Raw genomic sequence first — 125,286 nt, forward strand, 5'->3', positions numbered from 1 at the left:
ACGGCTACTTAGGAGGCTGAGGCAGGAAAATTGCTTACACCAGGGAGGTGGAGGTTGCAGTGAGCTGAGATTGAGCCACTGCGCACCAGCCTGGATGACAGAGCAAGACTCTGTCTCAAAAAAAAAAAAAAAAAAGTCTTCATTTGATTATATTTGATTTTTATTTTAGCTATTAATATATTCTAATAGCTGTTTAGAAGTTATATCAAAACAAAACTCTAAGCATTTATTCAAATACATTAGAAATTTAAATGACATAAAAATTGTTAAGTACTTTATTTGGACTAGTGCAAATAGCATAAATGTGAATTAAAATCTATACAAAAAGTTAAGTAATTGAATATCAATAAAATATTAATAAATAAATAGTAAATATAAATTTTATATATATGACTAGTGAGATCAACTAAGCTAGTCCATTATTTCCTAAAGTATCCTGTGGAGTAACTCTTATTGCCTTTACTCTCATTAAAAATATGAGGAAATTAAGACAAAAACAGCAAAAGTGTCTGCAACGAAGCCACAATTTAAGTCCAGGTTTGTTTGATTGCAGAGGCTGAGCCCCTCACTATTCTCCAAAGTACATACATGGAAACACTGAAAAACAAAGAAATTACTTTTTAAATTGTGTCCATATTACACTTTCTTTAGAGTTAAAAGAATTTCACAGTGTATCCATGCATGTAAAAAATATTAAATATATGAAAAGATGACTATTGCAATAGATAGATATCATAAAGTTAATAGGATAATCTTTGGACTGTGATTTATAGATATTTTTTCAGTTTGCCTAATCTGAATTTCCTAAATTTTCAACTACGTACATGAATTGCTTTCTAGTTATTTGGACACCAACTGATGTACTTCAATTCAATTCAGGCACTGATTATTTGGAGTTAGCCAGACCTCACCAGTTAAAGGGCACATTTCCCAACAAGACTGTCCCAACTTCAGATGCCAGCTGCAAGTGGGGTTCCCAGGCCACTTGCTCTTCTGAGCAACTGACTTCAAATCCAGGGATTCCCACTACCCCTTCATGTTCAATAATTTGCTAGAATGACTCATAGAATATAGAAAGTGCTATCCTTATGATTATAGTTTTATCATAAAGAATACAAATCAGGACCAGCCAGATGAAGAGACACATAGGGCAAGGCTTGGAAGGGTCCTGAAAGCAAAGTTTCTGTGCCATCTCTATGTGGAACCAGGAGTCACCTCCCTAGGATATCTATGTGTTCACAAACCAATAAACTCCCTGATCTTGGTATCCAGAGCTTTTATGAGGGTTTTATTATGTAGGCAGGATTGATTGAATCTTTGACCATATGATTGAACTTGTTGGGGCCCAGGGAAATCTTCCCCTTTGTACTCTGAAGCTTCACTGAAAATCACTGTCAAGAGGCAGATTAATAGAAGAAAAGGCATACACCTTTATTTAACACGTACACAAGAGGCTTCAGAATGAAGACCTAAAAATACAGGGGAAATTGTCCATTTTTATGCTTAGGTTCAACAAAGTATGGACAGCTATGTAGAAATACGACTGGACATAAGGAGTATGATCTAATGCTAAGAGACTGAGTGGGGAAACCCAGCCAGGCCTGTCTAGACTCTTCTTGGGTGCTCTGTGTAGTATTTCTTTTGTATATGGGGCAGGGCCCTCTCTGGAACGGGGGTCTTACGACTTACAGTCAAACAAGGTAAGTCAAATAATTTCTTTGTGGCCAGTTTTTACAGGAAAAAATAAAGTTTTTAGGTTTCTTATTGTTTTTTTCTTTTTTTTTTTGAGATGGAGTCTCACTCAGTTGTCCAGCCTGGAGTGCCGTGGTGTGATTTCGGCTCACTGTAACAGCTGCTTCCCAGATTCAAGAGATTCTCCTGCCCCAGCCTCCTGAGTAGCTGATATTACAGGCATGTGACACCACACCTAGTTAATTTTTGTATTTTTAGTAAAGACGGGGTTTCACCATGTTGGCTAGGTTGGTCTCGAAGTCCTGACCTTAAGTGACCTGCCTGCCTCAGCCTCCCTAAGTGCTGGGATTACAGGCATGAGCCACCGCACCCGGCCTAAACAAGCTTATATTAAAGATGACTATTACTTATAAACAAATCAATAAATCTTGCTGGGTAACTAGTTCATTAACTCCAGACTCAATCAACAAAACTAAAAGTAAATTCTGAATGTAACATAGAATTTAAAAACCATAATACTCAATGCTGGTAAACATACACAGCAGTTACTGCTGGCAAAAGTGAATGGAATAAAACTTTTGAGGACAATGTAGTAACAGTCATCCAAATACCTTAAAATCTACATCCTTTGTGACAAAGCACTTCAATTCTACATTTTCCTCAGGAAGTAAATTTTGGACAGTTCTCCTTTAAATTAGGAAAAGAAAATTAGAAAGCACATTATTGCTAAATACTAGAAATACTGTGAAAGTGGACCTAGAAAATTCTTATGATGGAATATTAAGCAGACATAAATTACTGCTTTTAAAATTTTTCCTAATGTGAATTTTCTAAACTTTAACCGTGAACATAGATTCCCTTTGGCAAACCAGCTTGATTAAATTATAGGCAGAATAGAATTTTGGTAATAGTTCCGAGTATGTATAATGTTAAAGGTGGTACTTAATCAGCAGGGAAAAGATGGATTATTTAAAAAATCTGGTTGATTAATAAATTCCTAGGGAATTGTTTAACACTGTAGTAGGGAGAATTCAGGAGAAGAAATAATAAGTAGACTTTAAAATCACTTTTTGTAAACTCTTTAAATAAGGGAAATTGATTAAAACAGCGCGAAGTTGTAAAATGCCATATACTGCATACATTTTGTTCGAAAAAATGTGCATTTATCTGCTCACCAAATTATCTTTTTAGCTAGCAGTAGAGCTCTTTGTGTGATGGGAAAATGGGATAACAGGCTGTTGTTACTGTACTGGTTTTTGTTTGTTTGTTTTTAATATATTTTTAAAAAGAGTGTCTCCTAAAGCGTAAGCGCTATCATGCTGGACTAATGTTTTAACTTAATTTAATTGTTTTCTTGGTAGAGATGGGGTCTCGCTATTTTGCTCATGCAGATCTCAAAACTCCTGACGCCCAGGTACACTCCCACCTCGGCCTCCTAAAATGGTGGGATCACAGACGTGAGCCACCGAGCCTGGTCACTTTTTTGTATTCCCCACAGTATTGATGTATATCTTCTGCGTTCAAAAGCAATTTTTTAAAGCCTTATAACGTGGTAACAAAATACTTTGCACATTACAAAATTCAGAACACGAAAACAAGAAGCTCGCTTTTTTTTTTTTCCCTATTTCGGTTTGGCCCTTTAGATTTCCCCTCCCCCACCGGGGCGGGACTTCCCGCCGACTTCTTTCAGGTTCTCAGTTCGGTCCGCCAACTGTCGTATAAAGGCGCTGCCTCCGGCCAGAGTCCTCACAAAGAGTTGTGAGACTCGTCTTGCTCGTCATGTCTGGCCGCGGCAAAGGCGGGAAGGGTCTTGGGAAAGGCGGCGCTAAGCGCCACCGTAAGGTGCTGCGCGACAATATCCAGGGCATCACCAAGCCGGCCATCCGGCGCCTTGCTCGCCGCGGCGGCGTGAAGCGCATCTCCGGCCTCATCTACGAGGAGACCCGCGGGGTGCTGAAGGTGTTCCTGGAGAACGTGATCCGGGACGCCGTGACCTATACAGAGCACGCCAAGCGCAAGACGGTCACCGCCATGGATGTGGTCTACGCGCTCAAGCGCCAGGGCCGCACCCTCTACGGTTTCGGCGGTTGAGCGTCCTTTTCTATCAATAAAAGGCCCTTTTCAGGGCCACCCTATTTTCTCAGCTGAGGAGTGGTAACACTGGTTTTGGTAGGTCCGGAATTTTGTTTGCTTCTCAGTCAGTTCTAGGGCGACAGTTTTCTGAACACAGCGGCACACGTATGGCCATTCACCTGCAGTCACTGTTGGCAGGACTAATTACGAGGTGTAATGTGGTCTAAACTTAACCAAAATTCGTAAGCTTGTTTAAGTAATGGGGAAAATACTCGTACACCGAATGTGCAGTACCGGAAACATTCTTGTAATTCCCGTAGTGAACTTGACAGTGGTAATCGGAAATCGTTTTTGAAAAGCCCCCAAATCCACAAGTATTTGGGGTTTTTTTTTGTTTTGTCTTTGTCTGCGAGTTGGAGTACAGTGGTGGATCTCTGCTCACTGCAACCTCCGCCTCCTGGGTTCAAGCGATTCTCCTGCCTCAGCCTGCCGAGTAGCTGGGATTACAGGTTTGCGCCAGTACACCCAGCTAATTTTTGTATTTTTAGTAGAGATGGGGTTTCACCATGTTGGCCAGGATGGTCTCGATCTCCTGACCTCGCGATCCACCCGCCTTGGCCTCTCAAAGTGCGGCCTCTTAAAGGATTTTAAGAGAATTTACTTTCCTCCACCCTCATTAAGGTATGACAAATTACAACATGTACAATCTGATCTTACATATGTTCATTGTGGAATGATTTATTACATCGAGCTTAACATCCACCTCACTTTCTGTGGTGAGGACATTTAAGGCCTATCAGCAATTTTCCAGTATAAAGTACATTAACTATTGTCACCATGCTTTAAAATAGATCTCCAGTATTTATACCTCCCGAGTCCCATTATACCTCCCCATCCTTGTTCTCTGGCAATGACCATTTTACTCTGAGTTCAACATTTTTAGATTCCTCATGTAAGTGAGATCATGCAGTTTTTGTTTTTCTGTGCCTAGTTTGTTTTACTTTGCATAATGGTCTCCAGTTTCATCTATGTTATAAGAAATGACAAGATTCATTTTAAGGCTGAGTAGTATTCCATTGTATATATGCCCCATTTTCTTTATCCATTCATCTGGCATTGGACACTTAATTTGAGTTTAAATTCATAAATGGAATCTAGTGAGTAAAGCTATTTTTTGTTTTTTGTTTTCTTTTTGGTGAGGCTCAGTCACTCATTGTTATGATGACGAAAATGATGGATGTGTGTCATTGGTGATATCAAAAGATCTGGAAGGACAATAATAGTCGCACTGATTCAGTTGAAGCAAAAGTACAAAACTCTGTAGTCCAAGTAATTACCACAAAGGAATTGTAATCATACTTTTTTTATTTGAATTTTTGTTAAGGGAAAAAAATTGTATTTTACATGAAAAACAGTTTTAAATCCTCAAAAGTTGTCAGATCTGGAATTGCTAAGTGGGCCTAAATAAAATTTTTTGGATATAAATGATGTTTCTCTTTAAGATGTAAAAAATATATATATTTTAACTATGTATGTCTATATATGTGTGCACATATATAGTGCACAAAAATATATATTTTTTATATACATATATATATATATAGTTGTTTTTTTTTTTTTTTGAGACAGAGTCTCGCTCTGTCACCCAGGCTGGAGAGCAGTGGCAGGATCTCGGCTCACTGCAACCTCTGCCTCCTGGGTTTTCGTGCCTCAGCCTCCCAAGTAGCTGAGATTATATACGCAGGCCAGCAGGCCCAGCTAATTTTTGAGTATTTTTAGTAGAGAAAGGGTCTCACCATGTTGTCCAGGCTGGTCTCGAGGTCCTGGCCTTAAGCAATCTGACTGCCTCATCCTCCCAAAGTGCTAGGATTATGGGCGTGAGTCATCGCACCGGGCCAAAAACACATTTTTAAAGTTAAGACGTAAATGTTGTTTTATAATTTTACACCACCAAAGTGATGTCACATGGTGAAAAATTTAAGCACAATCATAAAAAGCAGGTTATTTGCAATCAAATCTATAACAATAATATTCTAGTTGTGGGATCTTGGGTTGAGATGCATATGCTCTCTAAGCCTCTACTTATTCTTGTAAAAACTTATGTGATGATGATAAAAATAGTTCCCAGCTCTAAGGGTTGTTGTAAGGATTAAATGAGTAGGGCCGGGTGGCTCACGCCTGTAATCTCAGTTTTTGGGGAGGCAGAAGTGGGAGGACAGCTTGAGCCCAGGAGTTGGAGACCTGAAAAAAAAGACAAAGAACACCTGTAAATGAATTGGTAAATAAAAAACACTTAGAACACTGACAACAGTAAATGCAGTGTGAAACACTTAGCATTATTCATTTATGCCAGGCTCATAACCTGTAATTGCATCTGACCATCATCCCTGGGTAAGAGCAATTTTTTTTTTTTTTTTTTTTTTTTTGGTGACACTCTGTCACCCAGGCTGGAAGGCAGAGGCGTGATCTCGGCTTACTGGAACCTCTGTGTCCCAGGTTTATGCGATTCTCAGCCTCAGCCTCTCGAGTAATGAGGATTACAGGTGTGTGCCACCACGCCCGGCTAATTTTTCGTATTCCTAGTAGAGACGGGGTTTCACCATATAGGTCAGAATGGTCTCCAACTCCTGGCCTAAAGCTGTCTGCCAGCCTTGGCCTCCCAAAGTGCTGGGATTACAGGCATGAGCTATTGCACCGGGCCCAGAGAGCAACCTTTTCTAACAGCCACATTTTAGTACTCTAGATTCAGCCAGGAGTTGTGTAATTAAATCTTTGTCTATTATGAAACCATAGGAAATACCTGTGTCAAGTGCATTTTTTTCACACAATTTTTGCAAATGGAGACATCTTCATTATTCCTATAGTATCATATCTTTTTAAAGTTTGTATTCACACTTTGGGTGGTAAATGAAGGGCAAGATCCTTCCCTATCCTTGTGAGGATGACTACAGCATCACTGGATAGGCTTGCTATGATTTTTATCTTTCCCTGTGTTCTCACTACCGTTTTAATAATCTCAGTTCCTTTTCACATGGTAGCACAGAATTTAACTAGCAGAAAGAGATCCGGCCATGTAGACCAGAGAATTGTGTAAGTGACAGCATGTAAGAATCAGGAAGGAAAATTTTTTGTTTAAATACCAACAGGTTCTTTCCTTAAAGCAATTATTTTTTAAATCTAACCCACAAGGTGATAGTATCCTTAAACCAATTAAATCAGAATCTCGGGTTGGATAACCTCAAATATGACTTATTAGCACTTTCCATTAATCACTGGTCCTTCAGGCCTTTAAGTTTACTTACTAGGAATCTCACTTTTAATACCATCTTATCAACTTCAATTGTAAATAAGAGAACACTCAAAGGCTGAGGAATTCTCAGCGGTAAAGCTCTGCCCACGTTAAGTAACAAAGGATAAATTAGCCTTTGTTGTGATCATTCTTTGTTGTACTGATAAGCTACATATTTCTACTCAAGGATTCAAATTCTCACCTTTCTCAAGAATTGGGCCAAAACCGATAAACTTATTTACGGTCCACGGATTAAAGGTTGTTGCATAAGAAGTTCTTGCTATGTTCAGCAGTTGGATTCACAGCGCCAGAAACCTATAACTGCTTGACTTTCCTCCCCAACTACACTGCGAAAATTGCCCCTTAAATGTAACTAACTCTAAAACCTCAACAAGAGTATCGTGGCCAGCCGTGGTGGCTCACTCCTGTAATGCCAACATTAGGTATAGGCGAGGGGATTGAGACCAGGATATCGAAACTAGCCTGGGAAACACACGGCGACCCGGTCTTTCCAAACAATTAGCCTTGCGTGGTGGTGCGCGCGAAGTTCCAGCTAATCGGGAGGCTACAGTGAGCCATGATGACACCGCACTACAGTCTGCGCGACAGCCCATGTCAGTAAGCCCTGGAACATCTGAAACAAGCTGTTAGATATTTTATTTACTAAAGAGCGATTAGTGACTGATACCTACTTACAGCGACTAGAAACGCATACTCCGATAGCAGTACAAACTCAAGCAGGCGCAAACAAATGATAAAAGAGAACCTGGGCAAACAAGCATCACGGCTCCTCAGCTGAGGAAGTAGGGTGGCCCTGAAAAGGGCCTTTTATTGATAGAAAAGGACGCTCAACCGCCGAAACCGTAGAGGGTGCGGCCCTGGCGCTTGAGCGCGTAGACCACATCCATGGCGGTGACCGTCTTGCGCTTGGCGTGCTCTGTATAGGTCACGGCGTCCCGGATCACGTTCTCCAGGAACACCTTCAGCACCCCGCGGGTCTCCTCGTAGATGAGGCCGGAGATGCGCTTCACGCCGCCGCGGCGAGCAAGGCGCCGGATGGCCGGCTTGGTGATGCCCTGGATATTGTCGCGCAGCACCTTACGGTGGCGCTTAGCGCCGCCTTTCCCAAGACCCTTCCCGCCTTTGCCGCGGCCAGACATGACGAGCAAGACGAGTCTCACAACTCTTTGTGAGGACTCTGGCCGGAGGCAGCGCCTTTATACGACAGTTGGCGGACCGAACTGAGAACCTGAAAGAAGTCGGCGGGAAGTCCCGCCCCGGTGGGGGAGGGGAAATCTAAAGGGCCAAACCGAAATAGGGAAAAAAAAAAAAGCGAGCTTCTTGTTTTCGTGTTCTGAATTTTGTAATGTGCAAAGTATTTTGTTACCACGTTATAAGGCTTTAAAAAATTGCTTTTGAACGCAGAAGATATACATCAATATTGTGGGAAATAAAGAAAGTACAAGAAATTAAGAAACTACAATCTGTTATCCCATCACACAGGCTAGTTAATAACGTATTTTGCAGAGCAGTTGCACATATTTTTCCAAGAAAATTATACAGTGTTGTATATGGAGTTTTGTAACCTCCTTATATTGATTATAGTTTAATCGATTTCTATTAAAGAGGTAAAAGTGATTTTTTAGTGTCTGTTTCTTAGGAATTATCAATAGTTTTAATCAGTTCCCCTCAATTTTTTAATCGACTGTATTTTAAAAATAATGTTTTCCACATTCAACGTAAATTTACTTTTTCTCTATACTTGGGACCAATATTGAAATTTATGATTTTTTTATTACACCAAAACTTAAATTTTTATTACATTAATATTTAAAATTGTATTAGAGGTCTCATGATTTAGTACTGCGGGTCTCCTCATTATTTCCTTTACAAATTTCCTAATCTGTTTCACCAAGGTTTCTGGACAACTTTAGAGACCTTTTGTGAAGTTTGAATAAAATCTCTTCGAGACTTTGATAATTGCGTTAGCCTCAGGACTTAATTGGAATGTAATTAAAATCCTTAAAACAAGTTCTTATAACTAGAAAATTGGTGTTTGTAGATTTTGTGTGTGGGTTTTTTTTTTTTTTTTTTTTTTTTTGGATGGAGTCTCGCTCTGTCGTCAGGCTGGAGTGCAGTGGTGCAATCTTGGCTCACTGCAACCTCCGCCTCCCGGGTTCAAGGGATTCTCACGTCTCAACCTCCGGATTAGCGCGGACTACAGGCATGCGCCACCACGCCCAGCTAATTTTTTGTATTTTTAGTAGAGACCAGGTTTCACCATGTTGGACAGGATGCTCTTCATCTCTTGACATCGTGATCCGCTCGCCTCAGCCTCGCAACGTGCTGGGATTACAAGCGTGAGCTGCTTCGCTTGGACGCTTGTAGGATTTTAAAAAGACACTTTTATATGACCCAACTAAAGATTTGTTATCAACCATTATGGAGCAACTTTGATTCCGTATATTTGATTTTCTTTCTTATTAATAAATACAGGGTTATACTCTGAATTTTGTGTGTGTGTGTGGAGACGGAGTCTCGCCCTTTCACTCAGGCTGGAGTGCAATGGCCCGATCTTGGCTCACTGCAACCTCCACCTCCCGGGTTCAAGCTATTCTCTCTCCCACCTCAGCCTCCCCCGAGTAGCTGGGATTACAGGCACTTACCACCATGCCCAGCTAATTTTTTTGTATCTTTAGTAGAGACGGGGTTTCACCATGTTGGCCAGGCTAGTCTCCAACTCCTGACCTCGTGATCCACATGCCTCGGCCTCCCAAAGTGCTGGGATTACAGGCTTGAGCCACTGCGCCCGGCCACTCTGAAATTATTTTAACATCAATGCAAATTATAAAACTCCTATAACTATTCTAATATAATCTCTTAGTATTCAATTCTTTCTTTAGAAAGTAGTTAAGAGCTGAAACTCTGGAATTAGAAAACTTTGGTTTTAGATTAAATGTTTACCTCTCAGACTCGAGCTGACTTGTTACGATCAGACACGAGGTGACTTGTTTATTCTTTTTAAATCTTTGCTCATCTACAAAGTTAGAATAGGATAGTGACGGTACTGTTGGGGTGCAGAATGATTCCCCAAAATGTGGTTCTTGGGGATGCTGAGAGCTTTTGAACATTGAAAGGCCTCAGAAATAAGCTTCAGAATCAAAGCCCCTCTAACCTCGTCTTCTCTTTCCCATACATGCGAAGGGACTCTGACATTTCCTAATCGGACCAAGAAAATTTCTTACCAAAACTAACAGAATTGCCTTCTATCCCCTCCCTGTTATTTCATTATTGCAGAAAAGAAGACTGAATATGGATTTTTCAAGATAATGTCTGCCTCTCGGTCTTATTTAAATTACCAAGACATACTAGGTGCTGTGGCTCCTCCCTGCAATCCCAGCACTGTGGGAGGTCGAGGCAGGTGGATCCCTTGAGCTCAAGAGTTCGAGACCAGCCTGGCCAACATGGCGAATCCCCGTTTCTACAAAATATACAAAAAATTAGCCAGGTGGTGTCGCATGCCTGTAATCCCAGCTACTTGGGAGGCTGAGGCAGGAGAATCACTTGAACCTGGGAGGCGGACGTTGCAGTGAGCCGAGATTGCACCATTGCACTCCAACCTGGGCGCCAAGGTGAAACTCTGTCTCAAAAAAAAAAAAATTAGCCAGGTGTAGTGGTGCATGCCTGTGGTCGCAGCTACTAGGGAGCCTGAGGTAGGAGGATCACTTGAATCCCAGAGGTGGAGGTTGCAGTGAGTGGAGACTGTGCCACTGCACTCCAGCCTGGGTGACAGCCTGGGTGATGGAGTAAGACCCCATCTCAAAATAAATAAATAAATTATGAAGACAATTATTTACAAGCTAATTTCTTTCTGTGGTCCATTTATTCTCCATAACAATCCTTTATTGCCACTCAAAGGAATTGTCTACCTTTCCCATCTCCTCCTTCCCCTATGAAAAAAGTTACATAAGCTTCTGTACCCCTTACCCCTTTAGGGACTGGGGTAATCACTTTGTAATTCTCCCTCATGCACATTATTAAATTTCTATGCCATTTCTCCCATTATTCTGCCTTTTGTCAGTTGATTATCTGTGAAACTTCCCTTAGCCCCCACAGTATTTACCTCTTTGAGGTACTGTAAGAATTAATGGAGGCCAGTCTCAGTGGCCTGCCTGTAGTCCCAGCTACTCTGGAGGCTGAGGTGGGGGGATTGCAAGAGTTCAGGAGTGGGAGGATTGCGCAAGCTCAGGAGTCAGAGATCAGCCTGGGCAACATCACAAGACCTTCATCTAAAAAATAAAAAAAAATTAAAAAAAAAATGGAGATAATGTACACAAAATATCAAGGAGAAAGCCAACCTCTATTTAATATAAGTATTTTTTTCTTTACAACTAATTTACAAATATTTTATGTTTATATTATACTTTAAATATGTTAATAAATCGTAAATTAATCTAATTATGTATAACACATTAGTTAAATAACAAATATTTTAGTACATGTTGTCAATGTTGGGGCTCAGAAACCAATACCCCAAACTTTGACATGGTGACAAGCTGAACTGCAGAAGCCTCAAAGTCTCTTTGACCTTCTCCCGCTCCCCAACCTTTGTCTGCCTGTTATCTGGACTCACCAAAAATCAGTCCCTGTAAGACGAATGTAATCATACCTGAACAGCTCATTTCACAAGATAAGGTACAAGTTTAATTTCTTTTCCCTGATCCATTCATTCTTCCTAGTAATCCCCTCAAATGAATTCCTCTTCTCCCTCCCTCAAACTGTTTTTCAAGGATGGTATATAAACTTCTGAACCACGTTCTGGGGTGGGCAATCACTCTGAGTCTCCCCATGCACATTGTAAATTTGTCTGCCTTTTTTTCTATTAATCTACCTCATGTCTGATTCTTCAACAAACCTTCAGAGGGCATCAAATCAGTAAGGACAGTCATTTAGTTCAATATTTCACAGATGATATAACACCATGAAGTGATAAGGCACTATAAATCTTCCTAATTGCTCCTTGCCCGTTGGATCCCTCTGATCTTTAGGTTGCCTCCTCGTTTACTTACTTTGAAGCTACTCATTTAACAGCTCCTCCATTTTCCTTTACACGTGTATGTGGAATTATAAACAATGATATATCACACTTGTATATTTTATTTTGCTTAATACATAAGTTTGCATTTGTCAGTGTTTTGATTATGAGTACATTGATTTGAGTTTGCATAAATAACACCAAAAATTATAATAATTGTAAAGCAAAAGTTACTTTACAAGCTGTTTAGCTTAAAGAATTTTACTTCTGGAACTCACGAACTCTGAAAAATATTACTTAGCTAGCTTTCATGATTAGATGGTGGTTCTTGGGAGAAACAGAAACAATGGAATAATTTATCATCAACTTCAATGATCATAACAGCATATTTTATTTAAAAACTTATTTTAATTTCAAAAATCTTATAGGCTTTCTATGGAGCTGTATCATTTACTTTATATTGATGGTTGTAACAGAAACAATTATTGAGAATTTATACACATAAATAACGCAGATGACATTTTAAAAGGGAACAAATGAATTCATTGAAATCAGGATGGAGTCCTCAACATCAAATAATCACAAATTTTTTTAAACAATGTAATATTTATGATTTTTGTGATTGCTGTTTTATTCCAAGAAATACTAGTTGTATGTGATTGCAATTAAGACTTAAATCTAGGAAATAAAAATGTGTGAAAAGACTCAAAAATTAATGTATTTCAATGGACTAGAGATCTTGTAGAAATTCATTTTCATTAACATGTCTTTATGAGGAAAACAGTGGCTTATATAAGTTTAGGTGGAGAGGAATAGAAGGCCCTCTCTAGCTAGGAGGACTTGGTGATCTGAGAAGGAAAGGAGTGATCTTGGTGAAAGAAAGCAGGAAAAACTGACAGGAGAACAGGACTATATGACCATGATATAATAAAAAACCTGACTTACAATGTCCTTCATTCATACTGTTTTTAAATAACACGTTCTAAAGTAATCTCACACCCTAACCCCAACCCTTTCCCATCATTTATATAAACAGTCCATTATGACATATATTCTTTGCCCAAGCCAACTTGAAGCTCCTTTTGGATATAGACTTTATGTATCTGGATTAATATTGTATTCCCATTTAGGAGAGTGCATGGCACACCATAGATGCTCGGAAAGATTCAATTGAACTCGAATAGGTAGGCCAAACACACAGGAGGTCCTAAATTCTGCAGAAGGGTCAGATACCCAAAATTTGCTTCCATGGTCTTATGAAGCATAAACTGAAAGCCCAAGCAAGGAGCAAAGGTTAGTTTACCAGTTTTATCTCTGGAACCCAGGTACACTGAAAAGTATTATTTAGCTAGCTTTCAGTCCTCTGTAATACAGAAAGTATCTGACACTAGGTTCATTTGAAACACTCTTGCTCTGTCACACAAGCTGGACTGCAGTGGTGCAATCATAGCTCATTGCAGCCTCGAACTCCTGGGCTCAAGTGATCCTTCTGGTCTCAGCCTCCCGAGTAGCTAGGACTACAGGCTATGAGACGCCAGGCACGGTTAGTTATTTTACTTTTGTAAAGATCAGGCTGGCTTCGAACTCCAAGGCTCTAGCGGTCCTTCCGCCTCGGCTTCCCAAAGCGGTTGTGTTACCGGATGGTGCCAAGCAGTTCCAGGCTCTTGGTGCCCGGTACAAATTGGACGACACACACACAGATAGCAAAGCAAAGCAGCAAAAGTTTAGTAAGCAGAGTATTACACTCTCGGGGAGGGGGGAGAGCGGACTGACCTCTGCGAGATGAGATCAGCGTCAGCTTGCTGTAGTTTGAGTCATTTTATGTGTGTGCGTGTGTGTGTGTTTTTTCTGTTCCCAGTGCTGCCTAATCTATAGCCAGCATCTGCCCTTTTATTGATAGGTTTGTTGCTTACTTTGTCCTCTGTGGCTTGTGCCTCTATCTCATAATCTTAGATATATGCATGATATGTAGCCCATATGCATGAACCTTAAGTAGCTGATTATCATACCGGCTTTTATAAGGATACTTTTCCTAATACGCATGCCCATCTCTGAAAAGCTGCCTCTTAAACTGGTTTGTTCCAGATCTTGCCGGCCACGAGGTCCTTGCTCACATTATCTCTTTTGTTTCGGCTGCAAAAGGTTCACTGCTTGTTATCTCGCTTCTTGTTCACCCGCCCATCTACCTTAGTTCTGCCCTTTGCTTTTACTTATTCTGCCCTCTAACCAACTTTCAGCTCCCTTTGTTATTCTCTTGCCTCACTTTTCTTATTGTTTCAGCTGTATTGCAGGCGCGAGCTGCCGCACCTAAATTTCTATATATACCGTGAACATTTCAATGTCTACTTTCTATCTCGAAACAATGTGGTGTAAAAGCCATTTGGTTTTGCTTCATCTCTATACAGCATTCCAGTGCCACTGCAAAATGACTCGACTATCGGATAAAACTGTTGAACACAGCTCTACTTGGTGAAAAAGTAGGTGGCTCTGAAAAGAACCTTTTTGGTTTGGACCGAGGTATGAGTAATGAACTGCTCCAGACCCGCTACTTGCCCTTGGCCTTGTGGTGGCTCTCAGTTTTCTTAGGCAGCAGTACGGCCTGGATATTGGGTAGGACACCACCCTGGGCGATGGTCACTTTACCAAGCAGCTTGTTGAGCTCCTCGTCGTTGCGGATGGCCAGCTGCAAGTGGCGCGGGATGATGCGGGTCTTCTTGTTGTCGCGGGCAGCGTTGCCCGCCAGCTCCAGGATCTCGGCAGTCAGGTACTCCAGCACCGCCGCCAGGTACACCGGCGCTCCGGCACCGACCCGCTCAGCATAATTGCCCTTGCGGAGCAGTCGGTGCACTCGGCCCACTGGGAACTGAAGACCCGCCCTAGAAGAGCGGGTCTTAGCCTTGGCGCGAGTTTTGCCGCCCTGCTTGCCACGTCCCGACATGACGAAAAAAATTCAGTCAGTAGCGTTTCTGAGACTGACGTAATGCTAAAGCTCCGGTACTTATAGTCAACACAGGCACGAAAACTAAGCTGTGCTATTGGCTAACATTACAGTTTCTCTTTAACCAATGGGATTGCGGTTTTGAAAAACACTTATTTTGATTGGACAAAGTTAATATACGTTTCCAGGACTCACCACTAGTTAAACGCACAACTTCATTCTCTGCCCCATTTGCGTTAAGAAGCAGTGAATAAGCGGTAGGTTGACAGAGCTATCGTCTTTCTTCCTGTTTTTTCCTCCAATTTTCCGGCAGTTACTTCCAGCCATGCCTGAGCCCTCAAAGTCGGCTCCTGCCCCGAAGAAAGGCTCCAAGAAGGCAGTGACAAAGGCCCAGAAGAAGGACGGCAAGAAGCGCAAACGCAGCCGCAAGGAGAGCTACTCCGTGTACGTGTACAAGGTGCTGAAGCAGGTCCACCCCGACACCGGTATCTCGTCCAAGGCAATGGGCATCATGAACTCCTTCGTCAATGACATCTTCGAGCGCATCGCGGGCGAGGCTTCCCGCCTGGCGCATTACAACAAGCGCTCGACCATCACCTCCAGGGAGATCCAGACGGCCGTGCGCCTGCTGCTCCCCGGGGAGCTGGCCAAGCACGCGGTGTCGGAGGGCACAAAGGCCGTCACCAAGTACACCAGTTCCAAGTGAGCCCGCCCACCGCGGAACGTTCGGTCAGTCTCGGCCCACACCCCAAAGGCTCTTTTCAGAGCCACTCAGTCTTCCTAAAGAGAACTGGCACTCACTGTTCTTACAGCAGGTATTTCTTACTTACTACAAAGACGATTTCCAAGATTCCTTACTTTAGCCTTGTTAGAAACTAGTTTTGGTTCAAGCCTCTAATCCCAGCACTTTGGGAAGCCGAAGCGGGTGGCTCACCTGAGGTTAGAAGTTCGAGAGAACCTGGCCAACATGGTGAAACCCCGTCTCTACTAAAAATACAAAACAATTAGCTGGGCGTGGTGGCGGACGCCTGTAATCCCAGCTACTCGGGAAGCTGAGGCAGGAGAATCGCTTGAACCCGGGAAACGGAGGTTGCAGTGAGCCGAGATCGGGCCATTGCACTCCAGCCTGGGCAATAAGAGCGAAACTCTGTCTCAAAAAAGAAAGAAAAAGAAAAGAAATTAATTAGCACTGCAGTGTACTGCGTGTTGCAGCAACGCATGAGACAATTTTATATCTGAAGAAGGATCAGGTTTATCATCAGACAAACCTAGTAAAGGGAAAATTCAATACCTGTTGACCCCAAAGAAAATAAAATATTTAAGTGTCAACTGGTAAAATATCCACAGTGCTTCCGGCGCTCTGTCCCTAAACTTCATGTGTACTTTAGTAATGAAGCAGTTGGCACACACAGAAACGTACAAGTCGACTTAACTTGTTTGTTTTGAGAGTGGTGCTGTTTCTCCTCCCTTGTCCCCAGTTTGGATTTGCTAAATATTAAGATAGAAAGGCAGTAGAAAAAAGTTTGAACCCAGTGTACAGCACCGTACACGTCAATCGGGCCGAGTTGATGTCAATGGCCAATCCCGACACTGCGCGGGCAGTTTGAAACTTGGCCACCGTTTTCTCTGGTGAGTGTTCTAATTGGGAAAATTCTTGGCAGTGCGGGTTTTTTGGAGGAATCTTGCTGTTTTACTCATTCCCATAATTCTCTTGTGTGGAATTCCTATTTATGAACATAGTTTCTAATCCCTACTTTTTCTGTTAGGGTCTGCTCCATGTTTTCTTATCTATGTCACTTGCATTTACTGTATCTCTAGTAATTGGAAGAAATTTTAAAAGAAAAAAAAATAGAGGAGGAGAAGGCCTGTTCTCCATTGTTTTCCCCCACCCCCAACTCAGGAAATCAAAATGAGTGTCTTCATTTTAAACACTTAGGAGTGGCATATTTAAAAGTATTTTGGTCTTTGCCTAGAATCAGTGTGGGAACTCTTCCACATCAAATTGTATTTGCTGAAGGTTTTTGATAATATTTTTTATCCAGTAAGTGTACTCCAGTGACCCAACTATTTGATTCCTAGCTGTTTACATGAGAGAATATTTTGCGCACATGCAACAGGAGACATATGAGAATGGAAAAAATGCTATTTTTAATAGATAAAGATACTAGAGGCAACTACATGTTCATGGTCAAAATAATGCATTTATTGAGGTACACACAGTACCTGGTTGAATTTTAGAAACATAAGTCTCAGAAGGTTCATATATAATAACATTTTTTTCAAACTCAGAAGTAAAACCATGGCTGGGCATGGTGGCTCATGCCTGTAATCCTAGCACTTTGGGAGGCTGAGATGGGAGGATTGCTTAAGCTCAGGAGTTCAAGACCAGCCTGGGCAACATGGTGAGACACTACCTCTTAAAATAAATAAATAAAATGAAATAAAACCAAATTATACATTGTTGAAGTGTATATAGAAGTGCTTATACAGAATAAGTATACAAAAGTGTGTGATAATGAAAACTTTGAAGAGAGTTTGTAAAATACCTGGCAGTGGCTATCTTAGTGATAAAGGCAAGACATGGGATGGGGAAAAACACAGAGGTAAATACAAGTTGTCATCAATATTCCAGTTTTGGGTTAGAGGTTTTATCATGGGTTTTGATATAATTTGATTTAAACTTTATTTTTATTTTTATTTTTTTGAGATGGAGTCACCGTGTCGCCCACGCTGGAGTGCAATGGCGCGATCTCAGCTCACTACAACCCTCGCCTCCCAGGTTTAAGCGATTCTCCTGCCTCAGCCTCCTGAGTAGCTGGGTTTACAGGAGCCCACCACCACGCCCAGCTAATTTTTTGTATCTTTAGTAGAGATGGGGTTTCACCATGTTGGCCAGGCTGGTCTCAAACTCCTGACCTCATGATCCGCCCACCTCGGCCTCCCAAAGTGCTAGTGTTACAGGCATGAGCCACCATGCCCAGCCTGATTTACACTTTAAATATATGTTACATATATTAAATGTATGTATCAAATACTATACTGGAAAATATAATAGGAAAAAACCCCCTGTGTAAAAACAAGTTAGAAGCATCACATAGTTTGTCATAAAGGAAAACTTATAGGTGAGAAACTCAAACTTAATAGTGTTTCTGTAAATATTATTCATTTTCTAAATATTATTCATTCCTTCTCTCTTAAGGAAGAGAAAAAGAAGATTCACAGAGAGCATTAAGAAGGCCCATGGATTCAGAAAGCTCAAAATTTTGGCTAAAATTAAGAGTCAGCAACCAATCTCCAGGTACCCTTGCTTCTCAATCTGTAGACTAAAGACCCTAGACCAAAAATCCTGATTCCTAGGAAGTGCTTGGAGGATCTTGATAGTGCTTCATTACAGTTGGTTTCTTTACATTATTTGATGTATTGAATCTGCATTTGGCACAGAATTGATACAATTCAGACTTCATGAAATCCATTTAATTAAATGTTCTTTCTCCCTGCTTCTCCATCTATCTAAATCCTAACTTATTCTCCAAAGTTCACACAAGTCTCACTCTCTGAAGCCCTCTCTATTAGAGCCTAGCTGAGCTCTGTCTTCCTTTAGCTCCTCTAGCTCTTATAAATCTCTACTTAACTTCCCACAAAATCTTTGTAACATCTCTCTGGAGGCTGTGTGTGTGTATGTATATGTGTATTTTGTATATATGTTATGTATGTGTGTATGTGTACACTCCTCTCTCTGTTAGAATGGAGATTATACTTTTTGCATTTATGTATCTCCTCTCCTCCCACCATTTCACACCAAAATACTTGAGGACAGTAAATTCATCATATATTTGAGTTTTTTCATCACAACTTTTCATAGCACAGGTGCCTTTGAGCCTCTCCATTAATACAGATAATCAGCAGGAAATTCTGATATTGGTTTGTTTTATGGAATGGAGGAATCTGTAGTTAAAATCCAGAAGAGAAAGTGAGAAGGGGATTTAGAAGGATTAAGATACCTAAACACATTCTCCAGGCCAGAATAAAGAATAGTGAAGTGACTCCTTATTAAGCATACAGAGAATATAGATAGATGTCTATATTTCTGCATCTATATGTCTATATGAAGTTTGGGCCATCAGGGACTACTTGAATAACTTGGATTTGTCAGCAGGGAAGAAGATGTCTAGAAGAATACTGTGTGTGGGGTGGCTAAAATCTGTGGAGAATGGAGAGAAGCATTCAGAAAAAAATTGAACACTTCTTTACAAAGTTCACATATCAGGCCCATTACTCTCAGTTATTAAGAAGGTTAAAATTTCTAAAACAGAGAGATAAAGAGAAATAAGGACTCAAAGACAGATATTTTAAGTTATTTGCACCTGGTAGCCAAGCATGGTACCCTCTGTTGCTGAAACAATCTTGATTAATTTATGACATTGCTAATCAGCCTTGGGGAATTGATTAGAGCTAATCCAAACCAGGATGTCATGTTAGTGCTTTACACTGGAACTTTTATATGGTAGCTTCAAGAAAGCACATGATTCATGTTTTGCCCCAAATAACTTTTTGTCTATGTGTATATATATATGTATTTTTTTTTTTTTTTCTGAAGAACAATTTATAGGGCAAAAAGGAACAGATTGGAACATAGAATTATATGAGAGAATCTGGTCCTAAAGGAGTTTTTTTTTTTTTTTTTTTTACAGCTATGTCTTGAAAAAACAACTATTTACCTGAATAAATGGTCTTTGGCCAGACTAGAAAAATTTATATTTTCCCCATTGGAAACAGAGCACTCCCTTCCATGGAGATTGCAAGAAACATACTGACAAAGCCGAATTCTTTTTCACTCATTTCTAGATTTCATGCAGTCTACCATTCTTCAGTTATGACATAGTACTGGACATGCTCCTTTTTTATTTATTTTTATTTTTATTTTTTGTTTATTTCATTACAGCAAACATTGCCTGATAAAGGGCATGTTAAATTAGTGTGATCACAACTTATCTGAGGTCCATTTCCTATTACGTGATGTGGAAAACATGGTGTGAATTTAATCATCCATCCATTTCTAAACCATCTCAAATATCTGTTACTTCTGCAGATGGCCAATTTATTCATTTCCCAATTCCTTTTAACTTGTATTTCAGAGCCTCTCATTTTCTGATACTGTCACCAAATCATAAAGGTTGGGAGACTGCATGAGGTAAAGCAGATGCGTGGTACTAAAAAACAGGAGAAAATTTTTCCATACTTGAATAATGATAAAAATGTCTGTCCAGGTGCGACGGCTCATGCCTGTAATCCCAGCACTGTGGGAGGCTGAGGTGGGTGGATCACCTGAGGTCAGGAGTTCAAGACCAGCCTGGCCAACATGGTGAAACCCCATTTCTACTAAAAATACAAAAATTAGCCAGGCATGGTGGCGTGCACCTATAATCCCAGCTACTCGGGAGGCTGAGGCAGGAGAATCACTTGAACCCAGGAGGTGGAGGTTGCAGTGAGCCAAGATTGCGCCACTGCACTCCAGCCTGGGTGACAGAGCAAGATTCCATCTATGAAGGAAAAAAAAATTTCTATCAATTTCCAGAGTTGAACACACACATAAGTATCTCTAGGGGGTTGGTAAATATGAGTGATGAAACTTAACAAGGTTTTATTGAGGGTCAGAAAATGGAAAGAACAATGGGGATAGACTGTGAGAACAAATAACCTCATCCCCTGACAGTAAGAAGTCCCACTGATATAAGGAAAAATAAAAGAAGTGCCTCAGCCATAGTTCTGTAATTATACTAGAGAAAAGGAATTATTTTTGATGGAGAAATTAAGAAAAGCTGTAAGAAAACACTGGGATTCTAAGCATATTAATTTGGGAAGAGCCTTAAAATCCCAAGGCACAAGGGCAGCAACTCAGGCTTTGAAATCATATAGTCAGGTCCTGGTGCAACCATTTGGAGTAGCAGTGAGGGTTGTGACCTGTATTTATTGACCTTCTGTGAGGTTGGTGCTTGTGTAGCTCATTAAACAGGGCTTACAAATGAGAATATATAAAAAGCAGTGGTTCTCACACCTGTCAGGCCTAGGCTCCCTTTTTATGTCTAATATTTTTATGGTCCTTTTTACAGCCTGAAATTAAATTCTTAGGTAATACTATTTGACTTAATTTTTCAAAAATTGCTAAAGCAACTTAATATGATTTAAAGGCTAAATAAGGGATGGTATTTTAATAATAAAGATGATACTTTCAAGCTATAAATGCTTGGGCCCTATACTAGAAAACAAAATGAAGTAGTTGGATGTTCTAGCTCTGTATGGAACTATCCTGAATGCAACAAGGACCAAACCAACTGACTCAGGTAACTCAAATACCACAAGGGACATTACTCTCAGTAATGTGATTTTTTCTTTTTGAAAAGGCCAGTAATGCGGAGTGACATTTGAACACAATAAAATACAGTCTTCTCTTAATTTGTAAAGTGATTGCATTCTTGAAAAATTCAGTGCACATTAAACTATGCACACACACAGACATTTCATGCTTATATGTAAAAGGAATTCTGTTTTAGCCTCAAATAATCAGGTTTTTCACCTTCAGATTGATTTTGAGATACCTGGAAGTCATGCATGAGTTGAGGCTTCTTCACAGGACATCTAGCATCCCTAGTCCTTCCCTAAATGTCAGTAGTGTGCCCTTTCCCAATCACCGGGACAGCAAAAAAAAAAAAAAAAAAACAACCAGCAACAACAATAAAAACCCAACTTATTTAATTTCCAGAATGCTCCCTAAGAACCAGTACTGCTCTACGAGAACAATGACATTAATTACTTTCATTGCAGAAACTACACAGAGGACATGTCCAAGCTGAGAGTGGCTGGAGGGCTTCTAATAATGCCAGAATGTCCCCAGAAATAGTCTGCAGTGCTGATAATCAGTTGCAGAAGAAAAATACTTGAGGCATCTGCCCTAGGTAGGCCAATTTGTCCATGCACCTGGTTTGGTATCTCTAAACTTCTTTTCTTCCCTCTAGAGGTTACCTGTGGACATGTGAATAAGCAGAGGGTCTTATTACTGAGAAAAGGTGGACAGCCTGCGATGGCAAAGGATCATTAACTCAGAAGTCCTCCCCATTTGCTATTGCTCAGGCCAGTTTATTAAAGTTCTGCTTCTGTAGGTATAGCACTCCATTGGCTTTGAACTAAAGCAGCAGCCATCAGATTCACATTCAGCTTTGGTCTGATAAACAGAAAAGCAGAGAAGGATATTGAAATGTAAGTAGTTGGCCACTTCTGTGGGGTCCACTGTGATACCGGAGCTCCTGTATATCCTAGACCTTAAGAATACATGGAAACTCAACTCTTCTAAAAATGTAATACAGAACCATGCTGATCCCAAAGGAGGAATGAGTTCCCCACACCCCCTTCTGGGTGGGGCTTTGCAACAGGTACCTCACTGCAGATGTCTCAATAGCTTCTCTCATCTGGCTACCAGCAATACCTCTTAAACAGATATGTCTTCACTCTGTTAAATCAGTCAGAGAGATGTTGATGAATTCCCCTTCTTGGAACTTTATTGCTAGATGTGGAGCAAGAACATATTCTGGGAAAGATAAGGCATATTGCAACTGCTTATTCTGAGACAGATTCTCCAAATCTCAGAATTTGCTTTCTAGTCTTGTGTCCTTTTTACTGACATATTGTGCCAGACTAGAAGGAAAGGAATGAAAATAAATGTGGGTGTGGGGGAAGGGGAGGCATGGAGGAAGGCCTACGTAGGCCAATTTGTCCATGTGCCTGGTTGGGTATTTCTAAACTTCTTTTCTTCCCTCTAGAGCTGTGGCCATGTGAATAAGCAGAGGGTCTTAATGCTGAGAAGAAGTAGACAGCCTGTGATGGCAAAGGGTCATTAACTCGGAAGTCCTCCACATTGATTATCATTGAATGTGTCCTTGGAGAAACAGTCAATACAAAAGAACATGGTCACTGTCCTAAAGGACATACATCCTAAAGGACAACTAAAAAAGCCTTAATGATATATACAATTTATATATCAGGATTTGGTGTGGTGTGTCCTAAGTCAGAGAGACGGGACAGAATGGGCAAATTCTTCAACAAAACAGATACCATCTTCCAGGACTCAAGAAACACAATGCCCAGGCTTATTAGTTTAGATTTATTTGTGTGGAAAGGGAAGCATTGTTTTGAAAAGTGTTTTTGCTGGGCGCGGTGGCTCACGCCTGTAATCCCAATGCTTTGGGAGGCCGAGGCAGGCGGATCACGAGGTCAGGAGATCGAGACCATCCTGGCTAACACAGTGAAAGCCTGTCTCTACTAAAAATACAAAAAATTAGCCAGGTGTGGTGGTGGGCACCTGTAGTCCCAGCTACTCGGGAGGCTGAGGCAGGAGAATGGCGTGAACCTGGGAGGCGGAACTTGCAGTGAGCCAAGATTGCGCCACTGCACTCCAGCCTGGGCAACAGAGCGAGATTCATCTCAAAAAAAAAAAAAAAGAAAAGTGTTTTTAACAACAAAAAAAGTGACATTTGGAGGTTTTGATTGGGCAGAAATGAACAGAGTAATAAGACTAGGAAAGAGCACTCCTTTGGCAGTAATCTAGGGATAAATAATCCATACTGGGAGCCCTTTACTTTCCATTGCCAGTGCTGACCTACTCTACACCCACCTCCTCTGTCCTGGTTATTACATAGCTTCTACCTGGTGTACCTGCTCCTATCTCTGTGCCTCTCCAGTCTCTGCTCCCCTCAGCATCCTGATAGCCTTCTAAAAGTTTCGGTCAGATCACCTGCTCCTTGACTCAGAAACTTCCAAAGCCCTTACCTTGCCCTATGAGGTTTTGCATACTCTGGCCCCAGTGATGTATTTGGCCTCATCTCCTAGGGCTGTCTCACTTGTTTCCTCTACTCTAGCTACCCTGGCCCCCTTGATGTTCCTCAAACTGCTGAGCATTGTGTCCCTGTAAGCCCCTCTACATTATTTTACCTCTAACTGGAACACACCTCCATCATTTTTCCCTCACTTCCTGCAAGTTGCTGTCTAAAGGTGACTCTTCCACATTTTTGTTACGATAGAGGATCGTTATTGGTACCATGTGAGAAATTACCTTGATGCCCTGGTAGGCTCCAAGTATAGTCCCATGCAAGCTCTCCCACAGGACACAGCACAGATAGGTTTGCAGACTATGCAGTGAAATGCTCAAATCACAGCTTCATTAAAAAACATAGCAAGTAGCAAGGGGAAAAAGAAGAGCAAGTTAACGGTTTAGTGTGTAAGTGCATTGGAAGAACCACTCTATCTGAATCAAGTGTGAGCAGTTTCCATATATCTGATCTCTCTTACATTGCTGAATCAGCCTGTAGGATAGACACAGAGATATATATGCCTGGACCCAACGAATTAGTTGGTTGAACAGCCATGGATTTTATTTTTGTTTCTGAAGTAGAGAACTTATGGTGTCTCCAATGTGTGGCTGACTCAAGGCCTCATGAATAATGAGTCAGTGCTTCCATGTCTCATGTATCTGTGAATTCTGAATGTGTGGCTCCTTTTGTATATTTTGTGCATCATGAACATTAGGTATCTTTTGACCCTTCCATCCCTTATATCTATATTTAACAACATATGCTCTATTTACTAACTACTTATGTCTACTTAAAACATCTTAAGCATTTTTGCCTACATTTTACTAACTAAAAGCATATTTATCTTTTATAATAGAATTGCTCGTTTACAAAAGTAAATATGTGTTACAATCCATATCATTTATTGGTGTATCCCTGACATATAGTAGGCAGTCAATACATATATGGAATGAGAGAATTGTGCTTTCTCTCTCCCTTTTCTCCTTCCCCTCGTCCTGCTTTTTCTCCTACTCTCACACACTCTCTCTCTCTCTCTCTCTCTCACACACACACACACACACACACACATTGGACAGGAATCCCAGAGATCTGGGTTCTGGTGTGACAACATGCTTTTCACAAATACTTCTTGGTTTCCATTCCTTCAAATGTAAATAAAGGTAGGGTTTAGTAAGATGATCTTTGAGTTTCCTTCCAGGATTCAGAGTTTCATCAATAATTTCTTTATTCCTTTGCTCTACAAGGTTTCTTTGTGCTGTGGCTTTAATGTAGCCTATCAAACACATTTCAACAAAATCAAAAGCCTTTTGTTTTGCCCATCACCATTGCTAGGAGGATCACTGCCAAGATCCCAAAGTAGAGGAAATTTTTCCTTTAGAATATAATTGAATTTTATATTAAGCAAGCTAAAACCAGAGAAAGATTAGATATTAAATCCTTTAAAAGTGAAGCTAGGAGAGGTGCCTCATGTCTATAGTCCCAGCTACTTGAGAGGCTGGAATAGGAAGATAGCTTGAGCCCAGAAGTTCAAGGCTGCAGTAAGCTAGGATGGCCCCACTGCATTTCAGCCTGGGTGACTAGCTGGACCACATTACTTAAAAAAAACAAAACAAAACAAAACAAAATGTACACAATCTTTAAAAGTGATATGAAATCAAAACAATAACAGATTTATAGGTAAGTCTATGAAAGTTTCCAGAGCTGTCTTTTTAATTACCGGAAAAACTAGAATAACATTCTTATGAAACGATTAAACAATTAAATAACATTATGGATTGCCATCATTGTAAAAAACAAGAATTAAAAGGCAATACAGGCTGGACACAGTGGCTCACACCTGTAATCGCAGCACTTTGGGTGGCCAAGGTGGGCAGATCACCTGAGGTCGGGAGTTCGAGACCAGCTTGACCAACATGGAGAAACCCCATCTCTACTAAAACTACAAAATTAGCCAGGCGTGGTGGCGCATGCCTGTAACCCCAGCTACTCAGGAGGCTGAGGCAGGAGAATCATTTGAACCCGGGAGGCGGAGGTTGCAGTGAGCTGAGATCACGCCATTGCACTCCAGCCTGGGCCACAAGAGCAAAACTCCGTCTTAAAAAAAAAAAGGGGGGGGGGTGCAATACATAGTTGTTTATGTATTTCTTATCTATTTAGCTACTAAACTTCTGAAAAACATCTTGTTAGTCAAGAACAAAAAAATACACTATTTCACCAATTAACCACTTACTGCGGTATTTCCCTTTTGTTCAAATTGCATGTGAAGGTACATATTGGTGACCTAATTTGTTTAATTTGCATATTCCCAAGATAAAAACTAGTGATTGCCCATTAAAAGTCTTTCAGGCTGTGGTCTTGAGATATGGAAAGGAGAGGCACTTTGAATTTTTGCTTAAAGCCTCGCATTCAAAGCTAAATAGGTATGGACTATATCTTTCTGGAAGCCATATCATATTAGACACTACTTTAAAAATAATAATTTTAGTTTAATATGTTATACTAAAACATGGATACAAACTGTTTCCCAGAGGATTTCTTCAGATGCTTAGAATGAAGAAAAGTATCCATTAATATATTAAAGGATTTTTTTTTGCGTGTGTTAATTTCTTAAGGCTATGTTTTATATCATGTTTGCTTTAATAGTAGAATTAATACAGAATATAAAACTGAGAGTATAGACATGGCCTATTCATGCAGAAATTCAAGTTTTACATAGAACTAGGATGTCCTGTAATTATAACTTCTAAAGTCTCTGCACTTTTCAAAGAAAAAGAAAACCTGTAAATTTACATCTCAATTACCTTAATTAATATTAGAAGTTTGTACATGTGATGTGAATATATATGTGGAGTTGCACCTAAAATACATTATAGCGCAAGCATACTAGTATCGTTTACTAGTTGGTTCTTGTGAAATGGTGTTTCGAGAATATTGAACTATATAAATAATTACACTAAAAGTTTGGAGATAGCATTTTAAATATTACACTGGACTTTAAAAAACAATTCTAGATACTAATTTTAATGCTTTTTAGCTTGATCATAATTTAATTATTTTTTCCAGCATTTTAAATTGACATCTTGAAAATAAACTGTAGAATATCAAGAAATTCTGTATATATTAAGGTATTTATATGTGGCCACATTATTGTGTGCTCATGAAGCTCATCTCAGCAGCGAGATGGAGAATACAGATAGGTCCAATCTTTTGATGCTTTAGCTACATATTCCATGAGCCAAATGACACACTTTATACATACATATACTCAATATATTATTCATATTACATTTAATGGAGTTAATGGAATAATAATAAACTGAACATCAATGATACTTTTGCAATTTTGTTGTTCTCTTGGAGTAAGAGTGTTAGAAAATTAAAATTCCATTTCATTTTCTTTTCAAACAACTGCTATACACATAATAAAAACTGGGAGGCATCATTTAGAATTATAAAGTCCAAAAAAAAAATGGTAACTACATGCATTTATTAGCTGTGGAGTATATTAATTGTCCTAAAAGCTCAATGTAGAATGTTAAAGTCACTACTGTGACTTTAATAATACGTGGATAAAAGTGCATTGTGTGCGTTCTAAAATTTTAAATAATATTGTTCTTTAAACACATTATTTAAATTAACAGCCCACAATATAGTAAATTAACCTTGGTAAGGGAATTTTTTTTTATGACAGAAGAATGAAGCTTTTTGATCATGAAGAAAAGTGAGTTAGATTTAAAAAGGAAAACTTTTTAGGAAGGATAAAGGACATTCAGTGAAAGGAGTAACATGCACTCATCCTCTAAAAGCAGTGTTCTTTGATATGTGAGAGAGGAAGCAGTAAAAGAAAAAAATGTCAGTGTTTTAAGTCTGTCACTAAATATCATCTAAAAGTCCCACAAGTCAACCAGGTGCATCAGTGCACACAGAAAACAATCTAACATAAACCATAGTGTAGAGATTTTTAGTTTCTAGCCAAGAACCCAAAGTTCTTGAAGAGGATCCAATTACAAGTTTTGGGGGATAGGAAATCCTAATGAGTGTAAGACATCATGCTGACGGAAGGTGAGGATAATCTCAGATGTCTGGAGAAGCAATAAAAAGTAAGTTAGGGCAGGAGAGAGGCAAGAAAGCCTGAAAGAAAGAGTCCCCACTAATAATTAGTATTGCTAACTCGAGAATTTTAGTTAAACAGAATAGTTACAGTTGTCAATTGGAATAGATTCAGCATGTAAAATGCCAGCAATCCATGATGATAATCAATTGGAACAAACAGTATGATGAGCTGAATAAGAAGCTTACACTGTGGTCTAGGATTTGTCTTCTAGGTCATTGTGCCCTACATCTCTGAGATGAGCATCATGCTCTCCAGGAGGGTCCCAACCTTCCATTTGTAAGGTTCTATTGTATTTACCCTGGGGAAAACTCCACCTCCTACTAAGCTACAGATCAAGGTTCAAAAGAGAGCTCCCTGGAAAACTCCTTGGTGCTTTGTTCACTAAAATGTTATGTTAGGAGAGCATATTTCATCTTAGTGGCTGTCATTGCTGGGAATCCAAACTCTAATTCCCAAGGCATTCTCAAATTATCATCTGCATCAGCTTCTGCCATAGCCATCCCCACCAGTGTCACCAACAATATTGTTACTAAGAAAATAATTTTCAAAAAATGTTTGCTTTTTTTTTGTCCTAAGGACAGTGATTTCTATAATGGCAACAATTGCAGTTATTTTCAAAATGTGGTCTGGGGAACCCTGAGACCCTTTTAGTGGGTCTGTGGGCTAATATTATTTCATACTAATTCTGACACTGATTTTTCTTTTTCATTATTATTTTCAGATGACATTTATATTGCAAGAGATTGAATGCAGAAAGAAGAATTCAGCTTTCTTTTATTAAACAAGACATTAGAGAGATTTACAAAAATGTAAAACAGTGTCGCTCTTTTTATTTTAAAAAATAGCTATTTTTCATAAAATATGTATGCTAACATAAAATGGGTTTATTGCTGTTATTTTTAAATGAATTAACCAAATTTTTTTGTTTTACTATATAATATGGTAAATGTCAATAGTTATAACCTACAGAAACACAAATTCTTTGGATTGCAAAGCTCCACCACCTAACATGCTATATAGATCAAGGTTCAAAAGAGAGCTCCCTGGAAAACTCCTTGGTGTTTTGTTCACTGAAATATTATTTAAGGAGAGCATGTTTTATTTTAATGACTGTCATTGCTGGTATCCAAACTCTAATTCCCAAGGCATCCTCAAATGATCATCTGCATCACTTCATTACTTTTTAAGAGTGTAAGCGGGTCATGAGACCAGAAGGTTCAAGAACTACTGCCTTAGGGTATATACCACACTAGTAATGTTCATTTATGTTCAAATGACTATTTTTCAAAGTATTTGGAGTATCCCTTCCTGCACGCTTATGTTATGATCTAGACATACAGATCCATTTACTTCATTTTGCTGTTGATGTCTAGGGCTTGGACTTTTTAATATTTGGTTCTACCTTTACATAAAATATTTTTACATAGTCCCAAGGTCAAATCAAATTATACCCAAAGAAATCTTTATCCTTCATCCTAATAGCCTCTCTTACCTTAGAGTACTAATTTTAAATGTTATGATATATCCTTCTGTTGTTTATTATAAGCATATATGTATGTATTCTTAGGGAATATTAACTTCATTTTGCTGTTGATGTCTAGGGATTGGACTTTTCAATATTTGGTTCTACCATTACATAAAATATTTTTACATAGTCCCAAGGTCAAATCAAATTATATCCAAAGAAATCTTTCTCCTTCATCCTAATAGCCTCTCTTATCTTAGAGTAATAATTTTAAGTGTTATGATATATCCTTCTGTTGTTTATTATAAGCATATATGTATGTATTCTAGGGAAGATTAACTCGTATCACAGGAGAGGAGACTGGAAGTTGATACTATGCAAGATAAACTTTGTCACAGACAGTCACCTATTCTTTGGAGGGCCCATTCATCTTTCCCAGAAATAATTTCCTCTCCCCTACATTGCCTACATCCCTCTTCCTGTCTTCCCTATGAAGACAGTATATAAGCTTCTAGATCTCTCTGGGTTTGGGGGCATTCACTTGTTTTTCATGTGATACCTCCATGCACAAAATAATTTTTTTTTTTTTTTTTTTTTTTGAGACGGAGTCTTGCCGTGTCTCCCAGGCTGGAGTGCAGTCACGCCATCTCGGCTCGCTGCAAGCTCCGCCTCCCGGGTTCAGGCCATTCTCCTGCCCCAGCCTCCTAAGTAGCTGGGACTACAGGCGCCCGCCACCAAGCCCGGCTAATTTTTTTGTATTTTCAGTACAGATGGGGTTTCCCTGTGTTAGCTAGGATGGTCTCGATCTCCTGACCTCGTGATCCGCCCGCCTTGGCCTCCCAAAGTGCTGGGATTACAGGCATGAGCCACCATGCCCGGCCACAAAATAAATTTTTATATCTTTCTCTTATTAATCTGCCTGCTGTCAATTTATTTCATACACTTAATTATCAAACCCTCAGAGGGCAGAGGGAGTCTTCCCTCCCCTACAGTTCCAATCAGATTGTTTTCTAGTTAAGCATGAGGGTTGATCTAAGATGTCTGGTCTACCATTACTGAAAATAATTACTAAAAATGGAATCAATAGTATAGTATTTGTTAACATGTTTTAAAAATATCAATAACTAAATTAATGTAGGACTTCCAATTCTTAAAATCTTCAAAATGCAGTTGTATAAAATGATATAGATCAGTGCCATCATACTCTCTGGTCCAGGGATGGATTTCCCATATAATAATTCAAATTCTCACTAACGATGTTTAAGTTAGCAAATTAGTTGCCATGTTGGTTCAGTTGTGTATCACCACCAAAGAAGTGAGTTGCTAAATTAAATATAAATAAATACTTAGCCATAGAACTAGAGGAAGAGATTAAACAATGTATTGTTGGATCAAGAAATCATGTTTCAAAATTTAAACAAATCAATGACTTTTATAGTTCAAGTGTCTATGAAGTCCAAAATAAAAATACAGACATTAATTGCACTACCTTATTCGTAGAAGAAATAGCAAGTACCTTAAAAAGTGCATGTCATATTGGAATCAAATCTCTTGAAGGCTAGGCTAGTGCTAAAAGAAATAGTAGGTACCTTAGAAACTACATGTCATATTTGAATCAAATCTCTTGAAGGCTAGGCAATTCATCTTGACTATATTATTCTCACCAAAGAGCTTAACATTGAACCATCAAAATATATTCACTTTACCATCTGGGACATTTTAATCAAACCTCTCATCTGTTCAATCACATCTTTCACTTCAGAAAGAACTTTCACTTCTGCCTTGTTTTTCAGAACTATCTGTAGCCACCACTCTTCGTATTAAGATGATCCTTTTCAAGCCAGCAGAGAACTAAGTGACATCTGCAATGAAATGGCTTCACCACTTCTGTCCTCGGGTAATTCTGCGATCTATTTTTGCTGGATCCAATCCCTGAAGACCATCCTGACTTTCTAAGGGATGCTTCTCTCTTTCAGCTACCTTCATGTCTTTTAATGCAATTGTTGCTTCTTTCTGTACTGGTGTTGTACTTTGGCAGTGGTCACATCCATGGAGCATAGACTTCTACAAGGCACAAGGCATGGCTTTGATTTTTCTGTTGTAATTTGATGGAATTGGCCAGGCGTGGTGGCTCATGCCTGTAACCCCAGCACTTTGGGAAGCCAAGGCAGGCGGATCACCTGAGGTCAGGAGTTCGAGACTAGCCTGGCCAACATGGCAAAACCCTGTCTCTACTAAAAATACAAAAATTAGCCAGGCATGGTGGCGGGCACCTGTAATCCCAGCTATTGGGGAGGCTGAGGCAGGAGAATCGCTTGAACCAGGAGGTGGAGTTTGCAATGAGCCGAGATCGTGCCATTGCACTCCAGCCTGGGTGGCAGAATGAGACTCTGTCTCAAAAAAAAAAAATTAAAAAATTTAAAAAATGGATGGAATTAAGAAATATTGAAAAATATATACCATTCACTGTGAGAAAAAATTCAACTCCTCAAACTGGGAATCTCAGTCCATTTTATGTATGAAGGTGATGGCCTGCAATAACCTTTTGAGGCTGCTATCATCCTATGCCTATTTTATGGGTGAAAAAATTGATGGACAGAGAAAGGGAGTATTTTCAGTATATCACCTAGTGAATCAGTGAGACAGTCAGTCTATGAATCTTGCGGTGGTGGGTGGCCTTCACTGTAGAAAGGATAGATTCCATGATCTTTTGTACCATCAAATAAAATACTTACAAACAAATGAGAATTAGCTATTTGTATTTGTTTTGTTTTAATAGTGCAAATAAGATGTCATTCTAGACCTAAAAAAATGTTTTTCTCCCTTTTGTTTCCAAAGTTTAGGATAAAAGGCAAATAGAAATCTGTTCTTAGAGAACACTGGACAAATTCTCTTTGTGAGGGAGGATCAAGCAATTTCACCATATCATCATCACACAATAACTTTTGCCTTTCCTGTGGGAAACAAGCATGTATAGCAGTCTGCCTATTGAGTATTGTACTGAAATTAAGACACATTAAAATCTGTATGAAACTTTTTCAAGAGACTATTGAAAAATTGCAACTTATAGGTCACAAAATGCCTGCAGACGCCCTCTATGTCATTTGTCTAAAATGTCTGCCAACTTGCAGCTGACCATTATTGCTGTCTTGAAAGCAGTGATGAAGTAACATGAAGTCACTTTAGATAGGGAATTATGAGCACTGTCTGTCTAAAGTAGTAGCCCCAGTAGAAAGAACCCCTTTGCTCACCCTCCTAGAGGGTGGGCAGTTTAGATCTGCCCAAGTAAAGAGCTGAAAAATCTCATTGTGGAAAAGACATACATGTTTAATTATTTGCAATAAATTTTTTTTAAATGTAGCAGTTTAAACATTAACATATCCTCATTCTTAGTTTTTGTTTTGTTTTGTTTTTGTCTGCCTTATTGCTTATTATCAAATAACCAAACTTAGGCCTAGCCTAAAGAAGGGAGTCACCCATCTCTGACTCTTGTGGACTGTTGTCCATGTAGGAAGGCAGTTATTAAGGGCTAAATTGTGTGCCTCCCCATCCCCAATAAATGAAGTACTAATCCCCAGTACCTCAGAATGTAGCCGTAATTGCTGATAGAGTCTTTTTTTTTTTTTTTTTTTTTTGAGACGGAGTCTCTCTCTGTCGCCCAGGCTGGAGTGCAGTGGCGCGATCTCGGCTCACTGCAAGCTCCACCTCCTGGGTTCACGCCATTCTCCTGCCTCAGCCTCCCGAGTAGCTGGGACTGCAGGCGCCCACCACCACGCCTGGCTAATTTTTTGTAATTTTAGTACAGACGGGGTTTCATCGTGTTAGCCAGGATGGTCTCAATCTCCCGACTTCGTGATCCGCCTGCCTCGGCCTCCCAAAGTGTTGGGATTACAGGCGTGAGCCACCGCGTGTTGATAGAGTCTTTAAAGAGGCAATTAAATGAAAACAAGGTAATTAGAGTAGGCCCTAATCCAGTATGACTGGATTCCTTTTAAGAAGAGGAAATTTGGGGCCAGGCATGGTGAGTCAGGCCTGTAATCCCAATACTCTGGAATGGTGAGGTGGGAGGATAGCTTGAGACCAGGAGTTCAAGACTCCATCTCTTAAAAAAAATTTGAAAACTACAAAATAAGAAGAGGAAATTTGAACACAGACATGCACAGAGGAAAGATGACTTGGAGACACAGGGAGAAGATGCCATCTACAAGCTAAGGAGAGAGAGAAGAAAGAAGGAGGAGGAGGAAAAGGAGGAGAAGAAGGAGAAGAAGAGGAGAAGAAGGAAGGAGAAGGGGAAGAAGAAGAAGAAACCAACACTGCTATGTCTCAAAATACAAAGAAACCAACACCTTGATCTCAGACTTCCAGCCTCCAGAATTGTGAAAAAATTAATTTCTGTTGTTTAAGCCACCCAGTCTGTGGTACCTTGTTATGGCAGTCTTAGCAAACTAATACAGCAGTCAATACATTAATACAATATAATGCTACATGTCCAATCCTTTGTCTCCTTATCTGTAGATCATAGATACCACTAGCACTTACCTCCCAGGCCTGGAAAAATAAATTAAGCAATGCATAATATCTAGAAGATAGTACACACTCAATAAATGGCAGCTGATGACTAATGTTATCTTTTTCCCCAATATGACAAAACCAAGATGTAAGTATCATATGGTTTAATCCTCGTGGGCAGATCATTAAATACAGAGCCATAATGTAAATTCTGACACTCAGGAGTCCCTAACAGAGTATTAGAGCAAACTAAATCAAGAATTTTCAGATGTACAGGGAAATAAGCAAGATAAGTATGTGAATAACAAAACACTGAAAATAGAAAAAATGGATGTGGCACTGAAGCAGGTTGTTCTGATATTCCACATTAGTGAAGAACCTACCAAGCTGCCTAAACAGAGGGAAGGAGCATAGCCCTGGGAGCCCCTTGGAGATTGATATCCTACTCCATATTTGCTAGCCTGGTAACTTAAATACCTCAGTGAGTGTGTAATTCTCTTGATTGTCTGCAAAATGGAGATAATAATAAAATCCCACTTTTCTTACAAGGATTTTATGAGATGATGTCCCTGTTTCCAAGCATGTTCTTGGAACCTGGATGAGGTGTATATATGAAAGTTACTGTGAAACAGTCATTACAATTTACTTTTCCTTTCAACAAAATAAGCTTGAGAAATAAAAGTAAGTATAATTTTGTAAATGTTCCACCACAATGTAAGCTTCTCCAGGTCATATATTTTTATATTTCCTGAGTTGGGCCTACAATAGTGTCTCAAATAAATAATACATTAGTGAAACCAGTGTTTTCTCAGATCTGTATCAAGTACCACTAGAGTTGTGGAAAATGTTTATAAGTAGTTTATGAACTTTGCTTTTTTAAATGTTGAAACAGAGAATAAGAATATCATTCTCTTTTCTATTCTCTTTAAATCTTTCTGATTAAGTGACTGGAAAAGTGTCAATTTGGTGCTAGTAGATGTTTAAGGCCTCTCTAACACTTGTTAATCTTTCCTCTCTCTCTTTTTTATTTTTCAATTTTATAACAAAGAACAGTTTTTAGGCTCCAAGTAGTAGATAGCAAACAGCATATAACTATAATTGAATATTATTGTTTTATTTTATGCTGTTTTATGGTTACCTTCTCTTTATGATCAGAGGTAGAAATTTTCCACTAGAATAGTGATGTAAAGCTTTTAAAATAAATTGATTTCATTTTCTACATAGGGTAGCTTGTATCCAAATACAGGAAAAAGAAAAATTTTAAAGTGGTACTCACATAACTGAAGTTTGAACAATACTAGATAAAATAATACAACCAATGTCATAAAACAGGAAATGGCAAAAGATACTATGGTTATACATCCAGCCTTCTGTATATGTACATTCTGCTTCCACGGTTTCAACCAACCAAGGATCCAAATATTTAGGGGAAAACATCAAAAATAACAACAAAAAAGTGATATGAAAAAACCACAATATAACAACTACTTATATATTATTTCCATGTTTTAAGTATTATACATAATCTTTACATTTTAAGTATTATACGTAATAGAGATGATTTAAAATATAGGGAAGATATATGTAGGTTATATGCAAATACTACACCATTTTATACAAGGGATTTGAACATCCAGGGCTTTTGGCATGCTAGAGGAACCAATTCCCCGTGATGCTAAAGACTACAGTATTTTGTATTATCTTTATAAATTATATGTCTATTTATGTTATATGAAATATAAATTATACTGTAATATTAACTGTAACTGCTATAGGAATTCAGAAAGGGTAAATATTCTGGAATGCTGTAATTTGGGAAAATTTTTTGGAAGAGATATGACAAGGTTCAACCTTGAAAGAAAGGGTTGTATTATCCATTACAGTGTAACACATTATCCCCCAAATATAGCAGCTTATGACAGTAAAGAGTTATTACCTCTCAGAGCTTCTGAGGGTCAGGAATCTGGAAGCAGCTTAGCTGGATGGTTTTTACTCAGTGACTGTCTCTCATGAGGTTTCAGTCAACGACTGTAATTACCTAAAAACTTGACTGGGACTGTAGCTTCCAAGTTGCAAGAAGAGGTTCACTTATGGCACTGTTGGCTAGAGGACTCATTTTCTTCTCACACGTCTCTAGAGGGCTACTCTTAATAAGGGCTGGCTTCCTTCCTCTGGAGTGAGTGATCCAAGAGAGATGGGCAATGATCAAGATGGAAATCTTTTATCTAATCTTGGAAGTGACATACCATCACTTCTGCCATATTCTGTTGACCAACCCTGGTGCAATGTGGAAAGGGCTACACAAAGGTGCAAATATCAGAAGCCATCTCTTTTAGGCTGTTTCCACAGTACACACTGAAAAATGTGTCTCTCAGCCCTTACAGGCATAATATCACCCGGGGAGTTTCAAATATACCAGATGCGGCCAGGTGCGGTGGCTCACGCCTGTAATGCCAGCACTTTGGGAGGCCGAGGCAGGCGGATCACTTGAGGCCAGGAGTTCGAGACCAGCCTGGCCAACATAGTGAAACCCCGTCTCTACTAAAAATACAAAAAAAAAAAAAAAAAAAAGTAAGCTGGGCATGGTGGTGGACTCTTGTAATTCCAGCTACTCGGGAGGCTGAGGCAGGAGAATTGCTTGAACCTGGGAGGCGGAGGTTGTTGTCAGCCAGGATTGGGCCACTGCACTCCAGCCTGGGCAACAGAGCAAGACTCCATCTCAAAAAAGAAATGTGTGCATATACCAGATACTCAGGCCCCTCTCCTGATCAATTAAATCAGAATCTCTGCAGTAGGGTCTAGTGAATGGTATTTTTCCCCCACAAATTTCTACCAACGATTGTGATGTATGATTAAAGTTGATGGACATTAGGTGAAAGAAGAATGAGAAATTGGGAATATAAAACTGATATATAGGCCGGTCGTGGTGGCTAACACCTGCAATCCCAGCACTTTGGGAGGTCGAGGCAGGTGGACCACCTGAGGTCGGGAGTTCTCAAGTCCAGCCTGACCAACATGGAGAAGCCCCGTTTTGACTAAAAATACGAAATTAGCTGGGCATGGTGTCGCATGCCTATAATCCCAGCTACTTTGGAGGCTGAGGCAGGAGAATCGCTTGAACCCGGGAGGCAGAGGTTGCAATGAGCCGAGATTGTGCCATTGCACTTCAGCCTGGGCAACAAGAGCTAAACTCCATTTCAAACAAACAACAACAAAAAACAAAAACAAAAAAACTGATGTATAATTGAAAGGGCTATTTGATTATTACGTAATTATGTGGATAATGTACTACAGAAGGAAATATGAGAGATTTTGCTGTCTTGCTCTGAGACAAGTAGAAATAAGGTACTGATCTAAAGAAGTTGCAGAACACTGAAATTCAGAAGTAGGGACATGTATCACATGGTGGGCATGGCTTTAAGGTTTGAAACAGTCTTATTTGTCACAGGCCCATGTTTGTGGTGTTTCTGATGCTCCCAAACTGGACACAGACTCAAAATTCGTGATTCTCCCACCAGCATTTGTTTAGTTCAGGAAGCTGTGGGGAAAGGGTACTATTCCGGGGAAAAAAAGGCAACTGTTGAGAGTGAAAGACCTTGAGTTCCCATATCTTTAGGGAAGAGTCTGGTGCTTATTTGGGATTCTTCATACCCCGACTCACCGTGGGAGGTTTTTCTTCCTTATATCCTTTCTGAGAGGTTGAACAAAGAAGTAATGACACATGTGGAGTGCCTTGCATGTTGTCCCTTTAAAGTCCAGGATCGGGGGGTTAAGATGAATACAGCTGGTCACATAAAACCCACAGCTTTCTACAGCTATTAAAAATTGGAAATATAGGACAATACTATCCAAAGATACTATAGTGTCATATAAATTCCCACACATTCTTGAAGCTGCTTCCCCATTTCTGTTACTCCACTTCCAGCTACTTTTCTCCTTGTTCCCTCCGTTCCAGCCACATTGACCACTTTGCTGTTCCTTGACTAATACCAAGTATCTCTCCTTCCCACAAACACCTCAGGGCCTCTTTACTTATTCATTTTTTAGTCTGCCTACAATCCCCAAAGGCCCACTCCCTCATCTCCTTATCTTTTTAAAAATTTCAACTTCTTGATGAACATTCTGTGATTAAGTTATTTAAAATAAGAAATACAAAGCCTATCTTTCTTTTCTGCTTTATTTTCCTCCCCAACATTTAATATTATCTTACATCATAAAAGATATATATATATATATATAGTTCCCTTATTAGAAAATAAACTGTGAGTGCATAACTTTTTGTCTGTTTAGTTCACTATAATATTTCTGGTCTAGAAGAGTTTCTGGCACACGGCATGTGCTCAAAAAGTACCTACTGAAAGTAAAAAAAGAACTGGAAAGCAGCACTGCATGGGCGGAGCTTTGTGATTCAGTTTGATAGGTAGGTGAGGGTGCCCTAAGCCTTTCAAATGCTGAATAAATATATAAGATTCCTCTTTAATATATATGAAATACGTGTATAATCATAATTCACAAAGTATTCTCACTGATCCTTACAACAGTCACATGACTATGAATTGCTGTTATCTCCAACTTACAAATATAGAAGCTGGGTGTCAAAGAAACCAAAATCTTGACCTCTTGAAGTGGTCATTTGTTTTAGGAGTTGGTCTCCTAATTTCAAAACTGAGTACCAGTGTAAGTCCCATAGGCCAACCATAAAAGAGAAGACAGGTAATATGGGTTAAAAATAGATTACAAAAAATTTAAAAAAAGAAAAAAATGGATTACAAAACAAAAATATTAAAGACAAATAGAAGACTATGTGGAAACAAATTGTATTTCTGAGATTATTGGTTCTAAAGGAACTGAAATTATAAAGATACAGGAAAGACAAGAAGGTCTCTGCTTGTTCATAGGCAGGGTGTATATGTGTGGGAATGGTTCAAACAGGAAGGAACTCTACAGAAGCTTCAAGACAGAAAAACAATGCAAATTTTAAGACATAAAAAAAGTTTCAGGGGAAGTAAGACTTGAGATTGGCCTCAAAGTGTGGACAGAATTTGAATGGTGGACCAACAGTGACTACAGAAATGGAGGACAGCTATAAGAAACATTTCGGGAAATAATAATTGTACTTTGTGAGCCTAATATTATTTCATTTCTTGATTGTATCAGTAACAGTGCTAATTTCAGATTGAATAATGTTGGTGGATCTAGTAAAGCAATAGACTTCTTCTTTCTTTTTTTTTTTTTTTTTTAGTTGGAGTCTTGTTCTGTTGCCCAGGCTGGAGTAGAGTGGTGTCATCTTGGCCGACTGCAACCCCCACCTCCCAGGTTCAAGTGATTATCGTGCCTCAGCCTCCCGAGTTGCTGGGATTACAGGTGCATGCCCACCAGGCCTGGCTAATGTTTTTGTATTTTTAGTAGAGAAGAGGTTTCACCATGTTGGCCAGGCTGGTCTTGAACTCCTGACCTTAAGTGATCTGCCCACCTTGGCTTCCCAACAGGCTGGGATTACAGGCATGAGCCACAGTGCCGGCCTAGCAATAGACTTCTGCAAATGTTTCTAGCAACATTTTGGAAGTTGGAGAGAAGACAGTCACTGGCTTTGTCTGCAGACTTGGCTCCTTAACTGTCCTTGGCGCCTTAACTGTCCTTGGCTCTCTGAGCTCATAAATTCAGCCTAGATTTTGTGCTTTTCATTCACATAGGCCCTTCTAAGGCCTCCAGCTTTTTAATGAGAAAAGATTGACTAACACCTAGAAAAACAACAAAGGTGTTAGGTTTCATGATCCTGGTATCTGACGGTCTGTAGAACAATTGGAACTTCTATTTCCACACTGATTCCTGGAAAAGGCAAAATGGCTTTCCCAGCCTAAACACTGGGAGACTGCACTTCTCTCTTGGAGAAAAGGCCTTCCCATGACTCTTCCACCTTCACATTTCAAAAAGATTGCCTTTTCGTTTAGAATTTCCCCCTTATTACAGAAAAAAACAGTATAGGAGAATATAGAGTGAGATGAAATGTGGAGCTGACTCAGAAAAGAAACTGACCTACATTCTAAACTCTTAACCAAGAAAAATTTTGATCATGTTAAAATTATGGTAAACAAATGCCATTCCTTATAGTGGTGAGACGTTAAAGGTGAGGAAAACATGAAGCATAATCAAGTTACATCTTAAATTAGAGGAACTTCATAGGACAGGTGTGAAAGTGGGGAGAAGTGTGGAGTACTTTTGTCTGCTTACGACAAATGTAAAAAAAAGTAATTAGTAGAAAAATTCCATCTGCCAACATGGCATCTGGATTAGCAAGGAAGGATCCAAACCTCGTTTCTAACTGGTGGGAAGAGGTAATGTAAATTGGTACTAATTTCTTTCCTTCCTCACTCTCCATTTTAATCTCAACACCTTTAGGTCATTTTGTGCAAATTAGGCCTAAAGTGGAGGTAGCAAGAAAGCACATTCCCAGCATTCATGTTACAAAAGAAAATTGAAAGAGAATGCCACCTGGATTACATGGTAGTCACTGAGTATCCTACCAGGAGGCCTGAAAATTGTGGTGTAACCTGCAAAACGTCCAATGATATTTCAGTAGAGGTTGATAGGACTTTTGCTTTAAATACTTGGTTTTCTAGACAATAACTTACTCAACAGGGGATCCTCAGTGTTGAAATTGAGCCTGGATAAGTGAAATTCGCACAATAAAACTCCCGTTTTGTGTATTTGACGTTTGTAACATAAAATACTTTAGTAGCAGATAATATTGGAAATATCATAAGGCCACAATGTATCTTTTGCATAAATTAAGAAGCATTTATGAAAGGCTTTAGGTTAAAGCTAACTGAACGTTTCAAAACTAGGGATAAATGAGCGTCAGTTCTATTTAGGAAGTGTGGATATCTCTGAAAAGAGTGCTTAGGGTGTGGGTCAGGAAGAACCTAGTGGAGTGTGGGTCAGGAAGAACCTAGTGGGGTTCCAAGTGGATGAACCAGCAAGGAGCTCACTTGGAGCTGGTGTACTTGGTTACGGCCTTGGTGCTCTCGGACACAGCATGCGTGACAGGCGAACAGCCGTCTGGATCTCCCTGGAGGTGATGGTCGAACGCTTGTTGTAACGCGCCAGGCGGGAAGCCTCGCCCGCAATACGCTCGAATATGTCATAACAAAGGTGTTCAAGATCCCCATTGCTTTGGAAGAGATGCCGTTGTTGGTGGACCTGCTTCAGTACCTTGTACAAGTACACGGAGCAGCTCTCCTTGCGGCTGCGCTTTCGCTTCTTGCCTTAGTAATAGGCTTCTTGGAACCCTTTTTCGGAGCTGTGGCCGACTTGGTGGGGTCAGCTGTGTTGTAGTTTAACTGCAGAAAGGGTACAAGGAATAGGAAAAAGCGGCCGGGCGCGGCGGCGCAAGCCTGTAATTCCAGTACTTTGGAAGGCGGAGGTGGGCGGATCACTTGAGGTCAGGAGTTCGAGAGCAGCCTGAACAACATGGCGAAACCATGACTCCTAAAACAAATGTAAAAAATTAGCTGGGCGTGTGATGCACTCCTGTAATCCCAGCTACTGGGGAGGCTCAGGGAGGAGGATCGCTTCAGCCAGGAAGGCGGAGGTTGCTGTGAGCCACGATCGCGCCACTGCTCTCCAACCTGGGCGGCAAAGCCAGACCCTGTCTCAAGGGGGAAAAAAAAAAAAAAAAAAAAAAAGTGGCCGGGCGCGGTGGCTCACGCCTGTAATCCCAGCATTTTGGGAGGTTGGGACAGGTGGCTCACATGAGCTCAGGGGTTCGAGACCAGGATGACCAATATGGTGAAACCCCGTCTCTACTAAAAAATACAAAAATTAGCCGGGCTGTGGTGGCTGGCGCTTGTAATCTCAGCTACTCAGGAGGCCGAGGCAGGAGGATCACTTGAACCCAGGAGCGGACGTTGCAGCGAGCGGAGATCGTACCACCCCACTCCAGCCCGGGCGACAGAGGGAGACCCTGTCTTAAAAAAACAAAAAAAGAAGAAGAAGAAGCTGTGTGTTGTAACGTCCTGTTCACGAATTCTTATGCAAATGAGGTAATTAACAAGTGTGTAGGACTGGTGGCGATTCTAGATGACGTCATATACATGTTTGTCCAATCCAAGGAAGCATATTTCATAACAGCGATTCCATTGGTTGAAATAAAGCTGTAATTTGAGCCAATGGCACAGCTTTATTTTCGCGCCCAGTATTGACTATAAGTAGTAGAGCTCTGGTGAATTTCTCTGAGCTGTTCTCATTTTCTTCACTTATCGTTTTTTCGTCATGTCGGGACGCGGCAAGCAGGGAGGCAAGGCTCGCGCCAAGGCTAAGACCCGCTCTTCTCGGGCCGGTCTCCAGTTCCCCGTGGGCCGAGTGCACCGACTGCTCCGCAAGGGCAACTATGCTGAGCGGGTCGGGGCCGGCGCGCCGGTGTACCTGGCGGCGGTGCTGGAGTACCTGACTGCCGAGATCCTGGAGCTGGCGGGCAACGCCGCCCGCGACAACAAGAAGACCCGCATTATCCCGCGCCACTTGCAGCTGGCCATCCGCAACGACGAGGAGCTCAACAAGCTGCTGGGCAAAGTGACCATCGCTCAGGGTGGTGTCCTGCCCAACATCCAGGCCGTGCTACTGCCCAAGAAGACCGAGAGTCACCACAAGGCCAAAGGCAAATAATGTCTCCATAGAATCATTCCAATACAACGGCTCTTTTCAGAGCCACCTACTATTTCTGCGGGAGAGTTGGGCCACTGGTTAAACATTTGGAACGTTTGTTAAGAAAAGAAAAGCATTTTTCATCTAGAGCTTAGGAATGACTTTTAGGAAAAACCTTAAAAGATTCAGGTGACATGTTTAAGTCAGAATGTGAACAAGTCATTTAATGTAGGGCTTACAAGAATGCTCGCTGTGTATATTCATCTCGTGTTATATGAACTAGAGCCAATAAAAAAAAATCCAGGTCTAGGCTCAGTGGCTCACGCCTGTAATCCCAGCACTTTTGGAAGCTGAGGCGGGAAGGTCATTGGAGCTCATGAATTCGAGATTGGCCTGGGCATCATAGCGGATAAAAAAATTAGCCGGGCGGGGTGGTGCACGCCTTTAGTCCTAGCACTTCACAGAGGCTGAAGTGGGACGATCGCTTGAGCCTGGGAGGCTGAGGCTGCAGTGAGCCGAGACCACGCCACTGCACGCCAGCCTGGGTGACAGAGCGAGAACCTGACTTGAGGAAAAAAAAAATCCAGTACAGAATGACACGGTCATATCAAATTGGCATGTAATAGACCCCATCTTGAAACTTGCTACTGTCTTGTGCGTTGATAGCATATTATATTAACGCCAAACACATTAGTGACGCCGAAGTAGCTGGTGCCTAAATGGCTTAAACGCGGAAAAACCACATACTGATGATGGAACAAAACCTGGCCAATCAGATTACAGAGAGGGCTTTTTAAAATTTAAGAAGCTTCTTTGTAGATGGGCGTCAGACAAAAATCTTGACACCAACCAACGGCTGGAATTCATACTTTAATAAGACTGCATGGGTAAACTACGTGGGGAGTCCAACCAACACCCTGGACTCTTGCTTGCCTTCCGTTACTCGATTAGGGTTGAGAACCGCCCGAGATTTTTCGTATGCAAGGAATCTTGCTGCCTGATGTAACATGTGCACAGCAATTTTTTAGAGATCTCTGGGTGGCTCTGAAAAGAGCCTTTGGGGCTTTGTTGCGGTCTTCACACGCCAGCTTCCTATTTCTTTTTGGCAGCCGCCTTCTTGGCCTTTGCAGCTTTAGGTTTTGCTGCTTTGGGCTTAGCGGCTTTGGGCTTTGCCGCCTTCGGCTTAACCGCCTTGGGCTTAGCAGGACTCTTGGTTGCCTTTTTCGGTTTGGCAGCGGCCTTGGCCTTCTTAGGGCTCTTCGCCACCTTTTTGACGCCAGCCGCCGCGGGCTTCTTCGCCTTCTTCGGAGTCTTCTTCACTGCCTTTTTTCCTCCTCCAGCCTTCTTGGGCTTCTTAGGCGTGGCCCCCGCGGGCTTCTTAGCTTTAGCGCCGCCTGCCTTCTTGGCTTTGGGCTTGGCTTCCCCGGAGGCCGCCTTCTTGTTGAGTTTAAAGGAGCCAGAAGCACCAGTGCCCTTGGTCTGCACTAGGGTGCCCTTGCTCACCAAGCTCTTGAGGCCCAGTTTAATGCGGCTGTTATTCTTCTCCACGTCGTAGCCACCGGCCGCTAAGGCCTTCTTAAGGGCTGCCAAAGAAAGGCCATTGCGCTCCTTAGAAGCAGCCACAGCTTTGGTGATCAGCTCTGAGACTGGGGGCCCAGTAGCTTTGCGCTTAGCCGCGCCGGCGACGGCTGCCTTCTTAGTTGCCTTCTTCTTAGCCGGGGATTTCTCCACCGGCGCTGGGATGGCTGTCTCGGCAGGAGCGGTTTCCGACATGGCGGCAAGAAACTGCTAGAAGAGAATAAGCTCGAAATCCAAAGAGCAAGTTTTGCATTGCTGCTATGCTCGGGCCCCGGGCTTATATAAGCCGGCGCTGCCCTGTGATTGGTGGAGCGTCCAATCCGCCACCCTCTGGCCGCCGCCGCTCGCGGTTGGACTCCCAAATTGTGTTTGTTAGTCCTCAAAATTTGATTAAATGCTTAAAACAATGGTACAGAATTTGGCACTTTGAAGCTCCAAAGGAGGAAAACAGCCTCCAGGTTCACATACTTGTTTGTGTTTTCAAGAATCTCGTGCAATTGATGAAAGATATTTTTAAAAATCCCTTCAGCTTTTCATAAGAATCCATTGGGCTGAGGGCATCATGTTAGTTAGTAGCGTGTCGCGATGAATTTCTACTAAGTATCCGGTGAAAGTTATTTTTAAAAATTTGCCCATGAGTTCATGCTTTGATTTTTGCAAGAGAAAAGACACTGGGTTCCTTGGTTTGGGCATGAACTTTGTGTCTAACTGCAGCAAGTAACACAGGCACAGGGCAGCTGGTTGCCTACAGCCCCAACTTAACCACATAGACTTGACTTTACAAACTGGTTCTGTGTCCTAGGAGTTTCCATGTGCTGATGTCTTTACAGAATGGGATTTTGCAGCTTGGAAGAGTTCCACTGTCAGAGTGACTTCTGCATTGCAGCACCAGTAATACAAATCGCTTTGACTTAAGAATCTAACTACCCAGATTCATTCAAACTTAAATGTGTTATGTTTTCTAATTAGAGTGTTTTCTCTTTTTAGTTCCTGGGCAAATCCATTAAAAAGGGGAAGAAAAATAATATAGATAATTCAGTTTAGAGAAAGCTCAAACCTGTGGAAAATTATTCAAGAGCTCCCAGTGATCCTCTAATGCACAAACTGTTTAGGTGGCCCAGGACTCTGTCAGGTTTTTGAAATGTTCTCACTGCTCCCCCTGAATCTCCACCCACATTTAACAAGCTGCACCATCAGGAATACTGTCTTCTATGAGCAGCCAGGATACATCAATATGGGTATTTTTGTGTGTTTTAGCGCTAATATTTTAGAAGACTATCTGGCTATTGACTGTGAAAAGGTTGGATTGGATATTGAGCGACTTCACGTTACAGAGGTTCAGAGGAACTCAGGAAAACATAGGCAAATACACTGAGGTTGAAATAAATGAAGTTTACGATTTATGGGAGGTGGAGGGGATTGGACAGGATGCCTGGATGATAAAAATGATCAAATGATGATTTGGATTCCTAATGAAATCAACAGTCACTTATTTCTCACTCTTGAAATGCTGTGCAAGAAAATTTAAAGTAGCCAATGCACTTCATCTTCTAAGAACTCCTGGAGAAGTTGGCAGACTATGGCCAAATCTGAACAATGGCTTTTTTCTGTATAGCCCTCAAGCTAAGAAGTGTCTTTACGTTTTAAAAGTATTGTTTAAAACAAAAACAAAGGCTGGGCATGGTGGTTCATGTCTGTAATCTCAGCACTTGAGGAGACTGGGATAGGTGGGTTGCTTGAGCTCAGGAGTTGGAGACCAGCCTGGGCAACATGGTGAAACCCCATCTCTACTAAAAATACAAAACATTTTGCTAGACGTGGTGGCACATGCCTGTAGTCTCAGCTACTCGGGAGGCTGAGGTGGGAGGATCACTTGAATTCAGGGTGTCAAGGCTGCAGTGAGCAGTGATAGCAGCACTGCACTCCAGCCAGGGCGATGGAGCAAGATCCTGTCTCGAACAAGCAAACTAACTAAAAACTAAAAAGAATGTGTGACAGAGACTATATATGGCCTTTAAGCCCTAAGCTATTTATTATCTAGCCCTTTGGCTGTGTTATAAATTTCTCCACAGAGACACAGATATTGTATAGGCCTCTTACCGAACAACGCAAATTGAGAACTAAAGAATAGGAGATCTTCAAAAGAAAATGTTCTAACCAAGCACTTTCCACTGTTCCAAACACAAAACTTAGAAGGTCCAGGAGAAAAAAAAACCCCAAAACTCCATGTGTAATGGAGCCAGGGTATAACAATAAGAGCTTACACTCATTCAGCGTTTACTACCTGCCAAGAAGTAATCTTAAATATGTTCTACAGTTTTCTATTAATTTGCTACATTTACAGCTATACAAGATGAGGCCCAGATAGAGAATGAATAACTTGCCAAAGATTGTATAGCTATGAAGTGGCAGCTCTAAATTTTAAACCTAGAAACATGGCCTCAGCTCCATTATGGAGGGAAAATCCTTGAAGAGATGAGAAGAGAACGATCTTCAAAGCTTGGAAGAGGCAGTGTCAAGTTGTTCCTACACCTAGCAAACAGCCGCCAAAAGAGCTCTAAGTTAATTGTGGGAGGAGGCTTCTGGCCCCATGGATCAAAAGTGTTTTTTGTTGTTGTTGTTTTTCTGAATCAAATCTTAAGTTTCCAAAAACTTTATACGGGTATCCAACCCTTTGAATGTGAGGACTTTTTTGCTCATCTGTGATGGTGGATATCACAAAAATTATGCACAGACTTTTCTTCTTTCTTTCCCTTCCTTCCTTTTTTTTTTTTTTTTTTTTTTTTTTTTTTTGAGACAGAGTCTCACTCTGTCACCAGGACTGGAGTGCAGTAGCGTGATCTCGGCCACTGCAACCTCAGCCTCCCAAGGAGCTGGGATTTTTTTGAGACAGAGTCTTGCTCTGTAGCCCAGGCTGGAGTGCAGTGGCACGATCGCGGGTTCAAGCGATTCTCCTGCCTCAGCCTCCCGAGGAGCTGGGATTACAGGCGCCTGCCACTATGCCCAGCTAATTTTTTGTATTTTTAGTAGAGACGTGGCTTCACCATGTTGGCCAGGCTGGTCTGGAACTCCTGACCTCGTGATTCGCCCGCGTTAGCCTCCCAAAGTGCAAAGTGCTGGGATTACAGATGTGAGCCAGTGCGCCCTTCCTTTTTCCTTCCTTCCTTTGTTTTCTTTTGTCAGCTATCCTTAGTGATCCTGTATTTTAGGTGTGGCCCAAGACAATTCTTCTTCTTCCAACGTGGCCCAGGGAAGCCAAAATATTGGACACCGCTGCACCAGTTGCTGGGATACATGCCTCTTTGCAAGAGTGAATCCAATATGAGAAGGGAAGGCACAGATATGTGGCTGAGCTGGCTGAGAGCACTAGGGAGAAAAATTGCCTTCACATCTCTGCCAGATATCTCCTAGGTCAAGATGTGTACTTCAAAAAGTTTAAGAGCAAAATGAGGTCATGATAGTCATATATGTAGAGCACATGAGGAAACTCTAAACAGCTGGAAATACTGGACAAGTTTGGTTAGAAACCAGGAAAAGCTTTAAAATACCACTTGAAGTTTAATACCCAGACTGATTCTCTCTGAAAAAAAAAAAAGAAAGAAAGAAAAAATCTCATGAAAATCCAACTCCACAATCTATGACAAGCATATGGTGAAATGACAGGAAAATATTTTTTAAGGTCCACTTACAGCGCTAGAAGTTCATTTCACAGATGACAGCATGCAGTAGGTTAAAGTATCCCTCTTCAGAGGCCCACTACCTAACACATGGCTTGCTAAACATTACATTGAAACAGAACAAAAGTGTGGAGCTTTTTGTCAAAACTGTTACTTGCATGGGGTACTATGGCAACTTTGTTACATGCATATGCTCCATGGTGGTCAAGTTACATGGGCTATACAAGAGCTAAATAGCTTACATTGTACCAATTAAGTAACATCATTCATTCTTTCCTCCCTTCTGAGTCCTCATTGACTATTGTTCCACTCTTATGTGTGCAGTTTTTAGAGCCTCTGTTTTTTGATTTTTGTTTTTTCAGGCGGAGTCTCGCTCTGTAGCCCAGGCAGGAGGGCAGTGGCGCGATCTCGGCTCACTGCAACCTCTGCCTCCCAGATTCAAGCGATCCTCCTGCCTCAGCCTCCCGAGTAGCTGGGACTACGGGCGCGTGCCACCACGGCCGGCAGTTTTTTTTTAGTGGACACGGGGTTTCACCGTGTTAGCCAGGATGGTCTTGATCTCCTGACCTTGTAATTTGCCCGCCTTGGCCTCACAAGAGCCTATGGACACTCATTGTACTACTTGTTCCCTTCCGTAGGGGCAGGGAGACACGCAGGAGACACATTCCTCAAGGATAAAAACAGGACTACTTTTCAAAACTAAACTTCACCTGTACAATTGTCCCTATGACATGTCCTTTTTGAGTGATAATCCTTATCAGTAGGAGCAGGTTCTGTACGTGGAATTGATTTAGCATACCAACAGCCTGTGACCTGACTCCTGCATTAGTGTTGAGTCACTACCACGTTTTGCCCACAACTTGTATTTAACATGGAGCTAAGACACGTCTCAAAAGCTACAGCTTCCTTTTGGTGACAATTGAGGGGCTCTGAAAAGAGCCTTTTGGGGTTGGACAGACTTTTGGGGCTGATAGGAAAATATTTATGCCCTCTCCCCTCGGATGCGGCGCGCAAGCTGGATGTCTTTAGGCATAATAGTGACGCGCTTGGCGTGAATGGCGCACAGGTTGGTGTCCTCAAATAGCCCCACCAGGTAGGCCTCACAAGCCTCCTGCAGCGCCATCACCGCCGAGCTCTGGAAGCGCAGATCGGTCTTAAAGTCCTGTGCGATCTCCCGTACCAAGCGCTGAAAAGGTAGCTTCCGGATTAGCAGCTCGGTCGACTTCTGGTAGCGGCGGATCTCGCGCAGGGCCACGGTACCGGGGCGGTAGCGGTGGGGCTTCTTGACGCCACCGGTGGCCGGAGCGCTCTTGCGAGCCGCCTTGGTGGCCAGCTGCTTGCGCGGCGCTTTGCCGCCGGTGGACTTCCGAGCTGTCTGCTTTGTTCGTGCCATGGCTAAGTAGACCTAACTACTCAAAACAAATGAGAGGAAAAAAAAAAACCGATCATCCCGGTATTTATAGCTGCCATCGCGTTCTGATTGGACAGTAGACTGTGCCATGCCACGTCTCACAAACGGAATTGGATCCCAGTTTAATCTGCTAGTGAAAGGGAGACATTCCGCCTCTGTTTTGGGTCAAGAAACGTAAAATGGTTTTGCTAGCTAAAGAAGAACAAAAACGGAAACAAAAAAAATCCCCCAAAACTCTAGGATTTTTCATGCATGAAAATCCTGTTTAAATATAAGCTTGATAAATCTAAATTTGCCTCGCACTATTTTAACTATGAGGTGTCATTACTGATCTGACAAAAAGTTAAAGAACGTGAAGGAAAAGTGAAACTAGAGTAAATTTGTAAATGGAGGCATTGAAGGGGATATGAAGTCGAGCGTTGTGGTATGCCAGTATTTCTCAAATTTAAACGTACTTTAGAAGTTGGCCGACTTTTTCTGTAAAGGGCGATATTAAAGCATTTTGGGCGTTGCGGACCAGTGTCATAGTTACACAGCCCTCGTATTTGTAGCGGGAAAGTAATCGATACAAGATAAATGAGACCGGCTGTTTCACTATGACTTTTGCAAAAACCAGAGGCGTTAGAGATTTGGCCGTCTATCAGAGAATCCGGCACTTTTAACCACTAAGTAATGCTGAAAGGGGCACCGAACCTCAAAACTTTAGCGCCTGCTTATGTGGAATCGCTAATTTGCCAAAACTGCCATACGTTTAGGTATTCTTAGGAAATTAAGGGTCTTTAGTCTACAGCTCTTTCACAGACTCCATGGGTGGCCCTGAGAAGGGCCTTTGAGGAACCGTCTAAATAAGTAAAATACTCAGCCGCCAAAGCCGTAGAGGGTGCGGCCCTGGCGCTTGAGCGCGTAAACCACGTCCATGGCCGTGACTGTCTTGCGTTTGGCGTGCTCCGTGTAGGTAACTGCATCGCGGATTACATTCTCCAAAAACACCTTAAGAACTCCGCGTGTCTCCTCGTATATAAGGCCTGAGATGCGCTTAACGCCTCCACGCCGTGCCAGGCGTCGGATGGCAGGCTTGGTGATGCCCTGAATGTTGTCGCGCAGAACTTTGCGGTGGCGCTTAGCGCCTCCTTTGCCCAGACCCTTCCCGCCTTTGCCGCGCCCAGACATGGCTTGTACTAAACAAAATGCAACAGGACAAGCCTCGCAGCAGTACTTTATATAGTAATAAATCGGACCTGATTGAGAACTCTCCACACCAGCTGCATCCGGTCAGCCAATTCACAGACCTTGCGCCCTGCCCACGACTTCAGGAAAAAAAGGAAAGGGGGGGGGTGCTTAAACTCCAGTTTCTAAAAATGATGCCCAGTTAAAAATTACTCAGCTCATCTTGCCCTTCTACAGTGTTTTAGGCTGACCACCGCTGCATTCCATTGTCTGGGTCTTTGCAGCCTGTTTTTCCTGTCACCTCTTAGCATCGATTGTTCTAGCGCTTTGTGGCTGCTGGAATCAAGTGGCGCCATCTCTAGAGGGGTAATCACAGTCGTTTCGGGCATTTGTGAAATAGCGTGTAGAAACTGCTTCCGTACAAACTCGAAGTGATCAGCCTATGGGGTGGCTGACTGCAAAAGACGACGCCTGATGATAGCTCCAAGGTGGGATTCCTCACCTTTCTCAAATTTGGTTCTCTATTCTTTTCCTTACCTTTTACTCTTTCTGTAGCTGTCCTTTCTGTTCCTTTCCTTCCCTCGCCGACCACATTTTTGGGGCAAGAACTGACTTTCTATTTTTTTCCCTCATTCCACCTAGAAACACTTCAGGAAGCTGTTTGAGAAAGAAAGGTGGCTTTTACCCTGTATTTCCTTAGGGTGGTGAAGGTGCCGCTTGAGCTCCCTCCTGTTCCTCTTTTCTGTTGAACTAGGAAATCAGCTGTGCCCAGAAACCCTGTCTTTTACATTTATAAATAAAGTGCAGGAGGGAAAGACCAACGATGACTTTATTCCAAGAAAAAGAGTTTCAAATGGCCGGACGCGGTGGCTCACGCCTGTAATCCCAGCCCTAAGGTAGGCCGATGCAGGTGGATCACGAGGTCAGGAGTTCGAGACCAGCCTGGCTAAGGTGTCGAAACCCCTTCTCTACTAAAAATAAAGAAAATTGGCCGGGCATGGTGGAGGGCGCCCATAATCCCAGCTACTCAGGAGGTTGAGGCAGGAAAATCGCTTGAACGCAGGAGGCGGAGGTTGCGGTGAGCCAAGATCGAGCCCCTGAGCTCCATGCACTCCAGCCTGGGCGACAGAGTGAGAGTCCGTCTCAAAAAAAAAAAAAAAAAGTTTCAAATAAATGTTGAGTGACCTTCCTGACCCAGGCTGGCCCTGCCTTGCCCTGCCTTCCAGCTCTCAGATTTCGTTTCTCAGTAATGTTTACCTTTTATATTTCAAATGTGTGTGATTATTTACCCCTTTAGCAAATATCTAATTTTATGCTAAAAATCAGTCTCTCCAAGTACATTATGAACTACTCTATGATTACTGTATGTGCAAAACATTACATACTCATGTTGTATTAGTTAATCAATTTCTCACTGAGCTAGGCTGGCCTCTTTTTCCTTTTTTTTTTTTTTTTTGACAGAGTTTCGCTCTTGTCACCCCAGGCTGGAGTGCAACGGCGAGTTCTCTGCTCACTGCAATCTCCCCCTCATGGGTTCAAGCGATTCTCCGCCTCCCAGATTCAAGCGATTCTCCAGCCTTAGCCTCTTAAGTAGCTGGGATTAAAGGCACCCGCCACTACGCTCGGCTAATTTTTGTATTTTTAGTAGAGACGGGGTTTTGCCGTGTTGGCCAGGCTGGTCTCGAACTCCTGACCTCAGGTGATACGCCCACCTCGGCCTCCCAAAGTGCTGGGATTACAGGCGTGAGCCACTGCCCCCAGCCTTTTTCCCTCTCTTTTAACAGAACCTAAGTGCTTAACCTTGAAGGTTTAAACCCTGTATCTCACGTGGCGCATTAATCTCAGCAATCCTCTTTTCCAACTACAGAAAAACTAGGCAGCATTTTGCGTCATAAAACATGTTCTTGAATATGTTATTTTATAATTAACTTTTTCAAGATGAAATCTGGAAGCACTGAAAACCATTATAAGTGCCCCTTTATCTGGTGAAGAAAACTGTAGAATAAGAAACTTTTATTTTACCCTGTTAGGCTTTGTAGTTGGGCCCTACAAATTAAACTGACAAAAGACAGATTAACAGGGGAAAAGATTTATTATTGTACATATGCATATGGGAGCCTTCACAGAAAGGGAGTAAAAGCCCATGGAGAAGACAGACCTGGGGGTTTGTATAACATTTTGAAGAGGTGGTGGTTTCCTAGGGGAGTAAATTGTGGGAAGGAAAATATAGGGAGTAAACTAATGGAAGATAAGGATTAACTAATAAAGTCTTGTATGCAGGTTCAAATCATCCCAGGTGGTAAGAATTGTCTCTGGGGGCCATTTTCCTCTTCTGATATAACCAAGGAGGAGATCTTTACCAAGGGAAATGTCTTTTATATGTTAAAGGAGTTGTGTTTGTTTTTGTTGTTTTATAAAAGAGAAACTTTTACCATTTTCAGTGCTTTTTCTGTGTCGGCTGTTTCTCAAAATAATCCTTATAGCCAAGTGGTATATTTTGGGGGAGGAATATTCTGGTTGTCTATATAACATCCTCTAAACCAAAAGGTATCTGAGGCAGGTCTCAATCAATTTAGAAAGTTTAGTTTGCCAAGGTTAAGGATGGGCCCTTGACACAGCCTCAGGAGGTCCTGACAACATGTGCCCAAGTTAGCTGGGGTATGGCTTGCTTTTATACATTTTAGGGAGACATAAGATATCAATCAACATGTGTAAGATGTACTAAGATGTACGTTGGTTCGGTCCGGTAAGGCAGGACAACTCGAAGTGGGGGCTTCCAGGTTAGAAGTAGATTCGAGACAAAAGACTGCTTTTTTTTTTTTTTTTTTTTTTTGTCGCCCAGGCTGGAGTGCAGTGGAGCGATCTCGGCTCACTGCAAGCTCCACCTCCCGGGTTCACGCCATTCTCCTGCCTCAGTCTCCCGAGTCTGGGACTATAGGCGCCTGCAACCACGCCCGGCTAATTTTTTGTATTTTTTTAGTAGAGACGGGGTTTCACCGTGTTAGCCCAGACGGTCTCGATTTTCTGACCTCGTGATCCGCCCGCCTCGGCCTCCCAAAGTGCTGGGATTACAGGCGTGAGCCACCGCGCCCGGCCAAGACTGCATTCTTTTGAGTCATAGATCAGCCTCCCATTGAATACACAATTTACTCTTCTGGTTCAGTGAATCTGCATTTTTACATAAATAATAGGACAGAGGAAGCAATCGGATAGATACACATGTGTCTCAGGTGAGCCTCAGAAGGATGATTTTGAGTTCTCTGTATCCGTTGTCCACAAGGAATTTCCTTATGGGAAAATTGTAAGGGAGGCATGTAGCTTTTTATTGTAGCTATCTTATTTAGCAATAAAATGGAAGGCAGGTGTGCCTGACATAGTTCCCAGCTTGACTTTTTCCGTGGCTTAGTGGTTTTGGGGTCCTGAGATTTATTTTCCTTTCACAATCCTATGAAAAATCTCTGGTTTACTGATTGCCTTGAAAATATTTTGCCCTTGGCTGGGCGGGGTGGCTCACTCCTGTAATCCCAGCACTCCGGGACGCCGAGGCGGTTGCATCACCTGAAGTCACGAGTTGGTGACCAGCCTGGCCAACATGGTGAAACCCTGTCTTTACTAAAAACACATACAAAAATTAGCTGGGCATAGTGGCGCATGACTGTAATCCCAGCTACTCAGGAGACTGAGGCAGGAGAATCGTTTGAACCTTGGAGGCGGAGGTTGCAGAGCCGAGATCACGCCACTGCACTCCAGCCTGGCCGACAGAGCGAGACTCCATCTCAAAAAAAAAAAAAAAAAAAAAAAAAAACCTTTTACTTTTCCAAGAGAAATGTTGCCAGTGTTTTCATTTCCGTATAATTCTTTCTATGCTTAAGCAAATGAATGAATGAAGTCTGCTTAGCTTTTCGATGTTCTGAGGGATGCTTGCTGATCTGCAGTTGTCTCTGACAATTTCTTAATGTCCTTACTTTAGAGTATTTTAACCGCCCAAGTTTGCCCCTGCGTAGACAGAGCCAATTTATCAAGACAGGGGAATTGGGATAGAGAAAGAGTAACTCACACAGAGCCAGGCATTCGGGGAGTAGTTTTTTTTTTAGCGGTAGCAAGGTTTATTGTGAAGAGTGAAAGGACAAAGCTTCCACAGCATGGAAGGGGACCCGAGGGGGTTGCCCGGGGAGTACAATTTTTTTTTTTTTTTTAGGTTTTTTAAACCCACTTTTATTAATTAATTGTAAGTAATACAAATATTCCAAAAATATAAACAGACACTTAATGGCGTCCTGCATTTCAAGTTTTTGAATACAACAAATTTATCAAACCATGAATCTGTAAGCAAGGAAGTCAGAATCCCATAGCCCAGTCACAGTGGGAAGCAGATCCCCTACCCTCCAAATGGCATCTTGAAGGGGGAAAGAGGCACAAAATGGAACATGATAAGCAAAAAAGCTCACGAGGCCCAAAGAGGAGGGTGCGCTCCAGGGGCAGGCCCTACAACCTTAAAAGAATGGGGCAGCTGGCCCGACTTCTGGCCTCCTCTTCCCTGGCTGAATGTAGACATTTACCAGCATTTAGAAAAAAGGAGAAAAAGGCAGAACTAAACCCCTGTTTAGGAAAAAGGGACCAAGGGACAGCAGTGGTTAAGTCATCCACTGAGGACCTGAAGGGGAAAATGGACTTACCTTTCTCATATACTTGGCCTGGCTAGGACACTGGGTGCCAGACAGTCTTCTGAGGGGATTTTCTTTCTAAATGGGGCCTCAGGAACAGGTAGGGGCAGCAGAATAGAATAGCATCCATTTCCCTGGGAAAGACTGCCTTTACATTTCCCATGCTTCTAGCACAAACAGCGTCTGGGCCACTGTTACCAGAGGTGAGTTTATACATTTACAAAATGCTTAAAATCTTTGGGAAGCAGGAGGAAGCTAAACAGAAGGTCCCAGGTTAACTGAAGGCAAATTCACTCAACCTCTCTAGTAAGGGACCCATGGGCCTACAGAGTGTCCCCTCTACAATGTGCTGAGTGGAAACCCTTACCAGACCCTTTTCCAAACTGGTCCTGTGTCCAAAACTCCCCCTATGAGAGGGACACGAACATCAGGCTTTTGATTTAGAAGCCCAATCAGAGAGACATACTGTGTCCCTGAAGAGGCACCTTAGAAGAACTGAACCTGGCAGGTAGGCAGATTCCTGGCATGGCTTGAACTGGCGTTGACTAGGCATGGTGGCCTATTGCCTCCTGAAGACCAGTCTCAAGTGGGAGGGGCTGATGGTGGGAAGCCCTAGAAGAGAGCCTGGGATGAAGTGGCCTCCTCCCTGTCTTGCCTCCAAAATTGAGTCTGGCCTGATTCCTTTGAGGAGCAAATTTTACAATCATCCCTTGCCCTAACACACGGTGAAACTGGAAACCCAACAGCAAATAATGACTAGGCTGGCTCTGGTCCACATGAACAGACCCTGGCTAGGTTTGGCTGAGTAGCTTCTCTGGGGCAAGTGGGAATGGCATTGCTGCGGGAGAGTTGCAGGTGGGCAGGCAGGGTTCTGATTGGAGTGAGACCTAGAAAGCAGGGGCTTCATGCAGATGCAGCAGGGGCACTCCCACCAAGCCATCCTGGGCTTTGGTCTTGGGTCCCACACCAAGCACTTGGACAAGCCTGTTAGGAAAGGGGGTGGCACATGCTCTTCCTCCATCTGGAAAAACATGGAGATCCAAGGGAAGGCGGAAAGGGTCCTTGCAACTCAGTTTAGACCCTCTTCTTGCTTATTTAGTCAGAAAAGCCTGGCTGGGCTCAGACGGCAAAAGATTTGGCCAAGGGCTAACCCTTAGGGTGGGGCTTGGAAGAGAGGCCCTTCCTGCAATATTAGGATAGCAGCCTAGGTCAGGCCTTGGGTCCGAAGCCACAGCTGGCTCTAAGAGTCTGAGCTCCTGCTTTCCTTCAAGAGACGGTATATTTCTGGCTAGCACATGGGGTCCTTCTCCCTTTAGATACACCAGGACCCCACAGGCACCAGGGAGTGATGCTGGCGGAAATGGCCACACGAGTTCTGGGGACTGTGTTCCACTTTATGATTCCAAAGAGAAAGACAAAGCCTTATAACCTTGGGACAAGGAGGGAAGGTGGCACCACAACGCTAGAGAAAAATGCCAGCCAGCCACCACTGACAGCACCAAGCTGTTGCTCTACTGCCTGCTTTTCTCAAAACTTGTTAGTTCCTGAGGCTGGATCTAGGGTGTGGCAATGGAAGGGATGATGGGGAAAAGTCCTGAGTGGGTGGTGTCCCTGCACCTAAAGCAATTCACAAATACTTTGTGATACCTGACTCCAGGGAACACAGAGATGGGAATAGGAGCTCCCTCCCACCCCAGGAGGAGGGAGGAAGGGAGGAGAGAACCCCACCCACCCCAGGGAGGCCACGATTAAGGCAGTGATGCTGAGGTGGGGCTCCTTTCTGGGAGGCCCCTTGTGCTCCCAATTACAGCAGCACTTCCTCTTGTTTTCCATCCTGGGAAAACTTCCATTTTGTGATGACATTAATTTTAAAGCATTCACTATTGAGAACCTTTGAAAGCAGGAGACACCCAGAGTGCAGGTCTAAGGGGCTCACTCACTCCTGTTACCAGAGGCAGAAAGCATGCGCATTAGGCTGGCAAATGGCAGGAACACTCATTCCCCCTCAGCCCAGGAAGAGCAAGAGTTCTGAGGCCCTTAAGAGGAAAAGCAACAGCCAGGAAGGATGAGGGCTGGAACAGACAGAGGTCGGTACAGGACAGGCCCTGGGGGAACACACAACAGGAAAGAGCCCTGCCCAAGAAATGGGAGGGGCTGGGGCAGCTTAGTTCTTCCCAGCCTTTGGAACAGAAGTACAATTTTTAAGGATAACTTGGTGGGTGGGGAGAAGCCAGTGAGCCAGGAGTCCTGACTGGTCAGGGATGAAAGCATAGGGAGTCGAAGCTGTCTTCTGGCACTGAGTTGGTTCCTGTGGGGACCGCAAGATCAGATGAACCAGTTTATCGATCTGGGTGGTGCCAGCTGATTCATCAAGTGCAGGGTCTGCAAAACATCTCAAGTGCTGATCTTAAAAGTAGTTTAGGGAGGGTCTGAATCTTGTAGCCTCCAGCTGCATGTCTCCTAAACCATAATTTCTAATCTTGTGGCTCATGTTTGTGTCTAGTCCCCAAGCAAGAAGGAGGTCTGCCCTGGGAAAGGGCTGTTATGGTCTTTGGTTTTTTGTTTTTTGAGACGGAGTCTCACTCTGTCACCCAGGCTGGAGTGGAGTGGCGCGATCTAGGTTCTCTGCAAACTCTGCCGCCCAGGTTTATGTGATTCTCCTGCCTCAGCCTCCCGAGTAGCTGGGATTACAGGCGCCTGCCACCGCACCTGGCTAATTTTTGTAGTTTTACTAGAGACGGGATTTCACCATCTTGGCCAGGCTGATCTTGAACTCCTGACCTCGTGATCCACCCGCCTAGGCCTCCCAAAGTGCTGGGCTTACTATAAACTATGTTTCTGCCAAAGTTAGTTCAGCCTATGCCCAGGAATGAACAAGGACAGCCAGGAGGTTAGAAGCAAGATGGAGTTGATTGAGTTAGATCTCTTTCACTGTCATAATTTTGCAAAGGTGGTTTCAGTGTTGGCCTCAATCCTTTTTAATATAGTTAAAAATTTCCATCTGATATGCCACCTATTTATCTCATTGACACGCAGTTTTGTTTGTTTTGCTTAAGGCTTTAGAACTGGTTGATAGGTTGTGTTTTACATGGCTTTTTCCCCCTCTTTGGTCTTCATCCACAAATAGTTTGTTTATTAGTACTTCTAGTTCTCACTTCTCCTGTCCCCCATACACACACATAAACACACCACACACACAAAGACACACACACACACATATATATATAAAACACAGTGAGACCCTGTCTCAAGCAAAACAACACCATTTGCTATTCAGTCTTTTCCTCTCCATTAATTTATTCTCTGAAATCTTGCATTCTACTTCACTGGCCTTTGCCAGGTCAAAACCTTAAACATGAGACATGGAAACATCAAGTTTTCCTTCTTTCTTGGCCCTGCCTCAGAGAAATCACTATCCCTGCTCTCATCCTCAAAGCATCTTTAAGCATTTTTTTTGTTTTTTGTTTTGTTTTTGTTTTGTTTTTTGAAACAGGGTCTCAATGTTGCCCAGGCTGGAGGGCAGTGGTGTGGTCTACGGCTCACTGCAACCTCCGCCCCCTGGGTTCAAGCAATTCTCCTGCCTCAGCCTCCCAAGTAGCTGGGATGCGCACCACCATGCTTGGCTAATTTTTTTATTTTTTGGTAGAGACGGGGTTTCACCACGTTGGCCATGCTGGCCTCCAGCTTCTGACCTCAAGTGATCAGCCCACCTCGTCCTCCCAAAGTGCTGGGTTTACAGGCATGAGCCGCTGTGCCCTACCTGCATCTTTAAGCTTATAATGCCTCCATGTGGTATTAAGACCAATTAAGATGCCAGGTACGGTGGTTTGGCGTATAGTCCCAGGAACTCCAGGGGCTGAGGGGGTAGTATTACTTGAGCCCAGGACTTTGACGTGTCAGTGAGCTACAATGGCACCACTGCACTTCAGCGTGGGTGGCAGAGTGAGACCCTGTCTCTAAAAAAGCAAAACAAAAAGACCAGTTAAAGAACTTTGAAGATACAGAATCCACTGCCCTTCTTGACTTCTCTTCGTCTTACCGTGCCCCTTTATTATTATTATTATTACTATTATTTGAGACGGAGCTTTGCTCTTGTTGCCTAGGCTCCAGTGCAATGGTGGATCTCAAGGGATTCTCCTGCTTCAGCCTCCCGAGTAGCTGGGATTACAGACACAGGCGTGAGCCACTGTGTCTGGCCGAGTGCTTATGGTTTTAAACCTGACTTGCAAAACTCTTTATCAGGAAACCTCTTAGTTTCTCCTCAAAGTCTTTCAACCTATCATTGAAAGGGTCAGAATTTAGTTGTAAAGAATTTATTTGGCTGGGCATGGTGGCTCACACCTGTAATCCCATCACATTGGGAGGCAAAGGCGGGAATGTCAGAGGTATGTGAACCAGAGCAACTCCATCTTAAATAGGAGCTGGTAAAATAAGGCTGAAACCTCCTGGGCTGCATTCCTAGACGGTTAAAGCATTCTAAGTCCAGCATGAGATAGGAAGTCAGCACAAAATACAGGCCATAAAGACCTTGCTGATAAAGCAGATTGCAGTAAAGGAGCCACCCAAAACCAAAATGGTGATGAGAGTGACCTCTGGTCGTCCTCACTGCTACACTCCCACTGGGGCCATGACAATTTACAAATGCCATGGTAACGTCAGAAAATTACCCTATATGGTCTAAAGAGGGGAGGCATGAATAATCCACCCCTTATTTAGCATATCATCAAGAAATAACCATAAAAATGGGCAACCAGCAGCCCTCAGGGCTGCTCTATGGAGTAGCCATTCTTTTATTCCTTTACTTTCTTAATAAACTCGCTTTCACTTTGCAATGTGGACTTGTCCTGAATTTTTTCTTGCAAGAGATCCAAGAACCCTCTCTTGGGGTCTGTATTGGGAACCCTTTCTTTAACAGGAGGATCGCTTGAGCCCAGGAGTTCAGACCAGCCTACCAGCCTGGGCAACATAGTAAGACCCCTGTCTCTATTAAGAAGAATTTTTTTTAAAGTTTATTCAAACGAAAGCTGGGAATAGCCATTTGGAAAACAGACTCCAGGATCAATGGAATCAATCAGAGCTCCAAAGATAAAACTAAAGATCTTGCTTATATCGATAGAAAAAAAAAGAAATTTAGTAGAATTTTAAGTTTCTGTACAAAGGTGGCTTACAAGTTACAATTTGATTAGTTACAGCTTGTTTTTATTTTCTTTCGCATTTAAAAGAGTATATTTAAAATTCCATGTTATACAATATGATAGTGATGAAGTCTTTGTGTAACAGAGAAAACAGAGAAGTTCATCTATAATAAGAATCAATAGTGAAGAGGTAAGGGGTCTTCCCTGGTGTCCTGTAGTCATTTACAACATTTTACCACAAAAGGCAGATTTATAAGAGAAAAGCCTTACAAATGTGTTAACATGCACACGGGAAACAACCACAGAGTATTTACCCACTTCCCAACAGTATACAAAAGTTTACAAACATTCTTAAGCTAGAAAAAGGTTACAGAAAGAATGAGGGCTTGGGTCATAGCTAAACAAGTTACCGGAGGGTTCTGAGAAGAGGGATTCTGTTGAGAAGCAATAAATGATTACTAGGTAGAATGAGTGGATTGGGGAAAAGAGATTAACTGTAAATAGCTCTCTTTGGAATTTGAATGCTCCTGGGAGACAACATTATCTTGTGAAAGGGTCTGTTCAGGTATGGTTACATTTTTTTTTTTTTTTTTGAGTCGGAGTTTCACTCTTGTCACCCAGGCTGGCGTGCAATGGCGCGATCTCGGCTCACCACAACCTCTGCCTCCCGGGTTCAAGCGATTTTCCTGCCTCAGTCTCCCGAGTAGCTGAGATTATAGGCATGCGGCACCAAGCCCAGCTAATTTTTTGTATTTTTAGTAGAGACAGGGTTTCTCCATGTTGGTCAGGCTTGTCTGGAACTCCCGACCTCAGGTGATCCACCCACCTCGGCCTCCCAAAGTGCTGGGATTACAGGCGTGAGCCACCTCGCCCGGTCAATGGTTACATTCTTGATCTTTTTTTTCTATAATAGGTAATGAGATTACAGGGAAGAGAATATAAAACAATTGTTCTCGTTGGTGGGCTGGGACTTTAGGCAGATAAAGGAATTTCAGAGAACAACTTCATCCAGTGCTTTGAGATAGAGGATTTAAGAGATTTTGGAAGGCATGGTCAGAGAAAACTTGAAGCTTCTTCAGTTCAGCATGTCAACCCACCATATTTTTGGTTATTAGTTTCTGAGCCTCAAGAAGATATAACTGTCATGAGGTCTTGAGCATCATCTGGTCTGAGTTAGGTAAAGGACAGTGAAGGAGGCAGATAATGCATAACTAAGATCAGTGATTGGAAGGAGGGAGGTCTGATATCTGCTAGACATTTACAGAACAAGAACAATGAGGAAAAGATTTAAACTATAATCTAAGAGGCAGAATTGAAAATATGCTACATGAATCAGTCTTCAGGACTTAAGTTCCCCTTTGGCATAATAAATTTAGAAGCCCTCAAATTTTATTTTATTTATTTATTTTTTATTTTTGAGATGGAGTCTCGCTGTCACTAGGCTGGAGTACGATGGTGCGGTCTTGGCTCACTGCAACCTCCGCCCCTCTGGTTCAAGCGATTCTCCTGCCTCAGCCCGCCTAGTAGCTGGGACTACAGTCACGCGCCACCACGCGCAGCTAATTTTTTGTTTTGTTTTGTTTTGTTTTGTTTTGTTTTTGAGACGGAGTTTCGCTCTTATTGCCCAGGCTGGAGTGCAATGGCACAATCTCAGCTCACCACAACCTCTGCCTCCCGGGTTCAAGCAATGCTCCCCCCTCAGCCTCCCAAGTAGCTGAGATTACAGGCACACACCACCATGCCCGGCTAATTTTTGTATTTTTAGTAGAGACGGAGTTTCACCATGTTGGTTAGGCTGGTCTCGAACTCCTGACCTCGTGATCCGCCCACCTCGGCCTCCCAAAGTGCTGGGATTACAGGCATGAGCCACCACGCCCGGCCAATTTTTTGTATTTTTAGTAGAGACAGGGTTTCACCATGTTGGCCAGGGTGGCTTCCATCTCTTGACCTCATAATCTGCCCGCCTCTGCCTCCCAAAGTGCTGGGCTCACAAGCGTGAGCCACCGCACCCTGCCCTTTTCTTTTACTGTATGAATTGAGTGACAACGGTAAGGTTGATGGGGTCTTGAGTTCAGCTCTTGTTTTTGACATTTGCTTGTATCTTGACCTCAGAAAAGAGAGCATTTGTTAGTATTCATCCACTGTATTTTACTTATTCATTCACTTAAATTACCTCTACTTTCATGTTATTACAAATATCACTTTGATGAATATTCTTGATATGCTCTCATATGGGTCTATAGGAGAGTTTTCTTGGAGCATAGGCCTGGGCACAGAAGGAATGGTTCTCCAAAATGTCTTTTGCAAAGCCACCACCAGTAAACCACCACATAAGAGTGTTTCTCCATCTCCCATCCAACACTAAGTTATACCCAGTGCTATAAACTGAAAGTTTGTGTCCTCACAAAATTCACTGTTGAAGCCTAGTCTCCAATGTGGTGATATTAGATGTGGCCTTTGGGAGGCGATTAGGTCAATTTCCCAAGAGAATTATTTACATTTAATCTTGTTCTTCAAGCCATTTATTCTCCCTATTAATTATTTATTGCCCGTAAACAAAATTACCTATATTTCCCATCTTTCCTCTCCCTTCTCAAATAAGGCTATATAAGTATTTGGGCCTTACTGGGATATTGGATGATCACTCAGTGATTCTCTCCCATGTATACATCACAAATTTGTTTGCCATTTCTCTTATTAATCTGCACTTTGCGAGATGATTTTTCAGTGAAACTTCAGAGGGCAAAGGGGAAGTTTTTCTCTTGGTTCTCTATACTACTTATGTAAATTAAAATTTTAATGTAGCTTGTACTAGTTTCTGTCTCAGAAAATTCAGTATTTCTAGTCTTGTGCAGATAACAAACCTTATTATTATCAGCAGATACATAGAAAAACATGTTTTTTACATTTTAGAATTTTTTTTTTTTTTTTTTTTTAAACGGAGTCTCACTCTGTTGCCCAGGCTGGAGTGCAGTGGTAAAATCTTGGTTCACTGCAACCTCTGCCCAGGCTGGAGTGCAGCAGTGCAATCTTGGTTCACTGCAACCTCTGCCTCACGGGTTCAAGCGATTCTCTCGCCTCAGCCTCCTGAGTAGCTGGGATTACAGGTGCAGGTCACCCCATCCAGCTGTTTTTGTATTTTTAGTAGAGACAGGGTTTCATTGTCATGTTGGCTAGGCTGGTCTCGAACTCCTGACCTCAGGTGATCCACTTATCTTGGCGTCCCAAAGTGCTAGGATTACACGCCTGAGCCACCAGGTCAGGCCTAGAATCTCTTTCATATTGGGAACCATATTTTTGGGAAACAGCTTTTGTAGCAGATTCCGTTTGAGCAGAAATCTACAGAAGTTTTATTTATAATATATTTTCGGTGACTGTGCTTGCTGTCTTGTTTTATACCCTTTCAGGGCTTCAACACTTCTGGGGAGGAGGGAGCAGTTCTGAAGCATTTGTTCTCATCGTTTCTGCCTCCTAAACAAAAATGTTTCCTGTTTTGGAACACAAGATTGGAAAATGTTGCTTTGTGAAGCAGAAGCTAACAAAAATCATAAAAATAAATAAATAGAAAATAAAAAATAAAAAAGACTGGCCATTAGCAGAAGTGATATCATTAAAGTGATTTGTTTCTGTGTTACTGATCAAACTGGATTATTTCCCAAATCTTGACCAGTGACAAGAGTGACTTCTCAATCCAATCTTATCAGAGAATTTAGGTGTATTTTCCCCATTTCTGAGGGTGAAGGTCGTTTTAAACTTCTGCTTTGATTTCTGAAGTTTCAATAATTTGAGTCTCTGGAATTAACCAACAGTAGAAAGGTAAACAGGAAAAAAAAAAAAAAGGCATACAAGTTTATTACCTGCATATGCACAGGAGCCTCACAAAATACAACACTCCAAGAAATGATACCGGTGGGCTAGGGGAGGTACCCAAACGCCATTAGGATGTTGATCCCAGCCAGTGTCCAGGTCCTTGCCACTGCTGCCAGAAAGAATCTAAGGACAAGTCAGAAAATAGTGAAAATACAGAGGTTTATTGCAAAGTGAAAAATACATGCTCAAGGAAGGGAAGTACAGGTTTACTCAAGAGAGTCAGTCTTGCCCAGGAGTGATTGGGGCTTCTATCTTTATGGGTTTCTTTAACCAAGGGGTGGAATATTCATGAAGATTTCTGGAAAAGGGTGACAATTTCTCAGAACTGTGGTGCCATCCATTTTTCCATTAAATATGAGTGTTCTCGGAACTGTCTTGGTTTTGGTGGGTGTCTGATTTGTATGTTAATAAGTGTATAATAAGGTCCCAGGTGAAAGCTAGGTCAAATCCAGTGCCATGTCGGGTCAAGTAGGACTTAGCCAGCTTGGCAAACATTTCGGTTTTCAGGGTCTTTTTGGCTCCTAGCTTGTGCAGCTATTTCAACAGTTTCTTTTGCTAGTCATGTGAAACTACTGCCTGGAATTTTCTATTCTCTTGTGACCACCCTATATTATTTCTCTCTCAGAAGGGCCAAATAATTGACGTTTTTATACCATTCTGAGACTACAGAAAGAAAAAAGGTCTTGAGACTTCTGGGGGTTTGGAGGAGGTGGTGACACAAGTTGTAGGAGGGTGAGGGAGGAAAGGCAAAGGCACCAGGGGTTGGAAAGGCAAAGATTTTTTGTTATGCAGATAAAGTCTCTCAGGTAATCGCAGAATAGCTGACAGGCTGTGACAAAGTAGTTTTCTCTCCTTTGAGTCAGTCTTAGATTCCTCTTTAGGCAGGAAAGGGGGCCTCAGAGAAAGCCAGTACTTGCATCCACTGTTTACTAATGTAGATTTCCTTGATAGGTATACATTTCTTTTACAAAAGAGTTTTTCAGAGCTATTCCTATGTCTGCAGTTTCTCTGAATAGCCATCTTGAAATATGACAAAGTATACTTCGGGGTGGCATATTTTAGTCCCCCACAAGAGCCACTCCAAACTAAGATTCAGAGATTTGAATATTTTTTGTGTACCTAATGTGTTTTCTGGGGCACTGTCTACGGCCCTAGAGTGTATTACTGCATTTAACCTTTAAAGCAATCTCTTGAGGAAAGTAAAGTGAAGGAAATAAAAATATTTTACCCCAAAAGATATTTCTTTGCCCTATTTTGAAATGGCCGCCTCAGGGCCTGGAGACCGATGAGGCCCTGCAAATCAGTCTTCTGTGGGGGAAATTTCCATTTGTTGCCAGGCTTTCCCTTTCTAGTCCTTTCCTGGATCTAGGAGAGATTAACTGAGAGTCTGATCCTTTTTTTATTTTTATTTTTTAAGAGACCGTCTTGCTCTGTCACCCAGGCTGGAGTGCAATGGTGCAATCATAGTTCACTGCATCCTTGAACTCTGACCTCAAGCAATCTTCCTGCCTCAGCCTTCTGAGCAGCTAGAACTACAGGTGTGCGCTGCAACACCCACCTTTCTTTTTATTTGTTTTTCGTAGAGACAGGATTTTGCTATGTTACCCAGGCTGATCTCAAACTCCTGGGCTCAGGGAATCCTCCTTCCACTGCCTCCCAAAGTGGAGGGCATGAGCCACCATGCCCACCCTGACAAGAGACATTTACCATCTATTTTTTCTGAGGGCTGCTAGCTGTGTGTTGTCATCTACATAAGAAGACACTCCCCCCTTGCTAGCCAAGTCTTTTCCTTTTTCCCTCCTATAATCTGTTTTGCCAGGATCCAAGCTTGCACTCTTTCTATAACCTCAAGGTGATATATAAACTTCTGTATCTCATTGGTGGGTGGGTCTTCATTTTGAAGTCTGCCGTGTCTATGTGCTAAATCAACTGGCCTCATGTCAGTGATTTTCAGCGAGCTTCCAGGGGCCCCAAGGCCAGTGCCCGTTTCAGTTAAAAATGGCATCTCATGTAACCTATAACCTAATTGTTAGTTATGGGGTTCTGGAGATGCTATCCCCAAAGGACAGCATGTGCAGGAAGGACTTTGGCTTTCCCCTTGAAGCAGATTGATCTTGGATATACAGATTTGCTGACTTTCCTGGGAGAAAGTGAGACCCTTGTGAAATGGGTCACAGAGGACCAGAGAAAAGGACCATCTTAGAAGACAAAGAACACAGGAAGGAATCAGAATGAACAAGCCTTTACGACTTCCCCCCAGTTTACCCCTGCTTTAAAGTTGATTTAAGACAGTCAACCAATAGTGTGACAGCTATCCTCAGTGAGAACGTTAAGTGGCTCTGAAAAGAGCCTTTGGAAGCTTGGGAGCAAGTAGGAAACCCAAGCTAGAGCAGGGGATTATGCTCGCTCGCCACGGATGCGACGCGCAAGCTGGATGTCCTTAGGCATAATAGTGACGCGCTTGGCGTGAATAGCACAGAGGTTGGTGTCCTCAAACAGCCCCACCAGATAGGCCTCGCACGCCTCTTGCAGCGCCATCACTGCCGAGCTCTGGAAACGAAGGTCGGTTTTGAAATCCTGCGCGATTTCTCGCACCAGGCGCTGAAATGGCAGTTTGCGGATGAGCAGCTCAGTCGACTTCTGATAACGGCGGATCTCGCGCAAGGCCACGGTGCCTGGCCGGTAGCGGTGGGGCTTCTTCACACCGCCAGTCGCTGGAGCGCTTTTGCGCGCTGCCTTGGTGGCCAGCTGCTTCCGCGGTGCCTTGCCGCCAGTAGACTTACGAGCTGTCTGCTTCGTCCGGGCCATAGTTGTGAATGCTATGCTCTGAAAGCAAGCAGCTGAATGAGTAGTGGCTTCTACCAGAATTTATAACGACGATCTGATCCTGATTGGTCAGAACTATTGTAGGAAAAACCTGATTGGTTCTTAATACTATCTTCATTTGGTTCCTGCTTTTTTTTTTTTAACCAGACGGAGTCTAATTCTGACGCCCAGGCTGGAGGGCGGTGGCGCGATCTCAGCTCACTACAACCTCCGCCTCTCGGGTTCAAGTGATTCCGCCTCAGCCTCCGGAGTAGCTGGGACTACAGGCACTTGCCACCACGCCCGGCTAATTTTTTTAGTAGAGAAGGGGTTTCACCATGTTGGCCAGGCTGGTCTCAAACTCCTGACCTCAAGTTATCCGCCTGCCTGGGACTCCCAAAGTGCTTGGATTACAGGCGTGAGCCACCGCGCCTGACTTCCGAGCCAATTTTATTTATTGTTTTCAACCAATCATGTTAAGATTCCCCCAATCAAAAGATAATCTGACCGAGAATTGGTGTAGGTCAGTCGTAGTCTTAAACTCATTTCCAATGGGTCATTTTTCCTATTTCGGATCGTGTAAAAATACATACAGTAGAACATACAGTAGAACAACGTATTTGCTAGTATTTCCAAAAAATAGTTCCGTTTTGTAACTGCTTAATTAAATCTTTTAATGACTGTACCAAGACCCACAACAAAAACAATTTAAACTTAGGCTGGCACATTCTCCCCTAAAACACCAAAACTTTAGTTTTGTCCAGTGTGGTGTGAGGAAGGAGTTTGATAGGTGCTTGACTACATGATACCAATAAATGGTATCTGACCTCTTCATTAACTGAGTTTAATGCAATCCAATGGCTGATTGGATTAATTATGTAAATCATTTCATTAGCATGCGCGGAATTACAGGTTTGGGTCAGTGATTAGATTTCTGCCAGTGAATCTGGGTAGTTCTGACAACAGCATTTTATTAGGATAGAGATTTTAGTTGATCAAAGGACTACCAGGTTCTGGTATTGATAAAGACCCATAAAAACCAACAAAAAGTTTAGTTTAACATTTATTATATTCACAGGAGCAAATGATCACTAGAAATTTTGTTTGGGTTGTTTTTCTTTTTTTGAGACGGGTTCTCACTCTGTCGCCCCGGCTGGAGTGCAGTGGCGAGGTCATGGCTCACTGAAATCTCAAATTCCTGGGACTCAAGTGTTCCTTCTGCTGTCAGTCCGCCAAGTACAGACGAGGGCCGCTGCGCCCGGTATTTTTTTTTTTTTTTTTTTTTTTTTAGATGGAGTCTCACTCTGTTGCCCAGGCTGGAGTGCAGTGGCGTGATCTCGGCTCACTGCAACCTCTGCCTCCTGGGTTCAAGCGATTCTCCTGCCTCAGCCTCCCTAGTAGCGCTCGCCACCACAGCCGGCTAATTTTTGTGTTTTTAGTAGGGATGGGGTTTCACCATGTTGGCCAGGGTGGTCTCGATCTCTTGACCTTGTGATACACCCTCCTCGGCCTCCCAAAGTGCTGGGATTACAGGCGTGAGCCACCGAGCCCAGCCCTTTCTTTTTTTTAAAAAAAGGCATGGGTCTCTTTATCAGGGTGGTCTCGAACTCCAGGTCCCAAGAGATTTCTCCCCTCCCCACCCACCTGCCTCAGTCTCCCAAAATGATAAGCACGCGTAAACCACCGCGCCCGGCCCCAAGTTTTTTAAAGACCCAGGACAGTTTGTGGGGAGGGGACAACGAAGGAAGGTGCTTTCATGTTGTAATGTAGCAGTTGGATAGTATTTACTAGGCCTGATTCAATATCTATATTTTACCCAATAGAAAACTAATGACCTCAGTGCTTGAACTCGGCCACAAATTTCTGATAGGTTGGGAGAACAGAGTGCTCAGTTCTTCCGTAGAAATGGTGGGTGGCTCTGAAAAGAGCCTTTTGTCTTACAAGTTTACATTTTTACTTGCCCTTAGCTTTGTGGTGGCTCTCAGTCTTCTTGGGGAGCAGTACGGCCTGGATGTTAGGCAGAACACCGCCCTGAGCGATGGTAACTTTACCAAGCAGCTTGTTGAGCTCCTCGTCGTTGCGGATGGCCAGCTGCAAGTGGCGCGGGATGATGCGGGTCTTTTTGTTGTCGCGGGCTGCGTTGCCCGCCAGTTCCAGGATCTCGGCAGTCAGGTACTCCAGCACCGCCGCCAGGTAAACCGGCGCGCCGGCCCCCACTCGCTCAGCATAGTTGCCCTTGCGGAGCAGGCGGTGCACTCGCCCTACGGGAAATTGGAGCCCGGCTCTAGAGGAGCGGGTTTTGGCCTTGGCACGAGCCTTGCCGCCCTGCTTGCCACGTCCAGACATGGTAAAACAACCTGTGGCCTAAGTCAGAAAGTGAGTGGAAGGAAACTACAGGGACGCGCATTTTATAGCAGCTGCTGGGCGCGAAAAAGAAGCTGGGCCATTGGCTAAGCTTGCAGCTCTCACTTAATGCAAATGAGGTTTCTGAATATACGTGTTTTGATTGGACTATATTGATATTGACGTCATCTGAGTAACTTCCAATCAGACAGAAGAGTTTCTCAATCTCATCTGCATATAGACTTGTAAATAAATAGGGCATAACCCAGCTCGTCCTCATTCTTGTTTTTTGAGTGTTCTTTCATTCTCCTCCGCCATGCCTGACCCAGCTAAATCCGCTCCAGCTCCCAAAAAGGGCTCCAAGAAAGCCGTAACCAAGGCCCAGAAAAAGGATGGCAAGAAGCGCAAGCGCAGCCGCAAAGAGAGTTACTCTATCTACGTGTACAAGGTGCTGAAGCAGGTCCATCCCGACACCGGGATCTCATCGAAGGCCATGGGCATCATGAACTCCTTCGTCAATGACATCTTTGAACGCATCGCTGGCGAGGCTTCCCGCCTGGCTCATTACAACAAGCGCTCGACCATCACCTCCAGGGAGATCCAGACGGCCGTGCGCCTGCTGCTGCCCGGGGAGCTGGCCAAGCACGCCGTGTCCGAGGGCACAAAGGCCGTCACCAAGTACACCAGCTCCAAGTGAGCTCTCGCAGCTGCCGACAATCCAAAGGCTCTTTTCAGAGCCACTCACGCTTCCAGAGAAAGAGCCGGTGCATTTTGCTTGTAGTCTTTTGGGTGGGCTCCGGCCGGCCTCTATTAGGAGGGAAGACGGCTGGAAACGGTAAGCTAAGGTCCCTAAGCTTTTTGCGTGTGAGTATAGACGCTCCATCAGACAAATTTAGCTTGGGTTCTTGGATATCCTTGGGGAAAAATGCTTGCAGTTGTGCTTTAAGCTATAATTACAAGTTTGCTTTCGGTTTTCGGTTACTCTTGCCTTTTTTTTTTTTTTTTTTTTTTTTTTTGAGACGGAGTCTTGCTGTCTCCCAGGATAGAGTGCAGTGGCGCGATCTCGGCTCACTGCAAGCTCCGCCTCCCGGGTTCAACCAATTCTGCCTCGGTCTTCTAAGTAGCTGGGATTACAGGCGCCCGCCACCGTGCCCGACTAATTATTGCATTTTTAGTAGAGACGGAGTTTTACCGTCTTGGCCAGGCTAGTCTCGAACTCCTGACTTCGTGATCCACCTATCTTGGCCTCCCAAAATATTGGGATAACTGGCGTGAGCCATCGCGCCCGGCCCGGTTATTCTTTCAGTGCCTGTAACGTCCCCCTTCTTTGATTGGTCAACGCTCTATTTGAAAAGCCCGCCAAGGGCTGCAATTTGCCAGATAGTCTCATCCGGGTTGTGTTTTTCGAAGAGGTTCTCTCGGAATGGAAATGAATTTTCCGTTATCTGCAGGAGTGCATCGGACTCTGGCGCCAAGAGCCGGAAGCTGTGAATTAACCGTCCCACTTTCTGCTGTTGTACGGATCCTGGGTGACGTTGACTTACCGGTGTCCATTTTCCATACACTCTAGATAATAGGCACTGTAACATCACGTCTGCCATAGCCGCAGATATGTTAGGGTGGGTTGAAATTACTGGTGTCAAAGCGGGACGGGAAACATTAAAGACTAAGGAAGCTCCTTTAGGATAAAATGTTGAACAAAGAACCCGGCAACTTGGGAAAGCCGCTTTTTTGCAATGTTAATCAGTTGGCCTCGGGGAGGGAGGTATGCCAGGATTAGCTGGGGCGGGGGCAGCATTCAGGCTGGGATTTTAAAGTTCATGATTAGGAATTCTGAGACAGAAGTTGGAGAACCCCGCATTTAAAGAGAAGCGGACCCCAGAAGAGATCACAGAAATGGGAGGTAAATCAAGAGCGTGCGAGTACAAGGGAGTGGAGACTTTTCAAGGCATGATCCCCTCTTCTCAACAGTGCCTGAATTCTCATAGCATTGCATCCTCTGCCACTGCGTTATCCCCTCTTCAATAAATTACTTCTATTGTAAATCTTTCCTTTAGCAGCAAAATAGCAAGCCCCTCCACAATTCCACTCCAGGCTTTAAAATCACCCCTTAACTTTTCCTTTATTTTCCTGACGTCACTTCCTTTGCAGCTATGGGTGAAAGGCTATCGGACGAATAGTCTCGTCTCCGTCACAGGTGACAAACAGCCCCGAATTATGCCACTTGGTTAGCGGGTCGTGCAAAATACATTGTAGGATTTGCCGTTCACTTCCCTAAAATGTTCTCTTCCCCAGTCCCTGTACCTTGTCATTAAAGTTTGGCGCCTCGGGCTTGGCGACAGAGCTTATAGACAAGCTAAGCTACTTGGAGAGAAGTCCCCTGATTTCATCATGTTCTTTAACTTGGCATCACATTTGTCCCCTCCTTTCATTCCTCTTCGCTCTCTTTTTCGAGATTGGTTTCTCCCTGCCCATCCATCCCGCCTCCTTGAGAGAACATGTGAGGGTTGATTAGCCTCCGAGTGGGTGAGAGAGTACGTGTGGCCTTCTCCTGCCATCTTGTGGCAAAAAAGCACAAGTTCAAGGCGTTGTGTTTTCCAGCAGTTAAAATGCTTTCTTCTTAACTCTGCTGAGTCAGTGGGCTAGGGTAGGGTTTCCATTTTTCACTCCTTTTAATTGCAGGATTCAAGCTTCTTCAAGAGTCGTTAGTGCGGAGGTTAAAAGGGAGCGGGAGGGGGGCGGGGGAGCTAAATAGGAAGAGCGAGGAGTGGGTAAGGGAGAAAGTCCTGTTGAGTTTTGTGATCTGGTCAGAGCTGTCCAAAAGAAATAAACAAATAAAAAAAGCCAAAATGCTTTATACTCTAAAATAAATAATAATACGATCATGCTTTCTAGTTCTATTAGATTACAACTCAATTTAACCTTAATTATCTGTTTAAAGGCCCTGTCTTCAAATACCAACCACACTGAGGTTTGGGACTTCAACATGAAGTTGTTTTGTTTTGTTTTGTTTTTTGAGACAGAGTCTCACTCTGTCGCCCAGGCTGGAGTGCAGTGGCGCAATCTCGGCTCACTGCAACTTCCACCTCCTGGGTTCAAGTGATTCTTCTGCCTCAACCTCCCGAGTAGCTGAACTACAGACAGGCACCTGCCACCGCGCCCAGCTAATTTTTGTGTTTTTAGTACAGACAGGGTTTCACCATGTTGTCCAGGCTGATCTTGGACTCCCAAAGTTCTGGGATTACAGGCGCGAGCCACTGCACCTGGTCTAAGTTTTGAGGGAACACAATGACTTAAGACCATAACAGCACTTAAGACCATTTTCCATGCTTTCATCCCAACTTTCTATTCCAAGTTCTCCTTTATAAAATATCTACATTTAGCTTAATTTGCAGATAAGGTGACAGTTACGATATTCCTTAAACAGAAGTTAAAAGTCAGTTGCTCACAAAGGCCCAGCACATTAGAGCAAAAACAGCTGGATATTAAAAATCATGCCTTATCTCTATAAAGAGAGGTGCTATTTGCCATTTTTCTTGAAACACACAGACTTCTGACATATTTCATTTTTCCAGTTTTGATAGAGATAATTGACCAAGATATATTTCACTGTTTTCTTAAATCTGCTGTAAGAACAACCATAGCACAAGCATATTGATAAATGCCAACTAATATGGAAACTAACAGGACCAGTGGGAAATTGAGAACTGAAGACAAAACCTGTGCAATTTGATTTCACTGATTTCTCCCTTCTAGCAATGCAAGCACAAGGACAGTGTGACTTCCAATTTTTCAAGAGTATATGCAGCTTAATATGAAATATAAATTTTCAATAATGACAGCTAATAAAAAATTTATATCATGGTACAGACTATTAAAAAAAAGTCTGTTGACTTCATCAAGTCCTTCACCTCTAAAGTAGAGATCTCATGAAGCCCTTCATCCTTGAAGTTGAGATCTCTGGACATTAACAAAGATTCCTGTATCCATGACAAGCTTTTCACCAAGCTGCTCTTTCTGCCATCAGGGCCCAGATCAAATGCTCCAGCCTTCCCAACTTTCTAAATTCTCAGCTGAAAATAATTCATTCCTCACTTGGCCCCTCTGGATAAAGCATCAGGCCTCACATACATCAGGCATTCAAGAGTTATTTTCTGCCAGTTAAGTAAACAGATAAAGTGAACTAAAAGAAAAAACAAAAAACTCAGTTCTCACAGCTATGAGGTAAAAGTGGGGAAAGATGTTCGGAGTTGTTCATTGTAGATTTAGTAGTTACCTGGGTAAATAAACCTGTTCTTTTCTATTTATGTTATATTTGTCTTATTGTTTTATTAATGTTATTCTTTGTGGGGGTGGGGACGTCCCAGCGAAAACCAGAAGGCCTGCTAGACAAATTCTAAAAGAGCTGTAACACTATTTTTTATTATTAATATTATTCTTAATTGACAAATCATAATTGTATACATTTTTGACAGAGAGTGTGATGTTTTGATATATTGTTGGGGCTCAGAAAACTATAACCCAAAATGAAGCCCTCAGCAGCAGCCTCAGAAGCAGAAGCTTTTCCCTGACCTCCTGCCCTTCTGTCTCTGATCTATCATTCTCCCTCAAGGTTAGCCACAGAAACTAGAATCTCTCTTCCCCAAGGCAGGTCATAAAAACCAGAATCCTTTTTCCCCAAAGCCAGCCGTAAAACCTACAAATATTACTCTAGCTCCCCTCACCCACCCCATTTCCCAAGGCTTTTTGTATGAAAACTGGCCATTTATGGTCAGAAATTATCTGCCCTACCTTGTTTGACTGTAGGTCATAAGACCCCTATTCCAGAGAGGGACCTGCCCCATACTCAGAAGGAAGGAATGCTGCTCAGAGAGGCCAAGAAGAATCTGGACAGACAGGCCTTGCTGCGTTTCCCTACTCTGTTTACTATCATTAGATCCTACCCTTCATGTCCAATCATTTCTACAAGGCTGTCCATACTTTATGGAACCTTAAAAACAATGGACAATTTCTCCTGTATCTTTAGGCCTTCATTTTGAAGGGCTCCCATGTCAGGTACAACTATGATCAAATAATTTTTTTTCTCCTATTAATCTGCCTTTAGTCAGTGATTTTCAGCAAACATTCAGAGAGTGAAGGGGAAGCTTTCCTTTACTCTGTAATGTAATTCAAGGAGTTTTTCTTTCTTTTTCTTTTTTTGCCTTCACTCTACTCTGTTGCTGAGGCTGGAATGCAGTGGCATGATCCCGGCTCACTGCAATCTTCACCTCCCAAGCTTAAGCCTCATGTCTCAGCCTCCCAAGTAGCTGGGACCACAGGTATGCACCACCATGCCCAGATAATTTTTGTACTTTTCGTAGAAGGGGTTTCACCATGTTGGTCAGGCTGGTCTGGAACTCCTGGACTCAAGTGATCCGCCCACCTTGGCCTCTGAAAGCTGGGATTTTCATGTGTGAGCCACCGTGCCTGGCCCCTTGCCTCTATAATGTATACTGAAGGAGTCCAGGAAATATCATCCCAAAGTATGCCTCATTGTTATGCTGATTACTTCACACTAAAGTTATTTGGGAAATAGCAAATGCACAGAGAGGGGCTTTTTCTGAATCTCCTTTATTTGACTAAATGCAGATTCTCCAGGAGAAGGAAGTCAATTAATCACGAAAATCCTTCCTAGCAATTTTTATCTATCTTGGGAAGATTAACAGCAACAGAATTGGAACTGAGAAGAGACTAGAAATTGGCTCCTCCCCCAGATAGGCCACTATCTATTCTGAAAGTCCATTCCTGTTTTCATTATTGTACTCTTCCTAGGTCGCTCCAACTCCTCTTTCTCCTTACTCCTCTATTTAAATAGAGAAAGAATTTAAGTTGTAGAGAGTTGATAAAATGCTGAATGATTCCGAGTGATGAATGTAGAAAGGAGGTGGGGAGAGAGGAAAGCTAGTCTCAGTACCCTTTTCCTCCAAACCTGACCAGTTCTTGGCCAGAGAAATAGTCTCCCACATAAGGAGTTTCCAGGCGTCTGTAAGAAATTCTGAGGTTTGAAAACCTCTTTAGTTGGCATCCAAAAGATTAAAATGGGGAACTGAGGACTAATAATTTGAGGAATTAGAAAGTTTAAGTTCTATCCACTACTCACCCTGGCTACCATCACCTCATTTTATGTAATTTACTGGATTGTCTGTTCTTCCTGGTCTCTTTTTCCTCAACTAAAAGTGATTTCCAAAGTCTCTTCCAGAAGAAATAGTTGGCTTCTGAAAATAGATCTCCTCCATATGGATCACATGAAGCTATCACTAACAAATGTGACATGTGATAAGATTTGTTTCAATCATGGAAAAAGTAGTTCTACACTGCCAACCTAAATAACAGAGGGAGGCTCTCTAAAAGAAAATATATTTTGGGGGAATAGAGCATTGTAGTGGGAATATGCATGCCAGAGTAAACAAGGTGAGTATATAAGAAGGTAAAAAAGACAAGGTTAAAAAATCAGTTATTTACATAATTGTTTAGAAAGAATTATCCTTGACTTAAAGATTGAGAACTAAACTGATTTTTATCTTGCCCAAATTCCCATCTAAGGGGTCTGGGGAGTCATGCCCTACAAATCATAAATTCTCATCAGATGGGTTTTATTTAACCCTATACATTATGACTTACTTTCCAACCTGACTCTGGCATAAAACATTATGAGACAAGGAAGAAAATCAAAATATTTTACACCAAAAAACATGTTTCTTTGCCATATTTTGAAATGGCCCTGCAAAGTTGTTTTTTTGTGTGGGGGAAAATTTGTGTCTGTAAAGAATCTCTATTAGCATAGCTAGATCTTTTTCTTCCAGACCCTCCCAATCCTAAAGAGATTAACTAAGATCTGAATAGGAAACATTTGTTGTCATCTATTGTCTCTAAGGGCAGCCACTGTAAGACTTCAAAAGAACTTGGACTCCACAATCTTTTTCTTAACCTGAACACTCCCTTTCTATCAATCCCAGGTCTTCAGATAAATTCAACCAATTGTCAACCAGAAAATGTTTAAATTCACCTGTAGCGTGGAAGCACCCCACCCCGACCCCCCACCCCAACACTCCTGCCCCGCCTGGGCGTCCTGCCTTTCTGGACCAAACCAATGTATTTCTTAAATGTATTTGATTGATGTCTCCTGCCTCCCTAAAATGCATAAAACCAAGCTGCGCCCCGACCATCTTGGGCACATGTTCTTAGGACCTCCTGATGGGTGTGTCACAGGTCATGGTCATATTTGGCTCAGAATAAATCTCTTCAAATATTTTACAGGGTTTGACTCTTTTCATCGACAAGATCAATAACAAAGGTAACACCAGTTCAAGGTTAGACAGACAGTTACTGGATGGATGTCCTTATAAAAATATTTTTGTGTAAATTTGCAAGGGCCTTTATACAAGGTTGTGGTTTTTACAATGTTTTGTGATAGTTTTTATGATCAGACATACAAATATAAAAACCCACTCCTCATGGCCTTCCTGGGCTTTATTTGTCAGAGTTTTCTTAACATTAGTGATTACATTTTGATTCTGACAACTTTCACAATACAGTGACAGTGTGCTCTGAGGCCCCAAAGTGTCTGTCTTTACAAAACGACTATCTTTATATAGCTGCTCTCTTTTGAATTCACTACTTTGCAAGGAGGCTCTGTCTATAGTCATAATATCCAAGAACAAACTGAAAATTCATTTCTTAAATAGGATCCAGGAGAAAATACAAAATAAAGTTCCATTTTTCTTGGCTTTTTTTTTTTTTTTTAGATAAATCACATGTGCCTCTGATTATCTGTGCGATTAGAAAGTTTCTTATCAAGAACAGTGCTGGAGTTTGAGACCACCCTGGCCAACATGGTGAAACCCCGTCTTTATTAAAAATAAAAAAAAATTAGCTAGGAGTGGTGGTGCGCACCTGTAATCCCATCTACTTAGGAGGCTGAGTCAGCAGAATTGCTTGAACCCGCGAAGTGGAGGTTGCAGTGAGCTGAGATGGTGCCATGGCACTCCAGCCTGGGCAACAGAGCAAGACCGTCTCAGAAAAAAATTGTATTGCCATGGGCCTATATATAAGCAAGAGTGAAAATGAAACGGGACAGATGAACATCAAAGTCATAATAGACTTGCCGTGAGAAAGTCGATAACAGGTCTGGGGATGGAGTTGAAGAATACTTAAATTTCATGAGTGTTTTCCTCTTTTCTCTAAATATAAAAGAGACCTGTAGTTTATATGTCATGATGTTAAATAATAGATCAAATCCGTGTGGTCACTTTTGAACTCTTCTATACTTTTTTAAAAGGTAAAATAAGATGATGAGTAATGAGGAATACTGAAGTTTCGGTTTGGTGAATTGGAAATTGTGACTATTAGCTAATATTTACCAACTCACCAGTATCTAAGATGTACCAGGCCTTGTTCTAGGTATGATGGCAACCACAATGCCAAAACACAAAAATCTGTCCTTGTAAATTTACTTCCCATGAGAGAGAAAATACTAAATGAATAAAGACACAATATGCTGCATAGTAATAAGTGCTAAGGAAGAAAACAGACTAGGAGCAAGACATTTTTTGGAAGAGTTGTTACTCAAAATAACTTCATGGTCTGGTGAGAGGGTTCACGCCTGTAATCCCAATACTTTGGGAGGCCGAGGCAGGATAATCTCAGCGCAGGAGTTCGAGACCAGACTGGGCAAAAAAAGTGAGACACTTTCCTCCCACCCTCCATCTCTCCAAAAAACAAAAATTCAGCTGGGCTAGGTGGGGGGCACCTGTAGTTCCAGCTACTCAGAAGGCTGCTTAAGCCCACGAGTTCGAAGTTGCAGTGAGCTATGATAGCACCACTTGCACTCCAGCCTGAGTGACAGAGTGAGGCCCTGTCTCAAATAAAATATAAAATAAAATATATAAAATAATAAAAATAAAATAAATACTTCCAATTCTCTTTAACTGAATCTCTAAAAATTAACTACCTATAAACTTGGAACTCTAAACTTAAATTATAGTTCACAAAATGGTAGTATGCAGAGGTGGAGATATTTCAGCTCATGGACTTAGTATCAATTCCCGCTCTGTAAGATAGGGTACCTCTGATTTCTTAACTGAAAGCTGCTTCCTGATTTTCTCCTCGAAGGAATGTGAATACTTCCACTTGCTGTCACTTTTCGTATTGATTGAGCTAGCAAGGGAAGAAAGGCTGGTGAGAGTATGTCCTAAGTACCTTTTTAGAAAAATGAACATAGCAGAGGATGGTTTCGATCCATCGACCTCTGGGTTATGGGCCCAGCACGCTTCCGCTGCGCCACTCTGCTCTGTGCAACAACAAGGCTTTGCAGTGAATTCATTGTGAGATTTTCCTCAAAAGTTGGTGGGGATTTTCGTTTTTTGGTACGGTTAAATAAATCTGATTTCCACCCCCCACCAAGGACCACTAGTTCTATTCATGCTGCAAACATGAGGATGAATTCAGCGTGTATTGGTATCAAACATTCTGAAAGCAAAAAAAAAAACCTTGATGTTTCTGTAGGAAAACAGCCTGTCGCTGGCCTACCTGCTTTATCATGTAGTCAGGATGTAAGGGTAAGGCAAAAAAAGGTATAGGGAAATATCCAACTTCTGAAATAGAATACATAGTTTTGAAAAAGAATAAAATGCTGCTATTGCATTGGCCGGGAATCGAACCCGGGCCTCCCGCGTGGCAGGCGAGAATTCTACCACTGAACCACCAATGCCTCGCGCACGCATATGTCTTACCGTTTCTAGGAATGCTTTGTCGTCTTTCAGGAATCCAGTACCATAGGCTGTGTTTTCAAAAAGATACTTAGGTAGCTTTCTGTTCTTATTGAATAGAGCCTCTTAATAGAGCCTTCTTCCCTTCTTTTCAGGAAGGAAAAAAAATCCCTTTTCACTGTAACTTCAAAGCGTCTCCTGCAGCACTGGAGGCTGGCCCCATGTGTGGGCGGCCCGGCTCCAGCACGGTCTCCGCGGTGCTGTTGGACTGCTCTGCTCTGGCTGGGCCAGCACCTCCGCCCGGCGGGTCGCGGGCGCCTGTGGTGACTCTGTCCGCCGCTGCCGGGCCCTGGGTATCCGCTTGCGGACTGCTCCCAAGCTCCTGCCTCTTAAGTTTCAGGAAGCGCTATGGGAGATGCCAAATTCCTTAGTTTGCTTGGGAGACAGAAGACATTTTATGACCATGGGAGGCTCAAAGTCCAGGTGGGTTCTGGAGGGAACGGGAGAGGTAGAAAAGGGGTACAAGAGCACGAAGAATAAAGAAAATGAAGTGGAGGACCAAGGAGGAAGAGAACCCTAGCAAAAGATAAAAGAGGCAGGAGCCAAAACAGGAGGGAGGAGGGGAGGAGCCAGAGGGAAGAGGAGGCAAACAGGAACCTAGTGTTGCTCTCCACTGGTCTCCCCAAAGAAAAGGGAGGCAGTGGGGGATTTAAGAATTGTATGGGTTTACCTTATGCTTCAGTTGTCATGGTTGTGGGGGTGGCACTGGAAACTTCTTCCTGGCAAACTGAGCGCAAAGGTCTCATTGAAGAATAATTTCCACAACGGGCGCAATGATGACTCTAATACAAATATAAAAATGAACCCGGGTAAAAAAATTTATGTAACTCATTAATGAGGTAATTGGTGAGGTGTTGATACCTGTTCAAAGGAGAATCCAAAGAGTGCTCGCTTCGGCAGCACATATACACAAAGGAGAATCCAAAGAACTGACGCTATTTATAGATGAGGAATATTGAAATAGGTGTGTAAATGAGGCCAAAACTGTTTTGGTGAGATGTTCCTCAAACGTATTTAAAGAAGATGTCCGTCCATTTTGTCCCTACCGCGGTACAGAATTAATTTGCATGTCCATACATACGAAGAATTTTGTATCGCCATCATTATCTACAATTTGCAGAGTTGTAAAATAACTCCCATACAATCGGAATCAGATGACACAGAAAGATGTGCTATAGTTTTCCTCTGAAGCACAATTTTTTCCAGCAATCTTTTCCTTTTTAAGGTAGATTGCTGCTTAACCTTACCTGAGTACAAATGTAAGGGCCAAACTCAGAAGTTAAAATTGCTTTTGAAAACTCATCATTACTCAATGCCGAAAGCACTGGTCTAATATTCCTGACCATATTCTGGGGAAAGTCTTGGGTGGGGGATTCTTTTCCTTCCCTTTTCTTTCTTTCTTTTTTTCTTTCTTTCTTTCTTTCTTGTTTGTTTTGGTATCTTTCTGTGCAGGGGTGGGGATTCTTAAGACCTCGGTTCACAGAATGTGAATGTTTGTGTCTCTCCAAAATTCATATGTTGAAGCCCCAGTTCCCCATATGACATATTTGGAGGTAATTGGGAGGTAATTAGGTCATGAGGGTTGAGTCCTCATAAATGGAATTAGTGCCCTTATAAGAAGATACAGGAAAGATGTTACCTCTTTCTGCCATGTGAGGACACGTCATGGAGGTAACTGTCTGCAAACCAGGAAGAATACCCACTTCAGAACCAGGCTGTGCTGGCACCTTGAGCTTTCCAGCCTCAGAACTGTGAGAAATAAATGTCTGTTTAAGCTACCCAGTCTATGGTGGCGTTTTTTTTGTTGTTGTTTGTTGTTTGTTTGTTTTTTTGAGATGGAGTCTCGCTCTGTCACCCAGGCTGGAGTGCAGTGGGGCAATCTCGGCCCACTGCAACCTCCATCTCCTGGGTTCAAGCAATTCTCCTGCCTCAGCCTCCTGAGTAGCTGGGATTACAGGTGCGTGCCTACAAGCCCGGCTAATTTTTGTATATTTGATAGAGACAGGGCTTCGCCATGTTGGTTAGGCTGTTCTCGAACTCCTGACCTCGTGATCCACCCACCTTGGCCTCCCAAAGTGCTGGGATTACAGGCGTGAGCCACGGAGCCTGGCCTATGCTGTTTTTTATAGCAGCCCAAGCTGAGTAAGACAGTGATGAAAGATCTGGACTCGCTCCCTAGAATCCTGTGCATGCACACACATATCTGCATTCAGTTTCAGATATGGAGCCTAGTTTAAATGAGGTAGGTTAGATACGGTGGTCATAGCTTCCCTTAAAGGAGAACAAACTTGCTAAATAAATGGAGAGGACAAATTGCCTGACAGTGCACAAACCAGCCGCATCCTGGACTTATGGTTGGAGCATTCTGCAGCAAAGAAGTAGAAGAGCAAAAAGTGGGGGGGAATCCTCCAATATACTCGCACAGAAACCCATGATGTGTGTCCTTAAGTTGACCTATGCTCATTATACTAGTAAAAAATACACCCCAGGGGGAGATGTAACATGCTAATGAGACATGCGATGTATGTGCTAGCATGTACAACCACAGTGCAGGCACACCCAAGAGACCACCCAGAACATGTTTGATAGCAATGTCCTCCTACCCCTTCATGAATAATCATGTAGGACTCTTATGAGGCGAGTTTGCCCAGTGTCAGCCAGTACTGTCTCACTTTTGAGCAGCACTCTCTGATCAGCTATCAGAGTGTACTTTCGCTTTGCAATTTTTTTTACTTTTACTTAGGACTCACTTTCAAATTATTTTGTGCAGTGAAGTCAAGAACCTGAACTGCTCCACCAGCAACATTAGAAACCGTACTCCAGTAGTTCTAGGGCCTCTGCTCTCCCTCTTTTAACCTGAAAGGTGGTTTTCGGCCGAGGCAGGCGGATCACCTGAGGTCGGAGTTCGAAACCAGCTTGACCAATATCGAGAAACCCCGTATCTACTAAAAATACAAAATTAGCCGGGCGTAGTGACGCATGTCTGTAATCCCAGCTGCTCGGGAAGCTGAGGCAGGAGAATTGCTGGATCCCGGGAGGCGGAGATTGCAGTGAGCCGAGATCGCACCATTGCACTCCAGCCTGGGCAACAAGAGCAAAACTCCGTCTCCAAAAAAAAAAAGAAAGAAAAAAAAGGTAGTTTTCATCAGTACCATCTCTCATGCTGCTCATTCATTCATTCTCACCCCTACTCTTCAGGAACAACAGCCTCTCCTTTGTGAAGGCCCCCCTTGGGGAAACAGCTTAGATGAGAAGGGGACGGGGAGCGGATAATGTGTAAGTAGGTACAGACCAAGCTGTGTTCCTGAAAATCACCCACGAGGCCCTACTTGCCTGCCTCCTCCCACACATACCTCGTCTCCTCCCACGCCAGGCCTTGTTCATTGTGCCTCAACCAATGAAGAGCCAGGTAATTCTTTAGAGCCTTCCAACCACAGTGTATTAGCCTGTTCTCATGCTGCTATAAAGAACTGCCCAAGGCTGGGTACTTTATAAAGGAAAGAGGTTTAATTGAGGACTGGGGAGGCCTCAGGAAACTCTCAGTCATGGCGTAAAGCAAACACGTCTCTCTTCACATGCTGACAGGAGAGAGAAACGAGAGCACAGTGAAGAGGGAAGCCCCTTATAAAAACCATCAGATCTCATGGGAACTTACTATCACAAAAACAGCATGGGGGAAACTGCCCCCATGATTCAATTACCTCCCACTGGGTCCCTCCAATGACACATGGGGATTATGGGAGCTACAATTTAAGTTGAGATCTGGGTGGGGACACAGCCAAACCATATCACACAGGCTCAGTACAGGCTTTGCAGTTTCTCTTCCCTATGCCCATAAACCTCTTCCCCAGGAAATTCCTGCAAGTTTTTCACCTTCAATTTTACTCCTTTAAGTGTCCATCTGTGAATCATATGTCATCACTGAAGGCTTGCCTGATCACTATTTGACACAGCAACATCTGCCTTCAGAGAGATGTACACACCCTACCCCTCTTTCTTGCTTTGCATTTTTCTTCCTAGCAGTTAGTTCCTTCTGACATATCATAAATTTCACTTCATTTCCTGTCCACCAGATTAAGTGTCCCCAAAAGAAATGGATTTTTGTCAGTTTCGTTTACTGCTGTATCTTCCATTTCTGAAAATATGCAGGAACCTAGTAGATGCTCAGTACTTATCAGTAAAGTAATATCTTTTCCTCACCCAACTCAAGGTTCATGGCTGAGGCCCCTATAACAAAAGACAGATTAACAAGAGAAACTTATTTATTCTAGATTTTATGTGACACAGAAGCCTTCAGAAACAAATTTCAAAGATACCTGTGTATTTCTATGCTAAGTTTGATGAAGAAGTGGATAGCTGGGGAGAAATATCATTGTAGGACAGAAGGGGTATGGTCTAATGGTAATAAACTGGGGGAATCTTAGCAGACCTGTTTAGATTCTTCTGTATTCCTATGTCTTCAAAGAGAAGGACATTTCTTTTTTTTTTTTTTTTTTTTTTTTTTCTGAGACGGAGTCTTGCTCTGTTGCCCAGGCTGGAGTGCAGTTGCGCTATCTCGGCTCACTGCAAGCTCCGCCCCCCAGGTTCACGTCATTCTCCTGCCTCAGCCTCCCGAGTAGCTGGGACTACAGGTGCCTGCCACAACGGCCAGCTAATTTTTTGTATTTTTAATAGAGACGGGGTTTCACCATGTTAGCCAGGATGGTCTCAATCTCCTGACCTCGTGATCCGCCCACCTTGGCCTCCCAAAGTGCTGGGATTACAGGCGTGAGCCACCACACCTGGCCAAGATAAGGACATTTCTTTCCTCCAGGTTTAGGGAGGGTACCTCTGGAATGAAAGTGAGAGTTAATACTTCATTAATTCACTTTATGACCTACTTTAAAGGAAGGTTAAAGAGTGACCTTCCTGCTTCTGATGTTTTCTCAAATGCCAAGGTGCCATATTTTGGGTAGCATGTCCTGAATCCCATCAAATGAATGAATAAATTTGTACCCTTTAGCATGGTGTTGTTCACCTGGTAGACACTTGAAAGGCACAATGTTGGTTGGTTTCTCAGCATTCAATTTAACAACAGCTCAATTTTCAAGTAGTTTAAACCAGTGGTTCTCAAACTTTGGCATGCATCAGAATCAACTGGAGGGCTTATTACACACAGATACTTGGGCCACAAACTCTAGAGTTTCTAATGCAGTATGTCAGGATAGAATGCAAGAATTTGCATTTGTAACAAGTTCTCAGGTGATGCCATCAAGGCATTGCCATACCTTGCTGGCTGTGGTACTAGCAGTGTCAAATCGGTACAGGTCTATAGCAATCTCAACTCCTGGTTTCTCAGAAGAAAGAATTAGACTGAGGGTCATAAGGTGGAGGGAGAGATAGAGGCAAGGTTTCGAGCAGGAGAGAAAGTTTTATTATTATTATTGCTATTATTATTTTGAAATGGAGTCTCACCTGTCGCCCAGGCTGGAGTGCAGTGGGCACGATCTTGGCTCACTGCAATCTCTGCCTCCTGGGTTCAAGCAATTCTCCTGCCTCAGCCTCCCAAGGAGCTGGACCACAGGCACACACCACCAAGCCCAGCTGATTTTTGTATTTTTAGTAGAGGTGGGGTTTCACCATATTGGTTAGGCTGGACTCGAACTCCTGACCTCAGGTGGTCCACCTGCCTTGGCCTCCCAAAGTGCTTGGATTACAGGCATGAGTCATTGTGCCCTGGGAGAGAACGTTTATTAAAACGTTTTAGAGAGGAATTAAAGGAAGTAAAGTACACTTGGAAGAGGGCCAAGTGGGTGACTCGAGAGATTCAAGTGCACTGTTTGATATTTGACTTGGAGTTTTATATGTTGGCATGCTTCTGGGGAGTTGCATTCCTTTTCCCCTGATTGTTCCCTTGGGGTGGGCTGTCCTCATGCACAGTGGCCCTGCCAGCTCTTGGAGGGGCTGCATGCACAATGTGTTCACTGAAGTTGTACACATGCTTACTTGAGGCTTTCTTCTTCTTCCTTTTCTTTTCTTTTTTTTTTTTTTGAGACGGAACTTCGCTCTTGTCACCTAGGCTGGAGTGTGTAGTGGCACGATCTTGACTCACTGCAACCTCCACCTCCCTGATTCAAGCAATTCTTCTGCCTCAGCCTCCCAAGTAGCTGGGACTACAGGCATGTGCCACCATGCCCGGCTAATTTTTGTATTATTAGTAGAGACGGGGTTTCACCATACTGGCCAGGCTGGTCTCAAACTCCTGACCTCATGACCTGCCCTCCTCAGCCTCCAAAAGTGCTGGGATTACAGGCATGAGCGACTCTCATTTTTATCAACTTTTGTTTCTTGTTTTTAGAATTTTCTTCATGCTTAACAATCCGGATATTCTCATTTTTTTGCTCAAGTGTTCCTGTGAAAAACCAAGTTAACCTATAGTGTTTCCCTAGTGGAAAGGACATTTCTGTGTTAGATTGGCTGGAAAACCTTGACTAGATAATTGTCATGTTTCAATTTCTGCCGGTGTCCAATGGAAATAAGAACATCTGTTCAAAGAGATAAGAAATGTGATTTCTTTGAAAAGAATAAGTTGTTTCTTAAATAGAAGATGTTATTCAATTACAATTTTAACACATATGAAAAGAGTGGTTTAGTGGCAAACAACTGGAATTTGGAGGTACTGGCCAGAATTCAAATTTTGGAACTCCCTGTTACAAAGTATGTGTCAATGTGAGCCTCAGTTTTTACCTGCTACTGAGGGACAATAATATTTAAAACATTATTGTAGCAGATACTCAGTGAGAACTTAGTATGTTCCAAGAATTGTGCTGAACCATTAAATTTCTGAACCCTTACAATATTCCCTGTAACCCAGTAATAGTTACTGTACCTATTCTGCAAATACAAAAGCTGTTGCATTCTTGAGCTTACCAGAAAGTATTGTGAACCCCCCAACTTTGAGACAGGTCTCAGTTAATTTAGAAAGTTTATTTTGCCAAGGTTGAGGACACATATCCATGACACAGCCTCAGGAAGTCCTGACGACAAGTGCCGAAGGTGGTTGGGGCACAACTTTGTTTTATACATTTTAGGGAGACATGAGACATCAATCAATATATGTAAGAAGAACACTGGTTCCGTCCAGATAGGCGGGGACAACTCAAATCAGGTAGGGGCTTCCAGGTCACAGGTAGGTGAGAGATAAATTGTTGCATTCTTTTGAGTTTCTGATAAGCCTTGCCAAAGGAGGCAATCAGAATATGCATCTATCTCAGCGAGCAGAGGGATGACTTTAAATAAAATGGGGGAGAAGGTTTGCCCTGAGCAGTTCCCAGCTTGACTTTTCCCTTTAGTTTAGTAATTTTGATTTTTCTTTCACAGTATCAACAAAGTTTTCATGATACAACCCAGACTCATAGTCCTTTCATAAATGGTCCTAAAATCATTTGTTGACTGAAACATGGAGGATTCCAGTTAGCCAGCTAGGCTATCAGGAGTAACAATGAACTTCACACACTGCAATTCATAATTGCACTAGCAACTATGTTGTGACTGTCACCTGGCCAACATGATTGTAAAAGTCATAGATTATAGATGAACAGCAATTTTTAAGAGAAGTTAAATGTGAAAAAATATACATCTTAGAATTTATGAAATTTGGAATATAAACTGCAGGGCATAGAAGCAAACATCTATAACTGAACTAAAATTCTCTCAGGCTTGCAACAAAACCTGTTGTCAGGGAACATATGTTGCTATGATTTGAATCCTTTTAACTGTATTGATAGATGTTTTATACTCTAGAACGTGGGAAATGTTCTGTGTGCACTTGAGAAGAACGCATATTCTGCTGGTGCTATGTAGAGCCTTCTGTAAATGTCAAATAGATCACTTAGGTTGATAATGTTCAAGTCTTCTATATGCCTACTGATTTCCTGTCTATTTGTTCTATCTATTATTGAAGAAGAGGTGCTGAAATCAACTATAATCATGGCATGCCTACCTCTTTCATCTCTACCAGATTTCTCTGTATGTATTTTGAAGTTTAGTTATCATATGTATAAATGTTTAAGATTCACATGTCCTTTTGATGGATTGGTTTATTATTATTAAATGATTATATTCTTGGTAATATTCTTTACTCTGAAATCTACTTTTTCTTTTTTTTTATTTTTTTATTTTTTTATTTTTTATTTTTTAAATAATTATTTTATTTTCTTTTTTTATTTACAATTTTTTTTCTTTTTATTATTATTATTATTATTATTGTTATTATTATTATTATACTTTAGGCTCTATGGTACATGTGCGCAATGTGCAGGTAAGTTACATATGTATACATGTGCCATGCTGGTGCGCTGCACCCACCAACTCATCATCTAGCATTAGGTATATCTCCCAATACTATCCCTCCCCCCTCCCCCCACCCCACAACAGTCCCCGAAGTGTGATGTTCCCCTTCCTGTGACCATGTGTTCTCATTGTTCAATTCCCACCTATGAGTGAGAATATGCGGTGTTTGGTTTTTTGTTCTTGCGATAGTTTACTGAGAATGATGATTTCCAATTTCATCCATGTCCCTACAAAGGACATGAACTCATCATTTTTTATGGCTGCATAGTATTCCATGGTGTATATGTGCCACATTTTCTTAATCCAGTCTATCATTGTTGGACATTTGGGTTGGTTCCAAGTCTTTGCTATTGTGAATAATGCCACAATAAACATACGTGTGCATGTGTCTTTATAGCAGCATGATTTATAGTCCTTTGGATATATACCCAGTAATGGGATGGCTGGGTCAAATGGAATTTCTAGTTCTAGATCCCTGAGGAATCGCCACACTGACTTCCACAAGGGTTGAACTAGTTTACAGTCCCACCAACAGTGTAAAAGTGTTCCTATTTCTCCACATCCTCTCCAGCACCTGTTTTTTCCTGACTTTTTAATGATTGCCATTCTAACTGGTGTGAGATGGTATCTCATTGTGGTTTTGATTTGCATTTCTCTGATGGCCAGTGATGGTGAGCATTTTTTCATGTGTTTTTTGGCTGCATAAATGTCTTCTTTTGAGAAGTGTCTGTTCATGTCCTTCGCCCACTTTTTGATGGGGTTGTTTGTTTTTTTCTTGTAAATTTGTTGGAGTTCATTGTAGATTCTGGATATTAGCCCTTTGTCAGATGAGTAGGTTGCGAAAATTTTCTCCCATTTTGTAGGTTGTCTGTTCACTCTGATGGTAGTTTCCTTTGCTGTGCAGAAGCTCTTTAGTTTAATTAGATCCCATTTGTCAATTTTGGCTTTTGTTGCCATTGCTTTTGGTGTTTTAGACATGAAGTCCTTGCCCATGCCTATGTCCTGAATGGTAATGCCTAGGTTTTCTTCTAGGGTTTTTATGGTTTTAGGTCTAACATTTAAGTCTTTAATCCATCTTGAATTGATTTTTGTATAAGGTGTAAGGAAGGGATCCAGTTTCAGCTTTCTACATATGGCTAGCCAGTTTTCCCAGCACCATTTATTAAATAGGGAATCCTTTCCCCATTTCTTGTTTTTCTCAGGTTTGTCAAAGATCAGATAGTTGTAGATATGTGGCATTATTTCTGACGGCTCTGTTCTGTTCCATTGATCTATATCTCTGTTTTGGTACCAGTACCATGCTGTTTTGGTTACTGTAGCCTTGTAGTATAGTTTGAAGTCAGGTAGTGTGATGCCTCCAGCTTTGTTCTTTTGGCTTAGGATTGACTTGGCAATGTGGGCTCTTTTTTGGTTCCATATGAACTTTAAAGTAGTTTTTTCCAATTCTGTGAAGAAAGTCATTGGTAACTTGATGGGGATGGCATTGAATCTGTAAATTACCTTGGGAAGGATGGCCATTTTCATGATATTGATTCTTCCTACCCATGAGCATGGAATGTTCTTCCATTTGTTTGTATCCTCTTTTATTTCCTTGAGCAGTGGTTTGTAGTTCTCCTTGAAGAGGTCCTTCACATCCCTTGTAAGTTGGATTCCTAGGTATTTTATTCTCTTTGAAGCAATTGTGAATGGGAGTTCACTCATGATTTGGCTCTCTGTCTGTTATTGATGTATAAGAATGCTTGTGATTTTTGTACATTGATTTTGTATCCTGAGACTTTGCTGAAGTTGCTTATCAGCTTAAGGAGATTTTGGGCTGAGACAATGGGGTTTTCTAGATATACTATCATGTCATCTGCAAACAGGGACAATTTGACTTCCTCTTTTCCTACTTGAATACCTTTGATTTCCTTCTCCTGCCTAATTGCCCTGGCCAGAACTTCCAACACTATGTTGAATAGAAGTGGTGAGAGAGGGCATCCCTGTCTTGTGCCAGTTTTCAAAGGGAATGCTTCCAGTTTTTGCCCATTCGGTATGATATTGGCTGTGGGTTTGTCATAAATAGCTCTTATTATTTTGAGATACGTCCCATCAATACCTAATTTATTGAGAGTTTTTAGCATGAAGCGTTGTTGAATTTTGTCAAAGGCCTTTTCTGCATCTATTGAGATAATCATGTGGTTTTTGTCTTTGGTTCTGTTTATATGCTGGATTACATTTATTGATTTGTGTATATTGAACCAGCCTTGCATCCCAGGGATGAAGCCCACTTGATCATGGTGTATAAGCTTTTTGATGTGCTGCTGGATTCTGTTTGCCAGTATTTTATTGAGGATTTTTGCATCAATGTTCATCAAGTATATTGGTCTAAAATTCTCTTTTTTTGTTGTGTCTCTGCCAGGCTTTGGTATCAGGATGATGCTGGCCTCATAAAATGAGTTAGGGAGGATTCCCTCTTTTTCTATTGATTGGAATAGTTTCAGAAGGAATGGTACCAGTTCCTCCTTGTACCTCTGGTAGAATTCGGCTGTGAACCCATCTGGTCCTGGACTTTTTTTGGTTGGTAAGCTATTGATTATTGCCACAATTTCAGATCCTGTTATTGGTCTATTCAGAGATTCAACTTCTTCCTGGTTTAGTCTTGGGAGGGTGTATGTGTTGAGGAATTTATCCATTTCTTCTAGATTTTCTAGTTTATTTGCGTAGAGGTGTTTGTAGTATTCTCCGATGGTAGTTTGTATTTCTGTGGGATCGGTGGTGATATACCCTTTATCATTTTTTATTGCATCTATTTGATTCTTCTCTCTTTTTTTCTTTATTAATCTTGCTAGCAGTCTATCAATTTTGTTGATCCTTTCAAAAAACCAGCTCCTGGATTCATTGATTTTTTGAAGGGTTTTTTGTGTCTCTATTTCCTTCAGTTCTGCTCTGATTTTAGTTATTTCTTGCCTTCTGCTAGCTTTTGAATGTGTTTGCTCTTGCTTTTCTAGTTCTTTTAATTGTGATGTTAGGGTGTCAATTTTGGATCTTTCCTGCTTTCTCTTGTGGGCATTTAGTGCTATAAATTTCCCTCTACACACTGCTTTGAATGCATCCCAGAGATTCTGGTATGTTGTGTCTTGGTTCTCATTGGTTTCAAAGAACATCTTTATTTCTGCCTTCATTTCGTTATGTACCCAGTAGTCATTCAGGAGCAGGTTGTTCAGTTTCCACGTAGATGAGCGGTTTTGAGTGAGATTCTTAATCCTGAGTTCTAGCTTGATTGCACTGTGATCTGAGAGAGAGTTTGTTATAATTTCTGTTCTTTTACATTTATTGAGGAGAGCTTTACTTCCAAGTATATGGTCAATTTTGGAATAGGTGTGGTGTGGTGCTGAAAAAAATGTATATTCTGTTGATTTGGGGTGGAGAGTTCTGTAGATGTCTATTAGGTCTGCTTGGTGCAGAGCTGAGTTCAATTCCTGGGTATCCTTGTTGACTTTCTGTCTTGTTGATCTGTCTAATGTTGACAGTGGGGTGTTAAAGTCTCCCATTATTAATGTGTGGGAGTCTAAGTCTCTTTGTAGGTCACTCAGGACTTGCTTTATGAATCTGGGTGCTCCTGTATTGGGTGCATATATATTTAGGATAGTTAGCTCTTCTTGTTGAATTAATCCCTTTACCATTATGTAATGGCCTTCTTTGTCTCTTTTGATCTTTGTTGGTTTAAAGTCTGTTTTATCAGAGACTAGGATTGCAACCCCTGCCTTTTTTTGTTTTCCATTTGCTTGGTAGATCTTCCTCCATCCTTTTATTTTGAGCCTATGTGTGTCTCTGCATGTGAGATGGGTTTCCTGAATACAGCACACTGATGGGTCTTGAGTCTTCATCCAGTTTGCCAGTCTGTGTCTTTTAATTGGAGCATTTAGTCCATTTACATTTAAAGTTAATGTTGTTATGTGTGAATCTGATCCTGTCATTATGATGTTAGCTGGTTATTTTGCTCGTTAGTTGATGCAGTCTCTTCCTAGTCTCGATGGTCTTTACATTTCGGTATGATTTTGCAGTGGCTGGTACCGGTTGTGCCTTTCCATGTTTAGCGCTTCCTTCAGGAGCTCTTTTAGGGCAGGCCTGGTGGTGACAAAAATCTCTCAGCATTTGCTTGTCTGTAAAGTATTTTATTTCTCCTTCACTTATGAAGCTTAGTTTGGCAGGATATGAAATTCTGGGTTGAAAATTCTTTTCTTTAAGAATGTTGAACATTGGCCCCCACTCTCTTCTGGCTTGTAGGGTTTCTGCCGAGAGATCCGCTGTTAGTCTGATGGGCTTCCCTTTGATGGTAACCCGACCTTTCTCTCTGGCTGCCGTTAACATTTTTTCCTTCATTTCAACTTTGGTGAATCTGACAATTATGTGTCTTGGAGTTGCTCTTCTCGAGGAGTATCTTTGTGGCGTTCTCTGTATTTCCTGAATCTGAATGTTGGCCTGCCTTGCTAGATTGGGGAAGTTCTCCTGGATAATATCCTGCAGAGTGTTTTCCAACTTGGTTCCATTCTCCCCGTCACTTTCAGGTACACCAATCAGACGTAGATTTGGTCTTTTCACATAGTCCCACATTTCTTGGAGGCCTTGCTCGTTTCTTTTTATTCTTTTTTCTCTAAACTTCCCTTCTCGCTTCATTTCATTCATTTCATCTTCCAGGGCTGATACCCTTTCTTCCATTTGATCGCATCGGCTCCTGAGGCTTCTGCATTCTTCACGTAGTTCTCGAGCCTTGGTTTTCAGCTCCATCAGCTCCTTTAAGCACTTCTCTGTATTGGTTATTCTAGTTATACATTATTCTAAATTTTTTTCAGAGTTTTCAACTTCTTTGCCTTTGGTTTGAATATCCTCCCGTAGCTCGGAGTAATTTGATCGTCTGAAGCCTTCTTCTCTCAGCTCGTCAAAGTCATTCTCCGTCCAGCTTTGTTCCGTTGCTGGTGAGGAACTGCGTTCCTTTGGAGGAGGAGAGGTACTCTGCTTTTTAGAGTTTCCAGTTTTTCTGCTCTGTTTTTTCCCCAACTTTGTGGTTTTATCTACTTTTGGTCTTTGATGATGGTGATGTACAGATGGGTTTTTGGTGTGGATGTCCTTTCTGTTAGTTTTCCTTCTAACAGACAGGATCCTCAGCTGCAGGTCTGTTGGAGTACCTGGCCGGCCGTGTGAGGTGTCAGTCTGCCCCTGCTGGGGGGTGCCTCCCAGTTAGGCTGCTCGGGGGTCAGGGGTCAGGGACCCACTTGAGGAGGCAGTCAGCCCGTTCTCAGATCTCCAGCTGCGTGCTGGGAGAACCACTGCTCTCCTCAAAGCTGTCAGACAGGGACATTTAAGTCTGCAGAGGTTACTGCTGTCTTTTTGTTTGTCTGTGCCCTGCCCCCAGAGATGGAGCCTACAGAGGCAGGCAGGCCTCCTTGAGCTGTGGTGGGCTCCACCCAGTTCAAGCTTCCAGGCTGCTTTGTTTACCTAAGCGAGCCTGGGCAATGGCGGGCGCCCCTCCCCCAGCCTCGCTGCCGACTTGCTGTTTGATCTCAGACTGCTGTGCTAGCAATCAGCGAGAGACTCCGTGGGCGTAGGACCCTCTGAGCCAGGTGTGGGCTATATTCTCCTGGGGCACCGTTTCCTAAGCCCGTCGGAAAAGCACAGTATTCGGGTGGGAGTGGCCCGATTTTCCAGGTGCCGTTTGTCACCCCTGGAAAGGGAACTCCCTGACCCCTTGCGCTTCCCGAGTGAGGCAATGCCTCGCCCCTGCTTCGGCTGGCGCACGGTGCACTCACCCACTGACCTGCGCCCACTCTCTGGCACTCCCTAGTGAGATGAACACGGTACCTCAGATGGAAATGCAGAAATCACCCGTCTTCTGCGTCGCTCGCGCTGGGAGCTGTAGACCAGAGCTGTTCCTATTCGGCCATCTTGGCTCCTCCCAGAAATTAAAATTGTTATTTCTTCCTGGTGAATTGAATCTTCTTCCATTCCAAAATATTGCTTTTCTTTAGTTGTGCATCTTGCCTTAGCATGTACTTTTTAAAAATAATAATAGAGCAACATAAGCTTTGTTTTCATTCACATTTACATATGTTTTTTACTATTCTTTTACATTCAAATATTGCGTCCTTATATTTAAGACTTATTTTATAAGCAGCTTATGGTTGGATTTTTTTCCTCCAGTCTCATAATTTTAGACTTTTAGTTTATTTATTGCATTTGTATTCAATATAATCATTGATATATTTGGATTTATAGCTATTATGTTACTATTTCTATTTGATTCACTTATTTTACATTCTCTCTTTTTTCTGTCTTTCTCTTGGATTTATCAATTTTTAAATTTCATTTTACCCTATATTAGCTAATTAGTTTTACATTCTTTAACATTCTTTCAGTGGTTGCCGGGGATCTTGTATGTGCATATTTGGGACCAATTATAGATTAACACAATTTATGACATTTATTATTTTTTAAAATCTTAGACAACTTCAATACCATTTGCCTCATCCTGCCTTCTGCGTTATTCTCTTTATGCTTTTTTAGTCTATGTATACTGTTAATCCTATAAGATATTACTATTAATGTTTTGCACAATCAACATTCATTTATAGTTACCCATATGTTTACTTTTCCTGTTTCTCTGTATCTTCTTGTATTTTTAGCATTTTCACTTGGGTTAATTTTACTTCCTTTTCAAAAACTTATTTTAGTATTTATTGTCATATCTCTCAACTGGCAATGAATTCTCTTTGTTTTGGGGTTTTTTCTAAATGTGCTTTTATCTTGAATTGTGCTGGTGCAGGTTAGATTCCTGGCAAGAAGACTCTGAAATGGAGATTGGTGTGCAGGAATTTATTAGGAGATACTCTGTAAAACACTTGGAAAAGAGAAACAAGCTTGGCAGAGGGAAAAGTTGAGCTTTAATACATTCACAAAGAAGACCTCAGCAGATCCCATAAGAAACTCTGAAACTAGGATGGCTCTTAAAAATTGTCCCTATTTGAGGCAAGAGTGGCTTTTATGCCACCATTTTGATCAGTCATTGTATGTGGGCTGCTTCTGGAAGAAGGAATGACCTCTGGCAGGTCAGTTTTCTTTAGCTAAGGCAATCCCTAAAGAAAGTTGACAGCTGGGAAATACGTCTTTTATTTCTGAATAAGGACCGGCTAGCATGCTGCAGTGTCTACCATAGTCTACTCTTTGTGTTTTGATACATTTCCTTATATGTATTCTTACATATGTATTCTCTTTTAAAATTCCACGGAGCTTCTCTTTCTAAGGAAAACTAGTGAAGGTTAGCGAGATGATCTACAGCTTCCATCACTCCAGCTGGCTTAGAGGCCACAGCTGATGTTTATCATAGCCTTTCTCTGTTATCTATTCCAGACTTTCCTCTTCTTCAGCAGATCCTGGTGACTTAAACTGGTGAAGTGACTCAAATCTTGATTCCTGACTCTAGTCACTATGTCCCTTTAAAATTGGGCTTGCTTCACTTGTATGTTTGCTCTGAAAATTTAACAAGGATTTGCCTAGAGTTGACAAAGATATTACTTCCTGTCTCCCCATGTAACAGTAGCTCAAGCTTCCCCTGATCATCAGGGTAAATTGTCCCTGCTTAAGGTGATGACTCCACTTCTTACCTGCTGGTCCCTTAGCCTGATAAGCCTGATAAGTTAGATTCTTGCTTTGGTCTTTGGTGGAAGTTTTCTCCCTTTGGGAACCAGGACCTCTGAACCCACAAACCCCAAAACTGTGGGGATGGGCTGCACAAATTCCTCAAGTGGATCACTGACAGTGATGAAAAGTACAACCATTCCTGCTTCCACTCCTTGGTTCCCAGACCCATGTATTCTGTATACCAGACACAAAATACCATCTAAAGGTGTTTGATTTAGAATGTACACTGAATCCTGGAGCACACCTCCTTGTCTAGTAAAGTTCTGCCTCCACAGTGGTACTTTAGCCTTACCATTAAAAAGACATTTTGTTGTTTTTTCAGGATAGCAGCTTCTGTGTGGTGTAATATATGACACAACCAATGCAGTCATAATAATTTACCCACTGCCATACTTTCTTCACTGAAAAGTTCTTCACTGCATTATTCTTTACAAAATGTTACATGAAATCTCATGCCACTCTAATATAAACCACCAGATAGTAAAGAATGTTGAAGCCTTATAGGCAAGAAAGATAGGCTCATACCCAGCATATTCTTGTCTATACTTTTCAAAATAAATTGCTGCCTCTTCTTATTTGGAAAGGGTCTAAGGTGGTAAACTTGTCTCCAATTTGGTCACCAACTTGCTAGATCAGTTTTAATAAGAGGGAGCCAGTGATGCTGGGTCCACACATTGCCTCCATCTCTTTTACCAGAACTACTGCATTTACAACTCCCTTGTGCCAGGACTGGGATAGTTAATGATAGAGGCTGGCTGATGCCAGCTAGCTTAGGCAACTACCCAGATGTTGAGTCCATCTTCCATAATGGATATTCCCTGGTGGACATTAAGGTGTAATGCAAAGTTCTCGCACTTACACTAACTTCAATGTAACCATCTACATATCCCTGTTTCAGACAAATTGGTCTCAGATCTTCCATTCTTGCTCCTTAATTAATCAGCCAGGCCATTTTGTACCTCCCATTATATTCTTTCTTGGGTCATTTCTTTTTTCACACACAAAAATAGATGGCCAAGTTCACTTCCCACAGTTCTGCCCATTGGGAAGATTTCTCACCAATGTCTTTAGGACCACTAATGAGTGGTGTTGTAGTGTAACAGCAATCCATCTTCAGCTCCTGTTAACACACTGGGCTGACTCATCTACGAGCTATGTATGAGCTTTCTTCTCTACTGCAGGCTAGTTATTAGCCACCCCCAATCTTTGCCACAGACAGACATAGAAATGAACTGAAGGAGAGGTCCCAATGCAAAAAAGATGACATATAAGACCAGGCTACCTGCTCAGGAAGCTTACTTCCAGCCTTGCTTGTGCCCTGTCCAGGATATACCATTTCCATCTAATATTGCATTGCCAACGGCCCACCCAACCTTATAATTTGATGAATCTGGACACAGCCCAGCTCATGATGGGCAGTTCTTGCCTCATAGTTACTTGGCGTCATGTGGTCAGACTCTGTAACTCTAGAGGTGCCTAATAGCATGCCATAAACTGGTTTTACAAACATTTATAGTTCTGTATTTCAGATAACTTTAAGAACGCTAGGGGTCTGCACTGCAATTCTACTATTGGAGTTTAACCTGTGGCTTCACATGATGCCTAGAGTTGTGGAATACTATAACTATGTTGCAGTCTGGAATTTCTAAAGAGCCTTTTCCTGTTCTGGGGCCCACTCAGAGATGGAAACCTTCCCTATTGGTAAATAGGTTGGAGGAGTATCCAAAATGCATTTACAGCTGAGGCTGCAACTCAGAAAATCTTATGGGGAGCTTAGGAGCTAGGCTGGCCTTTCAGAGTTTTCCCAGTAGAAGCAAAGGAGATGAGTCTTTGTAAATTGTGGAGGAGGTAAAACCTTGGCCAAGGCATTTCCCTATGGCCAAAGAAATTTCTAGGGATGATTCATCAGTCATCAGTATCTTAGTAGCTTGGGGATGAGTGCCTTGGCCCTGAAGATGTTATCTGGGTGGAGCACTGTGGTTATCTATTAGAGTAGGTCTGCAGATAAGAGAAGCTGCATCCAAATGCAACGCTGGTCATAGGATCCTGGACTTTGAGCATGATGCCATGATTGGACAGACTTTTGGGGATCTTGGAAAGAAGTAAGCATATTTCTTATATGAAAAGATTGTTAACTATGATAGATTGATTATAAAAATATTTCTAATTCTATAGCTCTCTCTGCGTTTATGCCACTTACAATGTAACTTTGCAGCATCTCCCATCAGGAAGTAAAGTCTGTTCCCTGAGCCCTTAAATCTGAGTTGTTTTGTGACTTCTTTGGTCCACAGAATATGCCAGAGGCTTTGCATGCTTCCAACTCTCTTTCATGCTTCTCCAATTTTATCTTGAGAACATGCTTAGGATAGCAAGGTGAAAAATGACATACACTGAGTAGAGCTATTTTAGCCCAGTTTTCTCAACTGAGGCTTCAGCCAAGGCTAGTACAATTATTATGCCAAACTGTATTGTCCACAGACACATGAATGAGACTTGAGGAGCTGAACCACTCAGCTAAACCAGGGACTTCTAAGCCAAAATAAGTATTTTTGGATGTCCCAGGGATTTTGTGTTTATTTCTTCCATAGTATTATGTTGAAAATAGATAGCAGATACAATTTATGACTCCTTTTGTAGGGCCACCATAATTTAAATACCAAATATGATAAGGACATTTCAAGAAAGGAAAACTAGGGACCAATCTCTTGTGAGCCTAGATATAAAAATCCTAAACAATTTTGTTAACCAATTTTATCTAGTGTTATACAAGTATAGCATATTGCACTCGTGTTGTTTATCACAGGATAGAGTGGTGTAACATCTGAAAATCATTTCGTACTATTTATCAATTTTTTAAAAAAATTTGGCAAATCTCTATAGATTCGGACAAAGTATTTGATAAAATTAAACCCCTATTTAAATCTTAGCAAACTAGGAATACAGTGAAAACTCCCTTAAGCTGATGAAGAATACTTACAAGAAACCTGCAGCAGACATCATACACAATTATAAAGTACTGAATGAGACACAGAGGCCCACTATCATCACTTCTTTTTGGCATTATACTGATGGTCCTAGCGTGTGTAGTAAGACAAGAAAAATAAATAAAATACACTAGAAATGGAAAGAAGTATAATTGTCATTTTTTTCCCAATGACATGACTGTATGTGTTCAAATGCAAAAGAGTCTACATAGAAACTATTAGACTAATTAAATGAGTTCATGTAGGTCACTGGAAAACAGATCAATGCACAAAAATCAATTGTATCTATACGTATCAGCAACAGACAAATAGTAAAATCAAATGGGGAGACAATTTGATCAAGATTTTGTGACAATAAAAATGACAGATTTTACTACTGGAGGTATTTTTAAAAGGAAGCCTCAAAAGAACACTTTCATCTTTGTACTCAAATAACTTCTTTTTGATAATTGCAGCATCAAATTAAGTGAATTACTCTTTTGACTGTCCTTTTTTGAAGGAAACCTTATTGTTGTCTTCAGTTACTCCAGATAGTTCTCTTATCACGTGATCTTACTATTCACTGCTTTAAAATCATTATTCTTACGAATTTCAGCATGGAAGGTTTTGTAATTGTAGTAGAATTTCAGCATCTCCCCACACCACCCTCATTTCCTCTTAATGTGAGCCAACATCTGCAGCCTTTTCTGCTGTTATAGAATTTCTTTTACAGAAAATACAACTTGCTCACCTGCCTTATTGATACAGAATTTGATTCTAATTTTCAGCAAATTTGCAAGACAGAGCATTTTATATAAAACATGATGTTCTCCCTCATTACTTTTCCTTCCCATAGTGCATTCATCTCATATATACATGAAAGAACTTATTTCCACTCAATAATTTTTGCAAAACATTCAGTGCAAAGAATAATATAAAGTATATTTCAACCAAACACAGGCACCAGAATGAGATAAATATTGCTAAGGATTTATTTAGCTCTTGCACTAAAACATTCACACATTCCTATGCTTTCACAAACTAGAATACTATTTCTAAGGCCACTAAGATCTGTAAGGTTCTCAATCTCACACCTTTCCAAATTTTAGTATGCATTTGTATCTAGCTTCCATTCTTGAATCCTTGCTTTTTGGGGGCCTAGCTAGACCCTGCCCTGAACCCTACATATACCCAATATACAGGTATAAGATACAAGATTACATTTATGAAAAGGCCTAAATTCTTCCAGAATCATGCCCACTCTAATTTTGGGGGCAGTAATTAAAATTGGTTGAGTCATAATATCAGTTCATGGAAATCCATCTAATCCAAGAATGCTCCAAGTTTTATCTGAGCTTCTACATACTAAACATAATGATGTTGCTGACCTTCCCATCATAAAAGGAAAAATATAAACTAAGAATGAGGTTTGGGTATCCTACTTTAATTTATACTGCAAATCAGCCTTGCCTGAGAACATGTTAAAGTTTTACTTAGTCTCTCAGATATTTAATACTTGGTGTTTCCTACAGTACTGTTAAAAGTTTGTCTTTCTCAATGCTCAGTTCCCCCTTACACACAAAGTTCTTCCTGAGAGCTAAGCCTGAGTGATCCAAACCCCAAGGCTAGTCACTAAAATATTACTGTAGCCAAGCCTATTTCATTCTGATATAAAGAGAGGTAATTGATTAGATGGTCAGAAATTAATACACAAAATTATAATTATATTCTTTCAAGAGATCTTTCACTACTAATCAAGTAAGTGGTCCTCTGGGAAATTAGAGTAAGCGGGGAGTGTTGAGTTAGGCAAGAATCATCCTTAAGCATTAGTCAAAGAGGAGAAATTAAACTTAAACCAAAATATAGATTCATAGTATATCTAGGTTTTCTAACAAATTATGTTAATTTAGGAAAGTTTGTTTAACCTCTCTAAGCCTCCATTTCCACATTAAAAAAATAAAGATAAAGTGTAGCAATTTTATAGGACATTGTAAGCATAGTAAACATTGATATTATTATTATTATTATTAAACTGCAGATTCTTCCCTGTTTCCAGTCCCTTGATAACTGAGCATTATTCCTTAATTTTTCACTTTAAGGACTACTGAAATTTTTTAGTTTATTTACCTTGGTTCATTCTGCAAACTAAAGATTTGTCTTTATTTTCTTATTTGTTTATCCCTCTGTTTTTTTTCTTTAAATACTATTCCCTTTATTTAAATTATCTATTATAAGTATTTATGAGAAAAAAGAAAATCCAACATTATAAACATTTTCCCCTGACTAATCCTGTCCTCACGCTCACTCTTACTTTCAGAGATAAGCACTGTTATTAGTTTGGGAAGGTTTTAAATGGTATACATTATTTTTTGTGGATTACATCTTTATTTCTTTCCCTGGTTTACTTGATGCCCCTTCCTTCTCCCTTCACAGCTATCAGCCTCTGCCCTCTTCAGATTGCCCACATGAAGGAGCTAATAAGTGTTCTTCTTTATTCTTCTTCAGTCTCGTGTAATTCCATGCAGGCGCACAATACATATAGTTATATTGAGAGCACTTTAGTCATTACTTATATAATTAAGATCATGTTATTTATTCTTTTTTACATCTTCATTTTCTCACTCAACAACATCACAGGCAAATACTTCTGGATTAGATTAATTACTTAGTCAATTTCCTATTGAGAAACTAACTTTTTCTCTACTTTGGCCACCACAAACATTGCTACAATAAAAATTATTGTTTCTATGATTTGTGTACCGGAAAATTTTATTCCATAGGATAGATTTCCATGAATGGCATTGCTATGTTGATGAACAGAGTATTTTTTTCAAGATTAACTGCCCTATTTATTTCTAAAATGTCAGTGATACTTTGAATTTCTAACTATAATTTATGAGAGCCTTTTCCCTTCAGCAACATTTAGGAGTTACTGCTAGTTACATTGTTTTTTCAGTCTGATAAGTGACTCATCATTACTACTTTAATATATTTGTCTGAATATTTGTTAATTTAAAATCTTATATAGATTTGCTATTCTGAGTTCACAGTATGTATATGGTCATATTATTTAGCATTTTTTCAATTGTGTTATTTGTGTTTTTCTTGGGCTTTATAAAAACTCTATTTATATTATAGATACCAACCTTTATCATAACCACAAATATATTTTCTGATATCTACTCATCCTTGAAAGCTGATGAAACTACATATTAGAATGTATAAAAACAAATCCTGTATAGAAAAACTGCAGAAAAACATAAATCTTTTTTTAATCTTGGAAAAAAATCTAGGAAATTACATTAGACCAAAGAAGACCTTTTTAACTAAGGCTAGAAATTCAAAATCTATGAAAGAAAAGAAACCTATTTGGATATATAATGAAGAAAACTACTTTATGTAAATCAAGGTAAAAATATTTCTACATCAAATTAACTGGATTATCATACCTCTGAGAATGTATTTTATTGCATAGATATTGACCTCAGGATTTCAGAGTAAATGGACACTTCTGTGGCTTGACAGAACTTGCTTAGTAAAAAGGAAACGAACACTCAGTTTAATGGCGCAAAATCCAGACTTTATTTGATAAAGTATTTTAGTCCCTGCTGTCATTCCCTTTTGTCTCAGAAACAATTAAGGAGACAATCCCCAGAGAAAGGGTATTAGGGAGCAAATCTATACTAAAATGAAGTATCACGTCACGACATCTCCTCCTTCTCTCTTCCCGTCATATATCATGGCCAATTACTGTAAACCACATGAGGATTGTTATCTTCCCCTGTAAGCCAGAGCACACCCAGCATTCAAAAATAAAGTTTCCTATCCCTCTCATTTATTTTGTAAACCTGGTGAGGAGAATTCTGGAAAGACCAATAAATACCTTCATACTTGATAATACAATATCACAAAAACATGTCTGATCACCTGTAATGCTTTGTATCTATTCTCATATTTTCTAAATTAATCCTGAATGGAGATCTCATAATTTGCCACTCATAGAGTGAAACAAGGGAAAAATGAACAAACTTCACCTATCAGTTTTACAATTAATAGCTTACAAAGAGGTTATTGAATCCACATGCTTCCAGTTCATCCTATTTGAATTTAAGGCTTCTTGGACACACAAATCATCATATCACTAACGCTTAAAATAGAGGTAGGTAGAACACATTTAAGAAATTTATTATATAAAACCTGCTAAAATTTGGGTGTTTTGAGCACTTATGGACTGTTTATGATTATCTCACTTAGAAAAATTTGACTAAGGCTCCAGTTTCTTAATTCCATTTATTTGTTTTATACTGCTATTTGCAATGTTTTGTTATCTCTACTGGAAATTAAAACTTGAGAGCCAGAGCAGTCTTGGATTCGAACCTTCTGTCTGATATGTCCCAGCCTGTGAAAATAATCTCTCTGAACCTCTAAATTCAGATTTCTACCTGAATAATTAACCTTTTGTGAAACAGACAAAAAAATTGGCAAACTTTTCATCTATTCTAAGCCAAATTGCACTGTTGTGTGAAAAATTACTCCCAGTATTTATCCTTATACTCCAGCAGGAACATGGGGGTTCACCGTAGTATTTTTAAAGCTTTTTATACATTCTCAGAGGTATGATAATTATAGAAAACTTAGAAGCAAACAATTTTTATGTTGAATGGAAAACAGAAAACTCTGGTGTTACAGTAGATTAAACTGCTTCCCAAAGCCATTGAGTAACTTGCCCAGTTGTGAAGTGACTTAGTAGCAGCATCTAAACTACAGCTGTTGTCATATTTCTTATCTCAATGCTCATTCCATAGTAAACAGCTTAAAATAAAGTTTTCAGGACTTTGTTGAACCTCATCATTCAGAATCCTCTGTGAGTCATGTACTGAAAAACTTAAGTATGTAGCTGATGGATGCAATCCCAACTAATATACAAGCAAACAGGTGGTGATTGTATTTATTCGGACAATAAAATTGAAATATCCTGAGTTATGTATAGATAAAAGTTCTAAAGGTCCAAATAACCCTTTTCAACTGTTGCTTTTTACAATACTCACTTTTGTTTTTGCTTTGCTTTTTTGTTTGTTTGTTTGTTTGTTTGTTTGTTTTGAGACAGGGTCTCTGTTGCCCAGGCTGGAGTGCAGTGATGCGATCATGTCTCACGGCAGCCTCAACCTCCTGGGCTCAAACAATCCTCCCACATCAGCCTCCTGAGTAGCTGAAACTACAGGCACATGCCACCACACTCGGCTAATTTTGTATTTTTGGCAGAGACAGGGTTTTGCCATGTTGCCCAGGCTGAACTCCTGGACTCAAGCGATCTGCCTCAGCTTCCCAAAAATGCTGGGAATTCCCAGACTCAAGCAATCAGTCCCAGCTTCCTGCTGGGCAGGAGCCACTGCACCTGGCCCAATACTCACTTTTTCTTACCTGCAGTTGTAAGATAGTTGCTATGCTATCTGATCCCTTTTGTCTCGCATTGTTAACATATGTTCCTATGTTGACCAGAGGAAAGTTTGTTAACTCAAAATGAGAGTGATATCCTCTGAAGAAGCTGTAAACAGAATTCTATTCAGGACCAGAGGACCAGATTGTGTAGCCTTTTGAGGTCTCAGCCATGACTGGGCACCACCATCAGCACAGGCATAATCAGGTAAATAATTGGTTATGCTATCTGCAAGGATTTCAGAGATACAAGTTTCCTACTTGTTTCCATTGTTAACAAGTCCTTCCAATCCAATGATAGTGATAAGAATAACAATTCAAATTACTTGAAACTTCTGTGTGCAAGATAATATTTCAACTGTTTTTGTTTGTTTTTTGAGATGGAGTCTCACTCTGTTGCCCAGGCTGGAGTGCAATGGCACGATCTCAGCTCACTGCAACCTCCATCTCCCAGGTTCAAGTGATTCTCGTGCCTCAGCCTCCTGAGTAACTGGGATTATAGGTGTGTGCCACCACACCCAGCTAATTTTTGTATTTTTAGTAGTGACGGGGTTTCGCCATGTTGGCCAGGCTGGTCTTGAACTCCTCACCTCAGGTGATCCACCCACTTCAGCCTTCCAAAGTGCTGGGACTACAGGCATGAGCCACCATGCTCAGCCAAGTTTTCAACTTTTTAACAAAAGTTCTCTCTTTTAGAGTGTATATGTATTGAGGTTACTTGATATTTGAAAGAAGGGGGAATTTTGCCCAAAAAGTTAGCAAAGCAGAATATAAGCATAAGTTGTGCTACAGTCTCCCCAGTACTTTTTGTTCTCCTGCAGGAGAAATTCGGGGCAAAATTTCCCTCACTGCTGTGGATCATGGACATTACCTATAACAGAAGTGCATTTAATACTTTTGTAATTGCTGAACCTCAGTGAGAAGGAATGAGAAGTTAATTGAATTCCTCCCTTCTAGAATTTTCATTATTCAGGGCTTCTTGGAGAGTTTGTTTTTGGCTGAATTCTAGCAGAGAAATGCCAGATACAGGGCTGGTCAGGGAAAGCCACTGGCCCAAGTAAGGAGAAAGCCTATGCAGTGTCCTCAGTGATGAGGTATCTCTGGAACAATAATTTGAAAATTATTTTAGTCTCCAATATTACAGCTAGAGAGACCTTATAACTTATCACCCAAACATGAACCCTTTTGAAGATTGAGGGGTTCTATTAGTAATTGTGTCAGAACAGCAGGAGTAAACTTGCAGTCCTGGGCAAACTGAGATATGCAGTCACCCTAATTATATAGACTGAGGGTATTTTCCAACACTTGTTAATTCAAGGAAATTGTGAACTTGTGAAATCTCTTTTTATGGATTCATTTGTTCTGCTTTTCAGAATTCCTATAATGAGTGGCAACTCTTTTTTGATTTTTTTTGTCAATAAGATGCCAAATGCCCAATGCCCTTGCATTCCAGTCTTTAGAAAATGTCCATGTAAATTAATGTAGATCCTGTTTTAAAAATCTGTTAAGAGATAAAAGTCTAAATTCATACAAGATTGTTTCAGTTATAAAGTCTAAAGCAATTCTTGTCTTTATAGTAAAACATACAGTATGAATGTGTCCTCACTTAAAGTTATTATATAATACATAATAATTTTTATTAATAATAAAAAGCATTATATTTATTAAAAATTAGAAAGAGCAAGGATAAAGTTAAATATCAAAATCTGATTTTTCTCCCTCTTTCCATTTCCATTCCCCAGAAGTAACAACTTTTAACACTTCCGTATACTTCCAGGTAATTTTATACATATGTGAATACTGACCAATATGATTATATTCCCTTATGTAAACACATGGAAGCATACTAAATACATGTTCAGAAACTTGTTTTTTTCCTTGAGGATTTGAGTATTTTTGTACATTTATATCTATATCTGAATTTATATCTATACCACATTCCTAATTTTATTGACAGCTGCATAGCATTGGGACTCATTTGAGAGGCTATAAAAGCTTTCCCTGCCATTCTATACTGAGAACTGTACAGTAAGTAAGCAAAATTAAAATACATATTGAATAATAATTTAAAATTTATGATCCTATCCTTAAATTTACATTTTTACACTATCAAAATTATAATAAAACAATAGAGGGTGGTGTTAGCAAGATAGATGACTTGGAAATTTTTAACTGGTAGCTTTGACTTATATTAGTACTTAGCAAATTTAGGGCTCTGAACAGCCTCTGCCCTGAATGTCTCAGAGTTCCTGTATCATATGATACTTTCATTCACATTGCTGTGTGCCATTATGCCAGGTAATTTACATTAAAGATCACATTTATACTTCACATCAGATAGTTATTATTATCTCTGTTGTTAAAGTTGATGGTATTGGAGCTGTGGAGAGAATAAGAAGATAAATTTTAATTCACAGAGTTATTTTTTATTGGCAACCCTAGGACATTTAAAGTTCTGAAAATCATACATAATTTTTCTCTGAGCATCAGAAGATGACTACAGTTCCTTTTTTCTACACTTTGTACCACTATCCCAGGAAGGTATTATTATACTTATTTTATAGATGAGGAGCTTGAAGCTCACAAAGAGTAAGAAATATTCCCAGGAGGATGTAACTAATGACTTACGTAGTAGGGACATGGACCCAGACTTGTCTGCCTCTAAATTCCATGCTACTAATATCTTTTTATTCTCATTTGATAAGGTCTTAGAAGGCAAAAGATGTTTCCTTGAGATGTGTCTAATAGCTTGCTAGAGCCTATATGCATAGTTTTTGAGGCGGTCTAAATAATTTTAATTGTTTCATATCGTCTATTCCCATTCATAAGTGGGAACTAAGCTATAAGGAATGACACAGTGGACTTTGGGGACTGGGGGGAAAGGGCAGGAGGGAGCTGAAGGATAAAAGACTACACATTGGGTACAGTGTTCACTGCTCAGGTGGTGGGTGCACCAAAATCTCAGAAATCACCACTAGAGAACTTATTCATGTAACCAAACATCTCCTGTTCCCCAAAAACCTATTGAAATAAAAAAAATTTAAGAAACTAACAAATTGTTTGTTTCAGATGACAAGGCAGTTTCCTTAACATTGAGAAATTAGATTGAAAAAAATAATGTGTTAGGGATTATGACCGAATCTAATAATAGCTATCTATGTGGACAGTATTACAAAGATTAACCAAATGACAAAAAATCAAAGAAGAAATTTTGTGAAAGTTGTTTAAATCAGGAATCTACTTTTTACATCTTAGCTTTCACTTTTGCAGTGATGATACAGATATAGAAAGATTAAATTTTAGAAATACTTTGGTAATTATGAGCATTTTCAACTGTATATTATTCATGTAATAAAACAAGCAATATCAATTCTGTAAATATCTTCAAACAGGTAGTAAAATGACTATAAGTAACTGAAATAGTTAACAAATATGTGTTAATTGACTTCCTGAATTTTTCTGTTTCAGGAAACCAAGAGTTGAAACATTAATCATGATTTGGGTAAATGAGAGCATCATACAGGAGTTTATTCTGCTGGGTTTCTCAGATCGACCTTGGCTGGAGTTTCCACTCTTTGTGGTCTTCTTGATTTCTTACATCGTGACCGTCTTTGGCAATCTGACCATTATTCTAGTGTCACGCCTGGACTCCAAACTCCATATCCCCATGTATTTTTTTCTTACCAATCTATCACTCCTGGATCTTTGTTACACCACATGTACAGTCCCACAAGTGCTAGTAAATCTATGCAGCATAAGGAAAGTAATCAGTTATGGTGGCTGTGTAGCCCAGCTTTTCATATTTCTGGCCTTGGGGGCTACTGAATGTCTTCTCCTGGCCGTCATGTCCTTTGATAGGTTTGTAGCTATTTGTCGGCCTCTCCATTACTCAGTTATCATGCACCAGAGACTCTGCCTCCAGTTGGCAGCTGCATCCTGGATTACTGGTTTTGGTAACTCAGTGTGGTTGTCTACCCTGACTCTCCAGCTGCCACTCTGTGATCCCTATGTGATAGATCACTTTCTCTGTGAAGTCCCTGCACTGCTCAAGTTATCTTGTGTTGAGACAACAGCAAATGAGGCTGAACTATTCCTTGTCAGTGTGCTCTTCCATCTAATACCCCTGACACTTATCCTTGTATCATATGCTTTTATTGTCCGAGCAGTGTTGAGGATACAGTCTGCTGAAGGTCGACAAAAAGCATTTGGGACATGTGGTTCCCATCTAATTGTGGTGTCACCTTTTTATGGTACAGCTATCTCCGTGTACCTGCAACCATCTTCGCCCAGCTCCAAGGATCAAGGAAAGATGGTTTCTCTCTTCTATGGAATCATTGCACCCATGCTGAATCCCCTTATATATACACTTAGGAACAAAGAGGTAAAGGAAGCCTTTAAAAAGTTGGTTGCAAGAGTCTTCTTAATCAAGAAATAAGAAATATGCAAATGATAAGCTTTGCTAAAGACAAAATATTTACTTAGCTTACTAACTTCTCTGCAAATTGCCCTATTTTTGTTGTTACTGTAGAGAACAATTGTAATCTCCCTCAAATAAAATTTCCTTGATGAAGAACTATATTTACTTCTGTTGCCTAAACGTTTTCATTGAACAAGCCCCCAGAATTGACCTTCCAATTCACCAAAAATTGTAATCACAACATCTTCAAGGTTTGTCAAACATCCCATCAATGCTTGTACAATTCAATGTAACTTAGATCCTTAGAAAAGCCAGAAATTCTTTCTCCAATATCACACACACACACTAGTTAAAGGAGGCTCACTGAAACTCTCAAACCCCACCACTTCAAATTTGAATCTGAGGTTAACAATTCTAATTTTAAATTTTCCACTCCCACATCAGCATAATAAGGAAATCTATAATAATTTTTATTCTAAAATTATAACCAGATTTTCCATTTTCTTACCATATTTCTGTACTCATGTTTTTCCTACTAAATGAAAGCATTCTTTTTACTTCCTTTGCAAATCAAACCCTAGATATTTATTAGGTCCAGGTAATTTTCTTTTACATGAATTTTTTTTCATAATTCTCCCAACTATCAATATTATCTACCGTTCTCTTAAACCCTAAAGCACTTACAGCTTAGATTCCAAAATAGCACATTACGTAATGATTTCCAAAGATTTCTTGTTTAGTACTTTTGTCTTGCATAATAATAGTCTAATTATATTTTATTTTTGAGGGTACGAAAACTATACCATACATTTTACCACATCACCTTTAGAAGTCATCGTAGTGCTGAGGAAGTAGCATGCATTTACATTATTAGTTGATTCTTTTGGTTGTTGAGTGATTCATTTACATTATAATAATTTAACAACCTTGCTACCCTTCTTTATTCATTGTTTTCTTCTACTAATGCATTATACATGTAGAAAATACAATAGCTTAAAATATATTTATCATATTTCTTATTAAAACCTACAGTAACTCCATGTACTTTTGCCATAATAAAATGTTAACAGAGAAATATATCTGGTTTGCCAAGTTCTGACTTCAGTTTTCTCTCCTAATGGGGATAATTATCATAAAAAGCATAAATGGAAGCAAAATACTGATAAAGTATATTTAAAGCTTAAGACAATAATTTTCTCACTGAAAATTAATTCATTGCTCAAGGTCCAAATAAATGACAGATCAGATTACTGGAGACAAATGTGTATCTCAAAGCCTATGTCAGTGTAGTTTGGTGAATTAGGAGGACATAGAAGAGAAAACAGAATTCCAGAAATTGAAATAGTTAATTTTTAAATTGAGAGGTTAATTGATTTAATTAATTTTATAATTGTAGATTTGGTTTTTAACTAGTATCTATATTGGTGTGCTGGTGTATAATTTTATACTGGTAACTTCTGTAACCAAGCTATTATCAGTTACCTTGAGAATATAAAAAATATATTAATTATTCATATAGAACAAGACATATTAAACTATCCTTTTTTACAATTCTGAGAAATTTATTTTTCTATTACAAACCTCTTTTAAGGAGAATGTATTTTGGATTTTTTTATACTTGTAGTAAAATATACATAAAATTTGCGAGTTTAACCATTTTTAAGGGTACAGCCAGTGGCATTAAGTGCATTCACATTGAGCGTCAATCTCCAGAATTTTTTCATCTCCTGAAACTAAAACTCTGTACCCATTAAACAATAACTACCCATATTCCATATTCTGTCCCCACCAGCCCCTGGTAACCACTATTCTATTTTCCGTCTATGATTTTGAATACTCTAGATACCTCATATGAATGAAATCATAGAGTGTTTTTGCTTTGTGGCTTATTTCACTTAGCATAATGTCTTTAAGGTTCATCCATGTTGTAGCTTGTGTCAGAATTTCTTCCCTTTTTAAGACTGAATAATATTCTATTGTATGTATATACCACATTTGGTTTATCTATTCATCAGTTGATAGGTACTTGAGTTGCTTTCACCTTTTGGCTATGTTGAGTAATGCTGCCATGAATGTGGATGTATAAATATCTGTCTGAGTTCCTGCTTCCTGTTCTTTAGGGTGTATACCCAAAAGTGGAATTGCTAGATCATACAGTAATTCTACTTTTAATTTTTTGACAAACTGCTATACTGTTTTCTGTAATGGTGGCACCATTTTTCATTCTCACCAACTGTCCACAAGGGCTATAATTTCTCCACATAGCTCATTTTAATAAAGTTAATTTTTATAAAGTGTTTTGTGATATCTATTTTATGACATAGAGAATAACCAGAAAATAGAATTCTATTTGTTCATATGTATTTCTATATTCTCACTCAAAAGTTGATTAATGGAAATTACTCAAGAAGAGAGGTTTTATTGTAATAGGACATAAATATTCAAATATAAGAGCAATCAGGTCCAACCACGAATGGTAAACTAAATCTAGGGAATAAAACTGAACATCATATTTTGGAGGCTGAGGCAAGAGAATCACTGGAGCCCAAGAGTCAAGGCCAGCCTGGGCAATATCGCAAGACCCATCTCTAAAAAAATAAAAAATAAAATTGAACATCAATGCAAAAGCTTTTACTACATGTTATATTCTATGGAATGGTAGAAATTGTAAGATTGGCAGTGACTCTCATAAAGATAGAAATAAGGACATATATTCATGGTACCACATGTAGATTATTAAATTCAGTTCAACTCATAATAATCCTTATAAGAGATATACCTATCCTAATAGGGAGTTTTTATAATAAATTGCATCCATGATAACCATTTCCACTGAGATCCAGAGAAACAAAATGTGAAAAAGAAATGACAGATAAATTGAAAAATTTGGGAAAATGTCATATAGAAAAGGAGTTAGACTTTACGTGTTGGTTTCTAAAATAGAAAGAACTTGTAAGAAGTACGTGGAGACAATATTGGTTGTATGGACGGACTTGCTCACAGTCAGTAAAAGACAAAAATTGAATGATTTGGCTTCATGAATAATAAAATTTCCCAGCCAGGCACAGTGGCTCACACCTGTTATCCCAGCACTTTGGGAGGCCAAGGCAGGCAGATTACTTGAGGTCAGGAGTTTGAGACCAGTCTGGACAACACAGTAAAATCCCATCTCTACTAAAAATACAAAAATTAGCCGAGCATGGTGGCACACACCTGTAGTCCCAGCCACTCGGGAGGCTGTGGCAGGAGAATCGCTTAAACCCAGGAGGCAGAGGTTGCAATGAGCCAAGATCGCGCCATTGCACTCCAGCCTGGGCAACAAGAGCGAGACTCCGCCTCAAAAAAAAAATAAATAAAAATTTTAAAAATAAAATAAAATTTCCTTAGCAACAGTTATTCAAGTATATCACTTTGTGGAAATATTTCATATGGTATTCAAATACTAGAAGGGTGGTTGGATTACATGACTTATAAGATGATTTCTAACCCAGAGATTCTGTGAGTCTGTGAGTATAAATAAAGAAGGAATTTAACTTAGGAACAAAATAACTGTCTAGAGCCAAAAGTTCTGATGTTTTGGAATGTTTAATTAAAGATTAGGATGAATAGCTGCCTGTAGACATTCATAGGCAGAAGCCATGTAGCCTATTATCCTCTGATTAAGCAGGCTAACATTAACTTGCTTTTTATTGTTTTATGACTTTTAGTAAATTTATACGGTTGTTAACCAGTTGTACTTTATGATTGTTTCCAGTTCGGGTTATTTTGAGTAATGTTTATATGAAAATGCATAGACAATTTTTTATATAGATATATTTTCATTTTTCATGAGCAAACATCTAGGAGTAGAAATGCTAGGTTGTACGGAAAATCCATGTATGCATTTTTAACAAACTACTAAGCTGTTTTCTAAAGTGATTATACCATTTTATATTTTCTCCAGCAACACATGAGGGTTTTAATTTCTCCCCATCCTAACTGACACATGTGTTAAGCCTTTTGGATTATAGTCATTCTAGAGTATATGTAGCAATATCTCATTATGTATTTAATTAGCATTTTCTAAGTGATTAATGATGTTGAGCATATTTTCATGCACTTATTAGCCATTTATATAGCTCCTTTTATAAAATATACATTAAAATATTTTGCCCATTTATCAAATGAATTGTCTTATTATTATCAAGAGTTTTCTATATATTGTAGACACAGTCTTTTATCAGATACATATTTAGCAATTATTTTCTCCTAATCTGTAGCTTTTTCATTTCTTTTTTATTTTTGACAGAGTCTCACTCTGTTGCCCAGGCTGGAATGCAGTGGCACAATCTGGGCTCACTGCAACCTCTGGAGGCTGAGTTCAAGCTTGTTTCATTTTTAACACCTTCATTGAGATATAATTTGCATACCATAAAACTTTCTCATTTAGAAGTACTGTTCAGGCCCTGCCAGGTTCAAGCTTGTTTCATTTTTAACATGTTTATTGAGATATAATTTACATATCATAAAACTTACTCATTCAAAATACAGTTCAGGCCAGGTGGGGTGGCTCATGCCCGTAATCACAGCGCTTTGAGAGGCCGAGGGGGGGAGGATCACTTGAGTCCAGGAAGGTGGAAGCTGCAGTGAGCCCTGATTGCACCACTGCACTCCAACCTGGGTGACAGAGCAAGTCCCTCTCTCAAAATAAAATAAATAAAATAAGAAGTACAGTTCAGTGGTTTTCAAGTACATTCACACAATTCTGTAATCATCATCACAGTTAAATTTTAGAAATTATAATTATCCCCCAAACAAACCTTGCGTACCTTTACAGTCACTTTCCATTTCACCTGCTCTTCACTTCCAACCCAAGCCATTGGCAACCATTAATCTACTTTTCGTATGTATACATTAGCCTATTCTAGACATTTCATATACATGGAGTCATATAATATACAGTCTTTTGTGACTGGCTCCTTTCACTTAACATAATGTTTTCAAGGCCCATTCATGTTGTAACATGTTTCAGTACTTCCTTCTTTTTTATTGCCAAATAATATTACATTGCATGGATATACTTAATTTCGTTTATCCATTCATCAGTTGATGAAAATTTCAGTTGTTTCAACTTTTTGGTCTTTATGAATAATGTCACTATGAACATTTAAGTATAAGTTTGTGTAGACATATGTTTTCATTTCTGTTGGGTATATATTCTACATAGGAGTGAAATTGCTGGGCCATATAGTAACACTATGTTTAACTTTTTTTTTTTTTTTTTTTTTTTTTTAAGACAGAGTCTCACTCTGTTGCCCAGGCTGGAGTACAGTGGTGCAATCTCAGCTCACTGCAACCTCTGCCTCTTGGGTTGAAGCTATTCTCCTGCCTCAGCCTCCCGAGTAGCTGGAATTACAGGCACCCGCCAACACGCCTGGATAATTTTTGTGTTTTTAGTAGAGATGGGGTTTTGCCATGTTGGCCAGGCTGGTCTCAAACTCCTGATCTCAAGTGATCTGCCTGCCTCGGCTTCCCAAATTGCTGGGATTACAGACATGAGCCACTGCACCCAGCCACTATGTTTTCCAAAGCAGGTACTCTATTTTAATTCCCACCAACAACATAAGAGGATACTAAGTTTCCACTTTATTGAAAACACTTTGGTATTGCCATTCTTCTTTATTAGAGACATCCTGTTGGTTACAAAGCAGTATCTTGTGGTTTTGTTTTTATTTGCCTAATGACTAGTGATATTGAACATCTTTTCATGTGTTTATCAGCCATTTGTATATCTTCTTTGGAGAAATGTGTAGTCAAATCATTTGCACACTTTTTAAGTTGAGTTATTTGTCTTTTTATTATTGAGATATAGAAGTTCTTTACATATTCTGGGTACAAGTACTTTGTTGGAGATATAATTTGCAAAGATATTCTCCTATTCTGTATTTTCAATTTCTTGATGGTGTTCCTTGAAGCACAAAGTTTTCAAATTTTGATGAAGCCCAATTTAAGTATTAAGAAACCACTGTGTAAATGAAGACCATAAAAATTTTTACCTGGGTTTTCTTCTAGGGTCTTATAGTTCAGCCTCTACATACATTTAGGTCTATGATCCATTTTGAGTTAATTTTTATGTATGGTGTGAGGAATGAGTCCAACATCATCTTTTTAGATGTGCATATCTATCTGATGCTTGTCCCAGCATCATTTGTTGAACAGACTATTCTTTCCTCAATAAATTATCTTGGCATCCTTGTCAAAAATCCATTGACCGTAAATCTGAAAGTTTATTTCTGGACTCTCAATTTATTCCATTGATCCATATGTTTACCTTTATGCCTGTACCATGCTTTCTTTATAACTGTTGTTTTATAGTAAGTTTGGAAATTAGGAAGTGTGAGTCCTTCAACTTTGTTCTTCATTATTAACATTGCTTTGACTATTTTGTGTCTCTTGCATTTATATATTAGTTTTAAGATCAGCTTGTTGATTTCTGCAAAAAACAAAACAAAACAAAACAAGAAAGCCAGCTGTGATTTTGCTAGAGATTGCATTGGATCTATAGATCAATTTGGGGAGTTTCGTCATCTTAATAATATTGTTTTCCAACCCATGTACATGGGATGACTTTCCATTTATTTAAATCTTTCATTTCTTTCTACAGTGTCTTATAGTTTTCAGTGAACATGACTTTTACTTCTTTTAAAACAGAGCTCCAAAAAGGTCAAACCTCTCTATTGACTGCAAGGCTGCCAGAGTTTGAATACAATGCCACTGAGCTTGGGATCCCCAAGTTAAAATATCACAGACCCCAACTAGCTTACTAAGATTCAGCAGTTTCTCTTGGATAGACCATTTAAGTTTGTTTGTTCTGTGCCTTAGCTTTATTTCCAAAGTTGCAGAAAAGACAAGTCACAGATTGGGAGAAAATATTTGCAAAACATATATACCATGACCCATGAGGCCCCTCCTCTGCCACTGCCACTGCCACTGAGATGCTCTATCTCACTTCCTACCTATTACCTTCCCTCGTGAGCAACACCTCCCTTAGTGCCAGGGACATCAAGAAGATCCTGGACAGAGTAGGCATGGAGGCAACTGATGACTGGCTAAACAAGGTTATCAGTGAGCTGAATGGAAAAAATATTGAAGGTATCATTGCCCAAGGTATTGGTGAGCTTGCCAGTGTGCCTGCTGGTGGGGCTGTGGCCATCTCTGCTTCTCTGGGCTCTGCAGCTCCTGCTGCTGGTTCTACCCCTGCTGCAGAAGAAAGATGAGAAGAAGGAGGAGTCATCCGAAGAGTTGGCCTGTTCAATTAAATTCCTGCTGTCCTACAAACAAAGCCTTTTCACATTTAAAAAAAAAAAAAACCACTTTGTGTGTGTGTGTGTGTGTGTGTGTGTGTAATAGAGGCTTTGTATTCAAAATATACAAAGAACTCCCAAAGTTCAACAATAAGAATACATGTAAACCACTTAAAAAATGGGCAAAATATCTGAACAGACACCTTAACAAAGAAGACATGCAAATGGCAAATAAGCATGTAAAAAGATAATCAATGTCATTTTTTATTAGGAAATTGCAAATCAAAAAACAGGGAGATACCACTACATTCTTGTTAGAATGGACTAAAATCTAAAAAATCGACAATACCAATTGCTAGCAAGGATGCAGAATGACAGAAAGTCTCATTTATTTCTTGTGAGACGCAGAATAGTACATCAGTTTCCTGATCACTGCAATTCATTCCATGACCCACATAGATATTTTTCTCCCCATATGTTAGGGAAGCAGATCTCCCATGGTCTTCACAGACTTCTCTTTCTGAGTGGAAATTCACAAGGGTATCTTCTAGTTATCTATTCCAATCTCCCCCACCCTCATTTAGCATCTTGAAGGGTCTTGGTTGCTGACCTGGGATTGCGACCCAAACCTTCACTACTAAAGGTCTGAACCCTTGGTAATCATGACCTCTTCAGTCTGAAGTTGCTGCACCTGTCTATTCATAGTTATGATGGAACACAGGAGGTAGCCAAGTAGATCTCCTGTGCTCCACATGAATTATTCTGTGGTCCCATTGTCTAAAATCAGCCCTGCTTCCTCCTGCTGATCAGAGTCAATTTCCCCTGACAGTATGGTATGGTAGTTATCTATTGCTGCATAACAAATCACCCCAAAACTTACCAGCTTGAAACAATAAACGTTTATTACTTCACCATTTCTTTTAGGTTAGGAATTGAGGCACAGCTTAGTGGGGTCCTCTGGCTCAGGGTTGGTCTCACACAAGGATACAAAGTGTTGGCTGGAGCTGCAGGCACCTTAGGTCTTAATTGGGTTTCCAATCTCACCCACTGCCAGTTGGCTGGTCTCTGAAGACCTACTTGCAGGGTTATTCATTTAGGCCTATTCATACGGCTGCTCCGTGACATGGAAGCTATCGTTCTCCACCATGAGTAATCCGTCAGAAAGAGTGAGAGAGCGCACCTAACCTGAAAGCCAGTCTTTTTAGAACCTAACATCTTGGAAGTGACAACACATCACTTCTGCTTTGTTCTAATTGTTAGAAGTGAGTCAATAGTGTCACAGCATCCTTCAGGTGTCACTTCGCCAGCCAGAAACCTCTGTGGCCGTTGGCGCCTCTGCTTGAGTTTAGCTCGTGCCCACTGGGCTAATTTTGCCCACTTGGCTCAGCAGGCTGCACTCTGTTTGCACTACCGGCCCAGACCCCATGCCCGCCGAGGGTGAGCCAGGCACAGAGCAGTGAGGGGTGTGTGAGTGAGCGTGGGGTCTGGCCACTGTACACAGCCAGGCGCACCGTCTGCTGTGGCGGAGTAGGCAGCTCCTGGTGGCGGCTCCATGCAAGGCTGTGGCTGGACCAGGTATACGGCAAGCATCTTCCCCTGCAGGCACCGGCGCCTGGACGAGGGGAATGCGGTGGCGCCTGAAAACTTGATGCCACAACGTCAGAGTTCCAAGTGGTGTTGGGCGGGGCACGTGCTACATCTCTCTCGTTACCGCCACCTGCAGCTTGGTGAATGAATGGATGCAGGGTGGGTTTCAGCCCGTTTGTGTTACAGCTCGTTCAGTCCCACCACTCCACTCCAGCCCACAGCTCTTGGGCTGGCCCAGCCACACCTCTGCTTCCCATTGCATGGGGCAGCCACCCCACACTAGTGGAGGTGGGTAGGGCTATAGTGTTACAGCTCTGGCAGGGGAAATCCCGAGGTCTGGGCCCTCAGAAGAGTCACCAGTCACCAGGCTTCACTCCCACACTTTGACAAACAGGAGTGTATCACTGCCCATAGCTCAGCGAGCCAGCCAGGAAAGTGTTACAGCCCTTTTCACGCCTGCCATTCCATGGGTCTCGAGTTCTTGACCTGTGTCCAGGAAGAATGAGGTTACGTGGGCAGCTGGAGGGTGTGCAAGGTGAAGAAGAGCTTTATTAAGCAACAGAACAGTTCTCAGCAGAGAGGAGACCTGAAGTGGGTAGCTCCTATTCACAGGCAGGGTTGGACTGAATCTGGGGTTTTTATGGGCTCAGAATAACCCCAGAAGGTTATTATGAGCCCATCCTCGAAAAGGAGAAAGTACATGCTGATTGGTCCATGGGCAGGAGAATTGGTCCATGGAGAAAGTGCACGTTGATTGGTCAATGGGTGGGCCCGGAAAAAGCATCACCTGATTGGCCAAAAGGCATCAAGGAAGTTCTTACTCTGTCTTGGACTCCATCTGGAACTGTCAGCCCAACACCCAGGCTTCAGGCCATCCTTGGCTTGAAAGTCGGGCCTCACTGCAGACCCGCCCCTTCCCACCTAGGAACCTATCTGCCTCCTGCCATCATCAATAAGACTAACTCACACTTAACAGAAGGGACTACACATAGGGGAATATAGCAGTAAACACAGTACTTAATGGAAATGAAAATATCAAAGAATGGAAAAATAATAAGCAGTTAACAAACACAATACACTAAATAAATAATCCAATGTTTATCTTTTTCACTGTCTTAGATAAGATAGTAATTGTGACACAATATTGTAACTCCCTCATTCTTACCTTTCTCTGGATTGTGAGATCCTTGAGGGCACATATGTAACATTTATTTACACCCCAAGTGTCTTTCACAGTGCCTGAAAATGTTTAATTAATAGAAATATATTGCATATCCCAGAGTCATTCTGCATTATAAGATTTTATGGGAATTATTCCTGAAGGATAAGCATAGAACAAAAAAGTCAGTGATAGAGAATAGCTCTCCTAGATACTCTAACTAAATCTCTACTCATCAAAGTGCCATCCAGAAGTGAGGGGATGATTATTTGAGTTATATTGAGAAAGTTTCAGATTTGATGGGGTGAATGATAATATTGGGTAAATCCCCAGGGCTGCTAAATAGCTCTAAGATGCAACTGTAAAGCAAAGGAAAGACAACAGTGACAGCAGCTGACTCACTTTAGCTCTCCACTGTAATCAGTCCTTAATTGACTGTTTCTCTTCTAAGGCTGATAACCCCAGAGAGTGTTCTATTTTATGAATTAAAACAAAACTCATTTGAAATTTTTTAATAGTTGCATGCAGCATAGGAAGAACATGTTAATCAGTTCTCCTCTCCCAAGAGCTGGATCCCTGTGGACATGGAGAAAACAAGATCATTGCTGTTGGTAGCTTAATTCTAATAGTTATTATAACAAGATCTCTAGGGTCTTGTTCTTCCTTCCAACTTTTATAAAGACCTGCAGAAGTTGAAAATCAATTTCCCATTTGCTCTAGTTTTAAATATTACCCATTGATGTCATCACTCAGAATCCCTTAAGATTTTTCAGTTATGCAGAGAGAATCACCTGAGTAAATGTAGCCATCTTTCAATTTCACCAGAAAAAAAATGGCCTAAGAAAAACTTATTTTATCAATAAATCCAAACATTTCTCATTCTTTAGTCTCTCCAATCTATAATTCCATCTTTCTTTTCTCAATTCCTTAACTATCAGGGACAATAAGTCAATTGTTAAATGAGTTAGTGGGTTGAGTATCTTTTCTTTTTATTTAGAAGACAGAGAAAACATGAAAAAACAAATGACATGAAACTGAAGCTTAATTTTAAAAATTTACTTCCAAAATTTATTTAACCCTTTTAAATGTTAAAGTAACATATAGTCATAATTATATATTACATTTTCATACGGTTATATGTTAACTTTTTTATTTTTACAAGACTAAACAGGGAAAATTAAAAATTCACTTCTTTGAAACTCCTGTTATCTTTGCATATTTATGTAAATCATAGTATTTTAGAAATTGAAGAGGAAGAAATTCTTCTGAACTCATTCTACAAGGCCATTGTTACTCCTATACCAAAAACCAGACAAAATGCAACAAAACCGGAAAACTCCAGGCCAATATCCCTAATGAACATAGATACAAAAAACTCTTAAAAATATAGCAAACCAAATTCAATAGCACATTAAAAAGATCATTCACTGTGATCAAGTGAAATTTGTCCTAGGGTTGCAAGGATGGTTCAACATACACAAATCAATAAACATGATATATCATGTTAGCAGAATCAAGGACAAAAACTACATGACAAATAAAAGGCATTTGATAAAATTCAACGGGCTTTATGATAAAAACTCTTGAACCAGGTGTACAAGGAACATACCTCAAAACAATAAAGCCCATATATGACAAGCTGACAGCTAACATCATACTGAATAGGGAAAAGTTGAAAGCTTCATCTCTAAGATTTGGAAAAATATAAGAATGCCCATTTTTAGCACATTTATTCAACATAGTACTGAAGTGCTAATCAGAGCAAGTAGGCCAGACAAAGAAATAGAAGACATACAAATTGGAAAGGAGAAAGCCAAATTGTCCCTGTTCATAGATGACATGATCTTATATATAGAAAACCCTAAAGACACCACCAAAAAAACTGTCAGAACCAATAAACTAATTCAGTAAAGTTGCAATATACAAAATCAGCATCCAAAAATCAGTAGTATATCTATATGCCAATAGCACACTATCTGAAAAAAATCAAGAAAGCAATCCCATTTATAATCACTACAAAAAAAGACACCTAGGAATAAATTTGACCAAGGAGGTGAAAGATCACTACAATAAAAACTATAAAACATCGTTGAAATATATTAAAAAGTACACAAATAAATGGGAAGATATCCATGTTTGTGGATTGAAAGAATTAACATTGTTTAAAAGTCTATGATTCCCAAAGCAATCTATAGATTCAATGCAATCAAAATACTAATGATATGCTTCACATAGAAAAAATAATTCCTAAATTCATGTGAAACCACACACACACAAAAAAACCCAAATAGCTAAAGCCACTTTGAACTGTGCTTTTGCAGTCTTTGAACAATAAGAATAAAAGAAAAAAGAATAAATCTGGTGGCACCATACCACTTGACTTCAAAATATACTACAGAGCTATAGTAACCAAAACAGCATGGTACTGGCTTAAAAATTCATATAGACCAATGGAACAAAATAGAGAACCCAGAAATAAATCTACACAATTACAGCTAATTGGTTTTCTACAAATGTGCCAAAAACACACACTGGGGAAAGGCCAGTCTCTTTAATAAATGGTGCTGGGAAAACTGGATATCCACGTGCAGAAAAATGAAGCTAGATAGACCCTATCTTTTCACCATATACAAAAATCAACTCAGAATGGATTCAAGATTTAAATGTAAGACCCAAGATGACAAGACTACTAGAAGAAAGCATAGAGGAAATGCTTTATAACATTGGTGTAGGCAAGGATCTTTGGATAAGACCTCAAAAGCCCAGAATACCAAAACAGACAAATGAGATTACATCAAGCGAAAGAGCCTCTGCACAGCAAAGGAAACAATCAAAAGAGTAAAGAGACAACCTATAGAATGGGAGAAAATATTTGCAAACTATTCATCTGATAAGGGGTTAATATCCAGAATGTATAAGGAACTCAAACCACTCCATAGTAATAATAATAATAAATTATTATTAATTATCTGATTTAATGAAAAAATGCTCAACATCACTAATCATCGTGGAAATGCAAATCGAAGCCACAATGAGATATCCCCCCACCCCAATTAGAATGGCTACTGTGTAAACAATAACAAATAACAAATAACAAATGCTAGCATGGATGTGGAGAAAGGGGAACTCTTATACACTGTTGGTGGGAATATAATTAGTACAGCAATTATTGAAAACAGTATGAAGCTTCCTCAAAAAAATGAAAATAGATTAAAATTAAATTAAATTAGATTAAATTAAAATATGATCCAGCAATGTCACTATTGCATATGTATCCAAAGAAATTAAAATCAGTATGTCTAAGAGATATCTTCACTCCCATGTTTATTGCAGCACTATTCACAATAGCCAAGATATCTAATCAACCTAAGTATCCATCAATGGATGAATGGATAAAGGAATGTGCATATATACACAATGGAATACTATTCAGTCATAAAAAATGAAACCTGTCATTTGTGGCAACAAATGACATGCATTTGTTGGACTTGGAGGACATGCATTAAGTGAAATAAACAGGCACAGATAGACAAATACCACATTTCACTCATACATGGAATCTAAAGAAGTCTATGTCATAGGAATAAAGAGTAGAATATTAGTTACCAGAAACTCCTGGAAACCAGTAGTTACCAGGAGAGGGGAGTATGAGGAGAATTCAGTCAATTGGTACAAAGTTGCAATAAGATAGAGTAGTAAATTCTAATGTTCTTTTGCACAGTAGGGTGACTTATAGTTAATAAGATCATATTGTATATTTCAAAATATTCTATATTAAATATTACTCTATATTATATGCTAAAACATTGCTCTATATTATGTGTTAAATATGTATATTTTTCTACAGCTAGAAGAGAGAATTTTGAATGTTCTCACCACAAAGAAATGATAAATATATGAGGTGATGGCATGCTAAATACCCTGATTTTTTTTTTTTTCTGAGACGAGTCTCACTCTGTTGCCCAGGCTAGAGTGCATTGGTATGATCTCAGCTCACTGCAACCTCTACCTCCTGGGCTCAAGCGATTCTCCTGCCTCAGCCTCCTGAGTAGCTGGTACTACAGGCGCGTGCCAACATGCCTGGCTAATTTTTGTATTTTTTTAGTAGAGATGGGGTTTCACCATATTGGACAGGCTGGTCTTGAACTTCTGACTTCGTGATCCGCACCTCAGCCTCCCAAAGTGCAGGGATTACAGGCGTGAGCCACCACTCCTGGCCTAAATGCCCTGATTTGATCATTATATAATGCATACATTGCAAAATACGACACTATACACCATAAATATGTACAATTATTATGCGTCAATTTTAAAAATATTTTTAATATAAAAAAATTTGAAAGAATAAAAAGCATAAATTGAAAATCCACTTCCTTCAAACTCCAGTTATCTTGGCATATTCATGTAAATTATAATATTTTAGAAATGGGGATACATTATAGCTGAAATTTTGAAACAATTTTTCAAAAGTTAATATATTTTATTTAATATATAACTATATTTTAATAATTTCAATTTTAATATAGTATTATTTAACAATTTCTATTTACTCTCTATTTAACACATTTTAATATGTTTAAAAATATATTTGAAATATTTACTATGTAATGCACTCAAAATATGTTTAAAATATTTTTGTTTAGCTTCCATATCAACACACACACACACACAACAATGCACACACACACACACGCACACACTACATTTTTCTGTGACTTTACACTTTTTATTTATGAATGTACATTTACTTAACCATTATTCAGTCAATGAACATTTAGTCTGTTCCCTTTTTTTAATCCACAATATAACTGTGCTATGTATATATCTTTTTGCACTTATGTAAGTATTTCTAACAATAAATTCCTGAAAGTGGAATTAATGGGTTAAAGACTCATGCATTTACCAAATTTCCAAAAATCTGGCAAAACCATCCTCCAAAAATTTAAAACTGATTTACATTCTCACACACAGTTTATGAGAGTGCCATTCTCTATTATCATAGACTGAATATGACCCAACTGAAAAGTATGTGCAATATGACACGAGAAAAATAATTAGATTGTTGTGTTAATTTGTACCTATTTAATTATGCATTAGGTTGAAAAAATATTACATGTTTTAGGACCATATGCATTACAATTTCAGTAAATTGTATCTCACTATCCTTTACCCATTTGCCTTGTCCAGGTAAGCGTAATCCTTTTGATTTGAAAAAGCTTACAAATTGGAAAAAGCTCTTTGATCACTAAAAATATTTGCTGTCTGTTCCACAAATGTGTTGTAAATATTTTTCTCTGTTTTCAAAAACAGAGCAGGATTTATCTGGAAACGTATTGAGCCATCGTGATTTGTTCATTGGCCATAATACTTGATTCTTACATTCCTTTTTACTTCACTCTATTTTGATAACAATTATGAAATGATACAATTTTAAACCCAGATAACATATATATGTTCTGCTTCTGAAATAATTTTTTTTTTTTTTTGAGACGGAGTCTCGCTCTGTCACCCAGGCTGAAGTGCAATGGCATGATCTCGGCTCACTGTAACCTCCACCTCCTGGGTTCAAGCAATTCTCCTGCCTCAGCCTCCTGAATAGCTGGGACTACAGGCACCCGCCACCATGGCTGGCGAATTTTTGTATTTTTAGTAGAGACGGGGTTTCACTGTGTTAGCCAGGATGGTCTCAATCTCCTGACCTCATGATCCACCTGCCTTGGCCTCCCAAAGTGCTGGGATTACAGGCGTGAGCCACCGCGCCCGGCCCGAAATAATTTTTTTAGGGTCAGTCATGAGTTTCAAATAACATCGATTTGATGAAAACGCAAGCTTTCATCTCTCACAGCAATGAATGTGCTCAATGTTTCTTCTTAAGCTATGCGCCTTCCTAAAGAAATCTCTCTAATCCTTAACTTCTCTTAGAGACAATATTATCATTTTGGAGGTTCTTGGGGGCCAATTTTACCTTCTCCAAAGGGTAATCAGTGTGACTTCAGTTTTTTGTTTGAATATAATGAGCATCAGTCAACCAAATTTCATGTGTTTATTTTGTATGTCATACATTCCAGTAACTTTACCAATCGAACCTGTAAATAAAAGTTACAAATGAAGTGACAATGGCAAAAAAAAAAAAATTCTCTTTGGATTTAATATAATTTTCAATTGAAAATTATATTCAAATATAAATAAATTAGACTCTAATATTCTTTCCTAAGAAAACTGACAAAATCTCAATTTTGGACAAAGAAGTGTTCAAATACTGTTCATATTTGCGCTATGTTGCCAAATTTACTTTTTTGCTCCACCAAACGCCAAAAATATTTTACCATAGAAATAAAAAGTCAAATTTTAAGGATATGAACAGCTACGGCCCAGACTAAAACCTAAAAATGGTCCTAAGAGTTTTGATTCCCAATCATCTGATGATTTCCCTGATGACTCCATGATTTCCCGTAAGAATTTACTCTTCTATTTCCTTCTGCAGCAGTAGTTAATTACCCAATGATCTTTGCAAGAAAATACATTATGCCAACTTTCAGGTACCACTTTTGATGCTAAGAAATTAGTCCTCCATTTTTTTCCCCATCTGGGTCTATAAGACCTTTCAAATCTGCCTTGGTTATTTTCTGGAGTCAGCAGGACATCCTTGTCTTGGAGCTTTGGTTGACAACTCCAGAAAGCCTGCTGAACACCAGGTATTTGTCCCAAATGGCAGGTAGACAAAGAAAGAATGTGAACACTATTTTCTATTACAATTGCCTCTTTTCTCTATAATTTAATTACCCCATTGCAATTACTCCATTTTACCTTTTTCTGAAGTAGTGCAACACCATTACTCTACCACTTAAATCAAATTGTAAGAAAAGGAATCACATGGTTTTGTTCCTCTTTTATCTTCAGAAAAAACCTAGAATCTAATGCAGAGAAGAGAGTTTGGGGCTTGTCAGCTTGTTTCTTGACATATTGAGATCGTTGTAAACACTTCTATATGATTTCTGGTGGGTTCGTGTCATAATCGTACTGTTACTTTCTATTTCTATTAACTGCATAACCTTCCACAAAATCCTAGATAACAATCCAAGCCAGAGGAAATAACATGAACATTTCTTCTTCCTGTATATTTTGGGAAAGTGGAAACCAGGTAAGCCTAAATGACCAGAGAAAACGGGAAATTTTTCTTTCACTTTGGTATACTATATTTGACTATGGAAAATAAATTTACTATAAGAATGTCAATGTCAAGACATTTTCACCAAAGACAAGTTTTTCATTTGAAAATCAAAATATCTACGATAAATATTTAAGTCCTACTCTGTGTTTATTTTTTCTCAATTTCCTAATTGAATATACTAATTAGAAGC

The 125,286-nt window shown here is 40.6% G+C and overlaps 9 protein-coding genes, 3 non-coding genes and 1 pseudogene across 12 annotated transcripts; 5 read left to right on the forward strand and 8 right to left on the reverse strand.

Moving 5' to 3' along the window:
* Positions 1-3,429: 3,429 nt before the first annotated feature.
* Positions 3,430-3,827, forward strand: LOC129038072 (histone H4). Its single transcript, XM_054490616.2, has one exon. It carries the CDS (start codon positions 3,472-3,474, stop codon positions 3,781-3,783), a length of 312 nt encoding a protein of 103 aa, XP_054346591.1. The 5' UTR covers positions 3,430-3,471; the 3' UTR covers positions 3,784-3,827.
* A 4,031-nt stretch (positions 3,828-7,858) lies between these two features.
* On the reverse strand, positions 7,859-49,295 carry LOC129038088 (histone H3.1-like). Its single transcript, XM_054490630.2, has 2 exons — positions 48,939-49,295; positions 7,859-8,230 (listed from the first exon to the last, which is right to left on the reverse strand). Exons 1-2 carry the CDS (start codon positions 49,265-49,267, stop codon positions 7,903-7,905), a joined length of 657 nt encoding a protein of 218 aa, XP_054346605.2. The 5' UTR covers positions 49,268-49,295; the 3' UTR covers positions 7,859-7,902.
* On the reverse strand, positions 13,647-15,027 carry LOC129038085 (histone H2A type 1-like). Its single transcript, XM_063665900.1, has one exon. The coding sequence runs from the start codon at positions 15,025-15,027 to the stop codon at positions 14,635-14,637; it is 393 nt and encodes a 130-aa protein (XP_063521970.1). The 3' UTR covers positions 13,647-14,634.
* LOC129038086 (histone H2B type 1-N) lies at positions 15,353-15,733 on the forward strand. The gene has a single exon (XM_054490627.1). It carries the CDS (start codon positions 15,353-15,355, stop codon positions 15,731-15,733), a length of 381 nt encoding a protein of 126 aa, XP_054346602.1.
* Positions 40,962-44,440, reverse strand: LOC129038218 (histone H1.5-like; annotated as a pseudogene).
* On the forward strand, positions 42,221-42,745 carry LOC129038087 (histone H2A type 1). Its single transcript, XM_054490628.2, has one exon. The coding sequence runs from the start codon at positions 42,248-42,250 to the stop codon at positions 42,638-42,640; it is 393 nt and encodes a 130-aa protein (XP_054346603.1). The 5' UTR covers positions 42,221-42,247; the 3' UTR covers positions 42,641-42,745.
* An 830-nt stretch (positions 49,296-50,125) lies between the features above and the next one.
* On the reverse strand, positions 50,126-66,975 carry LOC129038726 (histone H3.1). The gene is made up of 2 exons (XM_063665907.1): positions 66,603-66,975; positions 50,126-50,473 (listed from the first exon to the last, which is right to left on the reverse strand). Exons 1-2 carry the CDS (start codon positions 66,927-66,929, stop codon positions 50,144-50,146), a joined length of 657 nt encoding a protein of 218 aa, XP_063521977.1. The 5' UTR covers positions 66,930-66,975; the 3' UTR covers positions 50,126-50,143.
* Positions 66,976-68,879: 1,904 nt separating this feature from the next.
* Positions 68,880-69,272, reverse strand: LOC129039244 (histone H2A type 1). Its single transcript, XM_063665899.1, has one exon. The coding sequence runs from the start codon at positions 69,270-69,272 to the stop codon at positions 68,880-68,882; it is 393 nt and encodes a 130-aa protein (XP_063521969.1).
* A 313-nt stretch (positions 69,273-69,585) lies between these two features.
* LOC129039245 (histone H2B type 1-O) lies at positions 69,586-69,966 on the forward strand. The gene has a single exon (XM_054492848.2). The coding sequence runs from the start codon at positions 69,586-69,588 to the stop codon at positions 69,964-69,966; it is 381 nt and encodes a 126-aa protein (XP_054348823.1).
* A 3,657-nt stretch (positions 69,967-73,623) lies between these two features.
* LOC129039745 (U7 small nuclear RNA) lies at positions 73,624-73,685 on the reverse strand. Its single transcript, XR_008503448.1, has one exon. It is a non-coding gene; the product is annotated as a U7 small nuclear RNA (small nuclear RNA).
* Positions 73,686-78,525: 4,840 nt separating this feature from the next.
* TRNAM-CAU (transfer RNA methionine (anticodon CAU)) lies at positions 78,526-78,597 on the reverse strand. The gene has a single exon. It is a non-coding gene; the product is annotated as a tRNA-Met (tRNA).
* A 349-nt stretch (positions 78,598-78,946) lies between these two features.
* On the reverse strand, positions 78,947-79,017 carry TRNAG-GCC (transfer RNA glycine (anticodon GCC)). Its single transcript has one exon. It is a non-coding gene; the product is annotated as a tRNA-Gly (tRNA).
* Positions 79,018-105,477: 26,460 nt separating this feature from the next.
* On the forward strand, positions 105,478-108,035 carry LOC129039284 (olfactory receptor 2B6). The gene is made up of 2 exons (XM_054492947.2): positions 105,478-105,507; positions 106,948-108,035. The coding sequence occupies exon 2, from the start codon at positions 106,973-106,975 to the stop codon at positions 107,912-107,914; it is 942 nt and encodes a 313-aa protein (XP_054348922.1). The 5' UTR covers positions 105,478-105,507; positions 106,948-106,972; the 3' UTR covers positions 107,915-108,035.
* Positions 108,036-125,286: the final 17,251 nt, after the last annotated feature.

This window comes from Pongo pygmaeus, chromosome 5, assembly GCF_028885625.2.
Source record: "Pongo pygmaeus isolate AG05252 chromosome 5, NHGRI_mPonPyg2-v2.0_pri, whole genome shotgun sequence".
Taxonomy (NCBI): Eukaryota; Metazoa; Chordata; class Mammalia; order Primates; family Hominidae; genus Pongo; species Pongo pygmaeus.

Bases quoted from the DNA above. Each gene is read 5' to 3' on its own strand.
- LOC129038086 (XM_054490627.1), top strand. From the start codon at position 15,353: ATGCCTGAGCCCTCAAAGTCGGCTCCTGCCCCGAAGAAAGGCTCCAAG.
- LOC129038072 (XM_054490616.2), top strand. From the start codon at position 3,472: ATGTCTGGCCGCGGCAAAGGCGGGAAGGGTCTTGGGAAAGGCGGCGCT.
- LOC129038726 (XM_063665907.1), bottom strand. From the start codon at position 66,929: ATGGCCCGGACGAAGCAGACAGCTCGTAAGTCTACTGGCGGCAAGGCA. The intron at 50,474-66,602 runs CTCTGTGCTATT...TGTCCTGTTGCA, and splicing joins GGCTGTTTGAGGACACCAAC to TTTTGTTTAGTACAAGCCAT.
- LOC129038085 (XM_063665900.1), bottom strand. From the start codon at position 15,027: ATGTCGGGACGTGGCAAGCAGGGCGGCAAAACTCGCGCCAAGGCTAAG.
- LOC129038088 (XM_054490630.2), bottom strand. From the start codon at position 49,267: ATGGCACGAACAAAGCAGACAGCTCGGAAGTCCACCGGCGGCAAAGCG. The intron at 8,231-48,938 runs GTGCGCCATTCA...AAGAGTTGTGAG, and splicing joins CTATTTGAGGACACCAACCT to ACTCGTCTTGCTCGTCATGT.
- LOC129039244 (XM_063665899.1), bottom strand. From the start codon at position 69,272: ATGTCTGGACGTGGCAAGCAGGGCGGCAAGGCTCGTGCCAAGGCCAAA.
- LOC129038087 (XM_054490628.2), top strand. From the start codon at position 42,248: ATGTCGGGACGCGGCAAGCAGGGAGGCAAGGCTCGCGCCAAGGCTAAG.
- LOC129039284 (XM_054492947.2), top strand. From the start codon at position 106,973: ATGATTTGGGTAAATGAGAGCATCATACAGGAGTTTATTCTGCTGGGT.
- LOC129039245 (XM_054492848.2), top strand. From the start codon at position 69,586: ATGCCTGACCCAGCTAAATCCGCTCCAGCTCCCAAAAAGGGCTCCAAG.